The sequence below is a fragment of the Mesoplodon mirus genome (assembly GCF_964341445.2).
Source record: "Mesoplodon mirus genome assembly, chromosome: 7".
NCBI classification, from domain to species: domain Eukaryota; kingdom Metazoa; phylum Chordata; class Mammalia; order Artiodactyla; family Ziphiidae; genus Mesoplodon; species Mesoplodon mirus.
The window spans coordinates 65,956-210,134 of record NC_138983.1 but is presented as its reverse complement, the minus strand read 5'-3'; the positions used below and the strand labels follow the sequence as shown (position 1 = coordinate 210,134).

Here is a 144,179-nt window from a genome sequence, read left to right as displayed (position 1 = left end):
TGAAAAATATTGAAACCAAGCAGGAGGGGCCCTCCTGGCAGAAAAGCCTTTCCATGTCCCCCGTTTCTTGTTTGTAGGAAAAAGCCTTCAGCCTCCTGGACATTCGCAGAGTTCCAAAGGACAGATTCAAACAGTTACTAATTAGGGAGGGGAGGGAATACAGAAATAAAGGAGGAGCAGTCAACTAATAATAGGGCAGCGATAAGGCAGGGTCCTGGTTCCTCCTCAGAGATGTACATAACAATATGTCTCTGAGTTCTTCTGCAGGAACTAAGGCCCCCAACCAGCGGAGGATGGTAAATTCTGGCTGAGCACAAGAATCCTGGAGCACCACCCTGTTACCTCACCACCAGCCAATCAGAAGAAAATCACACACCGCAGCCCTCACCCCAAATTTTGCTTTTAAAAACTCTTCCCCCCTGGGGCTTCCCTGGTGGCGCAGTGGTTGAGAGTCCGCCTGCCGATGCAGGGGACACGGGTTCGTGCCCCGGTCCGGGAAGATCCCACATGCCGCGGAGCGGCTGGGCCCGTGAGCCATGGCCGCTGAGCCTGCGCGTCCGGAGCCTGTGCTCCGCAACGGGAGAGGACCGCGTACCGCCAAAAAAAAAACCCCCCCAAAAACCAAAACTCTTCCCCCCAAACCATAAGGGAGTCCAGTTTTTTGAGCACGAGCCACCTGTTCTCTTGCTTGGCTTTTGCAATAAACCTTTCTCTGCTCCAAACTCTGACGTTTCAGTTTGTTTGTCCTCACTGTGTGTTGGGCACATGAACTTGGGTTTGACAACAATTCTGTCGAGCTAGCCAGGAGTCTGTATCCATGGTGGGTGGACCCCAGCCGGGGCAGCCCCTTCCCTGAGTCCCCAGCAGCTGCCGGAACTCATTTTGCTCCAGGGAACTCGAAGGGACTCTCCCTGACAGACTCTGAGCATCCCGGCCCAAGGCTGTCTGGAGCCGAGGAATGTCCTGAGCTCTCCAGTCCACACTCTGTGTCATTTGGGGCTGAGTCACTCCAGTCTGCACAGCCTGGGAATTCTACCCGCTCCATCTGGCTTCATTCCATTGCGAGAAGTGAGCCACCCTGAGCTTGTTGTGAACAATTCTGGGCCCGTTTGTCTTTTAGGAGCTGGGCCAATCTGTTTGGAGGCCTCCATCTGGGAGTGGGAATGGAATTTTTGGACTACGCCTCAACTGATCTCTCGTCTGTGTGATTGTATTTGTTGTTTGTATGTATGTGTGTATCAGTACTTGCATTGGGTGGCTGAGACATCTCTGGTAATGGAGCTCACATGTGATGACACCAGGGTATTCTTCCTTATAGCTTTGGCTTGGCTTACTGCAGAGCATTGGTTGGGACTAAGGCTTGGTCATTTGGCCCCATCTCTGATGGGGCATTGGTTGGGTTTCTCCCCTTTGGATTCAAGCTTGGTCCTTTGGTTTCGTCTCTGACTGATGGGCCATTGATTGGGAATCTCCTTTTCTGGGCCTAGGGAACTGCGACCCTGAGAGACTGTTCTGCATTGGTTTGCTGTTTGCTTGATATTTCACAAACTGGCAGTGAATAATTAAGTATGGGTGATCAGAGCTCTGTTCCATCTTGTAGTCCCCTAAGTTATATTTTGCAAAACTGGGAAATCTTCAGCTATGCTCCCATGAATAAAAGAAAATAGCATTTTATTGCAACCCTGCATGGTCTCAGTACTCCTTGGGATCTGGAGAACAATGGCTCTAAGTTGTAATTCCATCCTTTCAACGGCAGGATATTTGACTGCATTCCAGTTTGAATTTCCAAAGTCTAGTGTATGTAGCCAATCTGCCCACAGGGAGTGGGGCCTCGCTGAATTGTGAGCGTGCATGGTCTGCACTTCCCTCATGGCCCATGGGGGGCGTTTAGCCCACGTTGCTGACCCGTGTTCCACACTCAGAGTTGGGTTTGTACACAGCTGATGGGATCTGGGTCTCATCAGGGCCGTCCAGGGCTTCAGCTCTGGGATAGTGCGGGGTCACTTCGACACTGACAGGAGCTGGGTCTCCTCAGGACCTGCCAGGAAGCAGTGCTGCTGGAGAAGAGGTGAGGGAAGGTGGGGAGAAGGTTCCTGTGTGTGGCTGACCACGGGGGGCCTCCATCTTCAGAGGACCCAGGAGGGGAAGGAGCTGATGTGGAAAATTGTGGGTTTTAGCCAGTTTGTGTATGTGGTGTAGACAGAGTGCAGAGTTGTTCTTTGGTGTGTGGCGTCCAGCTTTCCCAGCACCGTTTATTGAGGGGACTGTCCTTTCCCTGGCGTATGTTCTTGGCTCCTTTCTTGTGAGTTAACTGACCACACACCTGTGGGTTTATTTCTGGGCTCTCTGTCCTGTTCCTCTGGTCCCTGTGCCTGTTTTTGTGCCAATTCCACACTGTTTTGGTGACTGTAGCTTCGTAATGTAGTGTGAAGTCAGGGAGGGAGATGCCTCCAGCCTGTTCTCTTTTCTCAGGGTTGCTTTGGCTATTTGGGGTCCTTTGTGGTTCCACACAGACATTAGGAGGATTTGCTCTATTTTGGGGGAAAATACCGTGGAATTTTGGGAGGGATTGCATTCACTGTGTCCATTGCTTTGGGTAGAATGGGTATTTTAACAATATCAGTTGTTCCATTCCCTGAGAACAGGATGTCTTTCCATTTATTGGTGTGTTTTTCAATGTCCTCATCAATGTTTTAAAGTTTTCAGTGTGCAGGTCTTTCACATCCTTGGTTAACTTTATTCCCAGGTATTTTGTTCTTTTCGATGCAATTGTAAATAGGGTTGCTTTCTTTCTCTTTCTGATGGTTCATTATTAGTGTTTAGAAATGCAACTGATTTCTGTGTATTGATTTTGCAACTTTACTGAATTCATTTATTAGTTCTAATAGTTTTTTTTATGGAATGAAGTAGAAAATTGGAATTCAAAAATCCCACTGTTTCTACCATATCCAGGTCATCCGCAACACGGAGGACAGTGGCTCCTAATATAACCTTCCCACAGTGCCTCTATATTACATGTGGACTTTGGGTGAACTGGATCTGGGTAAAGCTTGGCTTCTATATGGAAGTTTGATGTTTTCTCTGCTTTTCTGGCGTGCTATTGACATACATGATACTTTGAAAAGTAATTTACTTTCCAGTAATTTCAAACATACAACTTTACACACATAAAACAAGTCTTGTACCTTGATTAAATATACTCCTAAATATTGACGTTGACATTATTAAAAATGGAATTGTTTTCATAAATTCTTTTCCAGATTATTTTTTGCTAGCGTATACATATAAGATAGATTTTCATGAATTGATATTTTGTTCTATAACTTTGCTTCATTAGTTGATTAGCTCAAATGATTTCTTTGCTGATTATAGGTAGTTTTATATATAAGATGATGTGACCTATGTTCTGTGAAGAGACACAGTTTTAATTTTTCCACTCACCCACGGATGCCTTTAGTTTTTTCCTCAAGATTCTGGGTAGAACTTCCAGTACACTATTGAGTAACGGTGGTGAAGGCCAGCTTCCTGGCCTTGCTCCTGACTTCAGGAGTAAATCTTTCAGTCTTTAACATTGAGCATGAAGTTTGCTGTGGCTTTTTGTACTGCTCTTTTCCATATTGAACACATTTCCTTTTAGTCCTGCTTTCTTGAGTGTTTATCATGACATAGCACTGGATTTTTCATTGTAGATTTGTTTGCATTAATTGACATGATCATGTGTTTTTACTTCACAGTGTTATTGTGGTTCAATACATTGCTTACTTTTAACATGTTGAGCAACATGGAATTTCTGGTGTAGAGATACTTGCTTATGGCATCATCCATTTAAAGTTCTGTTGGTTTCATGTTGCTATTATTTTGTGATAGATTTTTACATTCATATTTATAAGTTATATTGGGGTAGTTTTCTTTTTTTTCTTTATTTTTAAATCCTTTTTTAAAAAATAGTGGTTTTATTTCATTTTATTTATTTGTTTTGGCCACATCCCACGGCTTGTGGGATCTTAGTTCCCCAGTCAGGGATTGAACCCGAGCCCTTGGCAGTGAAAGCACAGAGTCCTAACCACTGGGCCACCAGAGAATTCCCTAGTTTTCTATTTTAAGATGTATTTGTATAATCTGATTAGATTTGGCTTGGTGTAAGTGGTTTGGAGGGTTAGCATTAGGGCTGGGACTGGTGTGAGGGCTGGGGCTGTGTATGGTTTATGGTTGCTGTTAGGGTTTACGTTTTATGGTTATGGTTTATGGTTATGACTTATTTATGGGTATGGTTAATGAATATATTTTATGGTTTATGGTTTGGTTATGGTTACAGTTTTGCTTATTGGTTAAGGTTTATGGTTTTGGTCTCAGGGTGTTAGCGCTCTGTGTAAGAGTGGGTGTTAGGGTATGGGTTAGAGTTGGGGTACAGTTAGGATACAGGTAGAGTATGCATTAGGGTAAGGTACAGGTTTAGGGTACGGGTTAGGGCTAAGGTTAGATCAGGGCTTAGGGTCAGGATCAGAGTTTAGGGTGAGGATCCATGGCGGGATTAGCGTCAAGGTTGAGCTCGGCCGTTGTTTTCTGCTCCTCCTGCCCTGGATTCTGATTGATGGATGAATGAAAGGTCTGCTCTGGTCACTCACTGTTTCAAATTGAGCTCAGCCTTAGTCAAGGGTTCTTAGGGCCTCGGAGGTCATACAGGGTTTCCCTCCACCCTCCCTCCTGGGAAGGGTGATGCAGGCCCTACTCTGTCTGGGCAGCCCCAGGTCCAGCATGGCCCTGACATGCAGGATACTAAGTAGATGTGTGTGTGTTTATATAAGACTCGGTGCATCAATCTGCCAGCCCCAGGTGCTGCCTTTTTTAAAAAAAATTAATTAATTAATTAATTTTTGGCTGTGTTGGGTCTTCATTGCTGCGCGTAGGCTTGCTCTAGTTGCGGTGAGTGGGGGCTTCTCATTGCAGTGGCTTCTCTTGTTGCAGAGCACAGGCTCTAGGCGCGTGGGCTTCAGCAGTTGTAGCTCATGGGCTCTAGAGCTCAGGCTCAGCAGTTGTGGCGCACGGGCTTAGTTGCTCTGTGGCATGTGGGATCTTCCTGGACCCGGGCTCAAACCTGTGTCCCCTGCATTGGCAGGTAGATTCTTAACCACTGCACCACCAGGGAAGTCCGGTGCTGTGTTCTTGAGGGCTGGTGGGGCCCTCCTGGGACTGGATGGATCCTTTGTTCCATCTGCATGGGTGTACAAGCAGGTCTCAGAACAGCCCTTGGCCTCTGAGCATCCAGGCAGGCATCCATGTTCCTCCAGCTCAGGTTAGCCTTGGCGCCTCAAGCCCCCGTGGCCAATTACTGAACTGATTGTGTCTTTACTCTTTAAAATTAAATCACTCTCTCCAGGTTGGCGAGAAGTTTACTTGTGAACTTGGTTAGGGTTAGGGGTTAGGGGTTAGGGTTAGGGGTTAGGGTTAGGGTTAGTGTTGGGTTAGGGTTAGGTTTAGGGTTTAGGGTTAGGGGTTAGGGTTGGGTTAGGGTTAGGTTTAGGGTTTAGGGTTATGGTTATGGTTTGGGTTAGGGTTGGGTTAGGGTTAGGTTTAGGGTTTAGGGTTATGGTTATGGTTTGGGTTAGTGTTGGGTTAGGGTTCAGGTTGGGTTAGGTTTAGGTTTAGGGTTACGGTTAGGGTTAGTGTTGTGTTAGGGTTCAGGTTGGGTTAGGTTTAGGTTTATGATTTAGGGTTTAGGGTTAGGGTGTCCAGTCTTATGTCCCATCCAGCTGTGGGTGTTGGTGTCGTTAGTCCAGTTGCATTATAGCCCCTGTTTGAATTTTGTAAGAATTCCTCTCTCTCTCACTGTATTTTTTTAAATTTATTTGTATAATGGGGTGTAGCTGATTTTCAATGCTGTGTTCTTGGTGCTGTACATCCACTTGATTCACTTACAGAGAGACATCAATAAATTCTTTTCTAGTTTCTAGTAGTCAGATATATTTTTTTTCTGTGAATAAAGTGTGCTGAGTCGAGTTCCTTGAGCAGTGAGTAGGTCTTGGCGATTACATTATTGGTTTATGGAACGGTATCTGTGCCAATATCAACCTCCTGGTTTATGCATCACCACACCACACTTTTCCCCTTAAGCAGCCATAAGTGTGTTTTCTAAATGTGTGATGGTGTTCTGTTTTGTAATTCAGTTCATGTGTAGCGATTTTTAGATTTCCCCCTATAAGTGATATCTCTTGATAAGTTTCTTTTTGTGTCTGACTTATTTCACTATCAAGGACTGTACCTAAGTCCCCTGAGTTGCTTCAACTGGCCTGTTTTCATGGCTGAGTAATATTCCCCTGTACATAAGTACCAAATCTTCTTTATCCATTTTTTCCTTTCAAGGACATTTAAGTTGTACCCAAGTTGAGGCTTTTGTAAACATAGCAGCAGTAAACGTTGGGGTGCCTGTGTCCTGTGGAGTTTTGGTTTTTCCAAGATATACGCCTGTGAGTGGAAGTGCCGTATGCTCTGTAGCTCTGTTTTTTAGATGTTTTAGGAAACACAATACACTTCTCCAGAGTGGCTGTTGGCAATTTACATTCCCCCCTCGTCAGCGTAACAGGGCTCCCTTTTCTCCACGCCCTGTCCTGCATTTGTGGGTTTTACCCTTTGTGAGGATGGCCCTTCTCACGGCTGTGAAATGATACCTCTTTGTAGTGTTGATTTGCATTGTCCACTTTTTTGTTTTGCCAGAAAGGTCGTATGCGTTTTTCCTGAATATATTCAGGAAAAACCATATGCCCTATTTGGCCAACTGCATCCTTGGCGAAGCTCAGCCGCTTTTCATGTGCTTAAAGGGTGAGGCCAATCTACCTGTTGAAATCCCATTCCTGCACTTCTGCCTTGCTTTCAAGTCCTTTTTCATGACTTACTTCAAGGCATTTTTCGACGTTAGGAATCTTTTACAATCCTGCAGGATTGTGAATTGCAGTGCCCCTGAGCTCCATTTTTCAACTTGCTTTTTTGGGAACTGGCCACAAAACAGCAGGATTGCTTCAAGCCCTATTCTGGTTCCAGGGGCAAGGTAGCCTTTGGTCAATTCCTCTTCCTAATTGGAATTTAGAGTGGCGTTTGCCTGTCCAAACACCTAGGGCTTGTCTCTCATTGTTTCCCCCACTTCCGCTTCATCCTCCGGACAAATTCAAAACTGTGCGAAACAGGATGTTGAAGGTGCTGACTTCCCCTAGTGGGGAGATTGTTAGGAAAGAGGCTGGAGGGGGGAACCCAAGCACCAGGAGATGAGATGAGGTGCCTTTCCCAAACTCTTCCCGATCCGACGGTGTACGATCCTCTGCGTGTGCCATGCATGTTTTAGCTGTAGGAAGGGTCCCCTGCACCTGAAGATTTGCGACCCATGGATTGGGGACCAGGAAGTATTACTCTAAAGGGGCTGCATTTGCTGTCCCATCCTCACTAAGCCTCTCAGCCCCACGAGTGTCCAGCCTTAAGTCCCATCTAGATGTGGTCAATCCAGGGTGCATCACAGCCCCTGAACGAATTTTGTAACAGTTTCTCTCTGTTTTTTTTTCGTAATTTATTTTTATATATCTTTTAAAGAGATTTTAAAATCTCTCTGATTTTCAATGCTGTCTTTCTTGCTGCTGCACATCCACTTGATTCACTTATAGAGAGACATCAATAAATTCTTTTTCAGATTCTTACCAGTCGTATATATTCTTTCCTGGTGACTAGAGTGTGCTGAGTCCAGTTCTTTGAGCTATAGAGTAGGTCTTGTCGATTACCTATTTGGTCTTTGGAAGGTATCTGTGCTAATTTCAACCCTCTGGTTTATGCCTCACCCCACCCCACCTTTCCCCTTTAGCAGCCATAAGTTTGTTTTCTAAATGAGTGACTCTGTTTCTGTTTTGTAATTTAGTTCATGTGTAGCCATTTTTAGATTCCACCTATAAGTGATATCTTATGCTAAGTGTCTTTTTGTGTCTGACTTATGTCACTTAGAATGATTGTACCTAAGTTCACCTGAGTTGCTGCAACTGGCCTTATTTCATTGATTTCATGACTGGGTAATATTCCATTATACATAAGTACCATATCTTCTTTATCCATTTTTTCCTTCCAAGGACATTTATATTGTTTCTAAGTCGAGGCTCCTGCAGAAGGGCTGCACTAACAGTTGAAGTGCCTGTGTCCTATGGATTCATGGTTCTCCCGAGATGTACACCCCGGAGTGGAAGTGCCGTATGCTCTGTAGCTCTATTTTTTAAAATTAATTAATTAATTATTTTTGCCTGTGTTGGGTCTTTGTTATTGCGCACGGGGTTTCTCTAGTTGCAGCAAGTTGGGGCTACTCTTCGTTGAAGTGTTTGTGCTTCTCATTGCAGTGGCTTCTCTTCTTGCAGAGCACAGGCTCTAGGCGTTGGGCTTCAGTAGTTGTGGCACACGGGCTCAGTAGTTGTGGCTCACGGGCTCTAGAGCACAGGCTCAGTAGTTGTGGTGCACGGGCTTAGCTCCTCCGTGGCATGTGTTATCTTTCCGCACCAGGGCTCGAACTCGTGTCCTCTGCATTGGCAGTTGGATTCTTAACCACTCCGCCACCAGGGAAGTCCCTGTAGCTCTATTTTTAAGAATTTTTAGGAAACATCATACCCTTCTCCAGGGTGGCTGTTAGTAATTGACATTCCCGCCATCAGCGTAGCAGGGTTCCCTTTTCTCCACGTCCTCTCCTCCATTTCTTGTTTTTACACTTTGTGAGGATGACCATTCTGACTGGGGCAAAGTGATACATCTTTGTAGTGTTGATTTGTATTTCCCGCATGTTTGGTTGGCACAAGGGCATATGGATTTACACCTATACGCCCTTTTTGGCCAACTGAATCATAGGCAGTGTTGAGCAGCTTACATGTGCATTAACGGTGAGTCCAATCTACCTCTTGCAATCCGGTTCCTGCAATTCTGCTTTGTTTTCAAGTCCTTTTCAGTTACTTACCCCAAGACATTTTCCCACCATAGTTGTCATTTACAACCCTGCAGGCGTGGTGGATTGCAGTGCCCCTGAGCACCTGTCTTCAACTTGTTTCTGAAACCGGCCACAAGGTGGCAGGATTGCTTCAAGCCCCATTCTGGTTACAGGGGCGGCCTGAGCCTTTGGGAAATTCCTCTTCCTGATGGGAAATTAGAGTGACATGTGCTGTCCAAGCACGCAGAGCTTGTTTTTCATTCCTTCCCCCGCTTCCCCTTCATCCTCCGGGACAAATTCCCAGTCGTGCACGACCGGCTGTTGAGTGTGCTGACTTCCCCAGGTGGGGAGACTCTAAAGAACGAGGCTGGAGCGGGGAACACCCCCGGACATGTGGAGATGGGGTGACTTTTCCAAACTCTTCCCGCCCATCCGGCCCCCCTCCCCCCGTCCTCTGGGGTTCTGTCCAGACACGGCGGGGTTTCCAGCGGTGCGGGGCTCTGGCACCGCCCTGCAGGGAGCAGCCCTGCTACCCGCGCCTGCAGCGCCGCCTGCTGGTCTCTCTGTCCTCCCGTCGGGCACAGTCTTCACCTTCCCCGCTGCCTCGGACGGTCCCACTCCGCACTGTCCCGTGAACAGCCCCTCGTCCCCACCGCCATCACGCCCAGCTCCACACCCCTCGTCCAGCCTCAGGGATGACCCAGGACTGGGCTCCGCGCCTGCCCACCGTTGGTCGTTGTCCTCAGTCCACCTGTGCAGACAGGTGAGGATCCCCTCCAGAGGCTCCCAAACGCTTCACCCCTACCTCCTCCCCGGGGTCGGCCCATGTCCTGTTGGGACGTTCCACCCTCACCAAGCCCCAAAGTACATGGCAGGGGCAGGCATCAGGCCTGCAGCGTGCACTGCTGTGCGTCCTGCTGTATACACAGGCATGACCCTGCCCCAGGGTGCAGGAAAGGCAGCCTTACCTCGGGACGTGGGGAGAGGGGCTGTCCACAGGGCGGACGTCTGCTCTCGGCTCACCAGGCAAGGGCAGCCGGGTTCTCGCTCCTTGGACCCTTTCTCACCCAGCCTGACCAGGACCCGGCTTTGTTCCCACCCCTGTCGTCCCTCCATTGGCCTCGCTCTTGTGAGCCGAGCAGGACAGTGTGGTCTGTGGTCACAGGCTGAGAGACACAGACACTGGCTGACCCGCGTGCACACACACTGACCACGTGGAACGGGCACTGCACCAGGGCCCGTGCGGTGTGGGTTCACCTGCCCACAGAGAGGCCGGGCCTCTGTCCTGGCTCCAGAGGTCACCTTGAGTCTGACGTGAGTGTCCGTGCTCCGTGGGCCTCGCTCCAGGCTGGTCTTTGCTGACGGCGTGATACACGGTGGGGCTTCCTGAGTCGCTCCCGGGGGCTGGGGGCCAAGGTCAGGCACATCGTGGTCCCCACGTTGACGTGACAGACCCCAATAAACCCTGCACTTCAGGACTCAGGTGGGCTTCCCTGGGCCGCCACAGCCGAGGAGGCTGGACCCTGCTCATCCCCCCTGTCCTCGCTGATTTTAACTTGCATCCTTCACCATAATAAACCCTGGGTATAACAGCTTCAGGGAATTCTGGGAGCCTCCAAGAAAAAGGAAGCCAGAGAGGGGTCTCTGGGTCCCCAACTCTGCAGTTGGGGTCAGAAGTCGGTGGGGAGGATCTTGGGGCCCTGGAATCTGAAGGGCCCCCCTACCAGGGGAGGGGTAGGAGACCACGGGTGGCAGTTAAGCTGAGTCCAAGGCCCTCCTGTGTAGGAGGCTTCCTAGCCCCAGGGATCCCGAAGAGGCCTGCTCCCTCCTCCCCTCCGCCCCCAGGCCTGGTCCCTGCTCTTTAGAGATTCCCTAGGGTGGGGTCCTGGTGCTGGAGGTGCCCCGATGCTGTGGCCTCCTGAGCCTCCAGTGAGGATAACGGGAGTGGGGGAAGACTTGTTCACAGAAAGGGAGCTTCTGCCGGAACAGAGCCTGGGTCTGCTGCCCCCAACCCCAAGTGCACTGGGGCAGGTATGTGAGAGCGAGGCTCCCTCCCCTCCCAAGACACACAGGACACATGGGCGCTGGTCACTGGACTCCCACACGATATTAAAATCTCCCATGCAGGCCTGATGGGTGAGAGACACTATTTAAAGACTATTAATGGGGCCAGGGGGGCCCAGAGGGTGAAGCTGGGGGTGGGGACAGTTGGAAAATCACCCAAGGATAGGCTATCCCTGCAGCGACCCCCCCAGGTGGGCTCAGATGGAGGTGGACCCATCAAGTCAGAGCCCACATTCGGGGTCTCTGGGGGACAAATAGCCAAGCACCCCCAGTCCTTGCCTTCACCTGCTGCAGTTAGGGCCTGCCTTGCCTTCTTCATGGCCAAGTTCTCACCCCTCCCAGAAGGCCTCTTGGGGGTTAATGGAACGGAGGTGTCCATGGCAGGACTGGAGGGCCTGTGGTGGGCTGGAGGCCACGTGGCAGCAGGAGGGCTCCCACCGAGCCTGCTGGTCCACACCTCCTGGTCACAGGCCCGCACAGGGTCCACCAGGCTGTGGATGTGGTAGAAGCTGCAGAGGTGCAGGGACCGGTCCAGCCATGCAGGTGTCTGACCACCGAGCGGTCAGTGTGGAGTATTCCCAGGGAGCCCTGGCCATGCTCGCACCCTCCCGGGAAGGAGACGTCAGCATGGTCCCTGGAATGACCGGGAGGTCAGCCGGCAGCACCCCCCACCCAACCTCACTGTTACCACAGGAAACAAGAGACAACTCCGTGAGGAAACACAGAACATCCCCAGCCTGATGCTGTCCCGAGGAAGGTCGGCTGGCATCTGGGAACTGGCTGCTATAGTGGGTTGAATGGGGGCCCCCCAGAAGTTATGTCCACGTCGTGCCCCCCAGAATCTGAGAATGGAACCGTATTTGGAAGTACGGTCTCTGCAGGTATAGTTAGTTACGGATCTGGAGATGAGGTCATCCTGGATCCGGGTGGCCCTGAATCAGTGACAGTGTCCTTCTAAGAGACAAGAGGAGAGACACAGACACACAGGAGACACCATGTGAAGACGGACGCAGAGACGGGAGGGATGTGGTCACAAACCCAGGGACGCCTAGAGCCCCCAGAATCTGGAAGAGGCAGGAAGGATCCTCCCCTGGAGCCTCCGGAGGGAGTGCAGCCCTGGGACACCTTTATCTCAGACGTCTGGTCTCCAGGACTGAGAGAGGACAGGTTTCTGTTGCTCTGAGCCTCCGTTTATGGTCGTTCATCACAGCTGCCCCGGGAAGCTAATGCAGATGGTGAGCAGCTCCCTGGCCTGATCTAAACCCTCCCTCCTCCCTTTAGGGGCAGCCCCCTGTGCCTGTGCTGTTGTACAAACCATGTGGCTCATGCTGAACCCTGGCTCCCCTTCTGGGCACCGGCATTTTGGAGGGTGAGGGCAGAGAACACCACGCGACCAGCCCCCAGCCGGGTGCCAAGCCTCTAGTGAGCTTCCCTGGGGGGAAGGGGGTGCGGGTAACTGTCATGGCTCTGCCCTTTGTCGCTGGGGGAAGAGACACCCTAGAGACCCTCGAGGGAAGGAGGGGGCATGAGGGTCATGAGGTGACCGGAGCAGGGGCCCTCCCTCCCGGACATCCCTACTGCATGCTGTGACCCATCTCAGTTGTGAGCACACAAGCCATGAGCATGTGCTGGGTCCTGTGAGCCTCCAGCCAGTCCCTGAAGGTGAGGGTGGCCCTGCAGACCCCAGCCCTCTCCTCCACGTCTAGTAGGTGGAAGACCCACTTCTGCTTGCCATTCCAGAAGCGGTTCTGGAGCTGTCCTGGGAGGGCTTCTGGGGTTATGCAGGCTGAGCCCCTGTTGCTATGCACCCACTTCCCCACAAGAATATCCAGAGCAAGCAGTTTGCCCTGTTGCCTGAATGCCCCCCACCAGTTTTCTCAGAAAAGAATCAGGGGTTTCTGTAGCAGCTTCCACAGGCAGCTCTGCTTCTGGGCCCACGTTCACATCTTCTGTGTAAACACCGAGAACCTTCCCTGACATGTACCCCGGGCTGACCACCTCCGCATGCCAACCACAGGCCCCAGTGCGGGCGTCAGACTGACCCGCCCATCTCAGCCTCCTCCTCTTGTTGTCAGAGCTGCTACAGGCCCTTCTCAAAACCCGTGGACCCACCTTTCACAGGGCTGTCCTCCAACCCCACCTTCAGCAGGAGTTCACCTAAGTATTTAAGTGAAGGGGTCCAGAGATAAGAAAGGAAGCTACAAACAAACAAACAGATGGAACCAGCTGGGACCAAGATGGCAACGAATGTGACCTCCAACAGACCCTGAGTCTCATCACATGTTGAACTTACTATATCAGCATATTAAGTGACACACCCACCGGTGACCATGACTGGACAGGAATGACCAAAAATGGGTAAAAGGAGGTGGTACCCCACCCCCTTGAAAAAAGCCCCGCCCCTTCCCAGAAGGTCTCTTCATCCCATCATTAGCCTCACTCCTCCTCCCTTTGTCTTTACTCTTTAAAATTAAACCACTCTCTCCAGGAGGGCGAGAAGTTGATCCGTGAACTTAATTCCCACTTCTCCATTCTCTGGCCACTGAATAGAGCCTGTGCTGTGTTGGTCTCAGCTTTGGTTTTGTTATTTACCTACTTGAAACCACGTGGAAAAAGGAAACCTTCCCCGCTGAGGCAGAGAGCCTCGCCAGGCTGGGGCCCGAGCAGGGTCCACAGGACTTCACTTGGTAACAGTCTGTAAGGGGGCGGTGGTCTCTTCCCGTGGGGTGGGGGCAGGGAATACCTACAGCCACGGCACCGGCTCTGTGGATGGCACAGCCCCTCGTGGGCCTGGACCATGTGCTCTCATCCCCCCACACCTGACACCCTCTGACAGCGGTGACACTGGCTGCTGGGCGTCCAGTCAGGGGGGACCAGAGGCAGCACTTGGTGCCAGATCAGACGTCCCTTTTCACGGGCAGGGGACATAGGAGATATTAGGACTTTGTGTCTAGAAAACAAACCAAGAGGCTAGAAGGTGATCTGAGATGTGGACTTGAAACCCACATGCGAGGTGAGAGCTCCCACTGGACACTGGCTCGGAAGCTTTCACGCAGGTGAGACCACACCAGTGCTTCCCGCCCGACCCTTCTAGGTCTCCCTGTGGGCACAGCTGGACCTGCACTCCTCAGGCACCCCGACCCAGAGCCTGAAGGGCTGATGCTGCCAGGGCCTGGGGACACGTGGTTCCCTCCACCAACGCTGCTCCGCTCCTCCTCACCAGTGACCATGGGAGGGAAGCCCAGTGGAGTCTGAGGCCCGGCACAGGCAAAGCTTGCACCCCCCCCCAGGACCCCCGGCCTCGCCCTGCTTCCTCAGGCCCACCACCTGACCCTCCCGGTGCCTGCGTCCCACTGACCCACATTCCCGGTGTGGATGTCCACGTGCACAAGCTGCTCCGTGTCCTCTTCCCACATGGGACACCCCCATCCCTGCTTCTCCCTAATGACAGCCTGGACCACGAATGTTCAGGGTAGGAAGAGGGCCGAGGAGGACGCCGGCCTGTCCCGTCTGCCTCCCGGGGGCCCAGACACAGGGCTCGGGGGCTGCTGGGCCTTGAGGTCTGGATGCCTCCAGGTGTGGGATGAACCTGACACTGCCTGCTGGAGCTGCTCCTTCCGAGATTCAGGAAACAGGGGGACCCACCAAACGGAGCCTGTCCCCAGTCTCTGCTGCAAGTCTGCTCGGATTTGGTCTCCCGATCTTGAAGGCAGACCTGCGGGAAACAGGACCTGCGATTCCCATACTGACGGTTTTCCATGGAATTTCCACTAGACCCCTTCCTACCCTGTTCTGAGCAAATTACTAGTCAATCCATCACCCCACAGGCAGACCAGGAAGCTGAGGCTCCGAGAAGCCAAGTAATCCAGCCAGAAGCACAGCTGTGGGACCACGGAGTGGGGTCTGCATCCGCCGCCCGCCCAGGGGGACTGCCCACTCCCTGCAGCTTCCATGCCTGTTCCCTTCACCCCCCTCCCGGGACCAGCTCGCAGAGCATCCTCTTGGGGGGATTCACTTACCTTCTTCTAACAGGATCCATCTTACTATCCTGTTCTGGGATCAACCAGAAAGCTTGTCACTCTGAAGCACGTTCAGCCTCACGTCACCAGGGCAGATTTCCTGGATCACACTCACCACCTGTCCACTCCCAGCTCAGCCCCGAGCTCCATGGCTCTGCCTGGGCTCCCACCTCCTCCTGCCTGGTCTGTCCCTCTCATGTCCCCTGCAGGGTCACCAGGAGCTCCCACCTGCCCCAGGCAGGCTGTCTGCTCTGTCCTGGGGAGGCCTCCATGCTGTCAGGTGGACGACACAAGAGGTACACGTGGGGCCTCCCTCACGCAGCACAGTGGCCAGCACCCGCCTACTGACCTCATCATTCAACATGGACAGGGGTTCAGGGGTCCCGTAGCATCTCCTGGTTCTCATTTCATCCCAGCACTGCCCACAGGGAAGTTGCTAAGCAACTCTGTGCCGGCTGCACAGAGAGGACGCTCATACACACGTCGCCCTCCCAGCTCACGGGGCTCTCGTGGTCAGGTCCCTCCCAGGATATGGAGCTCACCTGGGCAGGCACCCAGCAGCCCACGGGGCTCTCATGGTCAGGCCCCTCCCAAGATATGGAGCTCACTTGGGCAGGCACCCAGCAGCCCACGGGGCTCTCATCATCAGGCCCCTCCCAAGATAGGGAGCTCACCTGGGCAGGCATACAGCAGCCCACGGGGCTCTCGTGGTCAGGTCCCTCCTTGGATACGGAACTCCCCTGGGCCGGCACCCAGCAAGGCTGGGCACACAGGAACCGTGCACATAGCCCTCATTGCAGAGAACCCCCAGCTCACCTGTCGCTCAGAGCTGACACAGAGCACCTCAGAGCAGGACCTGAACTAACAAACAACAGCTCCGGGACAGGTTTGTGACCCTGGGCATCACTCTGTGCGGCCTCCCTCTGCCTGGTCTTCCAGAGACTTCCACTGCAGCCGGGGCACCAGGCCCCTGTATTCACTCACCACCCCTCCTCTCCCTGACTCTTGGCTTCCTCTCATTAGGAGAGGGTCTTCTTGAAATTGTCTCCCACTCAAGGACCAGATAAAATGATTAGAAAACAAGCCAGGGCTGCAGCCCCTTGTCTATCCTGACCCTTAGGACCCTACACCTGTTCCTTGGACCTGGCCGGTGCAGCAAGGCCCATTTTCTGCAGCTATGAGCCCCTGAGGGGTGAGGATTGGCTGACCTAAGTAGCCTGACCTGGCCGGCCAGCCCTCCGCAGGTGTGCCTGGGTTGAGGTCAATATAAACACCTCCCAGGCAGCAAAAGCCCCTACAGCTGTGCCTGACGCCATATTCTCTGCCCCGTCAGCAGTGTCGGGGCTGGGCTGGTGGGAGGGAGCGAGGGGCCATGGCTTTTTGGGTGGTCCGGTGTGAGTGGGGCTCTGCTGGACTTTCTGCAGGAGTTGCCAGGGTGCCACCTGCTAAAGAAGAGGATGTGTCACCCATACCTGCTGCTGGAATTTCTCCCCGGGCAGAGGTGAGGAAGAAAAAAAGCAGTGGGGGCCCAGACGGGAGGGGTACCTCAGGCAGGGAAATGGAAAGCTTCCAGAAGAGCGCCTGGGGCCAGGACCATCCTGGCTGGCCTGCAGGCACCAAGTTGGCCTGCGTGCTGTCGCTGGTGTGGCTCCACGGCCCTTCCTCTAGGCTTTCAAGTCCTTACACACATTCAGGTGTTTTACCTGGGAAGGGTGGGAACAGTTCAGCAGCAGCTGGCCTGGGGCTCAGCTCACGTTTACTCACAGGCGCCTTGGCACGGTCCCCCAGCTTTGCAATGAGGGCGCTCATTGTGGGGGTGCTGCTGGCTGCATGGGAGATGATTCCCCACCTCTGACCAACTTCAGAATTGTTTACCACTGGAGCAAGTGCCCTGATAGGGTTTTCATCTGTGTGACTAGGGGGTTCTTAATTAACAACGTGAACGGTGACATCAGAGGTCCTGAATCAGGATGGAAATACATATCCTCAACACGTAGAGGCATAAAATCCTGGGAAGGGGGCTTCCCTGGTGGCACAGTGGTTGAGAGTCCGCCTGCCGATGCAGGGGATGCGGGTTCATGCCCTGGTCCAGGAAGATCCCACATGCCGCGGAGCGGCTGGGCCCGTGAGCCATGACCATTGAGCCTGCGTGTCCGGAGCCTGTGCTCCACAGTGGCAGAGGCCGCAACAGTTGAGAGGCCCTCGTACCGCAAAAAACAAAAAAAAACCTGTGGAGGCTGTGTGCAGCCGGCACCCTTAGGGATGGGCTTCTGACTGACCCCTCAACATTCTGGTGTCCAGCCACTGCTTTAGGATTTCTGGGGCTCAGTGCTGACTCTAAGGGTTCTGCAATCTAGCCTTTGTCGGCCTTTAATGAGACCCGCACTTCCAGGATCCTACAGAGCAGGGTCTGTGTGACTGTTCTGTGGCTTCTGTAAAAAATGACCACAAGCTGGGTGGTTTAAAACAACAGGAATTCATCCTCCCCCAGACCTGGAGACCAGACATCCGAGATCAAGGTGCTGCAGGATGGAAGTCTCTCCAAAGGCTCCAGGGTATAGCATTCTTCCTGCCTTTTCCAGCTTCTGGGGGCTCCAGGCATCCCCAGGCTTGCGGCTGCATCCCTCCCATCTCTGCCTGTCTTCACGTGGCTTCTCCTCTATGTCTGTGTTTCTCCTCTTTTGTCTCTTATAAGGACTCTCTCAATTGGATTGAGGGCCACCCTAACCCAAGATGACCTCACCTCGAGATCCTTAACTATATATACGAAGACCCTTTTCCCAGATATGGTCCTGTTCACGTGTTCTGGGGGGCACATCTTTTGGGCCAGCATTCAACCCATTACCTGTGTATAAAATAACCCTCATTTTAGGAGGTTACCAAGGTCCCATATAGACTGGCACAGACAGCAGCCATGTGGGTGGGGTCTGGGCAGAGTGAGGACCCTGGGATCACCTGGAAAGGATGAAGTCCTGGCTGCATTAGGAGAGCTCTTCCACCACGGGGCCCGTGGAAACAGCCACTCCACTCTGTCCGTGGAAAGGGACCCAGTGCCGAGTCCAGAAGTGGTTATATTGCCAAGCTGGCTCTTCTGGGATTTCATCATCAGTAGCATCATGTAACCAATAACTACGGGCTTGGAGGAGTCACTCTCTGGCACATGATGACAGCACTGTCACTTTAGGCTCATCCAGCCTAGAATAGGAACGTTTGAAGGAGAAGAGTTTGGGAGATTGTGAAGCTTGGTTGTCAAGGAAACTGAGCAGGTTTGTCAAGGTTGTCAAGGAAACTTCTCCCTTAAACTGAAGGCAGGGCTGGGAGAGCTGAACTCCAGGGATCTTTTAAAGGGGCCACTCTGAAGCACCATCACCTGAGAGGTGGTCTCAGCGTGAGCTGGGGTTTGAGAAAAGTGTGATGAGATTAAGCCTGACTTTCTGTGACAGCTGGGGAGGGCTTTGTAAAGCACCTTGGCTTTTAAGGCAAAGGTTTGTTGCTGGAACAAAGTGTCTCCCAAAAATGGGCCGAAGCTCAAGACGTCTCTGTCCCCTTCTTGTGAGAGTCCAGGGCAGGTGGGTGTCAGGGTCCAGGCTCTGCCCCCCTTGTTTCTCCTCCCTGCTTCCAGGTGAGGGCTCCAACAAGCAGGGTGGGGTGACCAGGTGGGCATCATGCCCTCCGTCCTAGGATGCAGGCTGGCCAGGGCCCTCACCACCTCCACCCCTTCCCCTTGGTAACACGAGACACTGCGCCCCAGCTCTAAGGGGTGGGAAGGCTAGGAGGTGCAGGGTAGCTGTGAACAGGAAAAAGGGAAATGGTTTCTGATGGGCAGCTCCATGGCTCTGCTGTGAGGGTCACCTGGACGGTAGCGCACAGACTCTGGGTCCTGTGAAGCTTCGACGCTTTGTGGTTCTGGAAATCCTATAGGAGACGGTCCACAGCAGGTGAAGCTAATGCCCTGAGTGGAGGTGGTGAAGCCAAAGATCTTCAGTTCAGACTGAAGGTGATGATGTGGGCGTACATACAGGACAAAACCATCTCGTGTGAATGGACTTCAGGCACGTTTAACATGAATGCAGTCATGTTAATGCCTAACATCTTCTATCTTGTGCCTCCCATCAGGGACCCCCTCCTCAGTTTCTGGGGCTCCTGTAAGTCAGGTACAGGGGGATGGAAAGTGGGCTCTGTCCAGTGTGAGCCCTGAGTTACCCTGCGTGCCAGTCTGCTCAGGACCGCTGTAACAAACACCACAGACTGGGCAGCTTGAATAACAGGCCTATCTCCCAGTCCTGGATGCTGTCGGAGATCAAGGTGTGTGCAGGCTGGCTTCTGAGGACTCTCTTCTTGGCTTGTAGACAGCCATCTTCTCCCCAGGTCCTCACATGGTCTCCCCCTGTGCCTATCTGTGTCCTAATCTCTTCTTGTAGGACATCAATCCTATTGGATTAGGATCCACCCTAGTGACCTCTTTTTTACCTTGATCACCTCTTTAAAAATCCCATCTCCAAATACAGCCACGTCCTGGGGTCCTGGGGGTTAGGGATTCAGCATGTGGATTTGGGGGGACGTGGCTGAGCCTGTACCATCCTCCTTAGGAACCGAGGGTGCCTCGGTCCTTCCTTCCCTCAAGTCACACGAGGTGATGTAATGGCTCAAGGAGAGGCCACTCGTGCAGAGTTTGTGTCCCAGCTGGGGAACCCTTCTCTGCTCTCTTTGATCAGGCCGTGGCAGTGCCAGTCCCCTCCGGAGGTGAGCAGTTCTGGGGTTTCCTGCCGTGTCTCCTGGCCTGCTGAGGTGCTCACTGTCAGGGAACCCAGGAGCCAGCAGCCTAGTGGGGATGCCGGGGACACTCAGGGCCTTGGCAGATGTCTCTCCCGGCAGATACCCTAGCGAAAGTGGGGAAACATTTGGGGGATTGCAGGTGGGAGAGAGTCAGTCTCGTTTATGTTTCAGAAAGACCACGTTGGGGTGGGATGTGAGATGCACCGTGGGGGCAGGGAGCTTTGTCAGGCCTGATGGAGGAACCAGGCACAAGATCGGGCTCGGGCCAGGGCTGTGGGCATAGAGGGGAATTAGTGTGGGAACTGGCCACAGACTGTTGTCGAAATATCAGCTTCCCTGTGCACTGAGGCTGAGGAGAAATACAGAGACAGGGATTTTGGAGGAAGAGAGAGATGGCTTTATTTTTATGCCAGGCAGAAGGGAAGACACAGCTAGCTAGTGCCTCAAGAACTGGGCACCCCTCCTTGAGAATCAGGGAAGATTTTATATGTGGGGCTCTCGCAGTCCGGGGTATAGGATGAGGATCAAAGTAGTGAAGGTCTTGCATTCCTCCTTTCCTTTGCATTATTTCAAAACAGTCATAGTTGGCATCAGACCGCCCGGTAATTGGGGTCCAGCAGTCTGGTAATTGCATATGTTTGTCTCTGGTTTATCAGCCGATGAACTTGTTTCTGAAATGAAAAATTAGTGGGTGATTTGTTATGAGGGGCATATAGAATGTAAGTGCTGGACATAATAAGGTTAGGGAGTGAGAGGCAGGGGATGTCACTCACACAGAGTCAGGGGTGATGGGTGCCGAATGTAAATTACATAGTGTTGGGGAGTGAGGTTAGCTTTGTAAAGTACAAATCTAGTTACTACAAATGAGTGACAAAGTAAAACAAGGAGTGATGAACTATTTCAGGCCAGGTTGTGTTTCTTCTCTAGCCTGTTCGCTGTTCCCTTTGTTTTCCTTGTTCTCAAGGGAAGGAAAACTTCGTTTCTATTTTTGCTGCAACAAGACTCTGGAGGAGCAGATGACAGTCACTGGGGCGCAAGGAGGGTGGGAGACTGGGAGCCTGGGAGCCCCCAGTGTTACCGAACAAAACGTGGGTCCGCTTGCCCGAGTGCAGTAAAGCCAGTCTACTGACACCGGGTGTGGTGAAGGAAAGTGCAGCTCTAATTGTACAAGTGCCGATACAAGGAGGCCAGGTGGCTTGTGCTCTAAAACCCCGAACTCCCTGAAGGATTTCAGCAAAGCAGTTTCAAAGGCCAGGTGAAGGAGGGGGGTCGCAGGGTATGTGATCAGCTGGTGCACAGTTCTCTGGCTGATGGTGAGGTAACAGGCGGTTAACATTGTAAATTCTTAGGCACCAGAAGCTCCGGGGCTACCTGTTCATGATCATCAAGTGGTTAATTTCTTCCACTTGGTAGTGGAGGAAGCATGCATCAGACACTGTTATCTGGGTACTTCAGAGAGGACCTACAGCAGAGGACGTGGGGGAGGGCTCTGCCCTGGGAAGGCCCCGTAGGGTCCTGCTCGGTTACATCCGGTGCCTGGGCTCAGCAACCTGGGAAGGTGGGGCTGCTCCTGGGTGTGGGGAGCTGCGGGATCCCAGTCCTCTGAGGGGCCTGTTGGCCCCCAAGGTGAGATGGGGGTGCAGTGGCTGGACAGAGGCGTCTGGCCTGGGGGAGGGTTCCAGGCTGGAAATGTCACTGGAATCATCGCAAGGAGGGAGAGGGAAGGCAAAGTGGGGGCAGATGGGTCACAGCAGACTACGTGCAGGTGACTGCGGTCCTGTTGGAAGCAACTCAGAGCAAGAAAGGAGTGGCCGTCAGGGGCTCAGCTCCATCCTCTTGTTCCTTTGTAAAACCGCTGTGTCAGAGTTTGAGACACCGCCAGGAGACGTCTGGGCCCAGTGCTGCCATGGCTTCATCAAAGGGCCCAGGGGGAACACAGAACCACTGCAGGCCCCGCCCATGTCCTCACTGGGAATGAACCCCATCAGGGCTCCTGGGCTCACAGACTTTAGGGAACCTCTGTCCTCAGGAATGGTCTTCCTCCCTCCTGTCACCTGCTGGTCAGAGGCCCAGGAACCCCCAACCTGGCTCCACCCCCAGGGCCTGGATTCAGAGGTCCAGGAACCCCCAACCTGGCTCCACCCCCAGGGCCTGGATTCTGGGACAGCTTAAGGGTAAGCAAGACCCTCATGCTCCTTTATCTGCCTGGGGGTGAGAATGTCTTAAATGCTGCAATTGACTGATTAGGGAGGGCTGAGTGTTTCCAGCAGGTATGGGTGGAAAGATGGGGCGTGAAGTTCCTAGGTCTGCAGGGTCTTCCCAGCGTGAAGATGTGTGTGTTTCCCCCGGCCAGTCAGCATCCTCCCAGGAAGCCCAGATCCAGGATTATGAGGGCAGAGGCTCTCCCCTTGCTTATCTGTAACTTCCCATGCCCACAGCAAGGAGCCTGGCTGCCACCATCTCCCATTTATCTGTGCATTGCTCCTTTCCAGGTTACATGTGCAGAGGTTTCAGAATTGTTAGCTACTACACCCTGGAAGGAACTTCGTAAAATAAAGCCCACTGTTTATATATGGGCCATTTTGCCTTTAGTCTACAGATTCCATTCATTTCCAAAGGTAACTTAGGTCAGCAGCTTTTACCCCATCCCCTACAGTGAGTTGTTTCCATATATTTCTAACACAGTTAGACTCTGTGACATTATGTATTCCATCCTGCAACACTCCTACATCCTAAATAACTAAATCTGAATAGATTATGATTGGCCCCTTGGGCTATGCACATCTTTGCGCTTAGACAAATGTATAGTGACAGGTATCCATCCTAGAGTATCACGTGGACTACTTCAAAACCCCCACCCCATGATCTGCTATCATCTATGTAGGTTTGTCTTTCCCAGAATGTCATCAATGGGGTCATACTGTGTGCAGCCTGCTCAGCCTGGATTCTTTCACTTAGCAGTATATACTGAAGATTTATCCATGTCTTTCCATAGGTTGATGGTGCATTCCTTTCTGCTGAGTAGTATTCCACTGCATGTGTATGGGAGGAAAAACAATTTTCCCTCTACTTTTCTACGTTCTTGGTTGAGGCCCCCCCTGCCCCTGTAATAAAAGACAGATTACCAGGAGACAAGCAGAAGTTTAACAACATGTATACCTTCTGAATCCAGGGGGGATACCACGGAAACTGAGTCACTCCCTGAAATGACCAAAACCATCCCCTTAAATACTGTCTTCAGCTAAAAACAGAAGAAAGATACTAGGTAAGGGGGGAAGGCCCGTTATGGCAGGTTATCATGCAAAGCACAGTAAACAAGAGTATGATTGTTTGCACATTAAAGTCAGGACCTCTCCATTGAAAAGAGTTACTTAAGATTTACTTATCCTTCTATTTTTGGTGCAAAGAGGGGCATACACTTATAAATGGAGATTTCTCTATTGTAAATGTCCTTCATAAAACGGCAATCTCAGTTTTATGAGATTTTTTTAAAAATAAATTTATTATTTTATTTTTGGCTGCATTGGGTCTTCGTTGCTGCGTGCAGGCTTTTCTCTGGTTGTGGTGAGCAGAGGCTACTCTTCATTGCAGTGTGTGGGCTTCTCACTGTGGTGGCTTTTCTTGTCGGGGAGCACAGGCTCTAGGTGTGCGGGCTTCAGTAGTTGTTGCTTGTGGGCTCTAGAGTGCAGGCTCAGTAGTTGTGACACACCGGCTTAGTTGCTCTGTGGCATGTGGGATCTTCCCGGACCAGGGCTCAAACCCGTGTTCCCTGCATTGGCAGGCGGACTCTTAACCACTGAGCCACCAGGGAAGCCTTTTTTTTTTTTTAAAGCAGACAAATAATCCTTATGCCAGGGAGACATATTTTGGGGTGGCATATTCTACTCGCCTTGACATAGATGTACCCCAATTTGCTTATGCATTCATCTTTTGAAGGATATCCTGATTTCTTCAAGTTTTTAGCCATTATGGAAGTGCTGCTGTGCATAATTGCATCCTTGTTTGCATTTGGACATAGATTTTCAAACCAGTTGCTTAAATACTGGAAGCATGATTGTTGGATCCCAACGTGAGACTTGTTTAGCTTTGGAGAAAACTGCCAACTTGTCTTACAAAGTGGCTGCACATGCATCCCCCCAGCTATGAGGGAGAGTTCCTCTTGTTCCTCACCCTCTAGCAATTGGTAGAGTCATATTTTTGGAGCTTAGCAGTCCTAATAGGTGTGCTGTCTTATCTCATGATTTTAATTTGTAATTCCCTAATGGTGTATGATGTTGAGCTTGTTTCTGTAAGACTTTTACTATCTGTGTGTCTTTTTCAGTGGGATGTCTGTTCAGATCATGCTGTCATGTTCATGCTGAGAGGAGCCCTGTCTCCTCAGGACCCGCTGGGGCTTTGGCTTCTGGAACACGCGGGGCTGAGTCCACGCTGATGGCCGGGCTTTGGGACAACCCGGGGTCGAGTCCACACTCACAGAAGCTGGTTCTCCTCAGGATCCGCTGGGGCTTTGGCTTCTGGAACACGCTGGGCTGAGTCCACGCTGATGGCCGGGCTTCGGGACAACCCGGGGTCAAGTCCACACTAACAGAAGCCGGGTCTCCTCAGGACCTGCTGGGGCTTCAGCTTTGGGACACTGGGGGGTCCAGTTCATGCTGACAGGAGCCTGGTCTCCTCAGGACCTGCCGGGAGGTGATGTCACTGAGGGAAAAGGTGAGGAAAAGTGGGGAGAATGTTCCTGTGCGTTTTTGACCACTGAGGGTGTCTGTCTTCAGAGGACCCAGGAGAGGAGGGGCTTGGTGTGGAAAACTGGGTTTTTGGCCCCTTTTAGACAGAGTGCAGTGTTGTTCTTTGGTGTGTGGCGTCTGGTTTTCCCAGCACCGTTTACTGAGGCGACTGTCCTTTCCCTGGTGTATGTTCTTGGCTCCTTTCTTGTGAATTAACTGACCACATACCTGTGGGTTTATTCCTGGGTTCTCTGCTCTGTTCCTCTGGTCTGTGGGCCTGTTTTTGTGCCAATTCCACACGTTTTGGGGACTGTAGTTTCATAATGAAGTGTGAAGTCGGGGAGCAAGATGACTCCAGCCCGTTCTCCTGCCTCAGGGTCGCTTTGGCTCTTCTGGGTCCTTTGTGGCTCCACACACAACTTACGATAGTTTGTTCTGTTTCTATGGAAAATGTCATTGGACTTTTGGTAGGGATTGCGTTGAATGTGTACATTAATTTGGCTAGGATGTATATATTTTTTTTAACTAAAAATATTTGGGGCCACACCATGTGGCATGCAGGATGTGAGATCTTAATTCCCCAACCAGGAATGGAACCCATGCCCCCTGCAGTGGGAGAGCAGAGTCCCAACCCCTGGATGGCCAGGGAAGTCCCACCTTAGAATTCATATTTTCACAGTATTCTTTTCACTCATGAGCACGGGGTATCTTCCCATTTATTTTTGTCTGTTCAGTTTCCTTTATCAGTGTCTCCCAGTTTTCAGTGTGCAGGTCCTTCACGTCCTTGGTGAAATTTACTCCTAGTTATCTTTTTGGATGCAATTGTAAGTGGGATTTTTTTAAAAAAATCTTTTTCTGATGGTTCATTATCAGTGTATAAAATCACAAATGATTTTTGTGCATTGATTTTTCTTTTTTTTTGTATCCTGCAGCTTTACTGAATTCATTTTTTAGTTGTAACAGTTTTTTGGTGGTTGAATGTGGAAAACTAGAATTCAGAAATCCCACTATTTCAGCTACATCCAGGTCATCCACAGCACCCAAGACATAGTGGCTCCCAATATAATCTTCCCATGGTGCCTCTTATAGTATGTGGACTCCTACAAGGCTGATTAGCATCACCACTGTGGGTGAACTGGATCTGGGTAGGGGTTGGCCTCTATAACAGAGTTTGATGTCTGCATTTCTGGCGTGGTATGACATGGTTATTTTGATAAGTATTTTATTTTCTGATAAATTTCAAGTGTATAAAAACTTTAAATAGCAGTATAAAGTTTTCCACATTCATAAAATACTCCAGGTTGTTTTTACTCAACTTTCACCAGCTGCCCCAGCTTTGTGGAAATGTATTTTTCCATTCGAATCCACTTTTCTTTTCTTGGAACCATCACTGGGGCTTTTCCTCACTTTAAAAACTTTGCTGGATTTAAAGTGTACAAGATGAGCATGATCTGGGTGGTTTTTCTATATGGCTTCTTTCACTTAGGATGTTTTCAGTATTTATCCACATTGTAACATTGATCATTATTTCATTCACTTTTTCCATTGTGATTAAAAACACATAACATTTACCATTTAAGCCATTTTTTTAAAGTTTTTTTTTTTTTTTTTTTTTTTTTTGTGGTACGCGGGCCTCTCACTGTTGTGGCCTCTCCCATTGCGGAGCACAGGCTCCGGACGCGCAGGCTCAGCGGCCATGGCTCACGGGCCCAGCCGCCCCACGGCATGTGGGACCTTCCCGGACCGGGGCACGAACCCGTGTCCCCTGCATCGGCAGGCGGACTGTCAACCACTGCACCACCAGGGAAGCCCTTTAAAAGCTTTTTAAAAAAAATATTTAATTTTTTATTTTTTGGCTGTGTCAGGTCTTTGTTGCTGCATGCAGGCTTTCTCTAGTTGTGGCGAGCGGGGGCTACTCTTCGTTGCCATGTGCAGGCTTCTCATTGTGGTGGCTTCTCTTGTTGCGGTGCACGAGCTCTAGGCGCACGGGTTTCAGTAGTTGTGACACGAGGCCTCAGTAGATCTAGCTCATGGGCTTAGTTGCTCTGCGGCATGCGGGATCTTCCAGGACCAGCGCTCGAACCCGTGTCCCCTGTACTGGCAGGCGGATTTTTAACCCCTGTGCCACGAGGGAAGCCCCATTTAAACCATTTGTAAGTATACAGTTGTATGGCATTAACTACATCCACATTGTTGTAAAAATATCCTCACCATCCATCTCCAGAACTTTATTTTCCCCATGTGAAAACGTAGCCATTAAACACGAACTCACCTCAACCCCTGGCAACCTTATTCTACTTTGTCTTTGAGTTGGACTTATCTGGATACCTCATACTAGTGGAATCATAGAACGTTTGTCCTTTTTGTGTCTGGCTGGTTTCACTTAGTATAATGACTTCAAGGTTCATCCACATTGTAGCATGTGTGAGAATTACCTTAGTTTTAAAGGTTGAGTCATATTCCATTGTGTATATACTACACTGTACTTATCCATTCATCTGTTGAAGGATGTGTTGTGTTGCTTCCACCTTTTGGCTATTGTGAATAGTGTTGCTATGAATATGGGGTACAAATGTCTGTTCCAGCCCTTGCTTTCTAATATTCTGGGTGTACACCCTGGAGTGGAATCAAGGGATCACACATTTTCCATGTTTTTGAGGAGCCACCATACAGTTTTCCACAGCAGCTGTATAATTTTACTTTATTCCTTTATATGACAGAATAATGCAGCTTATGGATCTACCTTATTTTGCTTATCCATTTACCTGCTGATGGACATTTAAATCTTTTCTACCTTGGGCTATTGTGAACAGTGCTGCTATGAATAATTTGTGTACAAGTTTTTGTTTGAACGCCTGTTTTCCATTTTTTTGGTATATATCTAGGAGTGGAGTTGTTGAACGACATGGTAATTATATTTTATATTTTTAAGTAAATGGTAAAGGTTTGTACACATAGACTGCACCATTGTGCATCTCCACAAGTAACTTTTAAGGGTTCCAATTTTTCTGCATTGCTGCCATTTGTTATTTTTATTTATATATTTTAAAATTGATTTTAAAGTTTATTTTTATTCTAGTGCATGTGAAGGGGCATCACACTGTGGCTTTCATTTGCATTTTCATCATGACTACTGACGTTTGACATCTTTCCATGTCCTTGTTGACCGTTTGTATGTCTTGCCTGGAGAGCAGTCCATGCAAGCCATTTGTCTGTTTCAAAAATTTTATTGTTTGTCTTTTTTTTGATGAGTTGTAGAAGTCCTGGGTATATTCTAGGTAAAGAGTCTTATCAGATATAGAATGTGCCAATATTGTCTTCCATTCTGTGGGCTGTCTTTTTACTTTCTGGATAGCCTCTTTTGATGCACAAGGGTTTGTAATTTTGAGGAAATCCAATTTATCTATTTTTTCTTTCATTTCTTATGCTTTACTGTCAAATCTAAGAAACCATTGCTAAATTCATGGTCAGGAAGATTTAATTTCTTGGTTTATTTGAGAGTTCATACAGTCATCCCTCGGTACCCACTAGGCCAGGCTTCAGGCCTAGGGTTGAATCAGTGTGAGGGTTCAGGGGTCACGGTTTAGGGTTAGGGGTCATTGTTGGAGCATCCTGGTAGAGGGTTGTGGTTAAAGGGTCGGGGGTTAGAGTTTAGGGGTCATGGGCGAGGGTCTAGGGGTCTGGGGTTAGGGTTGTTAGGGGGTTACAGTTAGAGGTTAGGGTTCTTAGGGTGAAGGTTAGAGGTAGGTTTAAGCACAATTGGCCATCACTGCCCTCCCCTCTCTTTCTCTCTGAAGCCTCCAGAATGGATAGGACTTGCCCAGGGTCAAACAGGAGTCAGGGAGCTGAGGTCAATAACTGGTTTTCTGGCCTCCCTTCCCCCAGTCCTGGGCTCTGAGAGAAGAATGAAATGTCTGTTCTTGTCTCGGACTGTTTCTTATCCAACTCAACCTCTGTCAAGGATTGGGGAGGGTGTCAGAAGTCATGCATGGTTTCCTTCTGCCCTCCTACCTGGGAAGGGTGATGCTGGCCCTACTCTGTCTGGGCAGCCCCAGGTTCCAGCACAGCCAAGACAGGAGGGCACTCAGCGGACATGTGTGGATTTATACAGGACTGGGTGCAGTGACCTGCCAGCCCCCAGATGCCGCCTTCTTAAGGGCTGGTGGGGCCCTCCTGGCCCTGGAGGCATCCTTTGTTCCATCTGAGTGGGCATGAATAGATGATCAAGTCTCAGGCAGGACAGCCTTTGACCTCTGACTATCCAGGCAGGCATCTGTGGTCCTCTAGCTCAGTCCAGCCTGGGCATTGTCAGGCCCTCATGTACAGTTACGGAGCTGACCATGATGCTGGGCAATTCAAGAGCTACCTGGGCAGTGTAGACATTCCTTTGAGAAGTTTCAACTACCGACATGCATGTGGCTGAGAAAAAGGCCTCCCGCTCACAGCCTCATAGGCTGCCAAGAGAAGTAATAATCCTCTAAACATTGGAGTGTGTCCCTGACACAACACCCATACAGTAGACCATGGCCCTGCAATCCTTTGTCCTTTCAGTCGTTAGAAACTTTTGACATGCATATTCATTAAGAATCAAAGATATGGAAGCACCTGGACCGCCCAGTGGGAGGTTTACACTGACACTGCCATTGTCTTGGAGAGCCATATGCATCCATGTGGCCTCTGGAAGCCTGCCAATTATGGGTTCCATGGCATGGAATAATTCTTGAGCCTCCCGTTACTTCATTGCACAAGAGTTTCCTTACCACCCTAGCATTTGGTTTCTTCCCTTAGAAAAGGAGAGAGAAGAAACTGGAAAAGGAGCAGTATTGTTTTTCAGGGATGGGTAGTTAATATGGCCAGGGAGATGGCATAACTCACGGGATCCCACATCTCAGGGGCAGGAATGAGGTCTGTGGGTCTTCTGAGGGCACATGGGCTGTTCTGGGCCAGCCTCTGAGATGTGAGGACCTGATGCCCAAGGAAAGAGACTTGAGTTTACCACCACCAATGATCCTGACTTTTCAGCAAGTGAAAGAACTTCTTGCAGTCTTGGGAGGGACAGTAAGAGCACTGGATACATAGCTGCAGCCCCTGACCCTAAGTGAACCCCTTTCTTCCTTTTGTGTCAGATTCTGTGCTGTGCAGTGAGCTGTCATTGACTTAGAATCTGTTGCTTTCTCCCAGCCAACATCTGTTCTCAGGCCCAAGTGCCTCAGTTTTCCTTTGGGAATTACATCTCATCGCTTCCAGTCCACAGTTGCAGAAGGATGACCCCATGTTCCACCCAGCTCGAAGAAGGGTTTACAACCCACATCTAGCCAGTCCCATTTTCCACCTTCTGGTGTTGGGTCAAGGATGAGAATGCAACCCAAGCCAGATCAAAGGCATTTAAACCCATGACTTTTTGGAATCCAAGAAAAGGAGAAACTCTTTCTCGGAAAATGGATGGTGAGTGGTTGTCAGCCTAGAACTGCTGTTGGCCAAAGGGCAGTGAGAGAGCCTGTGCCTGTGAATGGGGTCCCCCAAAGGCACTGAGCAGGACAAAGGTTTGGAGAGAAGCAAGGTCACACTGAGACAGTGTGAGCTGCTGGACCTGCCAGGTCCAAACCCATTCTTCAACTTGTCACTTGCAAGTATTAATGTATTTCTACCCTTACAATAAATACTAATTTATTTTACTTCCGTAAGTGTGTCCAGTCGCTGGGAAAAGAAAAAGTCCTGGTTGATACATCTGAGTCAATAATCCCTGATCCTTCCTCAGGTGTCCTCCCTGGGTAGGCGTGGCTGGGGGAGGTGAAGACACTGGGTGGGGTCATATACTATGGGAGCTGCCAAACAGCTCTGTCCCTGTTCCTTCCCTGTCCCAGGAGAGGGAAACCCTGGAAGAGTGATAGGATAACCAGTAGAGGAAGAGGTTCCTCAGTGATTAATTGGCCTTTTTGTGTTTTCCTTAATTTAGGGTCCATTTTGGTAATGTGTTTTTACAAAGAAATCCCCCTTTTCCTCTAGGTTTCCAGTTTGTTACAGTAGATTTCTCTTATTTGACGTTTACTTTTTCCTGTCTAATTTTCTACAGAATCATGACAAATAATGAACAAATACTGATACTTTACTATTAACTGAAGTTCCTATTCACGTTCCCTTTGTTATACCTTTCCTTGTTCCAGGGTCTCAAAGGACATGGGGTCATCATGTCTGTTTAGTCTCTTCTGGGCTCTGACAGTTGCTCAGACTCTCCTTGTTTCCATGACCTTGACAGTGTGGAGGAGGACTGGTCAGGTATTTTATAGACTGCCGGGCACTGGGATTTGCTTGGTGTTTTTGTCGTGGTTAGACTTGGCTTTGAAAAAGCAGATCACAGAGGTGAAGTGCTTCCTCTTCACTATATGTCAAGAGGACAGGCTCTTAAGGAAACTTCTCACTTATATTCTTAACTTTGGTCACCTAGCTGAAGTAGTGTTTGTCAAGTTTTCCCACAGGTTAATTTTTTTCCCATGTCCATCCTGTGTGTCTTATTTAGGAGGAAGTCATAATGCAGAAGCCACACTTGAGGAGAGAGGGGTTACAGCTGAGTGTCTATATGAATTGTTTAGAAGCTTTGTGCATAGGAGATTTCTATTTAACACCATTCATCGAAAACTATGTAATTTATTTTTACCAGTTTGGACACGTGAATGATTACTGTAAACTTTTGTTTATAATCCAGCACTACATTATTAGACTGCTTAGTTCATTCTTGCTTTGGCTGTTGAGAGCTTTTTCCATTTGCTCCTGTTTTCATTTTACATAATTTTTCTTTTGTGGGTTTTTAAAATTTTGGGTACTTCTTTACTTTCTGATATTTTAAGATTACGCTGCTTCATATATTTACTGTCTCAGTCCTAGCATCAGCCCTTTCTTCAAAGAGCCCTTGTTCCTTTTATTAGAGAATGGTATTAAAAACTTACATGTGGGAGCTAAATATGCTCAGCTGACAGTACATAGAAATACATGCATGTATCCCAGCCTATGCATAGACACATAATTATAAAGATATCCATGTGGAACTATGTGTAGGCTAAAGATAGTTTATACCGATGTCTCCAACCGGATCTGTTATGACATGGATATCGTAACCTTTTCCCTTTGTTTGACTGTAACATCCCACTCCAGTGGTAAGAAACCTGGCTTCCACCATTTGTCATTTATTAAATTCAGTGCTTGTTCCATTCGATTACTGATATAGTAGTTTCAGTACTGTTAGCTACTACCCCTCATGGGAAAGAACTTAGAGTCCACTGTGTATGCATGGCACATTTTGTCTTTGGCCTACAGATTCTGTACATTTCCAAAGTTAACTTAGGTCACCCATTTGTCCCACTACCAACAGTGAGTTTTTCCATACATTTCTGAAACAGTTAGATTCTTTGTTACATTCTGTATTCCAGTCTTTGACACTCCCATATCCTAAGTAGCTAAGTTTGAATAGATTGTAAATTACTTGTTGGGTTGTAAAAATCTGTGGGTGTAGACAAATGCATAGTGACAGGTTTTCACCACTAAAGTATCATATGGACTATTTCTACCACATATTCCTTAAACTGTTTACCAGTGTCAGTTTTACCTTTTCTAGAATGTCATATAAATGAGGTCATACAGTGTGTAGCACTTCAGACTGGATTCTTTCACTTAGCAATGTACGTGTTAGTTGCATCTATATCTATCTATATATATTTGCATGGGTTGATGATCCATTCCTTTATATCTCTGAATACTATTGCACTGCATGTATATGAGAGGAAAAATAATTTTCCCTCTACACTTCTATGTTCTTTATTGAGATCTCCCTTGTAATGAAAAAGAGACGAACTGGAGAAAACAATCAGAAGTTTAATATATCCCATGCGTACCTCTTGTATACTTGAAAGATACCCAGGAAAACTGAGTCACTCCCTGAAATGGCCCAAGCCATTACCTTAAATGCTATCTTCTGCTGAGAACAAAAGAAAGATGTTAGGGAATGGAGGAAGCCATTTAAGGGATGTTATTAGTCAAAGCCCAGTAAACAAGGGTATGGTTGTTACACAGATTTACATCCAGGCCTATTTCATTGACAAGCTTTGTTTTTTTTTTTTAAACATTTATTTATTTGGCTGCACTGGGTCTTAGTTGCAGCCTGTGTAATCTTTAGTGGCGGCATGCAGGCTCTTAATTGCAGCATGTGGGATCTAGTTCCCTGACCAGGGATTGAACCCTGGTCCCCTGCATTGGGAGTGTGGAGTCTTAACCACTGGACCAGCAGGGAAGTCCCAACAAACTTTTCTTGATATTTAGTCATCTTTCAATTCCTGGTCCAAAGAGGGACATACCCTTACAAATGGAGATATCCTTAATAAATGGAAATTTACTTCCTAAAAGGGCATTTTCTTTAAAAAAAATTTTTTTTATTAGTTTCTGCTTTATAACAAAGTGAATCAGTCATACATATACATCCGTTCCCACATCCCTTCACTCATGCATCTCCCTCCTTCCCACCCTCCCCATCCCACCCCTCCAGGCGGTCACAAAGCACCGAGCTGATCTCCCCGTGCTCTGCGGCTGCTTCCCACTATCTATCTACCTCACGTTTGGTAGTGTATACATGTCCCAGCCTCTCTTTCGCTTTGTCACAGCTTACCCTTCCCCCTCCCCATATCCTCAAGTCCATTCTCAAGTAGGTCTGTGTCTTTATTCCCGTTTTACCCCTAGGTTCTTCATGACAGTTTTTTAAAATTCCATTTATATGTGTTAGCATACGGTATTTGTCTTTCTCTTTCTGACTGACTTCACTCTGTATGACAGACTCTAGCTCCATCCACCTCATTACAAATAGCTCAATTTCGTTTCTTTTTGTGGCTGAGTAATATTCCATTGTATATATGTGCCACGTCTTCTTTATCCATTCATCCGATGATGGACACTTAGGTTGTTTCCATCTCCGGGCTATTGTAAATAGAGCTGCAGTGAACATTTTGGTACATGACTCTTTTTGAATTATGGTTTTCTCAGGGTATATGCCCAGTAGTTGGATTGCTGGGTCATATGGTAGTTCTATTTGTAGTTTTTTAAGGAACCTCCATACTGTTCGCCATAGTGGCTGTGCCAATTCACATTTCCACCAGCAGTGCAAGAGTGTTCCCTTTTCTCCACATCCTCTGCAGCATTTACTGTTTCTAGATTTTTTGATGATGGCCATTCTGACTGGTGTGAGGTGATATCTCATTGTAGTTTTGATTTGCATTTCTCTGATCATTAATGATGTTGAGCATTGTTTCATGTGTTTGTTGGCAATCTGTATATCTTCTTTGGAGAAATGTCTATTTAGGTCTTCTGCCCATTCTTGGATTGGGTTGTTTGTTTTTTGGATATTGAGCTGCATGAGCTGCTTGTAAATTTTGGAGATTAATCCTTTGTCAGTTGCTTCATTTGCAAATATTTTCTCCCATTCTGAGGGTTGTCTTTTCATCTTGTTCATGGTTTCCTTTGCTGTGCAAAAGCTTTGAAGTTTCATTAGGTCCCATTTGTTTGTTTTTGTTTTTATTTCCATTTCTCTAGGCGGTGGGTCAGAAAGGATCTTGATGTGATTCATGTCATAGAGTGTTCTGCCTATGTTTTTCCCCTAAGAGTTTGATAGTTTCTGGCCTTACATTTAGGTCTTTAGTCCATTTTGAGGTTATTTTTGTGTATGGTGTTAGGGAGTGATCTAATCTCCTACTTTTACACGTACCTGTCCAGTTTTCCCAGCACCACTTATTGAAGAGGCTGTCCTTTCTCCACTGTACATTCCTGCCACTTTATCAAAGATAAGGTGACCATATGTGCGTGGGTCTGTTATTATAGGTCTTTTCCTTCTCTTGTGTTTCTTGCCTAGAGAAGATCCTTTAGCATTTGTTGTAAGGCTGGTTTGGTGGTGCTGAACTCTCTCAGCTTTTGCTTGTCTGTGAAGGTTTTAATTTCTCCATCCAATCTGAATGAGATCCTTGCTGGGTAGAGTAATCTTGGTTGTAGGTTGTTCTCCTTCATCACTTTAAATATGTCCTGCCAGTCCCTTCTGGCTTGCAGAGTTTCTGCTGAAAGATCAGCTGTTAACCTTATGGGGATTCCCTTGTGTGTTATTTGTTGTTTTTCCCTTGCTGCTTTTTAATATGTTTTCTTTGCATTTAATTTTTGACAGTTTGATTAATATGTGTCTTGGCATGTTTCTCCTTGGACTTATCCTGTATGGTACTCTCTGTGCTTCCTGGACTTGATTAACTATTTCCTTTCCCATATTAGGGAAGTTTTCAACTATAATCTCTTCAAATATTTTCTCAGTCCCTTTCTTTTTCTCTTCTTCTTCTGGAACCCCTATAATTGGAATGTTGGTGCGTTTAATGCTGTCCCAGAGGTCTCTGAGACTGTCCTCAGTTCGTTTCATTCTTTTTTCTCTATTCTGCTCTGCAGTAGTTATTTCCACTATTTTATCTTCCAGGTCACTTATCCGTTCTTCTGCCTCAGTTATTCTGCTATTGATCCCTTCTAGAGTATTTTTAGTTTCATTTATTGTGTTGTTCATCGTTGCTTGTTTCATCTTTAGTTCTTCTAGGTCCTTGTTAACTGTTTCTTGCATTTTCTCTATTCTATTTCCAAGATTTTGGATCATCTTTACTATCATTATTCTGAATTCTTTTTCAGGGAGACTGCCTATTTCCTCTTCATTTGTTAGGTCTGGTGGGTTTTCATCTTGCTCCTTCATCTGCTGTGTGTTTTTCTGTCTTCTCATTTTGCTTCTCTTACTGTGTTTGGGGGTCTCCTTTTTGCAGGCTGCAGGTTCGTAGTTCCCGTCGTTTTTGGTGTCTGTCCCCAGTGGCTAAAGTTGGTTCAGTGGGTTGTGTAGGCTTCCTGGTGGAGGGTGCCTGTGTTCTGGTGGATGAGGCTGGATCTTGTCTTTCTGGTGGGCAGGTCCACGTCTGGTGGTGTGTTTTGGGGTGTCTTGGACTTATTATGATTTTAGGCAGCCTCTCTGCTAATGGGTGGGGTTGTGTTCCTGTCTTGCTAGTTGTTTGGCATAGGGAGTCCAGCACTGTAGCTTGCTGGTCATTGAGATAAGCTGGGTGTTGGTGTTGAGATGGAGATCTCTGGGAGATTTTCGCCGTTGGATATTACGTGGAGCTCGGAGGTCTCTTTTGGACCCGTGTCCTGAAGTTGGCTCTCCCACCTCAGAGGCACAGCACTGACTCCTGGCTGCAGCACCAAGAGCCTTTCATCCACACGGCTCAGAATAAAAGGGAGAAAAAGCAGAAAGAAAGAAAGAAAGAAAGAAAGAAAGAAAGAAAGAAAGAAAGAAAGGATAAAAGAAAATAAAGTAAGGTCAAATAAAATAAAGTTATTAAAATAAAGAATTATTAAGAAAAAAAATTTTTAAGTAAAAAAAACAAAAACCAAAAAAAAAAAAAAACCGGACGGATAGAACCCTAGGACAAATGGTGAAAGCAAAGGTCTACAGACAAAATCTCACACAGAAGCATACACGTACACACTCACAAAAAGAGGGAAAGGGGAAAAAATCATAAATCTTGCTCTCAAAGTCCACCTCCTCAATTTGGGATGATTCGTTGTCTCTTCAGGTATTCCACAGACGCAGGGTACATCAAGTTGATTGCGGAGCTTTAATCCGCTGCTTCTGAGGCTGCTGGGAGAGATTCCCCTTTGTCTTCTCTGTTCGCACAGCTCCCGGGGCTCAGCTTTGGATTCGGCCCCGCCTCTGCGTGTAGGTCGCCGGAGGACGTCTGTTCTTCGCTCAGACAGGACGGGGTTAAAGGAGCCGCTGATTCGGGCGCTCTGGCTGCCTCAGGCCGCGGGGGAGGGAGGGGCACGGAGGCGGGGCGAGCGTGCGTGGCGTGACGTTGAGTCAGCACGAGGCGCGCCCGTGCGATCTCCCGGGGATGTTGTCTGTGGAGCCGGGGACCGTGGCAGTGGCGGGCTGCACAGGCTCCCGGGAGGGGAGGTGTGGAGAGTGACCTGCGCTCGCACACAGGTTTCTTGGTGGCGGCAGCAGCCGCCCCAGCGTCCCACGCCCATCTCTGGGGTCCGCGCTTTCAGCCGCGCCTCGCGCCCGTCTCTGGAGCCTCCTTTCAGCGGCGCTCTGAATCCCCGCTCCTCACGCACCAGGAAACAAAGAGGGAAGGAAAAGTCTCTTGCCTCTTCGGCAGCTCCAGACTGTTCCCCGGACTCCCTCCCGGCCAGCCGTGGCGCACTAACCCCCTTCAGGCTGTGTTCACGCCGCCAGCGCTCTGACGGAAGCCCGAGCCTCAGCTCCCAGCCCCGCCCGCCCCGGCGGGTGAGGAGACAAGCCTCCCGGGCTGGTGAGTGGCGGTTGGCACCGGTCCTCTGTGCGGGAATCTCTCTGCTTTGCCCTCCGTACCCCTGTGGCTGCGGTCTCCTCCGCGGCTCCGAAGCTTTCCCCCTCCGCCACCCGCAGTCTCCGCCCGCGAAGGGGCTCCTAGTGTGTGGAAACCGTTTCTCCTTCACGGCTCCCACCCACTGGTGCAGGTCCCGGCCCTATCCTTTTGTCTCTGTTTATTCTGTTTTCTTTTGCCCTACCCAGGTACGTGGGGAGTTTCTTTCTTTCTTTTTTTTTTTTTTTCGGTACACGGGCCTCTCACTGTTGTGGCCTCTCCCGTTGCGGAGCACAGGCTCCGGACGCGCAGGCTCAGCGGCCATGGCTCTCGGGCCCAGCCGCTCCGCGGCATGTGGGATCTTCCCGGACCGGGGCACGGACCCGTGTCCCCTGCATCGGCAGGCGGACTCTGAACCACTGCGCCACCAGGGAAGCCCCGTGGGGAGTTTCTTGCCTTTTGGGAGGTCTGAGGTCTTCTGCCAGCGTTCAGTAGGTGTTCTGTAGGGGTGGTTCCCCGTGTAGCTGTATTTCGGATGTATCTGTGGAGAGGAAGGTGATCTGCGTGTCTTACTCTTCCGCCACCTTCCCCCTCTCCCAAACATTTTAATAATAGTAATTTTTCTGACGCATGAGCGTGGAATATTGTTTCCTGTTGTGTCTTCAGTTTCTTTACCAGTGCTTTATAGTTTTCTGAGTATAGGTCTTTCGTGTCCTTGGTTAAATTTATGGCTAAATAGTTCGTTCTTTTGGATGGAATTGTAAATGGGATTGTTTTCTTAATGTTTCTTGCTGGTGGTTCATTATCAGTGTATAGAAACGAAACTGATTTGTGTATATTGAGTGCATATTTTGCGACTTTACTGAATTTATTTTTTAACATAGTTTTTGAAGTAATGTGAAAAATTGCAATACTAAAATCTCACCGTTTCTATTGCTCCCCAGGTGATCCACAGGACCCACGGCATGGTAGCTACTAATACACTCTTCCCACGGTGCCTCTTAATACCGTGCGGACTCCTACAAGGGAAATAAGTATCACAACTTTGGTTGAACGTGGTCTGGGTAAGTCTTGGCCTGTGTAAGAAAAATTTGATGTCTGTCTTCCCTGATTTTCTGACATGGTTGTCTAGAAAAGTAATTTACTTTCCAGTAATTTAAAATGTACAGAAAGGTTGCAATAATGTCAAAAAGTACTCACATTTGCCACTTGACACAAAATGCTCAGTGTGTTTTGCCCAAGGCACCAGCACATAACCCCTAAATGAAGAAATCCTGATGTCCACATTATAATTTAATACTCAGCCCCACTTCAACCTTCACCTACTGTCCGAACGGTAAGAAAATGTCTTTTTCCATCCGGATCCAGTTTTCTTTTTCTGGAACCATGACTGAGTTTCTCCCTCATTTGGACAACCTTGAAGGATTTGAAGCAGACAAGATGAGTATGGGATCTAGGGGGCCTTTTCTGTATGGCTTTTTTCACTAAGAATGTTTTTAACGTTCATTTTTGTAACAAATATCAGCGCTACACTTTTTTTTCATTGTCATTAAAAATACAAAACATGACTTTAGCGTTTAATTCACTTTGTGTATACAGTTTTGTGGTATTAACTACCTTCATTTAGTTGCACAAACAAGTTAACTAACATGTGTACCTCCTGTGTGCATGGCAGACACCCAGGAAATTGAGTAACACCCTGAAACGGCCCAAGACATCACCTTAAATACCGTCTTCATCTAAAAGGGAAAAAAAGGAAGGCTATAGTTGTTTCTGTCTACATTCATTTGATCGTATATGGTTTCCAATTGATGTTGTATAACTAGTTGTGGAGAAGTCATGGGATAGGTGGCTTCATTTCAGTTTGAATTTCCAAATTTAGTGGATTCTGCAGGCTTGTTAACAAGGTTTACAAGCTTCATATTGGATCAGGACATCCCATGGTGTAACTGGTATTCACGGTTTGTTCAACAGTTAAAGGTCTGTGTGATATGAGTTCATCCGGGAGTAATCCAGGTTAGTTTCTGTTATACATTTGTCCCAGGATGAAAGGACAAGAGAACTAAGACCTAATTTATAAAAGTGCCTTCAAACTAATTGATACTGAAGTATAGTTAACCTACAATGTTGTGTTAATTTCTGCTGCACAGCAAAGTGATTCATACATACGTACATACATATGTACATATTTTTCATATTCTTTTCCATTATGGTTCATTACAGGGTATTGAATACAGTTCCCTGTGCTGTACAGGAAGACCTTATGTATCCATCCTATATATAATAGTTTGCATCTACTAATACCAAACTCCCAATCCGTCCCTCTCCCCTGTCTTCCCCTTGACAACCACAAGTCTGTTTTCTCTATTTGTGAGTCTGTTTTTGTTCTGTAGATAGGTTCATTTGGGTCTCATTTTATAATCCACATATAAGTGATATCATATGGTATATGTTGTTCTCTGTCTGACTGACTTCACTTTGTATGATAATCTCTAGGTCCATCCATGTAGCTGCAAGTGGCATTATTTCATTCTGTTTTATGGCTGAGTAATATTCCGTTGTATATATGTACCACATCTTCTATATCCATTCATCTGCTGAGGGACATCCAGGTTGCTTCCATGTCTTGGCTATTGTGAATAGTGCTGCTGTGAATGCTGGGGTGCATGTATCTTTTTGAATTATAGTTCTGTCTGGATATGTGCCCAGGAGTGGGATTGCTGGGTCATATGGTAATTCTAGTTTTAGTTTTTGAGGAACCTCCATACTGTTTTCCATGGTGGCTGCATCAATTTACATTCCCACCGGTAATGTATGTAGTACACCACACCCCTTCCAGCATTTCTTTCTAGACATTTTAATGATGGCCATTCTGACCACTATGAGGTGATAACTCACTGTAGTTTTGATTTGCGTTCTCTAATAATTAGCGATGTGGAGCATCTTTTCATGTGCCTATTGGCTATCTGTATGTCTTTGGAGAAATGTCTGTTTAGACCTTCTGCTTATTTTTTGATTTTTTTTTCTTTTTTGAGCTGTATGAGCCGTTTGTATATTTTAGAATTAAGACCTTGTTGGTCGCATCATTTGCAGGTATTTTCTCCCAAACAGTTAGCACAGGTGGTGGAACAACTGGATACCCACATGCAGAAGAGTAAAGTTGGACCCTTACCTCCCCGAACCCCATATACAAAATCAACACAAAATGGACCAAAGGCCTGGGTGCAAGAGGCAAAATTATAAAACTCGTAGAAGAAAACATAAGAGTAAATCTTCATGACCTTGGATTTGGTCATGATATCTTAGATCTACCGAAAGCACAAGCAGCAAAAGACAAAATAGATGAATTAGACTTCCTCAAAATGAAAAAGAGTTGTGTCTAAAAGGAGCAAGGAATAAGATAATCCACCATCCAAAATGGCGCAGGATGTTTGCAAACCATGTATCTGATAAAGGACTGTATGTAGCCCACCGGCCAAGCCCCCGGTGGTCCAGTGGAGTGTCTGTGTGGCCCCTCCCGTCCTCGGTGATCAGGGAATTTCAGGCCCCACGGCGCCCGCGGGGTGATCACTGGTCATCCTTGGCACCCTCAAGGAGTGAGTGAGTGCTGGATGGTTTTGAGCCCAGATGCACTCCCATTACTGCCCTCAAAGGCTGAAGCCTTCAGCATGCCTCCAGAAGGACACAGAGTATTTGCAAGTCTTTGAGAGCCAAGAGAACAGTCTTCACTTTTCTGAAAAGGGCATCTTACTGTTTCACAGCATGACCATTTTCAATCTGGCTCTCGGGGTGCCCTCCCACCTTCTTTATTTCTCTGAGAGTGGCCATGGTGGTTTGGCTGTCCCCAGTCCCCACACCAAGTGACAAGGCCAGTGGGGTCAGATCCTGGTGGTCCTTAGCTTCGTTGGAGATTAACCCAGACCCTCGGCCTGCGATTGAACGGGGATGCCCCTGCTTCTCCCCATCACCGATTCTCATCTCCTCCTCTATCTCTTTTCCTCTTGCTTTTCAGTCTCAGATTTACCTGATGGTCACCACTCACAGCTCCCGCAGAGCCCAGAGATTTCTCCTTGAAGGAAAGGTTCTGGAAAATCAGAGGGATAAATAAAGGATGCAGCTGATTCCCGCCTTGTGCTGACGCCCAAGAGGGTGAGGAGAGTGAGTGTTTTCTCATTAGAATTTTAAATCCTGCAAGTAATAGATCATTGGGGGTGGGGGGCATCCAGTGTTTTCCTGCTCATTCTAATAATGTCATTCCTGAATTTTTATGTGGTAAGTAATTTATATTATTTATCAGTAATTTGATTATTGATATAATCAAATTATTATCAAATTATCCTGAGGGGGATATCCATTTAAAAAATGTTAGAGGTAACTCCAAGGGATTTACAACAAACAAGGACACAGAACCCGTTCTCCAGACACTGGCTGAGAGATTCCTACCCTGAGCCGCAGTCCCCTGGAGGGCGGAGTGGCCATGACTCTCCTCCCACAGGTGAGCCTACACAGGCACATCCCACGTGGGACCACTGCATCGTAGAATCTTAAGAGTGGCCAATGGCAGGCAGCTGGCCAGAGATGCGGACAAGAGAAAACTGCCCAGCAGCCTGGGACAACCCCGGGGTGAGGCCTTAGGAAGGGCCAGTGTCAGAGCCTCAGAGATAACCTGAAGAGTGTTCAGGCTGTTAAGGACATCGTCAGAGATGCACTTAGGGACATATTCAGGGCCTTAGTTATGGACAGGATCAGGGCATTATTTAGTGACAGCTTAGACTATAGGGGACAGCATCAGGGCCTAAGTTAGGGACAGTGTCAGTGCTTCAGTTAGAGAGAACGTGAGAGCCTTAGCTAGACACAGTTTGGGCTGTTACTTAGGGATCTCTTCAGGGCCTTAGAGCCAGCATCGTGGCCATAATTAGAACCAGTGTGAGGGCGTTAGGTAGGGCCAAAACTGTGGTGTTAGTTAGGGAAAGAGGTCATTAGTTACAGACAGTGTCAGGGTTTTAAGTAGGGACAGCGGCAAGTCCTTAGTTAAGAAGAGTGTCAGGGCCTCACTTAGGGGCAGCGTCAGGATGTTAGGGAGAGTCGGGACATGAGAATTTCAGATTCTGAGGTAGAGACAGCATCCGGGCCTTAGTTAGGAAGAGGGTCAGGGCCTTGGTGAGGGACAGGGTCAGGACAACGGTGAGGGACATCTAAGACTATTAGGGACATCGTCAAGGCCTTAGACTGGGCCAGCATCAGGGCTGTGGTGTCGACCAGTGTCAGGGCATTAATGAGGGACAAAATGAGGGTGTTAGTTAGGAAAAGAGTCAGGTCATTAGTTACAGACAGTTTTAGGGCCTCAGGTAGAATGGGCATCAAGGCCTTAGTTAGGAAGAGCATCAGGGCCTCAGTTAGGTTCAGCATCAGGACATTAGTTAGGGCCAGCAACGGGGCCTTAGTTAGGGACAGTGTTGTCAGGCCCTCAGAGATCACTTGAGGGCCTTCGTAAGAGACAGTTCAGGCCGTTAGTTAGGGACACTTCAGAGACTTTCTTGGGGATATATTCAGGGCCTTAGTAATAGAATCAGGGTGTTATTTTGTCACCGCTTAGGCACTAAAGGACAGCATCAAAGCCTCAAGGAGGGTGTCAGCGTCCTGGGGATAGTGTTAGGGACTTTGTAAGTTATAGCTTAGGCCATTAGCTAGGGACAGTGTCGGGCTTATTAAGGGCAGTGTCAGAGACTTCATGAGGGACATCTTCAGGGCCTTAGTTATGGACAGGATCAGGTCCATACTTGGGACCAGTGTCAGGCCGTTATTTAGGGGCAGTGTCAGGGCCTTCTGTAGAAACAGCGTCATCCAGGTGTGAATGTCCATGTTGCCTTGCAAAGATACTTTCTAGGAATTGAAAGCAATGAGGAATGAACAAGTAGCAACAAGGTGCAGGATTTTGCCAAAGAATCATTTTTTTAACATATTTATTGGAGTCTAATTGCTTTACAATGGTGTGTTAGTTTCTGCTTTATAACAAAGTGAATCAGTTATACATATACATATGTCCCCATATCTCTTCCCTCTTGCGTCTCCCTCCCTCCCACTCTCCCTATCCCACCCCTCTAGGTGGTCACAAAGCACCAAGCTGATCTCCCTGTGCTATGCGGCTGCTTCCCACTAGCTATCTATTTTACGTTTGGTAGTGTATATATGTCCAAGCCACTCTCTCACTTTGTCACAGCTTACCCTTCCCCCTCCCCATATCCTCAAGTCCATTCTCTAGTAGGTCTGTGTCTTTATTCCTGTCTTAACCCTAGGTTCTTTATGACATTTTTTTCCCTTAAATTCTATATATATGTGTCAGCATACGGTATTTGTCTTTCTCTTTCTGACTGACTTCACTCTGTATGACAGACTCTAGCTCCATCCACCTCATTACAAATAGCTCAATTTCGTTTCTTTTTGTGGCTGAGCAATATTCCATTGTATACATGTGCCACGTCTTCTTTATCCATTCATCCGATGATGGACACTTAGGTTGTTTCCATCTCCGGGCTATTGTAAATAGAGCTGCAGTGAACATTTTGGTACATGTCTCTTTTTGAATTATGGTTTTCTCAGGGTATATGCCCAGTAGTTGGATTGCTGGGTCATATGGTAGTTCTATTTGTAGTTTTTTAAGGAACCTCCATACTGTTCGCCATAGTGGCTGTGCCAATTCACATTCCCACCAGCAGTGCAAGAGTGTTCCCTTTTCTCCACATCCTCTGCAGCATTTACTGTTTCTAGATTTTTTGATGGTGGCCATTCTGACTGGTGTGAGATGATATCTCATTCTAGTTTTGATTTGCATTTCTCTAAAGATTGATGATATTGAGCATAGTTTCATGTGTTTGTTGGCAATCCATATATCTTCTTTGAAGAAATGTCTATTTTGGTCTTTAACTAAGACCGTAATGCTGATCCTACAGAGGCCCTGATGCTGCTCCTAAGTCATGCCCTTATAGTGTCCCCAGCTAAGGACCTGATGCTAGGCCTCACTCAGGCCTTGTCGCTCTCCCTACGTCAGGCTCTGATGCTGTCCCTACCTGAAGCTGTGACACTGGTTCTAAACAAGGCCCCGATACTCTCAGTAACTAAGATGTTGACACTATACCTGGGTCACTTCCTGACAGTACACCTAGGTCATAGCTTATCCCTGTCTTTAGCTAAAGTCGAGCCTCTTATGGCAACTAAAGCCCTGATGCTGTGCTTTACTCAGGCCCTGAATTTAGCCCCAAGGCCGTGACACTGTCCCTAACTAAGGCCTAGATGGTGGTCCAACGTCAGTGCCTGATACTGTCTGTAACAAAGTCCCTAACACTATGCCTGACTCAGGCCCTGACAGTGTACCTAACAGAAGGCCCTGACGCCAGTCCTAGCCAAGACTCTGACACTGTCCCTTACAAAGGCTCTGATGGTAGTGCTAACCAAGGCCCTGACACTGTCGCTAAGTAGGGCCTGAGACTACGGCTAACTCAGACCATGATACGATACCAAACCAAGGCTCTGATGCTCGTCCTCAGTAAGGCCCTGACACTGTCCTAACTTACGCCCTGACACTGCACCTAACACAGACACTGACACTGTTCCTAAGAGAGGCACTGATTCCACTCCTAACTCAGGCCCTGACGCTGTCCCTCACTAAGGCCCTGACACGACTTCTATCTCAGGCCCTGACTTTATACCTAACGAAGGCTCTGAGGCTAACCCTAACTAAGGCCCTACAGTGACCCTAATTAAGGCCTTGACGCTATTCCTAACTAAGGCCCTAGCCCTAGCCCTCCCCTACCCCATCCCCATCCCCATTCCCAGCCCCTGATGCTGATCCTACAGAGGCCCTTATGCTCCTCCTAGCTCTTGCCCTGACACTGTCCCTACCGAAGGCCGTGATACTGGTCCTAAAGAAGGCCCAGGTGCTCTCGATAACTAAGGCCTTCAGAGTGTCCCTCGCTCCGTTCCTGACTTTATCCCTAGTCCATAGTTAACGTCCTGCCTCTTAACCCTACCTGAAGCCCTAATGCTGTCCCTAACTAAGGCCCTGACTAGTCATCAATAAGGCCCTGACACTTTGTAAGTAAGGCCCGGAAGCTGTCCCTAATGCAGGCCCTGCTGCCGGCAATAACTAAAGGCCTAACACTATCCTGAGCTAATATACTGACCCATCTCGAACCAAGGTCCTGACACTATCCCTAAGTCAGCCCTGATGCTGGCCCTACATAAAGCCCTGAGGCTGTCCCTAACACAGGCCCTGAAGCTATCCCTAACTGAGGCCTTGACACTCCACCTAACTCAGGCCCTGATCATGTCTTTAACTAAGACCGTAATGCTGATCCTACAGAGGCCCTGATCCTGCTCCTGAGTCATGCCCTGACAGTGTCCCCAGCTAAGGACCTGATGCTAGGCCTCACTCGGGCCCTGTCGCTCTCCCTACGTCAGGCTCTGACGCTGTCCCTAACTGAAGCCCTGACACTGGTTCTAAACAAGGCCCCGATATTCTCAGTAACTAAGGTGTTGACACTATACCTGGGTCATGTCCTGACAGTATACCTAGATCACAACTTATCCCTGTCTTTAGCTAAAGTCGAGCCTCTTATGGCAACTAAAGCCCTGATGCTATGCTTAACTCAGGCCCTGAATTTAGCCCCAAGGCCGTGATACTGTCCCTAACTAAGGCACTGACATTGTCCCTAAGTAAGGGCGGTATTCTCTTCCTAACTCTGGCCCTGCAATTATATATAACAAAGGCTCTGACGCTTGTCCTAACCAAGGCCCTGACACTGTCCCTCACTAAGGCCCTGACACTACTTCTAACTCAGGCCCTGACATTATTTTATACCTAATGAAGGCTCTGATGCTAACCCTAACTAAGACCCTGACAGTGACCCTAACTAAGGCTTTGACACTATTCCTAAGTAAGGCCCTAGCCCTAGCCCCAGCCCCAGTCCCAGCTCCTGCCCCAGCTGCTACAAAGGCCTTTATTCTCCTCCTAGGCCTTGCCCTTTCACTGTCCTTAACTAAGACCTTGACACTGCTACTAACTCAGGCCATGATACTGTCCCTAAGTCCCTGACAGTGTCCCTGACTAATTGCCTGACTCTCCTCCTAACTCTGGGCCTGCCATTATACATAAGAAAGGCTCTAACGCTCGTCCTTACCAAGGACCTAACACTGTCCCTCACTAAGGCCCTGACACTATTTCTAACTCAAGCTCTGACATTATACCTAACAAAGGCTCTGATGCTAACCCTAACTAAGGCCCTGACAGTGACCCTAAGTAAGGCCTTGACACTAATCCGAACTAAGGCCCTAGCCCTAACCCAAGCCCTAGCCCTCCAATACCCCCGCCCCAGCCCCCGCCCCCGCCCCCGCCCCAGCCCTAGCCATTGATGCTTATCCTACAGAGGCCCTTATGGTCCTCCTAGGCCTTTCCCTGACACTGTCCGTACCGAAGGACATGATACTGGTCCTAAAGAAGGCCCAGGTGCTCTTGATAACTAAGGCCTTCAAAGTGTCCCTCGCTCCGTTCCTGACTTTATCCCTAGTCCATAGTTAATGTCCTGCCTCTTACCCTACCTGAAGCCCTAATGCTGTCCCTTACTAAGGCCCTGACTAGTCATCACTAAGGCCCTGACACTGTTTGTAAGTAAGACCCATAAGTTGTCCCTAAAGCAGGCCCTGCTGCCGGCAATAACTAAAGGCCTAACACTATCCTGAGCTAATATACTGACCCATCTCGAACCAAGGTCCTGACACTATCCCTAAGTCAGCCCTGATGCTGGCCCTACATAAAGCCCTGAGGCTGTCCCTAACACAGGCCCTGAAGCTATCCCTAACTGAGGCCTTGACACTCCACCTAACTCAGGCCCTGATCATGTCTTTAACTAAGACCGTAATGCTGATCCTACAGAGGCCCTGATGCTGCTCCTGAGTCATGCCCTGACAGTGTCCCCAGCTAAGGGCCTGATTCTAGGCCTCACTTGGGCCCTGTCGCTCTCCTTACGTCAGGCTCTGACGCTGTCCCTACCTGAAACCCTGAAACCCTGACACTGGTTCTAAACAAGGCCCCGATACTCTCAGTAAGTAAGGTGTTGACAGTATACCTGGGTCATTTCCTGACAGTATACCTATATCATAATATAACTCTTTCTTTAGCTAATGTCGAGCCTCTTATGGCAACTAAAGCCCTGATGCTGTGCTTACCTCATGCCCTGAATTTAGTCCCAAGGCCGTGATACTGTCCCTAACTAAGGCCTAGATGCTGGTCCAAAATCAGGGCATGATACTGTCCCTAACAAAGTCCCTAGCACTTTGTCTGTCTCAGGCCCTGACAGTGTACCTAACAGAAGGCCCTGACGCAAGTCCTAACCAAGACCCTGACACTGTCCCTAACAAAGACTCTGATGATAGTCCTAATCAAGGCCCTGACACTGTCCCTAAGTAGGCCCTGAGACTACGGCTAACTCAGGCCCTGACACGATAACTAATGAAGGCTCTGATGCTCATCCTACCTAAGGCCCTGACACTGTCCTAACTTATGCCCTGACACTATACCTAACACAGACCCTGACACTGTTCCTAAGAGAGGCACTGATTTCACTCCTAACTCAGGCCCTGACACTGTCCCTAACTAAGGCCCTGACACTACTCCTAGCTCAGGCCCTGACAGGATACCTAATGAAGGCTCTGATGCTAACCCTAACCAAGTCTCTTACACTAATCCTAACTAAGGCCTTGACAGTATTCCTAACTAAGGCCCTAACCCTAGCCCCAGCCCTAACCCCAGCCGTAGACCCAGCCCCATCCACTGATCCTACAGAGGCCCTCATGCTTCTCCTAGGCCGTGCCTTGACACTGTCCTTAACTAAGGCCTTGACACTAATACTAACTTAGGTCATGATAGTGTCCCTAACTAAGGCCCTGACAGTGTCCCTAACTAAGGCCCTGACAGGACTTCTACCTCAGTCCCTGACATTATACCTAACGAAGGCTCTGATGCTAACCCTAACTAAGGCCCTGACAGTGACTCTAACTAAGGCCTTGACACTATTCCTAACTAAGGCCCTAGCCCTAGCCCCAGCCCCAGCCGCAGCCCTAGTCCTTGATCCTATAGAGGCCCTTATGCTCCTCCTGGGCCTTGCCCTGACACTGTGCTTAAGTAAGGCCTTGACACTACTACTGACTCAAGCCGTGATACTGTCCCTAACTAAGGCCCTGACAGTGTCGCTAACTAAGGGTCTTTCTCTCCTCCTAGCTCTGGCCTTGCCATTATACATAACAAAGGCTCTGGCGCTCCTCCTAACCAAGGCCCTGACACTGTCCCTTACTAAGGCCGTGATTCTACTTCTAACTCAGGTCCTGAGATTATACCTAATGAAGGATCTGATGCTAACCCTAACTAAGGCCCTGACAGTGACCCTAACTAAGGCCTTGACACTATTCCTAAGTAAGGCTCTAGCCCTAGCCCCAGCTCCAGCCCCAGCCCCAACCCAAGCCCCAGCTCTGGCCCCAGCTCCTACGGAGCCCCTTATGCTCCTCCTAGGCATTGCCCTGACACTGCCCTTAACTAAGGCCTTGACACCACTACTAACTCAGGCCGTGATACTGTCCCTAACTAAGGCCCTGACAGTGTCCCTATCTAAGGGCCTGACTATCCTCCTAACTCTGGTCGTGTCATTATACGTAACAAATGCTCTGATGCTCGTCCTAACCAACACCCTGAGACTGTCCCTAACTAAGGCCCTGACACTGCTCGTAACTGAGGCCCTGACATTACACCCAACGAAGGCTCTGATGCTAACTCTAACTAAGGCCGTGACAGTGACCCTGACTAAGGCCTTGACACTATTCCTAACTAAGGCCCTGAAGCTACACTTAACTCAGGCCCTGACACTGTCCCTAAATAAGGCCCTGATGCTACACCTACAAGAGGCCCTGACACTGTTCCTAACAGAGGCACTGATGCTAGTCCTAACTCAGGCCCTGACAGTGTCCGTAACAAAGGCCCTGCTGCTGTCAATATCTAAAGTTCTGACAGTATCCTTAGCATATATCCTGTCCTATCTCTTACTAAGTTCCTGAAACTGTCCCTAAGTGAGCCTTGACGCTGTCCCTAAATGAGACCCTGAGCCTGTCCCTAAGTGAGGTCCTGAGAATGTCTTTAACCAAGACCCTGATGCTGATCCTATAGAGGCCCTCATGCTCCTCCTAGGCCTTGCCCTGACACTGTCCCTACTGAAGGCTGTGACGCTGGTCCTAAAGAAGGCCCAGGTGCTCTCAGTAACTAAGGCCTTCGAACTGTCCCTTGGTACATTCCTGATTTTATCCCTAGCCCGTAACCTGACTCAGTTCGTAGTTAATGTCCTGCCTCTTACCCTACCTGAAGCCCTAATGCTGTCCCCAACTAAGTCCCTGACTAGTCATCCGTAAGGCCCTGACACTGTTTGTAAGTAAGGCCCGGAAGCTGTCTCTAATGCAGGCCCTGCTGCCGGCAATAACTAAAGGCATGACACTATCCTGAGCTAATATACTGACCCATCTCGAACCAAGGTCCTGACACTATGCCTAAGTCAACCCTGATGCTGGCCCTAAATAAAGCCCTGAGGCTGTCCCTAACACAGGCCCTGAAGCTATCCCTAACTGACGCCTTGACACTCCGCCTAACTCAGGCCCTGACCAAGTGTTTAACTAAGACCGTAATTGTGATCCTATAGAGGCCCTGATGCTGCTCCTGAGTCATGACCTGACAGTGTCCCCAGCTAAGGGCCTGATGCTAGGCCTCACTCAGGCTTTGTCGCTCTCCCTACGTCAGGCTCTGATGCTGTCCCTACCTGAAGCCCTGACACTGGTTCTAAACAAGGCCCTGATACTCTCAGTAAGTAAGGTGTTGACACTATACCTGGGTCATTTCCTTACACTATACCTAGATCATAATTTAACCCTGTCTTTAGGTAAAATCAGGCCTGTTATGGCAAGTAAAGCACTGATGCTGTGCCTAACTCAGGCCCTGAATTTAGCCCTAAGGCTGTGACACTGTTCCTAACTAAGGCCCTGAATAGTCCTGTTAAGGCCCTGACACTGTCTGTAAGTAAGGCCCGGAAGCTGTCCCTAATGTAGGCCCTGCTGACAGTAATAACTAAAGGCCTGACACTATACTGAGCTAATATACTGACCCATGTCTAACCAAGGTCCTGACACTATTCCTAAGTCAGCCCTGATGCTGTCCCCAAATAAAGCCATGAGGTTGTCGCTAACATAGGCTCTGAAGCTATCCATAACTGAGGCCCTGATGCTCTCCCTAACTCAGGCTCTGATCATGTCTTAAGATCGTAATGCTGATTCTACAGAGGCCCTGACGCTGCTCCTGAGTCATGCCCTGACAGTGTCCCTAGCTAAGGGCCTGACGCTAGGCCTCAGTCATGCTCTGACCGTCTCTCTGTCAGGCTCTGACGCTGTCCCTACCTGAAGCCCTGACACTCGTTCTGAACAAGTCCCTGATACTCTCAGTAACTAAAGTTTGACACTATCCCTAGGTTATTTCCTGATACTATACCTAGACCTTAACCTAACCGTTTCTTTAGCTAAAGTTGAGCTTCTTATGCCAACGAAAGCCCTGATGCTGTGCCTAACTGAGGCCCTGACTTTAGTCCCAAGGCCGTGACACTGTCCCTAACTAAGGCCTAGATGCTCATCCTAAGTCAGGGCCTCATACTGTCCCTACCTAGGGCCCTGACACTATTCCTAACTGAGGCCCTGACACAATCCGTAACAAAGTCCTTGACACTACTGCTAACTCAGGCCCTGACAGTGTCCCTAAATAACGCCCTGATACTACTCCTAACTCAGGCCATGACATTGTTCCTAACTAAGGCTCTGATACTACTCTTAACTCAGGCCCTGACATGATACCTAACAAAGACTCTGATGATAGTCCTAACCAAGGCCTTGACACACACTGTCCCTATCTAAGGCCTTGACATTGCTCCTAACTCAGGCCCTCACACGATTACTAACAAAGGCTCTGTTGCTAGTCCTAACTAAGGACCTGACACTGTCCCCAACTAAGGCCCTGACACTACTCCTAACTCAGGCCTTGACATGATACCTAACAAAAGGCTGTGATGCTAGTCCGAACTAAGGCCCAACACTGTCTCTAACTAAAGCCTTGACACTACTCCTAAGTCAAGGGTTTTAGTTAGGTCCTGTTTCAGCGCCTTAGTTAGGAATAGCGTCAGAACCTTTGTGAGGTATCGTGTCAGGGCCTAAGTTAGGAGTACTGTCAGGGCCTTAGTTAGGTACAGTGTCAGGGGCTGAGTTAGGAGTACGGTGAAGGCCTTGGTGAGGACAGTGTCAGGGCCTTAGTTAGGACTATTCAGGTCCTTAGGTAGGGACAGAGTTAGGGCTTCAGGTAGGCTAATTATTACTTACTTAATAAGTAAGCCTTGTTAGGCTACTTAGGTCAGGGCCTAAGTTAGGAGTACTGTCAGGGTCTTAGTTAGGGACAGTGTGAGGGCCTTGGTTAGGACTAGCATCTGAGCCTTTGTTAGGGACAGTGTCAGGGTCTTAGTTAGGACTAACGTCAGGACCTTCTGTTAGGTACACTGTCAGGGCCTGAGTTAGGATTAGTGTTAGGGCCTTTGTTAGGGACAGTATCAGGCCCTGACGTTCGACCAGCATCTAGGCCTTAGTTAGGGACAGTGTCAAGGCCTTGGGACTAAGTCAGGGCCTGAGTTACGCACAGCATCAGGCCTTTAGTTGGCATAAGAGGCTCGACTTTAGCTAAAGACAGGGTTACGTTAAGGTATAGGTATAGTGTCAGGAAATGACCCGGGGATAGTGTGAATACCACAGTTACTGAGAGTATCAGGTCCTTGTTTAGAACCAGTGTCAGGGGTTCAGGTAGGGATCGCCTGGGAGCCTGTCTTAGGGAGAGTGACAGGGCCTGAGTGAGGCCTAGCATCAGGCCCTTAGCTAGGGACACTCTCAGGGCATGACTTAGGAGCAGCATTGGGGCCTTTGTAGGATGAGCAGTAGGGTCTTAGTTAAAGACATGATCAGGGCCTGAGTTAGGAGTACGTTCAGGGCCTTAGGTAGGGAGAGTGTCAGGGCCTTAGTTAAGACTAGCATCAGAGCCTTTGTTAGGTATCGTCTCAGGGCCTGAGTTATGAGTAGTGTCAGGGCCTTAGTTAGGGACAGTGTCAGGACCTGAGATAGGAGTAGTGTGAAGGTTTTAGTTAGGGCCAGTGTCAGGGCCTGATTTAGCAGTAGTCAGGGCCTTAGTTGGGGACAGCATTAGGACTTCAGGTAGGATAAGAGGCAGGACATTAGCTACGGACTGAGGTTACAGGCTAGGCATGACGTCAGGAAATGAGCGAGGGATAGTTTGAAGGCCTTAGTTATTCAGATCATCAGGGCCTTATTTAGGACCTGCGTCAGAGCCTTATCTAGGGACAGTGTCCACGCAAGGCTGAGGAGTAGCACCAGTACTTCTGTAAGATCAGCATCAGGGTCTTTGTTAAAGACATTGTCAGGACCTCTGTTAGGGACAGCCTCAGGGCCTCTCTTAGGGACAGCATCAAGGCCTCACTTAGGGACAGTTTCAGGAACTCAGTAAGAGATTGGTCAGGATATAAGCTTAGGATAGTGTCAGGACTTTCGATATTGACCGCAGCAGGGCCTTTATTAGGAACAGTGTCAGGGCCTGTTTTAGGTGTAGTATCAGTGCCTTATTTAGGGACAGTGTCAGGGCCTGAGTTAAGTGTAGCATCAGGGCCTGAGTTAGGAATAGTGTCAAGGCCTTAGTTAGGGTTCCCATCAGTGCCTTCGTTAGGTATCGTGTCAGGGCCTCAGTTAGGGACAGTGTCAGGGCCTGAGTTATTAGTAGTGTCAAGGCCTTCGTTAAGGACAGTGTCAGGGCCTGAGTTAGGTGTAGCATCAGGGCCTTAGTTAGGAGTAGTGTCAAGGGCTTAGGGTCAGTGTCAGGGCCTTAGTTAGGATTAGCATCAGAGCCTTTGTTAGGTATCGTGTTAGGGCCTGAATTAGGAGCCGCACAAGGCCCTTCATTGGGGACAGTTTTAGGGCCTGAGTTAGGAGTGGCATCAGTGCCTTTGTTAGGAACAGTGTCAGGGCCTTAGTTAGGACTAGCATCAGAGCCTTTGTTAGGAATCGTTTGAGGGCCTGAGTTAGGAGTAGTGTCAGGGCCTTAGTTAGGGACAGTGTCAGTGCCTTAGTTAGGAACAGCATCAGAGCCTTTTTCAGGTATCGTGTCATGGCCTGAGTTATTAGTAATGTCAGGCGTTACTTAGGGACAGTGTCATTGCCTTGGTTAGGACTAGCATCAGAGCCTTTGTTAGGGACAGTGTCAGGGTCTTAATTAGGACTGGGGTCAGGGCCTTCTGTTAGGTAGTGTCAGGGACTGAGTTAGCCATAGTGCTAGGTCCTTAGATGGGGACAGTATCAGGTCCTGACTTTGGACCAGCATCTAGGCCTTAGTTTGGGACAGTGTCAGGGCCTTGGTTAGGAGTAGCATCAGAGCCTTCTGTTAGGTACAGTGTCAGGGCCTGAGTTAGGAATAGTGTTAGGGCCTTTGTTAGGGACAGTATCAGGCCCTGACGTTGGACCAGCATCTAGGCCTTAGTTAGGGACAGTGTCATGGCCTTGGGGCTAAATTCACGGCCTGATTTAGGCACAGCATCAGGGCTTTAGTCGGCATAAGAGGCTCGACTTTAGCTAAAGATAGAGTTAGGTTAATATCTAGGTATAGTGTCAGGAAATGACCTGGGGATAGTGTCAATACCATAGTTACTGAGAGTACCAGGGGCCTTGTTTAGAACCAGTGTCAGGGCTTCAGGTAGGGACAGCGTCAGAGCCTGATGTAAGGAGAGTGACGGCCTGAGTGAGGCCTAGCATCAGGCCCTTAGCTAGGGACATTCTCAGGGCATGACTTAGGAGCAGCATTAGGGCCTTTGTAGGATGAGCATTAGGGTCTTTGTTAAAGACATGATCAGGGCCTGAGTTAGTAGTAGGTTCAGGGCCTTAGGTAGGGAGAGTGTCAGGGCCTTAGTTAAGACTAGCATGAGAGCCTTTGTTAGGCATCATGTCAGGGCCTGTGTTATGTGTCGTGTCAGGCTCTTTGTTAGGGACAGTGTCTGACCTGAGTTAGGAGTAGTGTGAAGGCTTTAGTTAGGGCCAGTGTCAGGGCCTGAGTTAGGAGTAGTCAGTGACTTAGTTAGGGACAGCATTAGGGCTTCAGGTAGGATAAGAGGCAGGACATTATCTACAGATCGAGTCAGGTTATGGGCTACGGAAAATGTTAGGAAATGAGCGAGGGATAGTTTGAAGGCCTTAGTTATTCAGAGCATCAGGGCCTTATTTAGGACCTGCGTCAGGGCCTTATCTAGGGAAAGTGTCAGGCCAGGCTTAGGAGCAGCACAATTGCCTCTGTAGGATGAGCATCAGGGTCTTTGTTAAAGACATTCTCAGGGCCTATGTTAGGGACAGCCTCAGGGCCTCACTTAGGGACAGCGTCAAGGCTTACATCAGGAGAGTTCTAGGACGTTATTAAGACATTTGTTAGAATATTCTCAGGATAGTGTCAGGACTTTAGATATTGACGGCAGCAGGGCCTTAGTTAGGGTCAGTGTCAGGGCCTTAAGACTAGCATCAGAGCCTTCAAAGGAATCGTGTGAGGGCCTGTGTTAAGAGTAGTGTCAGTGCTTTAGTTAGGGCCAGTGTCAGGGCCTGAGTTAGGTGTAGTGTCAGGGCCTTAGTTAGGGCCAGTGTCAGGGCCTTAGTTAGGACTAGTGTCAGAGCCTGAGTTAGGAATAGTGTCAGGGCCTTACGACTAGCGTCAGGGCCTTCTGTTACGTACAGTGTCAGAACCTGAGTTAGGAATAGTGTTAGGGCCTTAGTTAGGAACAGTATCAAGCCCTGACCTAGGAGAAGCATCTAGGCCTTAATTAAGGACAATGTCACGGACTTGGGACTAAATTCAGGGCCTGAGTTAGGCGCAGCATCAGGGCTTTAGTTATCATCAGAGGGAGGACATTAGCTAGTGACAGGGTCAGATTAACATATAGGGATCATGTCACCACGTTAGTTACTGAGAGTACCAGGGCCATTTTTAGAACCAGTGTCAGGGCTTCAGGTAGGGACAGCGTGAGAGCCTGACTTAGGGAGAGTGACAGGGCTTGAGTGAGGCCTAGCATCAGGCCCTTAGCTGGGGACACTGTCAGGTCATGACTTTGGAGCAGCATCAGGGCCTTTGTAGGATCAGTATTAGGGTCTTAGTTAAAGACATGTTCAGGTCCTGAGTTAGGAGTAGGTTCAGAGCCTTAGTTACGGAGAGTGTCAGGGCCTTAGTTAGGCGTAGCATCAGAGCCTTTGTTAGGTATCGTGTCAGGGCCTGAGTTAGGACTAGTCAGGGCCTTAGTTAGGGACAGCATTAGGGCTTCAGGTAGGATCAGAGGCAGGACATTAGCTATGGATCGAGTCAGGTTAAGGGCTAGGGATTATGTCAGAAATGAGCAAGGGATAGTTTGAGGGCTTTAGTTACTCAGAGCATCAGGGCCTTATTTAGAAGCAGCGTCAGGGCCTTATCTAGGGACAGTGTCCGGGAAAGGCTTAGGAGCAGCACAATTGCCTCTGTGGGATCAGCATCAGGGTGTTGGTTAAAGATGTTGTCGGGGTGTCTGTTACGGACAGCCTCGGGGCCTCACTTAGGGACAGCGTCAAGGTTCACTTAGGGAGAGTTTCAGGACTTCAGTAAGAGATGGGTCAGGATATAAGCTCAGGATTGTGTCAGGATATAGATATTGACAGCAGCAAGTCTTTATGTAGGGACAGTGTCAGGGCCTGAGATAGGAGTAGCATCGGTGCTTTTGTTAGGTTAGGGTTAGGGTTAGGGTTAGGGTTATGGATAGAGGTTTTGGGTTAGAGGTTTAGGGTTAGGGTTAGGGTTAGGGTTAGGGTTATGGATAGAGGTTTTGGGTTAGAGGTTTAGGGTTAGGCTTAGGTGTTAGGGTTAGGGTTAGCGTTAGTGTTAGTTATGGGTAGGGTTAGTTAGGGTTAGGGTTGGGGTAGGGTTAGGTTTAGGGTTAGGGATTAAGGTTTAGGGTTTAGGGTTAGGTTTAGGGTTTTAGGGTTTTAGGCTTTCAGAGTTAGGGTTTAGGGTTAGGGTCAGGGTCAGGGTCAAGACTAGGGTTTTGGGGTTAGGGTTTAAAGGTTACAGTGATGGTTAGGGTAAGAGGGTAGGCTTAGGGTTATCATATGGGTTACAGTACAGGTTAGGGTATGGCTACGGCTTAGGCTTAGGGTGTGTGTTAGGGTACAGGTTAGGCTTAGGGTTAGGATACAGGTTAGGGTACAGTTTAAGGTTAGGGCACGGGTTAGGGTTTGGGTATGGGTCAGGGTCAGGGTCGGGTTAGGGTTTAGGTTTTAGGGTTAGGGTTAGTGTTAGCGAACGGGTAAGGTTTATGGTAAAGGTGAGTGTTAGGGTAGCGTTAAGGTTAGGTTTAGGGTTAGGGTTAGGGTTAGGGTCAGGGTCAGGTTCAGGGTTAGGGTTAGGTTAGGGTTAGGTTAGGGTTAGGGTATGGGTTAGGGTATTGTATGCCTTAGTTTTAGGATTCGGGTATGGGTTAGGGTACGGCTACGGGTTAGGGTTAGGTTATGGGTTAGGGTACAGGTTAGGGTATGGGTTAGGGTACGGGCTAGGGCTAGGTTACTGTTTAGGGTGTGGAGCAAGGGTGTCCTGAAGGGAGTGGCTTGGGGTCAGGAGGCGGTGGAGACTGTGTTTCGTGGGAGAGTCTTGCACACCTGTGACATTTCGTTCTCGAGGTCAGCACGGCAGCGCGGATCCACCATCTGCTCATTTTTCTGTTCCTTCATCGCTCACTCATTCCCTTGCTCATTTGTTCATTGACCCTCTCTATCCGTGACTTGAGCAGTTACTAAGGGTGTACTGTCTGCAGCAAAACACAGGATGCAGAGGGCCCGAGAGATCTGGCCATCGGTAAGACTAAGGCCTGCTCAGCGCGTCACTCACGGTGAGCCCGGGAGTGAACTGTGCACCTGGGCAGGGGCTCCAGGGGGACGAGAAGACCATGCAACTGGGGTGCTGCCCCTTCCCGCCTCCTCTCCGTCAGGCTCCCTGGCCTTCCCGCGTCCCTGTGGCACAGCTCTGTGTTTGGTCACCCTTTGTGTGGTAGAGGCCTGGAGGAGATGGTCAATGTCCTCATGGGAGGATCCTGCTGCCCACAGAGCACCTGGGACTCTGAATCCAAGTTCAGCAAGGGGAATACTCTGGAACTTTCTGACCCTCCAGGCACCAGAAGCCTGGGAGCTTGGCTGGGCTCCCGTACCCACTTCTTATGCAGTCTCCCTGGATCCCCCATCCCACCACAGTGAGTATCCAGAAGGTGCTTTGTGATGCCCTTTCCAGTCTGGGCAGCACCAGGGCCCTGGGGCTCTTCCAGGCCCAGAGCATCCAGTGTAGTGAAAAATTGACAGTTTTCACACAGTGTAGAACAAGCCTGGCGGTTATTTATGGTTTGTGTTGTGTGTGATTTTTTATGGTCTTGGAGAGTCCTATCATTTTTTTTATGCATCAGCACATTTTCCCACAGCACGTGCTTGAGTCCACAGGCTCAGGGGGTATTCCTGGGTTCTCTGGTCAGGAAGGCCCAGTCAGACTGGAGGGGAGACTGACCACACCCAAGGCCTGGTCCTTGTCAGGCAGAGGGCAGGAGATAGTCCAGTTGAGGTAAGATTGAGGCTCATTCCAGGAGGGTCATCCTGACTGTGGTCTAAAGAGATGCTGCTGCTTCTGGGAATATTTTTTTCTAGAGGAGAAAAACAGAGATGTTGTATAGAGCATGACTTGGACTAACAGGCAAAGGCAAGTCCGTGCAGGCCTGCGAGAGGGGGATCATGTCTCCCAGATCTTCATGGACTGTAGACCCAGCACCTCCGCAATCAGCCCCAGGTGGAGCAGCATTAAGACATAGAAGAAGTGGACTTGGGTCAGACTGCAGCTTTGTGATTGTGCACAGAGATGGCTGACTGTTTCCCAACTCCAGGGTTCTAGAACTGGGGCCTCTGGAGGGCATAGGCATTCAGGAATATGGTGAAGTGCTTATGGAAGAGTAGATAGCAAAATGTAAGCCTCAGCCAACAGCAAGATACCATGCAAGATAACACAAGACCCCCAGTCCGGAAGTAGCACCGACATGACCTGCAACTGACACTCAGACTTGCTTCTCCCACGAGCGGCTGGGGCAGCGGAAGGCTCGGCTGAGGCAGCTGAGCAGGCTGGGTCTGTATCCCACGACTGGGCAGGGCATAGCGTGCTTGAGCCTTCAACGAGCCTCTGTGACAGATGCAGGGCCGTGACCATCTTTATTTCCCAGGGACCATCTGCTGTCTCCTCGTTCTTGGGGAGGGTGAAACAAAAACAAACTTTGTGAAATTTCCTGAGCTTTTGTGTGTATGTGTGTGTATTACGTGAGTGTGCGCAAGCACGTGCATGTGTGTGCTGTCTGTGCACAGGTCTGTGTACATCCGAGTGCATGTGAGTGTGTTTATGTGCAGGCAGGCACGTGTGTATGCACGTGTTTTTGCATGCGCAGCACGTGTGATTGTGTGCCTGTGTGTGACTGCAGTCCATCTTTTCATGTGTGTGTGTACATGTGTGTGAATGCCGGTATGTACGTGCACATGTGTGTCTACACATGCGTGCTGTGGGGGGATGAGGAAGGCACGGGGTTGTTGCTTTCTGGTGCCGCCTTCCCCCACCCTCCCTTTTGCTGTGGCCTCAGCACTTTGTGGTGAAGTGTAGAGACTCAAGGAGGACCACTACCCGCTACCGTGAGTGATCTGCCTGCTCATCCTCACGGTCATCCATCTGTCCAGTAAACATCCCTGAGCCTGTGCCATGTGCTGGGGCCTGGGGTCCACAGTGAAGCAGGCGCATGCCCTCAGCTCTGCTCAGCCCAGCCGGGCGCGGGGCAGAGAAGCTGCAGGCCAGGTGTGTCTGTGGAGGGAGAGGTTACCTCTGGCTGGTGGGTCAGCGGAGGTGGCAGCTGAGCCGAACTGAAGGAGCGGGATGGACGGAGCTCGCTCTAGAGGAGGGTGGGGGCAGGGGGCAGGGGAAGGGGCTGGGTGCCTGGCTCGCGGGGAGGACGCATCGCAGAGGGGCTGCAAGGGTGGCCAGACAGCTAGCTTTGACTTCGTTTTATAGACAGAGAGAACAGTTTTGGAACGAGAGTGACAGGATCAGGCCCACACATTTCCTCTGGTGGCGGCTGAGGGGTTTGATGGCAGAAGAGAGGAGATGGGCCAAGGAACAGGGGTGACGGTGGGGGCTGTGCCTCTGCCAGGCTTCCAGCCTCTTTGTGGTGGTCCCTTGGGTCCACAAGGTTAGCACGCATCTTGTTTGAGGCCGGAATGGGGCTTCCTCTTCATTCCCTCTTTGCCAGAAGTAAACGCAACACAGTTTGGAGTTGGTGAGACTGAGGGGGCCATCTTGCAGGAAAGGCAAGCGTCAGCGTTGGCTGGGGTGCCTACCCGGGGTCAAGGGGGAACCCTTAGCCAGACCCGCAGACCCCAGGGAAGGACACGGTGTGCTCAGAGAGGCAGGGATAGTCAGGAGAGCCAGGTGTGCAGAGAAGGCTCGGCCAAGGGGGCCCTGGGGGCTCAGGGAGTGAGGGGAGGGGTGGCCAGACAGCCGTGAATGAGGCCCAGGGGTCGACGGGGTCGTGCTGTGTGCAGGGTGGACACACAGGGCCCGAGGCTGTTCTGTAGGGAACGTCTCCCGGCTGCAGTGGGCTCTGGAAATTGTCTGTGGGTTGCCATGCCTCCTGGGGCTCTCCGGCCCAGGCCCTAGCCGGGAGCTGCCTGTCCAGCCTACCCCGGCTCCACCTCCAGACTGCGCAAGGCTGGGCGGGCGGGACGGGCTCCTCGTGTCTCAGTTGCCATGACCTGTGACGTTTCCTTTCCAGTTGCCAGGTTCATTATAAGGATACATGTACAGTTTGTTGCGTTGTCTTGTGCCACCCGTTGGCTTAGGGAAGAACTGCCCTGGTAGGTTGGCCTGCAAGGTGTGCTGCTTCAGAGCCTCCATCTGACATACTCTTCCCTGCCCGAAATGCAAACAGCACACACTCCCTGCCTGGTTTGGGAATGATGACACCTCACCTCTCGCCCCTCCTGCCCTGTCCTGCCCACACTCCAACCTCAAGGACACTTCGGTTCCCCATCTGACTCCCGACCCCTCCAGCTGGCTGGGGACAGGCAGCCTCATGACACAGTGTGCACAAAGGTTTCTGGCCGGGCTGTGAGGATGGGGACCAGGTCCCACCTGTGCCAATGAAGCAGGCGTCTCACCTGGATTTGTCTCCGGGCTCTTGAAGGTGGACTGAATGTCAGACAGTCCAGAGGCCAAGGGCCCCAGAGGAGGGGGGTGTGGGCGCAGGTAGAGCAGGAGCAGCTGCCCCTCTGGTCAGGAGAGTCCAACAACCCAGGGCTTTCTGGTTCCTGGGGGGAGGAGAGGGCAGAGGCAGTGGGGGCCCAAAGACAGGTCCTGCTTCACCTCTGGATGGAGCCAGTCAGCTGAGCCCAGGTTTTGAGGAATTACAGTTAAAGGATGCAGGCTAGAGGGTCAGGGTTAGAGGGTCAGGTTAGATGGTCTGAGTCATAGTCAGGGTAAGGGTTAGGAGTTTACAGGTCAAGGTCGAGTATCTAGGGGCTAGGGGTTAGGAACCTTAGGGTTTAGGATTAGAGATTAGGAGGTTAGGGTTAGGGAGTGAACAGTAGAGATTTGGGCGTTAGGGTTAGTGGGTTAGTGTTAAGCACAACTGGCCCACGGCCCCCCTAACCCCACACCTCTGAGTCCTGTAGGATGGACAAGACTTGCCCGGGGTCACTCACGAGTGTGGGGTTCACCTGGGCCGCTGGTTATCTACCCCCATCCTGGAACCTGAGAGCAGAAGAACGAAACGTCTGCTCGGGTCACTGACTCTTTCAAATCCACCTCAACCTCAGTCAACGGCTGTTAGGGCCTCAGAAGCCCACAGGGTTTCCTCCTACCTCAGAACTGGAAAGAGTAGTGCTGGCCCCACTTGGCCTGGGCAGCCTGGGTCCAGCACAGGCCTGACTGAGCTCACTCCATGGTCATGTTATGAATTTATACAGAACTTGGTGCAGCGACCTACCAGCCCCCAGGTGCTGCCTCCTGAGGGCTGCTGGGGCCCTCCTGGGACTGCAGGCATCCTTTGTCCCATCTGAGTGGGCATCAATAGACATCAAGTCTCAGGACAGCCCTTGACCTCTGACCATCCAGGCAGTCATCTGTGGTCCTCCAGCTCAAGCCAGTCCGGTCCCTGTCAAGTCTCTGTGGCCAATTACTGAGCTGACCTTGCTGCTGGGCAATTGAACAGCTACCTGGGCAGCACAGACAGCCCTTTGGGATGTTTCAGTTACTAACATCCTTGTGGTTGAGAAAAGGGCCTCCCCCTCACAGGCTCATAGCCTGGTATGAGCGAGGTAATAACCGTCTAAACATTTGAGTGTGTCCCTGACACAACAACCATACAGCAGACCATGTCCTTGCAATCCTTTGGGCTTCCAGCTGTAACAAACTTTTTGATATTCATACTCATTAAGAGTCAGAGGTACAGGAGCAACTGGGCCACCCAGTGGACAGTTTCACACTGAGGCTGCATGGTCTTGGAGAGCCACGTGCACCCATGTGGTCTCTGAAAGCTGCCAATGATGGATTCCATGATACGGCATAATCCTTGAGCCTCCCACTGCTTCATTGAGCAAGAATTTCCTAACTACCATAGCATTTAGTCTCTGCTCTTTGTAAAGGAGGGAGGAGACTGGATAAATGAGCAGTATTGTTCTTGGGGGATGGGTGAGTCATGTGGCCAGGGGGCAGGTGTGACTCCTGGGCTCCCCCCACCAGAGACATCAAGGAGGGCTGTGCCTTTTGCAAGAGGAAGAGGTTCTTGCTGTTGTGGACGGACAGCAAGAGCACTGGATGGGTGGCTGCAGCCCCTGACCCTAAATCAGCCCCTTCCTTCCTTGGCCTTCAGATCCCACAGCTGTGCAGTGGGCTGTCAGTGATGTGGAATCTGCTGCTTTCCCCAATCCAGCATCTGTTCTCATGCCAAAGTCCAGAACCTCAGCTTTTCTTTGGGAACTTTTACCTGTTTCCAGTCCAAACAGTTCCAGAGGGCTGATGCTACGTTCCACCCACCTTGAAGATGGGCATATGATCCACATTTAGCCAATCCCATGTTCCATCCTATGGGTGCTCTGATGGGTTCAAGGACGATGCTATGATCCAAACCAGGCCAATGACGTTTATTTTATTTTTTGGCTATACTGTGCACGCGGGATTTTAGTTCCCTGACCAAGGATCGAACCTGTGCCCCTTACATTGGGAGCTCAGAGTCTTAACCACTGGACCACCAGGGAAGTCCCATCCCCTCATTTTCAAAACTGCTATGGATTTAAAGCATACAAGATGGTTGTGATATGAGTGGCCTTTTCAGTATGACTTCTTTGACTTAGAATGTTTTCACTGTTTATCCATGTTGTAACATGGATTATCAGTGTTTCATTCATTTTTTTAATTGTGTTTAAAAATACATAACATGGGGATGGGGGGCAAGTGGAGGGAACGGCCCAGATGCACAGCATTCATGGACCCTCTGGACTGGAGGGACTCGTGAGAGCCGGAGCCCAGAAATCCGGGAACGGATAAGACACAGCGTCCCCTCCAATTCCCGTGAGCACCCCTTGCTCCATCCTGTGCCCAAATACCTCAGCTAGGCCCTCTCCCCACTCTTGACACTCCAGACTCAGCCGGAACAGACCTCCGCAGCCGCCGCTCCCCACCCTGCAGGAGAAGCTCAGAGGTCCTGTCCCCCTTTCCTCTGAGGGACTCTTTTTGGTGACCACAAAAGGATTTGGTCGCTCAGGACAAAGCTGGTAGAGGAGAAAGGGATGGCTGCGCCCGGCGTGCCACGCTTCCTCCTGACCTTCGACTTGGACGAGACTATCGTGGACAAAAACAGCGACGACTCCGTCGTGTGCGTGACGCGGCGGGCCAGCGGCTGCCTGAGAGCCTGCGTGCCACCTAGCGCTAGGGCTTCTACAACGAGTACATGCAGCACGTCTTCCAGTACCTGGGCGAGCAGGGCGTGCGGCCGCGGGACTTGCGCGCCATCTACGAGGCCATCCCCCTGTCGCCCGGCATGGGCGAGCTGCTGCAGTTTGTGGCCAAGCAGGGCGCCTGCTTTGAGATTATTCTCATCTCAGACGCCAACACCTTTGGCGTGGAGAGTGTGCTGCGCGCTGCCGGCCACCACGGCCTGTTCTGCCGCATCTTCAGCACCCCGTCGGGGCCCGACCCTTGGGGGCTGCTGGCGCTGCGGCCCTTCTACGCGCACAGCTGTGCTCGCTGCCCCGCCAACATGTGCCAGCACAAGGTGCTCAGCGACTATCTGCGCGAGCAGGCCCACGACGGCGTGGCCTTCGAGCACCTTTTCTACGTGAGCGACGACGCCAACGACTTCTGCCCCATGGGGCTGCTGGCAGGCGGCGACGTGGCCTTCCCGCGCCGCCACTACCCAATGCACCGCTTTATGCAGGAGGCGCAGAAGGCCGAGCCCAGCTCCTTCCACGCCAGGGTGGTGCCCTGGGAAACTTCCACCGAAGTGCGCCTACACCTGCATCAGGTGCTGAGGACGTGGCCTGCAGGGGCCACCCGGGCGGGGAGGGGGTGGGGCGGTGGGGGTCGGGAAAGAGGAAGCTAGTTTTATTACTCCCTTTCCCTTTCGTTTTGGTATATCCCTCCAGAATTTCCCGGAATTCCAGGTTGGTCCATTTGGGGACTGGAGGAGGGAGTTGGGAGCTGTCCCCATCTGTGCAGTTAACCCAGCTCGGCTGCCTCCCTCAGTTCCACTGCAAGCGAATTCTGGAGTCTGGCCGCAGCAGCGTGGCACGCATATCTGAGCAGGCAGCAGTGTTTCCACAAACCTTGTCCTCTCAGTTGGGAGGACGGGGTTCCCTGTCAGGGTAGAGAAGGAACAATGTCCCGCCGCGTTGTGGTTAACTGTTGCCTTGGGCTGCGTGGCCTCCCTCCTCCAGTCTTCTGTCCAGAGGACCCAGGCCCCGAAATGTTCCCCCCCACACCTCCCCGCACCAGACTCCCCACGGAGAGAGGTGGCGCTCCTTGCTGATGGTCCCAGGCCTAGATCTTGCTTTACCTACTGTGACTCTACACTACACTCCTTGCCCCCCGCCCCCCCACCCTGTTAGCATCCCCACAGGATAAAAAGCTAGAGGAAACGGTCACCTCCTGTTGGTGGAAAGAGGTAGCACACTGTCCCGGGGCTCGGGTCTGGCCAGCCAGGGACCTCACAGAGCCCGAAGATGTCTCCTTGCACCCCAGCCTCCTCTATGCAGCAAGAAACCAGGGACTTACCCAAAGTCGCCCCACTGACTGGGCCCTTTTGAGTCCCCCTCCTCCCGTATGGAAGAGAAAGCCATGATGCTGTAAAGCAGAGCCAGTGGAAACCCAAGGCCCACCTCCCTCTTCTGGAGTTTCAGAGCTGTGAAGGAGGTGAAGGGGCGGAGGTGAGCGAGGTGTCTCACGCTGCCGTCTGGGGGATGAGGGCGAGGTGAGCTCTGCTCTCAGAGAGCCCCACTTAAGTGAGGGAGCTGGTCCCCACTCTTGGAGGAGTGCCCAGCCTGGGGAACCAAGACTGAATACATAACAAAGCAGGCAACAGGCAAAAGAGCAGGGTGCGGCCCACCTTCGCAGAGGGGCACAGGGGTCTAGTGTGGAGGGCTCAGTGAGCACCGAGGAGATGGGAGATACTGCTGCTTAGGGCAGGCAGAGGAGGCTCAACGAGCGGGAGCCTTACAAGTGTGTTGCCTTTCAGTCCCTCGGCCCGCTAGCCCTGCAGGGCAATCATCAGGAGGTCATCAGAATTTTATTCAAAGTTGGCACTTGCAGCTGGAGACCCTGTCTTGCATAGCGTAAGGGTCCCCTGTGGGTAAGGTCACCAAACTCCTTGGCTTCCAGTTCTTTCCTGTGTCCAGCAGGCCTCTGGGTACCTCCTCTGTCTTTACCAGGATGCCTTCCCACTGCAATGGGGGGAAGGAACAGACACAGCTCACAGGCCAGGAGGCGTGCCGGGCTGGTCCAGGCTTGACTGGAGCAGGCTTTGGTGTGGGACTCAAGAGGCTCACTCAAGGCGGTGCTTGGGTCAGCATCCCAGAGATCCCAGGCTGTCAGCAGCTGGGCTGCACATAGTTCCCGGGGAAGAATCCAGACCCCTCTGAGCCGGTGCCCTCACAGCAGCCATCGGAGTAGTGGCGGGTGATGCAGATAATGGTGCCCTCAGAGAAGGAGAGTTCATTGTCCTTCTGGCGGGTGTATGGGTACAGTGTCATTACTGCAGGGCGGGAGGAGAGGGGTGCCATGAGACGTGCCTCCTGCCCCACCACAGGGATGCTTGTGCCCACATACTGGACTCTAGGGGGCAATGTGGGGAGTGGGGCAGGAGATGCCTTCTTCAAAGCCCCAGGACTCCTCCCCAGCTGAGCTAATATTCAGTATCAGGCCAGCTGCTTCCATCCTCTGTGGGGGTGCGGTGGGGTGGAATAAAAGGCTCCACAAGTGTGACACAAGCCATCCCCTCCACTCCAAGAAACTTCAGTGTTTGAGAGCAGGGCCCCAGGATCTACCCATGTTTTGTAATCTGCTTTCAGCCCCCGTTCATTCTGGTCTTTCCACAATGTCTCTGGCAGGTGCTGGAGGTATTGCTCAGTAGATGCTCTAGTAGGTGTTCAGTAAATACAGTAACATTGAATAGTGTAGACTTGGTCGAGTGAGCCTTGGGCAAGTCACTTAGTTTAACCTCTCAGGCTCAGCTTCGTCTGTTAAATGGGAGTGTGAAGATCGTAGGAGGTTAAGTAAAAGTGAGAAAATGGATGAGAAGCTTCGACTCTGGGGTCTGGTATAAAGCAGGGGCTAAATTATGTTAACCCCCCCCCCCCACATAACATTTACCATTTAAATCATTTTGAGCATACAGTTCTATGGCATTAACTACATTCACGTTGTTGCACAAATATTCTCAGCATCCACCTCCGGAAGTTATTCATTTTCCCTATGGAAAATTCTGTATCAGTTTCTCTAAATTTTTGCCAACATTTGTTATTTTTAGCTTTCTTGATTGTAGGCCTTCTAGTGTGTGGAGGGGTCGGCGTTGTGGTGTTAACTTGCATTTCATCACGACTAATGACGATTAACATCTCTTCATGTGCTTGCTGACCATTTGTATGTCTTATCTGGAGAAGGGTCTTTTGAAGTCCTTTTTCCATTTAAAACATTGGGTTGTTTGCCGAGTCCCGCCAAGCGCTCCTCCTGGCGGCGTTGGTGTCGATGAGTCCAGCCTGGAGCGGTCTCCGCGCCGCAGGGGCCCGCGCCCCGGGGCATCGCTAGCTGCCTCTCAGGAGAGGAGACGCCCGCCCCCCGGCGCCCGTGCCTGGAGCGCCGAGATCGTGCTGCGCCTAACGGGGCGGGTCTTGCTCGGCATTGGCTGCGGGTCACCTGAGGGCGGTGGCGGTCTGCGCGCCTCTCCCGGAAGAGTGTCCCGGAAGTGGGCGTCCCGGCCAGAGCGCACCTGGCGCGGGGCCTCCTTGGGGCTCCTCCCCGTCGGCGCTACGCGAGCCGGTGGGGGTCTAGAGGGCCAGCGCCCGGCGGCTGGGAATGACCCGTCCCGTGGGTCCCAGGCACCCCAGCGGCATCCGAGCGCGGAGCGGAGGGAGTCTAGGGAGCCAGCGCCCAGCGGCTTTGAACGACCCGTCCCGTGGGTCCCTGGCAGCCCAGCGGCATCCGAGCGCGGAGCGGAGGGAGTCTAGGGAGCCAGCGCCTGGCGGCTGGGAACGACCCGTACCGTGGGTCCCTGGCACCCCAGCGGCATCCGAGCGCGGAGCGGAGGGCTGCGGACCGCAGGTAAGGGGACAGGGGTTGGTGGGGGTGGGTGGAGGAAGGAACGAGGAATTAGAACGAGAGCTGTTTGGTACAGGGGCAGAAACAGAAAACTCAGACGTACCACTGCAGAGGCCATGGGAGTTAAAGTTGTAAATGCGTTTATATTTATATATAAATATAATATATATATTATATATATTAAAATTATATAATAATATATATATATATTTTATAAAATGTTTTATAAAATGTTTTCAGTAGCCGGCAGCCATTCTCTTCCTGTAGCTGATGGGATACAAAGCTCTACTGGGTTGTTCTTTGCACGGGATAGTCTTGTTTTGCAGAAATTCAGCTCAGAGCCATCCTTGATGTGTAAGTGTAAGGTCGGATCTTAACAAACGGCATCGCGAAACAGAGGAAAGCTTCAAGTGAGCTTTATTAGGGGGCGCTGCCGGGCGAGGTTCACTGGTCCGAGAGAAAGGGGCCAGAGAAGTCGCCCCCGGGCGAGGGCTGGGCAAGATTTTATAGGGGAAGAAGGGAAAGGGGTGTGGTGAATCTGGGAGGGCGCAGGGTATTCCTTATCTGGTGGTCTCTTGGGGTGTCGTGGCACTATCTGGTGCCGGTTACATCAGTCTTGGGACCGCTAGTCCCGTCCCTCGAAAGGCGGGAAGGCTGGGCCGGGTGGAAAGCCCCCAGGTCAGTTCCTGGAACTGGGTGGTCCGGAATGTCTCCAGGTCAGTTTCTGGAACGGGGTGGTCCGGAGAGTTTCGGTCTGATGCAACCTGTGAATCTGATTGCGTTCCCCTGCCTCGGGCCAGTTGGCCTTACATCCCGACATCTTTGGTGTAATGGGGCGGCGTTCCGATCTCTGGCTACTTCATGCTGAATGGGGGCGTCGAAAGGGGAGTCGGGCGACCAGAGGTCCGAGGCTTAGGGGAGACCAGTGGGGGTTTCTGTAGGAAGTAAGGTGTAAGGACCGAGGAACATTTGGTTTGTGGCCACCCGAGAGACTTCCTCCATGCGCCGGCGAAGGAACCTAAGAAAACAGGGGGCAAACATGAGCAAGATACAGATGAGAATTAAGGGGCCTCAGATTGGTGTTAGCCAGGTATAGAGGGTGGATCGCCCCCAATCGGGAATTGGGGAGGCGGACTGTTGGTGTTTGCGTTGGAGTTCTTCTCTTAAGCGATGGAGGGCGTTTACAGCAGCATTCCTCCTGTAGGAAGAGGCAGGTACCTCCTTTGTCGGCCGTCAGGAGATCCAGGGCTCGTCGATTCTGGAGAGCGACTCGGGCTATGGAGGTGATTTGGCGCTGGAGAGAGGAGATGGAGGCGGCGGAGCCTTCAATGGCTAGCTGGAGTTTATGTTCTAAGTCGCGGGATGTTGAAACACTATGTGTTAGAGCTCCCCCCCCCCGCCCCCCGAGGCCTGCAGCGACCAGGGAGGCGAGAGAGATGCCTGCGACCAGAGAAAGAAAGATAGCTCTTTTTTGTCGGGTAAAGGGCGGCGTGATTAGCGAGGAAAATTCGTCTTGGCTATACAGTGTGAGTTGTGGGACGAGAGTAACGGGGATACATGGGAAGGGGGAGGAAGAATTGATCTCTTTTGTGAGGGAACCATTGCACCACAAAAACATGCCTGGTGGTGCTTCAATTGATGTGTTTACCGTGAGGGATGTGTTGCAAAGAAACCCAGTATCAGGTAGATTTGGGCGGCTGCCGTAACAGATAGTGAGATTTTTTTGAATCAAGGAATATGGGGACTTTTAACGGGGAAAAAGGTGGGTTTTGGGATGTGTAAGAAGTAGAAATGAAGGGCTGGTCGAGTGGGACAGCAGCCAAGGGCGGCCGGCCAAGCGAGGCACATAGAAAGCAGTCGGAGATGTTACCTATTCCTGTGTGATTGAGTATCTGTAGTGTTTGTTTGGTCAGTTCGGCTGCTGCTGCTAGGGCCCGAAGGCATGGTTGCCATCCCTGAATGGTTGGGTCTAGCTGTTTGGAGAGGTAAGCCACGGGGCGGTAGGAAGGCTCTACAGGCTGGGCAAGGAGTCCAGTGGCTATTCCGGTCCGTTCATCCACAAAAAGGTGAAAAGGTCGGTTTGGGTTGGGCAGAGAAAGGGGAGAAGATACCAGAGCGTTACGGAGGGTGAGAAAGGCCTGTTGAACGGCGGAAGGAGAGGTGAGGAGTCCTTGAGGGGTTTCCTTAGCGGCTAGATATAAGGGTTTAGCGAGGAGAGCAAAGTTAGGGATCCAGTGTCGGAAAAATCCTATAAGGCCCAAAAAGGAGACAATATGTTCCGCTGTTTCCAGAGGCTGGAGTTCACGGATAATCCGGGTGCGATCGGCTGTTAGACCTTTGGTGGTGGGGGTAAGATGGAGCCCCAGGTAGGTTACAGAAGATACAGATAACTGAGCCTTGGCTGGGGAGACCCGATAACCGCGAGAGCCAAGGTAATTGAGGAGATCTGCAGTATGTTGTCTTGAGAGGCTGAGAGATGGGCTACAGAGGAGGAGGTCATCTACATATTGAAGGAGTGTGCTGGGGGTACCGGAGCAGGAAGTGAGGTCCTGTGCCAGCGCCTGACCGAAGAAGTGAGGACTGTCGCAGAAGTCCTGGGGAAGAACCGTCCAGGTGAGCTGACTGGAAGTATGAGTATGCGGATCTGTCCAGGTAAAGGCGAAGAGGAAATAGGAGTCGGGATGTAGGGGGATAGTGAAAAAGGCATCTTTGAGATCCAGAACCGTAAACTGGGTTGTGGATGGGGGGATATGGGAGAGCAAGGTGTATGGGTTTGGTACTACTGGGTGCAGAGGAATTATGGCCTCATTGAGTAGTCGGAGGTCCTGGACCAGGCGATAATCCTCAGAGGCCTTGTGGACAGGCAGGATGGGGGTGTTTCAGGGAGAGTCAGTGGGGATAAGGAGTCCCTGGCTTAGGAGTCTGGTGATAATAGGTTGTAGGCCCCTAAGGTGAGTCTCAGAGATGGGAAATTGGGGCCTTGATGGAAATTTGGAGGGGTTCTTTAGGCGGATGAGGACGGGGGAATGGTGTGTTGCTATTATGGGCTTAGAAGTATCCCAGACTTGGGGATTGATGGGGTTGGTGTGATTGGAAGAGGGGGATAGGAGGGGGAGGGTTCTAGAGGCAGGCCGAGAAGAGGAAGCAGGAGTTGGGAGGAGGGGACCTTAGGGTCAAGTCTAACCAGCTGGAGGGAGGCCCCTAAGTGGAAAAGGACATCTCGGCCTAGCAAGGGAACTGGGCAGGATGGTATCACTAAGAAGGAATGAGTAAAAGGGAGTCCTTCAATATGACATGGGAGTGGACCGGTCTGGAGTGGGAAGGATGGTTTGCCATCAATACCCATGACCGAGATCTGAGAAGGAGTAACTGGCCCAGAATAAGTAGGCAGGACCGAATAGGTAGCCCCCGTGTCCACCAGAAATGAAATGGACTTATCCGCTACCTGTAGCGTTACCCTGGGCTCGGCGAGGGTGATGGGGGTCTTTGAGTCCGGGTGCCGTCAGTCGTCAGCCAATCCCAGCAGTTCGAGTGGTAATGCCATTGGGTCGGCCTGCCCCCCACGTGGAGACGCTGAGGGCGGGCCAGTCGTAAGGCAGTCACTCTTCCAGTGGCCCGTTAACCCGCAGCTGGGACGGGGCTTAGAAGGAGGTCGGGGATTGGGACATTGGCGAGCCCAGTGGCCTTCTTTTCTGCATTTGAAGCAGGCCCCTGGCGGGGTTGCCTTTTGCGGACCCCATGGATGCTGTGATACATGGGAGATGGCCAGCCTTAGGGCGCTACAAGAGGTTGGGTTTGGAGGGCCACCTTCTGGTGCATCCGAGCCTGTCAGCTGGATCCTGCCAAATCCTCACGGCCATTGTAGACTTTAAAGGCCATCTTTACCAGATCTCGAATAGGGGTTTGAGGGCCATCTTCTGCCCGTTTTAATTTCTTTCGGATGTCCGGGGCTGATTGGGTGATAAAATGGGTGGCTAGGACCGCTGCCCCTGCCGGGGTGTCGGGATCCAGCTGGGTGTAGAAAGTTAAGGCCGCTGTAAGGCAATTGAGAAAGATAGCTGGATTTTCGTTAGGTTCTTGGATTATCTCTTTAGTTTTTCAAAATTGACTACCTTATGAGCAGCAGCCTGCATGCCAGCCAGGAGGCACTGGATCATGAGGTCGTGTTTATGACGGCCATCTTGGCCATCCTGATAAGTCCAGCCTGGATTGGTACCAGGTACAGCAGTCACTCCGACAGGCATGGAGTTGTCGGTAAGGTGAACCTGATCTGCATGGTTTCGGGCAGCAGTTTGAATTCTCTTTCCCTCTCGTCAGGGGTCAGAGTAGAAGATAGGATCACAGAGATATCATACCAGGTTAGATCGTAAGCTTGAGAGAGGTAGCGAAATTATTTGATGTAGCGGGAAGAGTCGGCCGAAAAGGAGCCTAATCGCGTTTCTATTTGAGAGAGAACTTGGAGGGAAAAGGGAACATGAACTCTAACTAATCCTTCCGCTCCTTCTACCTCCCTCAGAGGGCAGAGGAGATTTGGATCTTGGGAGTCGTGAGAGCGAGTATGTGCACTAATTGGCGAAGGAAGGGGCGAGGGAGGAGAAACCGTTGAGGGAGGCGGGGGAGCGGTTGGATGGGCCGGAGCGGCTGCGGGATGAGGAGGGACCGCTTCAGGGTTGGGTGGAGGCTGGAGAGGAGCTCTGGAGGGGGGAGAGGCGAGAGATTCGGGTGGGTCGCCTAGTGGAGAGGAGTCATCATCAAAGGAAATGAGGGGCTTGGATGTAGGAGATGTCTGTTTGGCAAGAAAGATCTGGGAAGTGGAACAATCGACGTAGAGGGAGGGGCGGGAGCGTAAATACCAGAAGGCCTGAACATAGGGGACCTCGGATCATTTGCCCATCCTGCGGCAGTAATTATCTAGATCACGGAGGATGTTAAAATTGAAAGTCCCTTCAGGAGGCCATTTGGATTGATTGTCTAGAGGATATTGTGGCCTGGCCACAGTGGAATAGAAAATAAGCCGTCGGCAACGGAGAACTTGGGAGAAACCGAGGGCTGTAAAATTGGCTAGGAGACACCCCAGGGGTGTCTTAGAATCTGGTTTCGATTCTGAGGTTCCCATGACCCCCAGTCTGTCCCTGAGTGAATGGAGAAGGAGAGAGGCGTGCCTGGTCTCAGTCTCCAATTCACGGCAGGTCGGAGGGCAGTCAGGTGATTGGGACGTCTCCACAGTTCCATAGACCTCACTTGCTATATGGTCGGTCTTTTGGTATATGTATTTAATAGGTATTTGTACACGTATGGTAACTCTAATCTTAATTTTTCCATTCACCCCACCTATCCTTTTAGATAAGCATACTTCTAAGTCTGTGAGTGTCTTTCTCTGTGGAAATATGTTCATTTGTGTTAGTTATTAGTTAACACCTATAAGTGATACCATAGGATATAGGTTTTTGCTTTCTGACTTACCTCATGTTCTGTGATTATCTCCAAGCTCATCTATGGTGCCTCAAATAGCAGTGTTTCATTGTTTTCCATGGCTAATATTCTGTTGTATAAATAGACCACTTCTTCTTTATCTGTTCATCTGTTGATGGACCTTTTGGTTGCTTCACTGTCTTGGCTATTGTGAATAAGGCTGCAGTGCAGATTTTGCAGCCCGGGTCTTCTCGATTCAGGTCTCAGGTGAGAGGCCCAGTGGTGTGACTGCTGGATTGAATGGTACCTCAATTTTTATTTTAATTGCAGCTCCCTTCTGTTCTCATTATTGGCTGTTACCACTTTACATCTCACCAGCAGATAGAGGGTACACAGTTCTCTAAAACCCCTTCAATATTTATTGTTTGTAGTCTTTTGGCTGATGGCCAGTTGACTGGTGTGAGTTGAAACCTTTTTGTAGATTAGATTTGCATGAGTCTAATAATTACTGAGGTTGAGCTTTTATCCATTTTCCTTTTTTTAAAAGAGAGTGAGCCAAATTAACCTCTTCATATAATTTTCTTGAAAAATTTGCAGTTTTGAATTTTTTTGTCCATTCCCTACCTCCGCACAGTTGTTTAGGGCAGGTGTCCTTTACAGCCCTGAGTCCTTGGGAATGTTAAGTGACCATTAGCTGTGGGTTTAAAGCCGCTATTGTGGGAAACGGCCACAAGGCGGCAGCATTTCTACATTTCCAACTCTGGGTTTTTGGGCAACAGAGCTTTCCTGGAAATTGTGTTAGTAAGCAGCAAATTAGAGTGGAATGTGCCAGCGCAAAGCCCCAAGAGCATATATATCCTAAATTGTTTGCTTTTTTTTTTTTTTTTTTTTTTGCGGTACGCGGGCCTCTCACTGTTGTGGCCTCTCCCGTTGCGGAGCACAGGCTCCGGATGCACAGGCTCAGCGGCCATGGTTCACGGGCCCAGCCACTCCACGGCATGTGGGATCTTCCCGGACCGGGGCACGAACCCGTGTCCCCTTCATCGGCAGGCGGGCTCTCAACCACTGCGCCACCAGGGAAGCCCAAAATATTTTTATTTATTTATTTTTTTAATATTTATTTTTATTGTTTTATTTGGCCGCGTCCAGAGTGCATAGGCTCCGTAGTTTGTGGCACGCAGGCTCACTAGTTGTGGAGTGCGGGCTTAGCTGCCCTGCAGCATGTGGGAACCTAGTTCCCCGACCAGGGATCGAACCCGCGTCCCCCACATTGGAAGGTGGATTCTTTACCACTGGACCACCGAGGGATGTCCCTGTTTGCTTTTTAAATTTAATTTTTATTAATTATCAGAGCAAATTTGATAAAAATGTAGATTCTCCTAGGTGTACAGTCTCTGGTTCATCCTATCAATGTATCTGTCTATTCCTCTTTGGATCCTTTCCCGTGTATATTATAGAGTGTTGAGTAGACCTCTCTTCGTATTCCATAGGTATTGTGTGATTATATATTTCATATGTATTAGTACATGTCTGTTAACCCCCATATCCTAATTCATACATTCCTTACACCTTTCCATTTGGTTAAACATAATTTGGTTTTCTGAATCTATGTGTGTCCTTCTCTTGGAAATTATTTCATGGGTATCAATTTTTAGGTAACACCTGTAAGTGATGTCATAGGATGTCTGTCTTTCAGTTTCTTTCTTACTTCAAGTTGGGTGATTATCTGTAGATCCTTCTATGGTGGTGCCAACGGCACTGTTCCATGCTTTTTCATGGCTAATATTCCATTGTGTACATGGACGACTTCTTCTTGGTGCATTTTTCTGTTGATGGACATTTCGGTTTCTTCCAGGTCTTGGCTATGGTACGTGTTGCTGCAGTGCAGGATTGCCAGCCTGTGTCTTTTTGATTCTGGTCTACTCATGTGATAGGCCCATGAGTGGGCCTACCAGATCACATGGTAGCTCCATTTTTACCCTTAAACGCACCTCCATTGTGTTCTCACTACTGGCTGTTACCAGGTTACATCCCACCAGCAGCTAAAGGGTACACAGTTCTCTAAAACCCCTTCAGCATTTATTCTTTGTAGACTTTTTTTTTTTGCTGATGATCATCCTTTTTCCATTCCTGTTTTTTTAACAAAAAAAGAAAGAAAAAGAAACAGAAAACAAATGTGCGTAAAATATGCCTCTTGAAACTGTCGTTTTGAAATGTGGACGTCTTTTGAATTTTTTGTTCGATATACGACCCCAGGATTTGTTTTCAGGGCAGGTGTGATTTACAGGCCTGCACTTATTTTGAATATCAACTGACCATTAGCGCTGGGATTAAAGCTGCTGTTGTGGGAAACGGCCACAAGGCGGCAGCATTTTTCCATTCCCAAATCTGGTTACTAGGGCAGCAGAGCCTTTCTGGAAGTCCTGTGCCTAGGTTGTAAATTAAAATGGAATGTGCCAGGAGAAACCCCCATACGTTTATCTTACATTAATTCTTGTTCGTTGTTTTAGTTTTTTAATCAGGGTAATGATTAGAATATTGTTTGTCCTAGGTGTACACAATCTGGTTCATTTGTGCATTATATATATATATATATATATATATATATATATATATATATATATATATATATATATATATATTCCTGTACAGAGCCAATTCCCATGTAAATTATTGCAGAGTGTTCCATAGACCTCCCTTGCTATATGGTCGGTCTTTTTAATATATGTATTTAATAGGTATTTGTACACGTATGGTAACCCTAATCTTAATTTTTCCATTCACCCCACCATTCCTTTTAGATAAGCATAGTTTGTTTTCTAAGTCTGTGAGTGTCTTTCTCTGTGGAAATATGTTCATTTGTGTCAGTTGTTAGATAACGCCTATAAGTGGTATCATAGGATATGTCTTTTGCTTTCCGACTTACCTCATGTTATGTGATTATCTCCAGGATCAACTATGGTGCCTCAAAGAGGCTTTCCACGGCGAATATTCCATTTTGTACATGGACCACTCCTTCTTTTTCCACTCATCTGGTGATGGACAGTTTGGTTACTTCCATGTCTTGGTTATTGTGAAAATTCCTGTAGTGCAGCTGTTGAAGCCTGTGCCTTCTCGACTCTGGACTTCTCAGGTGAGAGGCTCAGCAGTGGGCCTGCTGAATGGTGGCTCAATTTTTACGTTTAAACGCAGCTCCTTTCTCTTCTCATTATTTGCTGTTACCACTTTACATCTCACCAGAAGCTAGAGGGTACAGAGTTCTCTAAAACCCCTTCAGCATTTATTGCTTGTAGACTTTTTGCTGATGGTAGTTGACATGTGTGAGTTGAAAATTTTTTGAGGTTAGACTTGCATGAGTCTAATAATTCCTGATGTTGAGCTTTTACCCATTTTCCTCTTTTTTGAAAATGAGTGAGTAAAACTTACCCCTCCATACTATCTCCTTGAAAATTTGCCAGTTTTGAATTTTTTTGGCCATTCCCTACCTCCGCACAATTGCTTAGGGCAGGTGTCCTTTACAGCCCTGAGTCCTTGGGAATGTTAAGTGACCATTAGCTGTGGGTTTAAAGTTGCTCTTGTGGGAAACAGCCACAAGGCGGCAGCATTTCTACATTTCCAACTCTGGGTTTTTGGGCAACAGAGCTTTCCTGGAAATTGTGTTAGTAAGCAGCAAATTAGAGTGGAATGTGCCAGCGAAAAGCCCCAAGAGTTTATATCTCCTAAATTATTGTTTTTTAAATTTAATTTTTATTAATTATCAGAGCAAATTTGATAAAAATGTAGATTCTCCTAGGTGTACAGTCTCTGGTTCATCCTATCAATGTATCTGTCTATTCCTCTTTGGATCCTTTCCCGTGTATATTATAGACTGTTGAGTAGACCTCTCTTCGTATCCCATAGGTACTTGGTGATTATATATTTCATATGTATTAGTACATGTCTGTTAACCCCCATACCCTAATTCATACATTCCTTACACCTTTCCATTTGGTTAAACATAATTTGGTTTTCTGAATCTATGTGTGTCCTTCTCTTGGAAATTATTTCATGGGTATCAATTTTTAGGTAACACCTATAAGTGATGTCATAGGATGTCTGTCTTTCGGTTTCTATCTTACTTCATGTTGGGTGATTATCTGTAGATCCTTCTATGGTGGTGCCAACGGCACTGTTCCATGCTTTTTCATGGCTAATATTCCATTGTGTACATGGACGACTTCTTCTTGGTGCATTTTTCTGTTGATGGATATTTTGCTTTCTTCCAGGTCTTGGGATGGTACATGTTGCTGCAGTGCAGGATTGCCAGCCTGTGTCTTTTTGATTCTGGTCTACTCATGTGATAGGCCCATTAGTGGGCCTACCAGATCACATGGTAGCTCCATTTTTACCCTTAAACGCACCTCCAATCTGGTCTCACTACTGGCTGTTACCAGGTTTCATCCCACCAGCAGCTAAAGGGTACACAGTTCTCTAAAACCCCTTCAGCATTTATTCTTTTAGACTTTTTTTGCTGATAATCATTCTGACGGTTGTGAGGTGAACGTTTTCGTACAGTGGACTTGCATGGCTTTATTAATTCCTGATGTTCAGCCTTTTTCCATTCCCATTTTTTTAACAAAAAAGGAAAGGAAAAGAAACAGAAGCCAAATGTGCATAAATTATGCCTCTTGAAACTGTCGTTTTGAAATATGGACGTCTTTTGAATTTTTTGGTCTATATATGAACCCAGGATTTGTTTTCAAGGCAGGTGTCATTTACAGGCCTGCAATGATTTTGAATATCCACTGACCATTAGCGCTGGGATTAAAGCTGCTGTTGTGTGAAACGGCCACAAGGGGGCAGCAGTTCTCCCTTACCAAATCTGGTTACTAGGGCAACAGAGCCTCAATGGAAGTCGTGTTCTAGATTGGAATTTAGAATGGAATGTGCCAGGAGAAAGCCCCTCAAGTTTGTCTCACTACTTCTTGTTCGTGTTTTTAATTTAATTTTTTATTTTTTATTACAGCAAGTTTGATGACAACGTTTGGCTTGTTGTAGGTGTGCAAGATGTGTTTCTTTTACACATATACATATGTCTGTTCTTCCTGGGATCCTTATCCCATGTACGTTATGACAGAATGTTGAATAGTCTTCTCTTGGTATTCCGTAGGTCTTTGGTGATTATATATTTCACCTGTGTTTGTATATGTCTGTTAACCCCAATATCCTAATGTATCCAATCCTCACACCTTTCCATTGGTGAACCATAAGTTTGTTTAATGAATCTGTGATTGCCCTTCTCTGTGGGAATATCTTCACTGGTATCAATTTTTAGGTAACACCTATAAGTGATATCATACGATATGTGTCTTTCTCTTTCTTACTCCAGGTTGTGTGATTACATCTAGAATCATCTACGGTGCTGCACAGGGCAATGTGTCCTTTTTTTCCTTGGCTAATATTTTGTCTGTACTTGTACCAGTTCTTCTTTGTCCACTCATCTGTTGCTGGACTTTTTGGTTACTTCCATATCTTGGCTATTGTAATACTGTGCAGTGCACATTTGCCTTCCTGTGCCTTTCCAATTCTGTCTTCTTTGGTTATAGGTCCAGGAATGGGCCTGCTGAATGATATTGTAGCTCAATGTGTACCTTTTAAAGGCATCTCCATTCTGTTCTCATTAGTGGCTCTTTCCAGGGTACATCCCACTGAAAGTTGAGGGTATGCATTTCTCCACAACACCTTCAGCATTCATTCATTCATTCATTCATTCATTCATTTATTTATTTTCGTTTGTTTGTTTTGCGGTACACGGGCCTCTCACTGTTGTGGCCTCTCCCGTTGCGGAGCACAGGCACCCGCGGCATGTGGGATCTTCCCAGAACAGAGTACGAACCCGCGTCCCCTGCATCGCAGGTGGACTCTCAACCACTGCGCCACCAGGGAAGCCCCAGCATTTATTGATTATGGGTTTCGTGCTGAAGGTTATTCTGAGGGGTGTGAACTGATACCTCTTTGTGGTTGAATTTCCGTGTGTCTCATAATCCCTTGACATTAAGCTTTAAGGCATGTCCTTCTTATTTTTCAAACTGTGATTACAGCTTAGCTCTTCAAAGTGTTTTCTTAAAGTATGTGTCACATTTTGAAATTTTTTGGCCATTACCTCCCTCAAGACATTTTGAGGGCAGGTTTCATTTACAGCCCTGCAGTACTTGTTCACATGAAGTGACCATTAGCACAGGCTTTAAAGCTGCTTTTGCAGGTAACGGCCAGAGGGTGGCAGCCTTTCTACGTTCCCCACGCTGGTACTAGGGAAACAGACCTTCCTGCCAGTGGTGTTCCTCGGTTATAAATTAGAGAAGAATGTGCCCAGATAAACCCCCAAATGCTTACGTCTCCTTACTTATGTTTGTTTTTAAATTTAATTTAAACTTTTTATTGGAGTAATATTCCATTGTGTACATGGACCACTGCTTCTTGGTGCACTCCTCTGTTGATGGACATTTTTGTTGCTTCCAAGTGTTGGCTATGGTAAGTATTGCTGGAGTGCAGAATTGCCAGTCTGTGAGGTTTTGATTTTCATTTTCTCAGGTGACAGGTCCAGCAGTGGGTATGACTGATTGCCTGGTAGCGCAATGTTTCCCTTTTCAAAGCACCTCCATTGTGTTTTCATTAGTGGCCCTTACCACATCCCCCTTAGAACGGAGGGTACGCACTTCTCCACAATCGCTTCAGCATTTATTGCTTGCAGCATTTTTTTCTGACTGCTGTGAGCTGATAGGTTTTTGTAATTTGGGTTTGTGTGTCTTTACAAATACCAAAAATTCATCATTTTTCCAAGCCGTTTTTGTTTCTGTTTTTAAAAAAGGAGAACAAAGTATGCATACAATATACCTCTTGAAATTGTCTTGTTGGAAGGTTGCCCTCTTTTGAATTTCTTATTCGGTTTTCGACCCCAGGAATTTTTTGGTGGACAGGTGCCATTACAGAACTGCACGTTTGGTGAATGGTTAGTGACCATTAGCAGTGGGTTTAAAGCTGCTGTTGTGTGAAACGGTCACAAGGAGGCAGCATTTCTTCATTCCCCAATCTGGGTAGTAGGTCAGGAGAGCCTTTCTGGAAGTCCTGTTCCTAGGTTGTAAATTAGAATGGAATGTGCCAGGAGAAACCCCCATACGTTTATGTCTCATTACTTCTTATTGGTTGTCTTAATTTTTGTAATCGGGGTAATGATTAGAATATTGTTTGCCCTAGTTGTACACAATCTGGCTCATTTGTACATTATATATGTCTATTCATATACAGATCCTCTTCCCATGCAAAATATTACACGGTGTTCCGTAGACCTCCCTTGCTATATGGTCGGTCTTTGTGACACATGTATATAATATGTATTGGTATATGTAACACTGATCTTAATTTATCCATTCCTCCCACCTTTCCTTTTAGATAAGTATAGTTTTTTCCTACATCTGTGAGTGTCTTTCTCTGTGGAAATATCTTCCTGTGGGTCAGTTATTAGATAACGCCTATAAGTAATATCATAGGATATAGGTCTTTTGATTTCCAACTTACCTCATGTTCCATGATTATCTCTAGGCTCATCTGTGGTGCCTCAAAGAGCAGTAATTCATTGTTCTCTATGGTGAATATTCCATTGTGTACATGGACCTCTTCTTCTTTATCCATTCACCTGTTGATGGACATTTGGGTTGCTTCACCATCTTGGCTATTGTGAATAAGGCCGCAGTGCAACTGATACAGCCTGTGTCTTCCCGATTCTGGACTTCTCAGGTGAGAGGCCTAGCAGTGGGCCTGCTGCGTCGAATGGAAAACGTAGGGAGTAACCAGGCAAAGTCAGTTACCATGGCAGCCCTGGGAAAAACATTACCACGTGACACTAACATTCCCAGGAGCCTACATTTGTTTCCACAATAGGTAAACCTTTCTCATTTCAAAGTACTATAATGTGAAATATGCATCTCAGTCAGAACTAGAGGTTACTCAATGTCTGCTGTGATCGGAGGAAAAGAGAAGGGCCTTACACAGTATCTAAAGCAATGACACGAAGAAACTAGGGGCCACGGGCAGAGACACACAGGCTTAGATAGCCTCCAATCTCTATGACATTCTGAGGAGATTCACTTTGTAAGGGCTCGAGCACGAGAAAGCAGCCACTAACCAGCTACCCTGTCTCAAATATTTGGAGAAAGTCAATGCAAATACATACCTATGTATTCTTCTTTTCTGATCATTCTTTCAGTGTAGCCCTTCTGGCTTTGTGCAAAGCGATTCTTTGTTTTGTACCTGAAAAATGAGTGGCACATGTAAATGGATGAAACTTGTTAGAGCAGACATCCAAGGAGCTCTTCAGCTAACGAACGAGGAGCTCCGAGTTCTGGGAAAGAATCGTAAAAGTAGTGTAGAATCACAATATCTTAGAGCATCCTTTATATCAACTCCCCTCTATCATATCACCAATCAGTGGTCATCAGCCTATACATGAACTTTGCAGTGACAGGAAACCCAGCACTCTCTAGACAGATCTAGGCATTTCTAGTTGCTACAGCAGTCTATGTCAAGTTCAGAATCTGACTCCCTGTCACGCATCAGTCCCAGTCTGCCTTCTGCAATGGTACACCCCATGGCACACCTCATCTCTTTTCCATCTGGCACATTTCCCAAACACATGAGGACAATTTTGTTCTTCCTAAAGCTCTCTTCTCCCACGTCACCCTCCTAAATCACTCCTTCCTTCCTGTGTTTATGACTTTGAGGAGCCCCCAAGGTTTTCTCATCCCAAGGCCATGACAAGCAATGGCATCAGCGTGCCTGCTACAGATTCTAGGAAAGGGGCAGGGCCACACAAGGGTCTGGCAAATGTGACTGACAACCTGAAGGGAGAGTACATGTGAGAACCTCAGCCTCTCTTCAGTCCTCAGCCTCTATCCAAGGTTTCTCCATAGCACACTATTGACATTTTGGGCCAGATAATTCTTTTGGGGTGGTGGGGAGGGCTGTCCTATGCCTTGTACGATATGTAGTAGCATCCTGGCCACTACCCACTAGATGTCTGCAGCACCGCCGCCGCCCCACACACACCCCGGATGTGACAAAGAAAAATGTCTCCAGCCATTGTCAAACGTTCTGGAGGACGGGTGATGGCAAAATCACCCTCACTCAGGAGCCACTGCTCTTTCCAATGACTCTGTTCACCCATGAGGACTCAAAACCCTCTCCTCTGCTGCCTTAGCATTCAACTCTCCAGAACGTCTATCGTGTATCAAAATGCTATTTGAAATTTGATAGTATTTATCTCTATAACGGTGTCTGATGAAAGTAAAACTCTTTCGCCAGATGTTAAGAACCTCCCAGGTGATTAATCCACGTTTACCTTATCTCCTACCCAAGACACTGGAAATTACAGAAATGATCGGACACCCATTTTCGGTATCCGTTCAGGAAGTACCTGTTGTCTAAGGCTTTTTGGCAACCTGAACAACTGAATTAAAGTAAAATATTCTGCCTGACCGTGGCTTTGTGAGACAAGACACAAACCTGTAGCAGGACCCTCCTCTCTGCTGTTTACGGAATTGAGGTATCTGACTGGAAAGCCGTTGGAGGTGAACTAGCCAAGAAAGCAGTGGGTTCAGGATGAGAATTTGGAAAGGGTGACAAGGGAGGGGAGAATGAACCTCAGCTGAAAAGAAAGGGGAAAAGTACCAAGAGATGAGTTCTCTTGACTGAAGAGAAGATACGCTGAAACCCATCAGCTTGCCCTCGGGGCCCTCAGCTCTCTGGGGAGCTCTAAGGGAAGGGTGAGCCTGGACCTACGACTCCGGATTCCTGGTCTCGGCCCCCAGGCCTGACCCATTCACTCAGACTCTCAATAAATACTTGTATTCAAAGACCTTACACGGGGACCACATCTGGGAAAACATCGCCGCACCCTCATCATAAGTCACAGGGGGGAGACCCGAACTGGCCAAGCCATGACAGGAGCTGTGAGGGCGACAAAAGAGCACGGCAGGGATCGGACATCGGATCTCCAGAAGCCCTCCGCCCTCCTGGTTCGTAATGCCAGGGCCCCATCGCCGCGTATCGCCGGACCCCGGTCCTGCCTCCGTCGCGCACCCTTCCCCAAGGTTGGCGGGGGTCTGGAGTCATCATCCCCGGTTCGGACCTACACACCTCGCCGCTGCTGAGCTCTACACATCCCGCTCCTTCCACACAGTTCGCCGAGTCCGCGGGCCTTACTGAGCCGCGCCGGCCACCGTCCGCGAGGCCTTGGCGCGCCCGTGACGTCACTGTCGTGCGCCTCTCCCGGAACGAGGGGTGTATGGCTCTCGCACGGCGGCTGCGGCTGTTGTCGCTCGCGGCTCGGTTGCTTCTGGCGCCTCGCCGGGACCTGACGGTCTGCGGTCCCATCGAGCCCCTGCCCGTGGTGCGCATCCTGCGGGCTCTACAGCGGCGGCAGGAAGAGCGGCAGAGTGGGCAGCGGGGCCCCCCGCGGCCGGTGCTGGCGCGACCTGGGCCGCTGCCACAACGACTGAGCTCACGTGCCGCAACTACTGAAGCCCACGCGCCTAGAGCCGGTGGCCCCCAAGAAGAGAAGCCACCACAATGAGAAGCCGGTGCACCGCAACGAAGAGGAGCCCCCACTCACCGCAACTAGAGAAAGCCCACGTGCAGCAACGAAGACCCAACACAGCCAAAAGTAAACAAATAAATAAAATGAAAAAAGATACAATACAGTATTGTTAACCAACCATAGTTGCCATGCTGCACATTACATCCCAGAACGTATTTGTCTCGTAACTGGAAGTTTGTATCCTCTGACCACCCTCACCCATTTCCCTCCCCCCACCTCATCCCCATAGGTTAAAATTTTAAATAGAGGAGCCCAGATAAACTTCAATGAGCAGGTGACATCTGAGCAGAGATCTGAGTTAGCCAAGTTCGTATCTAATGGAAGAGCGCATAGGAGAGGTAAGGGCCGGTGCAAAGACCCTGGGGCAGGAGCTTGTCTGGTGTGTTGGAAGAACAGGACGGAGGCCACTGTTGGATGCAGCACAGAAAGGAGAAGAGGGTAATGGAAGTCAGATACACAATGGATGGAGAGCAGCGAGCAGGTAGGACACAGTGGTCGGACCCCGAATGGCCTTGTCGGACGCTCTGCGGGCTGTGTTAGTGCTTCACGATAGGAGCCAGTGAAGGCTTTTAAGGAGAGGAGTGGCATGACTGATCACATTCCCCATGATCACGCTGACTGCTGTATGAAAAACAGACTGTGGGGGCCACGGTAGACACTGGCAGATCATCAGAAGGCTCTTCTGCCACCGATGTCAGAGATGATGGTGGCTCAGGACGGAGAGATAGTAGGGGAGGTGGCGAGAAGTGGTCACATTCTAAAAATATTTTGAAGGTAGAGCAACAGGAGTAAAACGAAGAAAATCCAAATCCCGTGGCCCAGAGATAACTGTTAATTCATTTATTCTAAGCAAACTCGGTCCCTCCTAAAAACCACAAAGCTTGCCAAGGATGCTCTTCTCAGAGGTACTACCTTTGTACTACTCAGCCCACTCCGGCATGCCCTCCCCCTCTGCCACTCTCCCAAAACTGCTCTGATTCAAGTCACCAATTACCTCGAAGTGGCTCAATCTATGAGACACTGACCCGTCCTCAATCTTGTTCTGCTAGCAGCACGTGGCACGGTGGAGCCTCCCCTCTTGCTTGATCTCTCTCCTCCCTGGGTTCGTCGACCGCACACTCTCCCAGTTTTTCTCTCTACCCCTGCTTTGCAGTCTCTTTTCCTGGTTTCACCTCCTGCCCTCACATGTTGAGGTTGCTCCTCAGTCGTGGGCCCTCTTCCCTGCTAATTTCACACATCCTGCCCCACAAATGTATTCACTCCCATGGTATAAACTACTGGCCACGATCATCTCCAAAGGCATCCCAACCTCACACCAACTGCTCAAAACACATCCCCACTCGGATGTGTTAAGGGCATCTCCTACTCCACGTGTAGAAGACAAAGCCTTGATCAACCTTCCTAAGCCTCGTACTCTGTCTCCAATTATTTATTCAACGGACACTTACTGAGCCCCTAAGATATGCCAAGCACTGCTAGGCACTAGAGACAGAAAGATGAGGCAGGAGGGTAAGGTTCAATAGAACAGAGGGTTACAGAAAGGGAACTTACAGATATGTGTGAAAATAAAAGTGTGCACGGTGCTATGATGGAGCACTTACGTAAGGCTGTAGGAGTCTAGCTCAGCAGCGAAGAGACTGATGGGGGTTGAGGAGGGCCTCCCTCAAAAAATAATCTCTGTGGACTTCCCTGGTGGCGCAGCGGCTCAGAATCCGCCAGCCAGCGCTATTTACAATAGCCAGGACATGGAAGCAACCCAAGTGTCCATCGACAGACGAATAGATAAGAAGATGTGGCACATATATACAATGGAATATTACTCAGCCTTAAAAAGAAACGAAATTGAGTTACTTGTACTGAGGTGGATAGACCTAGAGTCTGTCATACAGAGTGAAGTAAGTCAGAAAGAAAAACAAATAGCGTACGCTAACACATATGTATGGAATCTAAAAAAATAAAAGAGTTCTGATGAAGCTAGGGGCAGGACAGGAATAAAGACGCAGACGTAGGGAATGGACTTGAGGACGCGGGGAGGGGGAAGGGTAAGCTGCGATGAAGTAATAGAGTAGCACTGACATATATACAATACCAAATGTAAAACAGCTAGGTAGTGGGAAACAGCGGCATCGCAAAGGGAGATCAGCTCAGTGCCTTGCCACCACCTAGAGGGGTGGGATCAGGAGGGTGGAGGCAGACTCGAGAGGGAGGGGATATGGGGATATACGTATGCATAGAGCTGATTCACTTTGTTATACAGCAGAAACTAACACACCATTGTAAAGCAATTATACTCCAATAAATATGTTTAAAACAAAACAAAAACAAAAACAAGAATCCACCTGCCAATGCAGGGGACACGGGTTTGCTCCCTGCTCCAGGAAGATCCCGCATGCCTCGGAGCAACTAAGCCCACGAGCCACCGCTACCGAGCCCGTGCGCCACAACTTCTGAAGCCCGCGCACATAGAGCCCGTGTTCCGCAACAAGAGAGGCCCCTGCAGTGAGAAGCCCGTGCCCCACGACGAAGGGTAGCCCCTCCTTGCCGCAACGACAGAAAGCCCACGCACGGCAACGAAGACCCAACGCGACCAAAAATTGATTAATTAAAGCTTATATTAAAAAAAAAAAAACCAAAAAAATCTCTGCTGGGAATTCCCCGGTGGTCCTCTGGTTAGGACCCTGTGCCTCCAGTTCAGGGGGCCTGGGTTCAATCCCTGGTTGGGGAACTAAGATCCTGAAAGCCGGCACCGCAGCCCAAATAAAAATGAAATAAAATAAAATATATTAAAATAAAAAAAGAAAGGATCTCTGATTCAAGGTCTAAAGGGTGAGAAGGTGTTTATCAGGCCAATATGTGGGGAGAAAATTTTTCCCATTTCAGTAAGTAGCACGTCCATTTACCCAGTTACACACCATTAACCCACATTCCCCACATCCAATTCATCGCTTACTCCTATTCGCCTCCAAGCCATCACTAACCTTCCAAATATGACTCTAACGTGCCTGCTTTACTCCACCTCCAAGGCCACCACTGTGCACAAAGCCAGTCTCCTAATGAGTCTCCCCAAATCTTCTCCTGCCCCCTCCTATCCATTCTCTTACAATAGCCAGTATGGTGTCTGAAAAAGGCATCTCTGCTAACACCACTTCCCTGTTTATACCCTGCAATGGCTTCCCACCAACTTTAGGATAAATCCCAAACAGATGATGGACTGGAGGTTGGAAGACCAGAAGGAGGTAGGGTGTTAGGTTAGAAAGAGGGATAAAGGGTCTAGGCAAACAGCGAAAAGGGCTGAAAAGAAAATGATCGGCACTTGTACAACAGTCCGGATGCAGGCAGGAGAATGCAGGAATAGCGAAGGAGTACGAATAGCCAGCCACTTTTTATTTCTGCAATGCCTTTGCAATTCCCAAAGTGCTTCACTTATAACTGTGATTCTCAAACCTAGCTGTACATTAGAATCATCTGGAGAGATTTTTAAAACTACCAATGGCCAGGCCTCACCCCATTTTAATCAGAATATACACTTCACTAGGGCAGGAATTTTGTCTGTTTCATTCACTGTCCATATGAAAAGTACCTGGGACATACATGGTGCTCAGAAAATATATACTGAATGAATAAATGAAGGAAGGAATGTACCACTATCACCTGAGATCCAAGGAGACATTCTTTTCAAAACTTAGGGAGTAACCAGGCAACGTCAGTTACCATGGCAGCCCTGGGAAAAACATTACCACGTGACACTAACATTCCCAGGAGCCTACATTTGTTTCCACAATAGGTAAACCTTTCTCATTTCAAAGTACTATAATGTGAAATATGCATCTCAGTCAGAACTAGAGGTTACTCAATGTCTGCTGTGATCGGAGGAAAAGAGAAGGGCCTTACACAGTATCTAAAGCAATGACACGAAGAAACTAGGGGCCACGGGCAGAGACACACAGGCTTAGATAGCCTCCAATCTCTATGACATTCTGAGGAGATTCACTTTGTAAGGGCTCGAGCACGAGAAAGCAGCCACTAACCAGCTACCCTGTCTCAACTATGTGGAGAAAGTCAATGTAAATGCTTACCTATGTATTATTCTTTTCTGATCATTCTTTCAGTGTAGCCCTTCTGGCTTTGTGCAAAGCGATTCTTTGTTTTGTACCTGAAAAATGAGTGGTACATGTAAATGGATGAAACTTGTCAGAGCAGACATCCAAGGAGCTTTTCAGCTAACGAACGAGGAGCTCCGAGTTCTGGGAAAGAATCGTAAAAGTAGTGTAGAATCACAATATCTTAGAGCATCCTTTATATGAAATCCCCTCTTGCATATCACCAGTCACTGGTCATCAGCCTATATATACATGAACTTTGCAGTGACAGGAAACCCAGCACTCTCTAGACAGATCTAGGCATTTCTAGTTGCTACAGCAGTCTATATCAAATTCAGAATCTGACTCCCTGTCACGCATCAGTCCCAGTCTGCCTTCTGCAATGGTACACCCCATGGCACACCTCATCTCTTTTCCATCTGGCACATTTCCCAAACACATGAGGACAATTTTGTTCTTCCTAAAGCTCTCTTCTCCCACGTCACCCTCCTAAATCACTCCTTCCTTCCTGTGTTTATGACTTTGAGGAGCCCCCAAGGTTTTCTCATCCCAAGGCCATGACAAGCAATGGCATCAGCGTGCCTGCTACAGATTCTAGGAAAGGGGCAGGGCCACACAAGGGTCTGGCAAATGTGACTGACAACCTGAAGGGAGAGTACATGTGAGAACCTCAGCCTCTCTTCAGTCCTCAGCCTCTATCCAAGGTTTCTCCATAGCACACTATTGACATTTTGGGCCAGATAATTCTTTTGGGGTGGTGGGGAGGGCTGTCCTATGCCTTGTACGATATGTAGTAGCATCCTGGCCACTACCCACTAGATGTCTGCAGCACCGCCGCCGCCCCACACACACCCCGGATGTGACAAAGAAAAATGTCTCCAGCCATTGTCAAACGTTCTGGAGGACGGGTGATGGCAAAATCACCCTCACTCAGGAGCCACTGCTCTTTCCAATGACTCTGTTCACCCATGAGGACTCAAAACCCTCTCCTCTGCTGCCTTAGCATTCAACTCTCCAGAACGTCTATCGTGTATCAAAATGCTATTTGAAATTTGATAGTATTTATCTCTATAACGGTGTCTGATGAAAGTAAAACTCTTTCGCCAGATGTTAAGAACCTCCCAGGTGATTAATCCACGTTTACCTTATCTCCTACCCAAGACACTGGAAATTACAGAAATGATCGGACACCCATTTTCGGTATCCGTTCAGGAAGTACCTGTTGTCTAAGGCTTTTTGGCAACCTGAACAACTGAATTAAAGTAAAATATTCTGCCTGACCGTGGCTTTGTGAGACAAGACACAAACCTGTAGCAGGACCCTCCTCTCTGCTGTTTACGGAATTGAGGTATCTGACTGGAAAGCCGTTGGAGGTGAACTAGCCAAGAAAGCAGTGGGTTCAGGATGAGAATTTGGAAAGGGTGACAAGGGAGGGGAGAATGAACCTCAGCTGAAAAGAAAGGGGAAAAGTACCAAGAGATGAGTTCTCTTGACTGAAGAGAAGATACGCTGAAACCCATCAGCTTGCCCTTGGGGCCCTCAGCTCTCTGGGGAGCTCTAAGGGAAGGGTGAGCCTGGACCTACGACTCCGGACTCCTGGTCTCGGCCCCCAGGCCTGACCATTCACTCAGACTCTCAATAAATACTTGTATTCAAAGACCTTACACGGGGACCACATCTGGGAAAACATCGCCGCACCCTCATCATAAGTCACAGGGGGGAGACCCGAACTGGCCAAGCCATGACAGGAGCTGTGAGGGCGACAAAAGAGCACGGCAGGGATCGGACATCGGATCGCCAGAAGCCCTCTGCCCTCCTGGTTCGTAATGCCAGGGCCCCATCGCCGCGCATCGCCGGACCCTGGTCCTGCCTCCGTCGCGCACCCTTCCCCAAGGTTGGCGGGGGTCTGGAGTCACCATCCCCTGTTCGGACCTACCGACCTCGCCGCTGCTGAGCTCTACAGATCCCACTCCTTCCACACAGTTAGCCGATTCCGCGGGCCTTACTGAGCCGCGCCGGCCACCGTCCGCGAGGCCTTGGCGCGCCGGTGACGTCACTGTCGTGTGCCTCTTCCGCAGCAAGCGAAGTATGGCTCTGGCACGCCAGCTGCGGCTGTGGTCGCTCGCGGCTCGGTTGCTTCTGGCGCCTCCCGGGGACCTGACGGTCCGCGATCCCAACGAGCCCCTGCCCGTGGTGCGCATCCCACGGGCTCTACAGCGGCGGCAGGAAGAGCAGCAGAGCAGGCAGCGGGGCCCCCGCGGCCGGTGCTGGCGCGACCTGGGCCGTGGCTGGCGCTACCTGGGCCTTTGCTTTTGTCAGCGCGGCGACCGGAGTTGAACCAGCCGGCACACCTCACGCTGGGCCCTTGGAACCCGCGCCACTCGCTTCGCATGGCTGGAGGAATCGGCGCGCCCACGCGGACCATTTCTCCACCGAGCGCGCGCAACATGAGGCTCCAGTGCTGCGGAACCTCTCGCCCAAGGGCAGCTGCACCTAACTGGGTCTGGAGCTCCGCGTTCTGAGCGCACTACAAGAGGCTGCTCCCGAAGTTGGTCGGCCCACAACCGTGCAGTCGAGTACCATTCCCCAACTCCTTCGCGGCCGCCACATCCTCTGCGCCGCAGAAACCGGCAGTGGCAAATCTCACAGCTACATGCTACCTCTCCTTCAACGGCTCTTGGGCCAGCCAAGCCTGGACCCCTGTCATATCCCTGCTCCTCGAGGCCTGGTTCTTGTGCCTTCTCGAGAATTAGCCGAACTGGTGCGGGCCGTGGCCCAGCCCTTGGGCAGCTCCTTGGACCTCCAGGTGCGGGAGTTAGGGGGAGGCCATGGCATGAGGAGGATCAGGATGCAACTGTCCAAACAACCTCCAGCAGATATTCTGGTGGCCACTCCGGGGGCTCTGTGGAAGGCCCTGAAAACTCAATTGATCAGCCTGGAGCAGCTCTCCTTCTTGGTGTTGTATGATGCACACACGCTGTTGGATGAAAGCTTCCTGGAACTGGTGGATTACATCTTGGAGGGGAGCCATATAGCAGAAGGCCCAGCTGACTTAAAAGACCCCTTCAATCCCAAAGCTCAGTTAGTGCTGGTGGGGGCCACATTTCCCGAAGCTGTAGGCCAGCTGCTGAGTAAAGTTGCCAGCTTAGACTCTCTAACCCCCGTTACCAGTGACAAGCTCCACTGCATCATGCCTCACGTCAGACAGACATTCATGAGGCCGAAGGGAACAGAGAAGGAGACTGGGTTGGTGCAGATCCTCAGGCAGCATGACAAAGCACATAGGACTGGCCCCGCAGGAACTGTTCTGGTGTTCTGTAATTGCTCCAGCACTGTGAACTGGCTGGGGTATATATTCTGGATGACCACAAAATCCAACACTTAAGACTGCAGGGACAGATGCCTGCCTCAATGAAAGCAGGCATCTTCCAGTCCTTCCAGAAGGGCTCCCGAGGCATTCTTCTCTGCACAGACATCACCTCTCAGGGCCTGGACAGCACCCAGGTGGAGCTAGTCATCAATTATGATTTCCCTCTCATCCTGCAAGACTACATCCACAGAGCAGGGAGGGTGGGCCGGGTGGGGGGCGAGGTGCCAGGCACCGTCGTCAGCTTTGTGACCCATCCCTGGGACGTGAGCCTGGCTCAGAAGATTGAACTGGCAGCTCGCCGGAGGAGAAGCCTTCCAGGACTGGGGTCCTCAGTGAGAGAGCCTTTGCACCAGCAAACCTTATTGCAGCAGGCTTATATATGATGCCGTAACAGGGACCTTTCCCTCTGTGCTGGACGGGTGAGCACACTTGTCAGTGGGGTGCTCTGGGCTGCCTAGTCACCTTCTGAAGACCCGGGCTGCTGTCTGGCTTCAAAAGGTAAGTTGCTGGCCAACACTGGAGGGTGAACTACTGAGCTCGGCTCTCTGTAGTCTTTCACGTGAAGAATAATGTCGATCTTGGCTCTGTATTATGTCATGGTTTCTAACAATAAGCTATGTTTCTATGGGTGCCCCTTAATAACAGTTTCCACTGGGGCAGAATTCAGTAGACTCTGAGAAGATTCACACTCCAAACTACCACACTTAGGACGAAGGCTCTTTCAATTGATGTTTTAGTTTAGATTTTGTTTCCTGCCCCAAACATCCATTAAGCCCCCAGGAGAAGGAAAAGGGGATGTGACTAGCAATAGAGAGAAATCTTCTTCACAACAATGGCCATGGCAAGCTTAGGCACTTTTGGTGAAATCTCTCTGGGAAGTACTGGCAGAGAACTAAAAGGCAAACTGACACCGAAGTATTGCTTGGTGTGTATTTCCAGGCTCTGCCTTCTTTCTCATCTCTTGGTGGCAGGTGGAGGAAGAGGAGAAAAGGTTAATCTTTTTTATAAACCGGCAGAATAAGCTTATAACATCCTCTCACTATCTCTGCATAGGTTCTAGTCTCTGCAGCATTATATAAGCTTTGCCCAAAGTAATGAACTGTTGAAAGTCAAATGTAATACTTCACCAAACAACTTAAAAATGCTTGCACACTGGAAAGGGTTAAGTTGCAGAGAACACAAATGGACCCAGAGCAACCTTTGCCGAAAGAGAATATTGTGCTAAATGTACAGTCATAGCTCTTTTCCCTATGAAGAAACAGTCAGAAGGATAAAAGAACTTGGTCAAAATCACACAAGTAAGTAGGAAACAATCTGGTCTGTCTGTCCTCAGGGTTGTGTTCTTTAACCACCAGGCTAGCTTTTCTCAAATCTGATTCATGCGTAGAATAACTATACACCTCTGCTTGCCTTGAATATTCCCTGTTTATACATATGCCTGCTCCAGTTTTTAATATTGACCACTTTGACTCCCAAAAGCAACCGAGAATACACAATAATTTGGTCACTCTATCCATGGACCACTGTGGTGGGACTGCCCAGGAAGCTTATTAAAAGTGCAGCTTCCTGAGCCCTACTCCAGATCTAGATAAGTTTTCTGAGGGTTGGCTCAAGAATCCAGGTACAAGGCTTTTTAAGTGGTTTGGGGGAACCCCCCAGGTGATTCTCTCCCTCTCTTAAGTTAATAAACCGTTTATTCTGCCTCCCCCAGATGCCCAGCCAGGTCCTGTTAAGGTAGGAGTCCCCACACCACATCAGAGGGATGCTCCCAGCCAAGTAATCTCCGGAGGCTTGGAGATTCTGAATAGTCTCATGCTGGCCCACCTGCCGTGACAAACCTCTGCCAGAGCAAGCATTCCCCTTCACATTTACCTTCTACCACTCCCAAAGGCAGTCTGCTCCAATGAGGCCTGACTTCGTCTGTCCTAACGGGCACCCACTGATTCAAGCAGTTTAGGGATAGAAGGTGCTGTGGTTCTCAACCAGGGTGGCCCACCCTCTAAAAGGGTAGTCCAAGCAGTCTCTACCTCATGGGCACATCCCCTCTGCAACAGCCCCAGTAAACGAAGGTCCCATCTTTGCTTTTTCAAGGTTGGCAACAGGGAGTCCCCTCCTAAAGAAGGTTCTCTCTCATTGCCACACTATCAAAGGCTGCCCCAAGTGTGGTTCCTTCCTGTGGGCCTGATCAGGCTAAGGGCAGAGTTGTCTCTTTCCTTCTCTGAGTCGGACCAAGTCGTCTTACTAACCCCTCTTCACAGTGTTGACCATGTTTTTCACGGGGGCTGCTGCTGAGCCTTTATCTCTTCCTTTCATGGTGGAGAGAGGATTATAATGATTTTTACTTCTAGGGGAGAGGGGAGTGTAATGATTATGTTGTCATTTTGTATTATGTCCTTTTGTCATGAATTTGTTTTGAATTTCATATTAAAATGGGCCCACCATTCCCACTTTGTGAGGTCATTCAGCACCCTCATTTTGCACCTTTAACATCTCTCAGTATCACTTGGAAATGTTTGAAATGGCATGAGCTTGTCCTCACATTCCTATCAGCTGTAAATCCGGAGCCCCGACATGAACTAACCATTGAGCAGAACCCCTCTCCACTAGCTGTGTAACACTGGGTAGGCCCCTTAACATCTTGGTTTTCTTAAGCCCTCAGGTGTAAAAATGTGAGGGTTCTATGAATTTATATTTGGGGCAGGACAAGGTCGAGAAGAGTGTGTCTTTGCTTTTATTCTTCCAAACTGGAATGTCTTCCCTCTCTTCCCCATGGGTCCAAATCTCACTTGCCCTTCAGGCCCACTGCCAAGGAGCCTTCCCTGATTCCCCAGTCCACACAATTCTCTGCTTCTTAGGGTCAGTGCCATACAACCTAGCTGTCTCTTATCATTAATCTTGCCTCTCAAGCCAATTTCAGAATGTGGGTCTCTCTTGCCCTCCTGTACCAGCCCACTTGCACGCCCCACATGGGGTGTCTACTAGACTACAGCATGGGTGAGGAAGCCCAGGTGTGAGGGACCAGGCAGAGTACCTCTGCCTCCACCCTGCTCTCCTCCACAAAACTGCCCCTCCTCCTGAAACCTGACCGCAAGTCACAGGTTCCTTATTATGACCTCACTGGGTAGTGATGACCTCACAGGCCTTCTCACAATTTCCATGGCAGCATAACTATGGAAACGTGCTGCCCTCAGAGAAACTTCCCTACCAGATCTCCACCAGATACCAATCTCTTTGGTTGTCTGAGAGAGAATGTCTGACCGGATCGTCTATATTTACTCAAACCTGTGCTCTGTTCCCTGGCTGGGCAGTGCAGCAGGTACACCGAGACCGGGCATCTGTAGAAGAGGCATGGTGTACACACAACCTCACCTGGCTGCCACATGTTCCTGTGGGGCTTGCCCACTACGTAAACCTCAGCACTTTCCCAGCTGTAAGTAATACCAGTGACCTGGGACGCCAGGGTCCCACAGTGCTCACTGCTGAGGACAAGTGAAAGGTCATCCCTGAAGTACTGTGCAGGAAGCTTCTGATCTTTATAAATATAGCCTTCCACTTTGGGCTACAGGATGCTTCCATTCAGACCCTTTCCTGATTGGCCTCTTAGCAAAAGACAAGCACATTTTTGTTGGCAGATGGTAAACGGAGCAGTTTGAGGAAGAGGGCCACTCTTGAACCGCACCTTCAAACCCAGGCACCTCTGTGCTGTCATGTACACATCTATATCGGTCCCCTCAGACACATCCCATACTGAGCTGCTGAGTACTAGGGGAGAGGGTGGTGCCTTATTCATGGGAAGACCGGAAGAACCAAGGGGGGTGATGAAGTGCTAGTGAGACTGGAGGGCTGAGCAGATGGTGTCCCAGGAGGCTGGGTGGATGTGAGCCTACACTTGGTACCCAGAACCTGGTCTGAGTCTCCTGATCACTCTGCCTCAGTATTTGGCCTTGATCTAATCTAGATAAAAGTATCAGAGGGCTAGAGTTCAGTGTGGTTGTAACAGGCATTATAAATGGGGCCCAAGAGGGGTTGCCAAGGTGGGAGGGGTCCTTAACCAATTTATATTAGATTATCTTTTTCCAAAACTTGAAAGACGTTTCCATTAAAGCCTCAGAAGTGACACACTGCAAGAAATGTTTTCTCTGTTGTGGAAGGGAGAGATGGAGAGGATCATGATTGCAATTACTTTCGGGTTCTACTGTTTTCCCCGGAAACGGTGAAGAGACTACCTCACCTGATGCAACCGTAGGCTCTAGGAATTGCTTTTGTAGCCAGTGTCCCTTCTCTAGGGACTCATAGAGGTAATGGGCCAAGGCTGTGTTTGGGATGTCAAGTAGATTAAAGGTCTTGAGCCAGAAACTGGGAGAGACATGAGAGAGGGAAATTCTGGCAGGAGACTGTGTACAGCAGAAGTGACTGATCAGTTCTGATTTTCTTTGCAGCAGCCGTGGCTCCCCTTTCTCCTCCTACACCTGGTCACTACCATGTCCTCAACCGAGGGTGTGGAGAAACGCAGGTGGGCCGGCATGGGGAGACATACTGCCTGGTTGGTGGCTACCGGGCCTACGGGGATGCTCCTTTGGCCACGCCAGCAAAGGCGGAAGCCGAGAAGCCAGTCCCCAGATGTGCTCCCGAGAGAAAGCACACTCCGGAAGAGTCGAAGATCTCGGTTGCTCCAGACCCAAAATCCGGCGATTGTAGCATGGTGCCAGGAGGCGGACTCCACAGAATCTTGCTGGCTGAACCATTCTGAAGACAGGGCAATGGTTTAACTGCCTAAGACAGCAAATGCCTCTTCCTGCAGTGACCCCTCCGGCCGCCCCCCCCACTGCCCCGTGACCCCTCCGGCCCCCCCCCGCTCAATAAAATGCTTTTCTGTAACAGATTTCTAGGGTCGCCAGTGCTCAGACTTAGGTCACTACCCCTGTGCTAGGCACTCCTGCCACCCGGCAAAGATTCCAAAGGTGGAACAGCTCCAGGGGGTGCCAGGGATCAGAGCAAAAACTTGAGAGGCTGGGGATGCAGGAGTTTGGGCACAGTCCCTAAATCATCTCAGTGGTTGAGCTTCTGTGAGAAGGCACATCCCCAGTGTGTGTGTGGGGGGAGGGGGTCCCTAGAGGAGGCAGCTAGCGGGAGGGCCTGAGGCTGGAAATGGGGAATGGCGTGCGGCCTCTGAGCAAGCACAGGCACTTAGCCCTTGAGGTTTCTGGGAAAGCTAGAGCCACAAGGGCCATGAGACAAGGCAAGTGTAGCAGCAGAACCCAGGTGCCAGGTCTTTCTTCATAACCTACACTTCTCCACGAGGCCGGGCCTTCCAAGCTGAGGTAGGAGGGATCCTGGCCAGAAGGTCAGCCAGCAGCTCTGGGACGAAGGTTGCTGCGGTGGGGACTCTGCTGCCACGGAAATGACTTCATTTCCTTCCACTCAAACAGCCTGCTGACTGGGTTCCTGCTCTGTTGAGTTAAAGGGTCGTTGACTCTCCCCAGAAGGTTGTTCAGTTCACCTCCCAAAAGTCCCTCTATTCAGGCCCTTGGGAGGTGTAGCAGCTCCTGAGGGCGCTCTCCTGAGGCTGGCTGACAGAAGTGGGGGAGGTTCCTGATAGTTCCCAGGCGCTGGTTCAAGTCCCCAGAGAATGGTCATGCAGGTTGGGGAGTCAAGTAGGAGGAGAGAGAAGGTCGGGGGCAGAAGGCCCCTTCCTGAATCCACAGCTCACAAGGTTACCCCACCCCATTTCCAGAAACTATCTCTTCCCCCACAAAAGCCCCCATGGCCCAGTACCGGGAAACCGGGAGCCCAGAGCACTTGTGGCCACAGAGACCCTCGCACGCAGCCCTCGGGGTGGGCGGGGCCGGCTGCAGGCAGATGGGGACGAGGTGTGCTCCCGGGAGGCCACGGGCTGCAGGTGGCCCTCTGAGAGAAGCACCCCAGCTTGGACAGGAAGGTTAGAGGCGGGGTGAGCAACCTAGGGCGCCCCCTCGGAGCAGTGGGAGTGGGAAGAGGGGCGGGGGCGGAGGGAACCCGCGATGGGAGGCGAGTGGGCTCTCAGCAGAGGCCAGCTTAGCCCGCGGGAGGTGCCTCTGAGTAGGGGGCGGGAGGGCAGTGCCGCCCTGTGGCTGCCGGGCTTCCCGGATCCGGATCGCAGCTCTCCGCACACGACTCGCAGGGTCCTGTGACTCTGTATCCCCTCCCTCACCCCGTCCCCCTCGCGAGGCCGCGCCGCTGGGTGGCCTGTTTCGACGGGCAGAACCCCATAGCCCGCCCCTCTCAGACCCGCCTCGGCCCGCCTGCCTTGCCCTGCGCCGCTTGCGCCCCAGGGGCCTCGAAGGTCCCCGTGCACGCAGCCAGCGGCCTCTGCTGTGCCTGCTGCTCCTGCTGGGTCTGCTGCTGTGATCGGTAACCCGCGTGCAGACCACGCTGGGCACCTCCAGCACCCCAAGTCCGCGGGAGCGCACGCGGGCCCTGATGCGGGACTTCCCGCTTGTGGAAGGGTGGCTGCAGTGTGTGCGGGCTGCTGGGGGCCGGTGGGGGTCTAGCCTGGCCCTGGGCAGGGGAGGAGGTCCGGAGCATGTAGCGCTAGTGGGGAGGCTCCCTCACACCACCCCTGGATGTCCTCTCCATCATCTATGGATGCCCTTCCCCTTCTCTATCATCCCCTCCCTGGCGAGAACCCCTCAGCCCAGGCCTCAGCTGCTCCTAGTATAGTCTGTGTGACAGTGTGAGGTGGGGGACCCCCAGGCTGGCCCAGGCCAGGCAATGTGTCCTGCCCGATCCCAAGACCTAAGGAGCCCACCCATTTGCCTAGACCTCCCTCCAGCCACAACAACATGCCCCTGGTCCTGAGGCAGTTTTACCACAATGGGCTACAGCATGTTAATCTGCGCAATTTCAGCCATGGCTAGACCAGCTTGGACAGGGTGAAAGACGGTCTCGTGGGTGGCCAGGTACCAAAGGGACACACAAGGTGCCACCATGGCTGCTGGGGAATGTGGGGCAGTTTGGGGGCCTCAGAGACCACAGGTTAGTCACATTGGAACGAAGTTACCATAGTGACCTAGAAAGTGCCATGCCATGGATGCTGGGGGCTACAGGGGTCACAGTGAGCCCACCTGACGGGCTTCCAAGTACCACAGAAAAAGCAACGCATTACATGTGACTTCTGGGCACAGTGAGTGCTGTGCCAGCTGAGGAGGCTAAGAGAAGCCCAAGGAGTTCCAAAGCCCAAACTAAGCCCTGGCTTCCCTCAGTTCTGGTCAGCCTACGTCCCATGCCAGACCCACGAATGGGATGCTGTGCGCCTCATCCTGGAACAAATTGACCTCATCCGCCTCATGTGTGCCTCCTATTCTGAGCTGGAGCTTGTGACCTCAGTTAAAGGTAGACGGGGGACTTCCCTGGTAGTCTAGAGGTTAAGACTCCACGCTTCCACTGCAGGGGGGTCGGGTTTGATTCCCGGTGGGGGAACTAAGAGCCCTCATGCTGCGTGGCACGGCCAAAAAAAAAGGTAAACAGACTGGTGGTGGTGGGTGTTAGGGACTTCAGTAAGCTACTCCTGCCTCTGAAAATGATCATCTAACCTACCTGCCCCCAGCTCTCAACAATACCCGGAAGTTGGCTTGCCTCACTGGTGTGGAGGGCGGCCACTCACTGGACAGTAGCCTCTCCATCTTGCGTACCTTCTATGCGCTGGGTGTGCGCTACGTGACACTCACCCACACCTGCTACATGCCCTGGTGAGCACCTGAATATATTCAGGAAAAAACGCATTCGCCCTTTTTGGCCAACCAAACAAGCGGGCAATGCAAATCAACACTGCAAAGAAGTCTCACTAGGCATTGGTCAAAAGGGCCATGCTGAAAAAGTGTAAAAACCAGAAATGCAGGGCAACTCAAGGAGAAAAGGGAGCTTTTTTACACTGATGGGCGTGATATAAATTGCCAACGGCCACTCTCGAAAATTGTATGGTGTTTCCTAAAACATCTAAAAAACAGAGCTACAGAGCACAGGGCACTTCCACTCATGGGCTTATATCTTGAGAAAACCAAAAATCGACAGGACACAGGAACCCCAAATTTTAGGGCTGCTGTGTTCACAAAATCCTCGACTCGGGTACACCTTAAGTATCTCATTAAAGAGAAAAATGGATAAACAAGTTGTAGTACTTATGTACAATGGAATATCACTCAGCCATGAAATCAATGTCCTAAGGCTAGTAGCAGCATAATGAGTGGGTTTAGGTACGATGATTCTAAGAGAAATACGTCACACAGATAAAGAAACTTATCATAGATATCAGTTATAGACGGAATGTAAAAATTACTACATGAACTAAATTACAAAACAGAACAGAGTCACACATTTAGAAAACACACTTATGGCTGCTTAAGGGGAAAGGTGAGATGGGGTGATGCATAAAACAATAGTTTGAAAGTAGCACAGATACCGTTCCATCAACCAAATATGTAATAGAGAAGACCTACTCATTGCTCAGTGAACTGGACTCAACACACCTTATTCACCACAGAAGAATATATCCGCATAGTAAGAATCTTAAAAAGTATTTATTGATATTTCTCGGTAAGTGAATATAGTGGGTGTAAAGGGGCACAAACACAGCATTGAAAATCAGCTAAATCCCATCATAAATACAAATTACAAAAAAAAGCAAAGATAGTGAAAGAGAGAGAAATTCTTACAAAATTCATTCAGTGGCTGTGATGCAACCTGGATTGACCACATCTAGACCCACAGCTGGAAGAGACATAAGGTTGGACACTCTTGGGGGCGACCGGATTGGTGAGGTTGCGTGAGCAAATGCAGACCCTTTAAAGTAATACTGCGTGCTACCCATTCTATGGGTCAGAAATCTCCAGGTTCAAGGGAATCTTCCTACAGCTAAAACATGCATGGGAAACCCAGAGGATGGTACACCATATGATCGGGAAACGTTTCTAAAACGCACCTCATTTTTCATCTCGTGGTGCTCGGGTTCGCCATTCCAGCTGCTTTACCAACAATCTCCCCACTTGGAGAATCAGCACCTTTAACCTCCTGTTTCGTACAGTTTGCAATTTGTCCAGAGGTTGAACGGGTAGAGGGGGAACCAATGAGAGATCAGCTCTAGGTGTTTGGACAGACACATGTCACTCTAATTTCCAATCAGGAAGAAGAATTAACCAAAGGCTCTGCCTGCCCCCTGGAACCAGAATAGGACCTGAAGCAATCCTGCGGTTTGGAGGCCAGCTCCCAAAAAGGCGAGTTGAAAAATGGATCTCAGAGGCACTAAAATTCACAAACCTGCAGGATAATAAATGATAACTTTCGTACCTTATTGAGGTAAGGCAACGAAGAGGATTTGAAAACAAGGCAGAATTGCAGGAAACCGTTTTCAAGAGGTAGATCGGAATCGCCTTTAAAGCACATGAAAAGCGGCAGAACTTCGACAATGATGCAGTTGGCCAAAAAGGGCGTACGTTTTTTTTTCCTGAATATATTCAGGAAAAAACGCGTAGGCCCTTTTTGGCCAACCAAGGAAGTGGGCAATGCAAATCAGCACTACAAAGAAGTCTCACTTCGCATCGTTCAAAAGGGGTTTTACCATGTTTGAAATTCCAATATTTTAGCCTGACACGTTTTTGGATTTTAGAAAAAAAAAAATTTTTAATGAGACAAAAAATCTTTTTTATGACCCAAAAAGACAGCAATAGTTTTATATTTTTATCTATTTCACTTGCACACAAAAGTCTCATGGGGTTATGTAAAGCAGTCCTGTAGGATGCTGTGCATGGTGCAAATATGGATTAAAGCTTTGGAATCTTAAGCTTCACTCACCTGAAACTTTTAAATTAGGATGCAAGCAATCCTTTCCAACATGTGAACAGAGAAAGACACTGTCTTTATTTTATTTGTCAGGTAATTAATCTGTCTTTTGCCCCAAGGAGAGAAACACCTGGCACTTCTATCAATGTGTTGTACAAACATCTTTGAACACAGAGTGCAAGCAGAGGTTGATACAAGATGTGAAAGAAAAAAAAAAAGAGAAAGAGACCCCTGTGGCATTTTCTCCTAACTTATTGCAATCTCCCATTTAAAATGTGGGAATAATCAATCTTCTGAGGAAAAAGGCCCAAGGAAGCTTTTTGCTTTTGTGGAATAATGCAATGCCTAAAGATTTCATGAGGCAAGAAGAATTAATGAGAATGACCATGAGAAATCAAGAAAAGTCAGATCCATGGATGAAGTGATGTTTACCTCTGTGAATCAATGAGAAGTAGGAGCAAATGAAAAGAAAGCTGACTATAACATTTTCTGAATAAATGTAACCTTTCAGCTGTCATAGACAAATTAATGCTCACTATGATACAACATATTTAGTTCAGAAAGTTAACTTAAATTTAAAGCTTATCAATTAGATTTATTGAAGAAACGAAAACATATTTGTGGTTTAGAATATATAATGTGTTCTGCAACAGATAAGAAGATTACATAAATAAATAGAAATAAGACTAAATAGAGGAAAATAACAAATTAGATGTTATTAACATTAAAAACTGACACTCATCTAAAGAAAGAGGAGAGACAGAGAGAAGAACTTATATCAAGTATATATTTAAAACTCCTAAATAAGAAGTCTTCAGATGTTAAAAAAAAAAGTCTTCAATAAGAAGATAATGTAAGAGCAAAGATGGGAAAAATATACCAAAAGATATTTCAAGAAAGAGAGTACAGAACGTTAAGTAAACATATCAAAAGATGCTTGGCTTCTTAGTAGTCAATTAAATGCAAAAAAGTCATACCTGGAATTATCACTCACCAACCAGAAAGTTCAAATGAAAATGACAGGTATTATCAAGGTTGACAAGAATGTGTGTAATCCTTGAATCTCATTCACTGCTGCTGAGGATGAAAAATCATACAAATGTTTTGAAAATATTTAGAAATATCTAAAAAGATAAACAGATGAAAGCTATGAGTCAAAAATTTTACTACTACATGTATATTGAACAATAATTTATACACATACCACCAAAGCTCAAGTTCTAGTATGTATATACCAGTGCAATTCTCAATAGACCCAAACTGAAAATCACTCATAATACATTTTGGAAAAAATTAATTAATAGTTAAGTATTTACACTATGGAATCCTATGCAACAGTGTCAGTGCATGACAACAACAACAGGCAACCATATAGGCGTATTCATAAACAACATAAAATAAAAAAGCCCAATCCAAAAGTGATTTTACTGTGCCATTACATTTATATAAAATACAAAATACAGGTAAAGTGATCTTTTTGTTAGATACCAGAACAATATTAAACCTTAAGGGGAGTCACTAGAATTGGACAAGGGGGGCTCTGAGTATCTGGCAATTTTCTGTGTCTGTATCTAAAAGCTATGTATAGAGTGTATGCAGATTCTGAATTTTCTGAAATTTGTCATTTCCTTACAAACCATGCATATTTTTAGTTGTTTTTTATACATAACAAAAAGTAAAAATGATAGACTAGGGAAGGTAATTATATTAGCACTTTAATATCCATGCTTTTCAAGGTGGAAGTGAAAGGTATTATATACTTGACACTGTGATTACTTCTTAAAAGTAAGGTGAAAATTTCAGATTAATAAATAAGACATACTTCTTCATATATCATCCTCAAAGAGGAGGGGTAGAAAGGAGTATTATTATTTTTTATTTAATATAGAACAGTTAAGATAGAAAATAATGAAAACAGACTAGGTTTAAAAAAGAGCACACTGGACTTCCCTGGTAGCTCAGTGGGTAAGAATTTGCCTGCCAATGCAGGGGACAGGGGTTCAATCCCTGGTCTGGGAAGATCCCACAGGCTGTAGAGCAACTAAGCCCGTGTGCCACGACTACTTGGCCTGCGTTCTAGAGCCTGCAAGCAACAACTACTGAGCCTGCGTGACACAACTACTGAAGTCCATGCACCTAGAGCCCATACTCCACAAGAAGAGAAACCACAGCAAGGAGAAACCCATGCACCACAATGATGAGTAGCCCCTGCTCGACACAACTAGAGAAACCCTGTGCAGCATCGAAGACCCAACACAACCATAAATAAATAAAATTAAGTATTGTGACTTGTGAGATGACTCACTCATGTGGCTGTAAGTAAGAGGCCTCAGCTCCTTGCCACATGAATCTCTCCTTAGGGCTGCTTGAGTGTCCTCATGACATGGCAGCTGGCTTACCACAGGAAGAGTGATCTAGCAGAAACCAAAGCAGAAGCTCCAATATCTTTTATACCTTTGGAAGCTGCACTTTGTCATTTCTGCAATGTCTTATTAGTTAAAACATCAGCCCTTTTCAACTGTGAGGAGGCACACAGGTGCATGATGACTGGGAGATAATTAGGGTATGATTAGGGCCTTCTTGGAGGCTGGCTACCAAGGTGGCTGACTCACCGAACACTGAATTTTGTTTTCTTCACTGATGGAGAGAAAATGGTGAGTGAATCTCATTGGTGTTCTTTGAGATGTACCAAAGCTAGCTCTTGCTCTCACCCCCAGCTGTGTGGCTGAGAGGGTCTTGGTGCTCCAGCTGGGTGTCAGGCCTGTGCCTCTGAGTTGGGAGAGCAGAGTTCAGAATATTGGTCTACCAGAGACCTTGGGCACCTTGTAATATCAAAACGGCAAAAGCCTCCCAGAGATATCCGTCTCAATGCGAAGACCCAGCTCCACTCAAAGACCAGTAAGATCCCGTGCTGGACATCCAATGCCAAACAACTAGCAAGACAGGAATGCAGGCCCACCAATTATCAGAGAGGCTGCCTAAAATCATAATAGGTCACAGACACCCCAAAACACAACACCGGATGTGGACCTGCCCAACAGAAAGACAAGATCCAGACAAACCCACCAGAACACAGGCACCAGTCCTCTCCACCAGAAAGCATACACAACCCACTGAACCAACCTTAGCCACTGGGGGCAGACACCAAAAACAACGGGAACTACGAATCTTCAGCCTGCGTAAAGGAGACCCCAAACACCGTCCACAAAGCCAAATGAGAAGACAGAGAAACACAGAGCAGATGAAGGAATAAGGTAAAAACCCACCAGACCAAACAAATGTAGAGGAAATAGGCAGTCTACCTGAAAGAGAATTCAGAGCAATGATACTAAATATGATCCCAAATCTTGGAACTGGAATGGAGAATATACAAGACATGTTTAACAAGGACCTAGAAGAACTAAAGAGCAAACAAACAATGATGAACAACACAGTAAATGGAATTAAAAATTTTCTAGAAGGAAACAATAGCAGAATAACTGAGGCAGAAGAATGGATAAATGACCTGGCAGATAAAATAGTGGAAATAACTACCACAGAGCAGAATAAAGAAAAAAGAATGAAAAGAATTGAGGACAATCTGAGACACCTCTGGGACAATGTTAAACACACCAACATTCGAATATAGGGGTCACAGAAGTAGAAGAGAAAAAGAAAGAGACAGAGAAAATATTTGAAGAGATTATAGTTGAAAACTTCCCTAATATGTGAAAGGAAATCGTTAATCAAGTCCAGGAAGTGCAGAGAGTCCCATACAAGATACACCCAAGGAGAAACATGCCAAAACATATATTAATCAAACTATCAAAAATTAAATGCAAAGAAATAGTATTAAAAGCAGCAAGGGAAAAACAACAAAAAACATACAAGGGAATCCCCATAAGGTTAACAGCTGATCTTTCAGCAGAAACTCTGCAAGCCAGAAGGGACAGGCAGTACATATTTAAAGTGAAGAAAGGGGAGAAGCTACAACCAAGATTACTCTACCCAGCAAGGATCTCATTCAGATTCGACAGAGAAATTAAAACCTTTACAGACAAGCAAAATCTAAGAGAATGCAGCACCACCAAACCAGCTTTACAACAAATGCTAAAGGAACTTCTCTAGGCAGGAAACACAAGAGAAGAAAAAGACGTACAATAACAAACCCACAACAATTAAGAAAATGGTAATAAGAACATACATATCAATAATTACCTTAAATGTAAATGGATTAAATGTTCCAACCAAAAGACATAGACTGGCTGAATGGATCTGAAAACACGACCGGTATATATGCGGTCTACAAGAGACCCACTTCAGACCTAGGGACACATACAGACTGAAAGTGAGGGGATGGAATAAAATATTCCATGCAAATGGAAATCAGAAGAAAGCTAGAGTAGCAATTTTCATATCAGAAAAAAGAGACTTTAAAATAAAGACTATTACAGGAGACAAAGAAGGACACTACATAATCATCAAGGGATCAACCTAAGAAGAAGACATAACAATTGTACATATTTATGCACCCAATATAGGAGCACCTCCATACATAAGGAAAAGGCTAACAGCCATAAAAGGGGAAATCGAAGGTAACACAATCGTAGTAGGGGACTTTAACACCCCTCTTTCACCAATGAACAGATCATCCAAAATGAAAATAAATAAGGAAACACAAACTTTAAATGATACATTAAACAAGATGGACTTAATTGATATTTATAGGACATTCCATCCAAACACAACAGAATACACTCTTTCTCAAGTGTTTGAGGAACATTCTTCAGGATAGATCTTATCTTGGGTCACAAATCAAGCATTGGTAAATTTAAGAAAATTGAAATTGTATCATGTATCTTTCCCGACAACACTATCAGAATAGATATCAATTACAGGAAAAAATCTGTAAAAGAATACAACCACATGGACGCTAAACAATACACTACTTTATAACCAAGAGATCACTGAAGAAATCAAAGAGGAAATTAAAAAATACCTAGAAACAAATGGCAATGAAAACATGATGACCCCAAACCTATGGGATGCAGCAAAAGCAGTTCTAAGAGGGAAGGTAATAGCAATACAATCCTGCCTCAAGAAACAAGAAACATCTCAAATAAACAAGCTAAATTTACACCTAAAGCAATTAGAGAAAGAAAGAAAAAAAAAAAACCCAAAGTCAGCAGAGGAAAGAAATCATAACAGTCAGATCAGAAATAATGAAAAAGAAATGAAGGAAACAATAGCAAAGATCAAAAAAACTGAAAGCTGATTCTTTGAGAAGATAAACAAAAGTGATAAAACCATTAGCCAGAGTCATCAAGAAAAAAAGGGAGAAGACTCAAATCAATAAAATTACAAATGAAAAAGGAGAAGTAACAACTGACACTGCAGAAATACAAAGGATTATGAGAGGTTACTGCAAGCAACTATATGCCAGTAAAATGGACAACCTGGAAGAAATGGACAAATTCTTAGAAAAGCACAAACTTCCAAGACTGAACCAGGAAGAAATAGAAACTATAAACAAACCAATCCGAAGCACTGAAATTGAGACTGTCATTAAAATCTTCCAACAAACAAAAGCCCAGGACCAGATGGCTTCAAAGGCAAATTCTATCAAATAGTTAGAGAAGAGTTAACACCTAGCCTTCTCAAACTCTTCCAAAATATAGCAGAGGGAGGAACACTCCCAAACTTATTCTATGAGACCACCATCTCCCTGATACCAAAACCAGACAAAGATGTCACAAATAATGAAAACTACAGGCCAATATTACTGATGAACATACATGCAAAAATTCTCAGCAAAATACTAGCAAAAAGAATCCAACAGCACATTAAAAGGATCATACACCATAATCAAGCTGGGTTTATCCCAGTGATGCAAGGATTCTTCAATACATGCAAATCAATGTGATACACCATATTAAAAAACCTGAAGGATAAAAACCATATGATTATCTCAATACATGCAGAAAATGCTTTCGACAATATTAAACAGCCATTTATGATAAACCTCTAGAAACTAGGCATAGAGGGAACTTTCCTCAACATAGTAAAGGCCATATATGACAAACCCACAGTCATCATTGTTCTCAATGGTGAAAAAGTGAAACCATTTCCACTAAGATCAGGAACAAGACAACGTTGCCTACTCTCACCACTATTATTCAACACACTTTTGGAATTTTTACCTACAACAATCAGATAAGAAAAAGAAATAAAAGGAATCCAACTCGGAAAAGAAGAAGTTAAGCTGTCACTGTTTGCCACTAGATGACATGATACTATATATAGAGAATCCTAAAGGTGCTACCAGAAAGCTACTAGAGTTAATCAATGAAGTTTGTAAGGCTGCAGGATACAAAATTAATGTACAGATATCCCTTTCATTCCCATACACTAAAGATGAAAAGTCTGAAAGAGAAATTAAGGAAACACTCCCATTTACCCATGCAACAAAAGGAATAAAATACCTAGGAATAAACCTACCTAAGGAGACAAAAGACTTTTACTCAGAAAACTATAAGACACTGATGAAATAAATCAAAGATGACACAAACAGGTGGAGAGATATACCATGTTCTTGGATTGGAAGAATCAACACTGTGAAATGACTATACTATACAAAGCAATCTACAGATTCAATGCAATCCCTATCAAAATACCAATGGCATTTTTCAGAAAACTACAACAAAATATTTCCCAATTTGTATGGAAACACAAAAGACCCCGAACAGACAAAGCAATCTTGAGAAGAAAAACAGAGCTGGAGTAATCAGAATCCCTGACTTCAGACTATACTACAAAGCTACAGTAATCAACACAGTATGGTACTGGCACAAAGACAGAAATATATATCAATGGAACAGGAGAGGAAGCCCAGAGATAAACCCAGACACATATGGTCACCTTATTTTTGATAAAGGAGGCAAGAATATAGAATGGAGAAATCACGGCCTCTTCAATAAGTGGTGCTGGGAAAACTGGACAGCTACAGGTAAAAGAATTAAATTAAAAGACTCCCTAACACCATACACAAAAATAAACTCAAAATGGATAAAAGACTTAATGTAAAGCCAGACACTATAAAATTCTTAAGGAAAACATAGGCAGAACACTCTATGACATCAATCACAGCAAGATCCTTTTTGACCCACCTCCTAGAGAAATGGAAATAAAAATAAAAATAAAAACATGGGACCTAATGAGACTTAAAAGCTTTTGCACAGCAAAGGAAAACGTAAACAAGATGAAAAGACAACCTCCAAAATGGGAGAAAATCTTTGCCAATGAAGCAACTGACAAAGGATTAATCTCCAAACTTTACAAGCACCCCCTGCAGCTCAATATCAAAGAAACAAACAAGCCAGTCCATAAATGGGCAGAAGACCTATTAGACATTTCTCCAAAGAAGATATACAGATTGCCAGGAAACACATGAAAGAATGCTCAACATCACTGATCATTAGAGAATTGCAAATCAAAATTACAATGAGGTATCATCCTACACAGGTAAGAATGGCCATCAATCAAAAAATCTACAAACAATAAATGCTGCAGAGGTGTGGAGAAAAGGTAACCCTCTTGCACCGTTGGTGGGAATGTAAATTGATACACAGACACTATGGAGAACAGTATGGAGGTTCCTTAAAAAACTAAAAATAGAGCTACCATATGACACAGCAATTCCACTACTGGGCATATACTTGGAGAAAACCATAATTCAAAAAGAATCATGTTCCACAATGTTCATTGCAACTCTATTTGCAATAGCCAGGACATGGAAGCAACCTAAGTGTCCATCAACTGATGAATGGATAAAAAAGATTTTGCACATCTTCAATATAAAATGGAATATTATCAGCCATAAAAATAAATGAAATTGAGTTATTTATAGTGAGGCGGATGGACCTAGAGTCTGTCATACAGAGTGAAGTAAGTCAGAAAGACAAAAACAAATACTGTATGCTAACACATATATATGGAATCTAAAAAAAGAAAAAAATGGTTGGGAAGAAACTACGGGCAGGACAGGAATACAGACGCAGACGTAGAGAATGGACTTGAGGACATGGGGAGGGGGAAGGGTAAGCCGGGACGAAGTGAGAGAGTGGCATTAACTTATATATACTACCAAATGTAAAATAGATAGCTAGTAGGAAACAGCTGCATAGCATGGGGAGATCAGCTCAGTGCTTTGTGACCACTTAGAGGGGTGGGAAACGGAGGGTGGGAGGGAGATGCAAGAGGGAGGAGAAATCGGGATATATTTATATGTATAGCTGATTCACTTTGTTATACAGCAGAAACTAACACACCATTGTAAAGCAATTATAGTCCAATAAAGATGCTAAAAATAAATAAATAAATAAATAATTTGTACCTCCCCCAAATTAAGTCTTTTTAAAAATAAATAAATAGGGCTTCCCTGGTGGCGCAGTGGTTGAGAGTCCGCCTGCCGATGCAGGGGATGCGGGTTCGTGCCCCGGTCTGGAGCCTGTGCTCCGCAACGGGAGAGGCCACAACAGTGAGAAGCCCGCGTACCGCAATAAATAAATAAATAAATAAATAAGTAAATAAGGGTACTCAATAACATGGTAACTCTAAACCTAAGTATTTTCAATACTACAGCAAAGGTAAATGGATTAATGTCTCCTATTAAACTGTAATTTTTTATATTATGTGCAACTAAAATTTTTTCCCAATATACAGGTAAAATAAAATAATTACTTTAGAAAGGTGAAAACATTCCATGTATTTAAAAACAGTAAAACGATAAGCATATGATATGCATCTTAGATAAAGTAGTGTTTAATTTCAGAACAATTTGTCATTATTGTAACTAGTACTATTATCCCAATTTCTTAAAAATATTTCAATACTTTTTCTATTTGAAAAAATACTTTAATATTTTTTTCTTTGCTCTTTTGTGGTCTAATACATGGTAAGTATTTAGCTGCTATCATAACTTAAAAATATATGTTGTTTTTTACAGCCAAACAAAACGGAATCAAGAAGAAATAGATAACTTGAACAGACTGATCACTACAAGCAAAATAGAAACTGTAATTTACAAAAACTCCCTACCCACAAAAATCCAGGATCAGATGGTTTCACAGGCAAATTCTACCAAATATACAAAGCAAAACTGACACTGATTCTTCTCAAGGTCTTTGAAAAGATTGAAGATTAAGGAATACATCCAATGACATTCTATGAAGCCACCATCACCCTGATATCAAAACCAGATGGGGGGGGACTTCCCTGCTGGCACAGTGGTTAAGAATCCATCTGCCAATGCAGGGGACATAGTTTCAAGCCCTGGTCCGGGAAGATCTCACATGCCGTGGAGCAACTAAGCCTGTGTGCCACAACTACTGAGCCTGTGATCTACAGCCCACGAGCCATAACTACTGAGCCTGATAGCCACAACTACTGAAGCCCACGCACCTAGAGCCCATGCTCTGCAAAAAAGCCAGTGCAGTGAATAGCCCGCACACCACAACGAAGAGTAACCCATACTTGCCACAACTAGAGAGAGCCCGTTCACAGCAACAAACACCCAATGCATCCAAAAATAAATAAAGAAAGAAATTTACTGAAAAATAAAAAAACACAGATGGGGACTTTTCTGGTGGTCCTGCAGTTAAGATTTTGCCTTCCAGTGCAGGGGGTGTGGGTTCAATGCCTAGTGGTGGAGCTAAGATCCCACATGCCTCACAAATAAGAAACCAAAACATAAAACAGAAGCAATACTGTAACAAATTCAATAAAGACTTAAAAAAAAAAAACACAGAGAAAGACACTAGCAAAAAAGAAAATTGCAGGCCAATATCTCTGATAAATATGGATGCAAAAATTCCCAACTGAATATTAGAAAACCGAATCTGACAGCACATAAGAGGATCATACACCATGATCGTATTTGATTCACCCCTGTGTCACAAAGTTGTTTCAACATATGCCAATCAATCAACATGATACACTCCATCAACAAAGGAAAAACACAAAAAAATGATCATCTCAATAGATGCCGAAAAAGCATTTGAGAAACTTCAACATCCATTCATGATAAAAACGCTTACCAAAATGGGTATAAAGGAAACATATCTCAACATAATAAAAGCTATTTATGACAAACCCACAGCCAATATAATATTCAATGCTCATGACAAAATATCAAAGGAGCACGGAAAAGTGATGGAGGAGATGGAGAAACTTCTCAGTGTGCAGGTGCAGGCTCAACATCAGCGCTAAATCCTGCTCAGCTTATGGTGATTCAAGAAAAAGCTAAAAGCCTTTATGAAGACTTGAAGAAGAAACACAGGAAAGAATCAGAGGGCATATTTTTTAATGCCAGCCATGGCTGGTTTCATCGGTTCAAGAGTAGAGCCAACCTCAACAAGGTAAAAGTAAGTGGAGAGGCAGCAGGTGCAGATAGGGTAGCTGTCCAGGAACTTCCTGAAACACTTTGAGAAATTATTGATAATGGTGTGCATTTACCCAACCAGGTGTTTAATGTGGATGAGACACAACTGTACTGGAAGAGGATGCCAGACCGAAGTTACATCAGTAAGAAGGAAAAGTTGATGCCGGGCTGTAAAGCAGCAACAGATAGGCTAACCGTTGTTTGGTGGCAATTCTTCCAGTGATATGAAGCTGAAGCCTCTCTTAGTTTATCATTCAGAGAACCCAAGAACCCTTAAAAACATAGCCAATGACTCTCTTCCTATTGTGTGGAAGTGTAACCCCAAATCCTGGGTTACACAGGCCACGTTCCAGGACTGGTTTTGCCAACACTTTATCCCAGATGTAGAGAAATATTGCTCGGAGAAGGACGTCCCAGAAAAACATTCTTTTGCTGCTTGACAATGCTCTGGGCCACGCCCCTTTCATGGATGACTTTTCCCAACGTCAAAGTAGTGCATCTGTCACCGAATACTGCATTGCTCATCCATCCTATGGACCAGGAAGTTATAGCGACTTTCAAGAAATATTATTTATGTCACACTTTTTGTCAGGCAGTAAAGGTAAGTGAGAAATCAGGAAGAACCTAGGGACAATTTTGGAAGGACTATAACATCTACAAGGCCATAAAAAACATTGACTTTGCATGGTGTGAGTGTATGTTGGTCACCATGAATGGGGTTTGGAAGAAACTTTGCCCACAGTTTGTTCATGATGTTTGTGGATTTGAGAAGGCAGATCAGAAGTCTGAAGAGGTCTTCAGCAACGTAGTGACCCTCAGCGAGAAGCTGGAGCTAGATCTGCAAGAGGACAATTTCACTGAACTCCTTGTTGTGCAACATGAGGAGCTTACTGATGGAATTGGAGGCGCAGAGAAAGGATGAAGAGGGACAGGAGGAAGAAGTAACTGAAGAACTGAAGAGATTCACGACACAGAAAATGCCAAGGGCATCTTCTAAATTTGAGGAGGCACTGTTAGTTTTTGAGGCACAGGGCTCGAACCTACAATGGTACCCAAAGGTGGCAGCAGCCATTCAGAATGCAAACCAGTGCTACCATGTCATCATCTATGATGAGAAGAAACGAGCTACAACCCAGACATCAATGGATCATTTTTTCAAGAGGGTAGATAGAATTAAATCCAGCAAGGAACCAGAACCTGTGTCATCAATGTCAGGTATGAGTGAAATTGGAGCTTGCCTCGTCTCCCACTGCTGATAATCCTTCACCTCTATCATCTCCCACCTCCTCTCCCTCCTCCAATCAGTAACTCTTCTCGCCTGTTCCCTCGATGCCAGCCCCAGTATCCCAGCTGTTGTACTGTATTACTGTACTTTTCAAGTTACTGTACTGTAAGACTAAAAATGTCTTTGTTTTTGTGTTTGTTTCTTATATACTATTTGTGTGAAAAGTATTATAAACCTATTATGGTACAATACCATATAGCCGACTGTGTAACCTGGGTACCTCGGCTAACTTTGTTGGACTTACAAACAAATTGGACTTACAAACGCACTCTTGGAACAGAACTTGTTCATACGTAGCGGACTTACAGTAAAAGCAAAAAAGAAACAGGGACTAATCAAACTTATAAGCTTTTGCACAGCAAGGGAAACCATAATCAAAATGAAAATACAACCTATGGGCTGGGAGAAAATATTAGCAAATGATGAGACTGACAACGGCTTAATTTACAAACTATACAAACAGCTCCTACAACTCAATAACAATATAACAAATAACTCAATGGAAAAATGGGTAAAGACCTAAATAAACATTTCTCTAAAGAAGACATACAGATAGCCAATAGGCACATGAAAAGATGCTAATCATCACTAATTATTAGAGAAATGCAAATCCAAATTACAATGAGGTATCACTTCACACAGATCAGAATGGCCATCATTAAAAAAAATCTACAATTAACAAATGCTGGATGGGGTATGGAGAAAAGGGAACCCTTCAGCACTGTTGGTGGCCATGTAAGTTGGTGCAGCCACTATGGAAAACAGTATGGAGGTTCCGCAAAAAAACTATAAAGAGAGTTGCCATATGATCTAGCAATCCCACTTCTGGACATATATCTAGACAAAATTATAATTCAAAAAAATATATAAAACCCTATGTTCATAGACGCACTATTTATAATAGCCAAGACATGGAAACAACCTAAATGTTCATTAAAAAATGAATGTATAAAGAAAGTGTGGTATACGTATACAATAGATATTACTCAGACATAAAAAAGAATGAAATAATGCCATTTGCAGCAACATGGATGGACATAGAGATAATGATACTAACTGAGGTAAGTCATAAAGGGAAAGACAAATACCATATAATATCACTTACATGTGGAATCGAAAACAGGACACAAATGAACATGTCAGCAAAACAGAAACAAACACACAGATATAGAAAACAGAGTTGTGGTTGCCAAGGAGAGAGTGATGGAAAGATTGGGAGTTTTGGAATAGCAGAAGCAAACTATTCTACATAGGATGGACAAGCCACAAAGACCTACTGTACAGCAGGGGAAACTATATTCAGTATCCTGTGATAAATCATAATGGAAAAGAATATATACATATATATATATATATATATATATGACTGAATCACTTTGCTGCACAGCAGAAATTAATACAATAATGTATAAAGGCTGCAGAGGGTGTGGAGAAAAGGGAACCCTCCTGCACTGTTGGTGGGAATGTAAACTGATACAGCCACTATGGAGAACAATATGGAGGTTCCTTAAAAGCTAAAAATAGAACTACCATATGACCCAGCAATCCCACTACTGAGCATATACCCGGAGAAAACCATAATTCAAAAAGATACATGTATCACAATATTCACTGTAGCACTATTTACAAGAGCCAGGACATAGAACCAACCTAAATGTCCATCAACAGATGAATATAGAAAGAAGATATGGCCTATATATATAATGGAGTATTACTCAGCCATAAAAAGGAATAAAATTGAGTTATTTGTAGTGAGGTGGTTGGACCTAGAGTCTGTCATACAGAGTGAAGTACGTCAGAAAGAGAAAAACAAATACTGTATGTGAACACATATATATGGAATTCAGAAAAATGGTACTGACGAACCTAGTGACAGGGCAGGAATAAAGACACAGATGTAGAGAACAGACTTCAGGACACAGGGCTGAAGGGGACACAGGGACTTAGTGAGAGAGTAGCACTGACATATATACACGACCAAATGTAAAAGAGCTAGTGGTAAGCTGCCGCATAGCACAGGGAGATCAGCTCGGTGCTTTATGTCCCCCACAGGGGTGGGATAGGGAGTCTGGGAGGGAGCCTCAAGACGGAGGGATATGGGGATATATGTATACATATAGGTGATTCACTTTGTTGTAAAGCAGAAACTAATACAGTGTTATAAAGCAATTATACTCTAATAAACATGTATTTTAAAATACCACAACGTTGTAAATCAACTACACTAGAAAATATTTCTTAAGTGAAAAAGATTTTTTTTTTTTTTTTTGGTACGCGGGCCACTCACTGTTGTGGCCTCTCCCGTTGTGGAGCACAGGCTCCGGCCGCGCAGGCTCAGTGGCCATGGCTCACGGGCCCAGCTGCTCCGCGGCATGTGGGATCTTCCCGGACCGGGGCACGAACCCACGTCCCCTGCATCGGCAGGCGGACTCTCAACCACTGCGCCACCAGGGAAGCCCGAAAAAGATTTTTTGAATGTATGTTTTATTGTGTGTGTGTACCACAGGTTCAATATATATGAATTATGTCAAATTGATTACATTGTTTTTCAAAATAAAGAATTTTTGATATTCTACATCAGCTGCATAATATAAATGCAGAAAAACTATATTTTTTTTCTAAAGTTCAGAAATACCCATTTTGCTCATTCAGTATACTATAAACCACTAACTGTTAAAAAGGGATTCATGACCTCTTTCTTCCAAAGAAATATTTCTGCACTCACACAAGTTTAATAGAATGTTCCACCATGAACTGGCTTCCCACCTTAGAGACACGAGATTTACATCCTGAAATCTCTTTCTTGCAAAAATGTCCAATTAGCATCCTAGCATTACAGAAAAGAAATGCTTTTTGCCAGATCTCAAATTACATACAACTTTATCACGACATCATGTTTTTTTTCCACACACACAGACTGCATTTTATTTTTACAAGAGAAAAATCAACTGACACCAAACATTGTAAATGGATGACCACAGCAAAAGCAACAATGATTGTAATTCCCAAACATGAAACACACTCGTACTATTGTCATAATATTGACATTCATTCCAGGAATCCTCCACAGCTCCTTTATTTTGCAGTGAAAGACACCATGTTTTGTTTTTTTTTTTGCGGTACGCGGGCCTCTCACTGTTGTGGCCTCTCCCATTGTGGAGCATAGGCTCCGGACGTGCAGGCTCAGCGGCCATGGCTCACGGGCCTAGCCGCTTCGTGGCATGTGGGATCCTCCCGGACCGGGGCACGAACCCGTGTCCCCTGCATCGACAGGCGGACTCTCAACCACTGCACCACCAGGGAAGCCTGACATCATATATATTTAAATTATCAGCACTCACCTGAGATCTTCAAAAATCAACAAAAACATAATTTTGTGCTCTCTTTCATTTATTCTGGTTCTAAGTGGTCATTTCTAAACGAAAGTATTTAAGTATGTTAACGTCATCTTATAACATCATATTTCAAATGACTACCGTCTCTCCAAAGATGCAATATGAGGAACTCATAATTAGGCTCTCCAAAGTTTTACTCTTTGAATCTGTATTACACTTCTGCTGAACTTCACACTGTTCATTATTCTCTGAGAATATTCTTTTTCTTGTATGCCCATCTCACATGCTCTTTCATTTCATGAAGTTTTTTCCTACAATTTTATGCCTAGTTTATTTCTGAGAAAATGCATTATTCCAGATTGATAATTATAGACACAAAGACTTCTATATAATTCCCTGAGTTTCAAAAACTCCTTCTTCTTTTTTTTTTAAATACCTAGATTCTGAAGCTCTCCACAAAGCATTACTAAAATTGCACTTACATAGTATCTACATATTAATCACACATTAATGCATTTACAATTGTATTATGCTTTATTGCTAATTTTGGAGCATAAACGTAGCTGTCTTATTTACCACCCTCTTGGAAATCACTTTAATATTTGCACTTAGGACTTGAAAGAGAATGGATAAATAAAAACCTGAAGAATATGCAAATACAATTTATATATTTCTCATAAAATTAGGTGATTATCTAACCTTTATCCAGAAAAAAGAAGAGCCCACATACTCTGCAGTCATGATACTCGAGAATGTGTGGTCTTCCAGCAGGAAAACATGCAGTAATCCACGTGGCAGAGTTTACCTGTGACCAGCTGGGGTTAGTGTCCTATGCATTCCTTACATGCAACATATCAGGAGTGGCCAAAGTGAATTTGTCAGTTGTGGCAATAAGTATAATGAAGATTTGTAGCAGGTCATGCTCATATATGCAGCACAGGTACAATCAACATTTTGCTCAATTCTGGTAGATCTAAATCTGTATCTGTTACCTTGTCTTTAACGAGGAAATGTCAGAACTGACTTACCAAAAAAAAGTGTTTTGTTTGTTTGTTTGTTTTAATTACAGTCACAGTGAGTAAGACATAGCTCAGAACAACTAATGTGACTTAGTGATTCTCTCATCAGGAAATGCAGTTTCTACTTCCCTGTTTATTCTCCACATCTTGTAGTAAGTTAAGTTTCAGTGAAAGATAAATCTACAGGGTGAAAAGAAAAGAAAACTTACATGTGTTGATAAGATCATTCTGACAGGTTTTACCACGTATGTCAGTGCTTCTGGTGATGGACACAAGCTAGAGCTCCCTACTCTGACATTTTCACTGATGTCATTCCCCTTGACCCTCAATTTGAAAGTGGATAAAAATGTTTTCTATGTTTTCTTCTTTAAGAAATTAAATAAAGAATGCTGTCTAGACATGATCCTCTAATGACTTTCAGTCAGTGGTCATCAAGAGAAGAAAAGCACAGAATCTCATCCCCACAGAAGGGTGACATTCAGTCAGGTAAGAAAATTCTCCCCCAAATCAGAGCTTCATCTTTAACATTCAATCAAAGGCTTTCACAGGTTCTTCATACTCTGCACTCAGCTTTACCATACGGGATTGGCTCTGAGAATCTCACACCAGATGACTGACAAACATGTCATAGTACACTGATCTGGGACCAGATCCTGCCTCTCTTAATGATCTCCCGCAGGGACATTGTAATATTCTAGGATATTTCCTGGAGCCCTCTACTCTATACAGGTACACTTCCAAGTAGAAACAGAAGCTTTGATTCTCACTGGGACCCCTGCTCTGTCCAACCAACCTCTCTAGAAATATGATGTTCTAATCTCTCCTGATTAGAACATTGCACGGTCTCTCACTGTGCTAATTTAGTAAAGGTAAAAGAGAAACAAGAAAGAGCAAACTATGCAGGGAGCAATATATAAGATTCCTTTACTTAATGTATTTATCTGATATACACAAATATTGAGAAATATAGATTCATTTCATAACGGTCAAGAAAAGAGGAGGAGGAACCTCCATGCCAACAGTATATATAAATTGGAATCAATCCTGCATAAGCTCCAGCTAAAGCTTAGCTACGAGGTACTAACTCTTCTCATAAAGCAGCAATAGTTCTCCATCATTTGAAGCACACTGAGGACTCAGACAGCTGGACACTGAGGGTGTAGTCTCCTCACTCGAATTCTGTACCTGCATCACAGAGCAATGAAATATTCCCAAAGAATTATTAAGGATGAGGTGGGGAGCCGAAATAAAAAAGATGAAACCACAGTCTGCCCTACCATCCGTTCTGCTGGATATTACCACCATCTTGGCCCAGTATGACCTTCCCACTTTTCTCTGGGCCTCCCTACTTCCCACCTCCATCCTCTCATTATATCTTACCTACACTTGGAAACGACTCTAGTTTTTCCACTGATCTTCATCAACAAGCAATCCAAATAGCAACTGTGTATATAACTCCTTAGAAACCTCAGGTATGACTCAGTAATACGTGACCTTCGAAGTCAAAAGTTTTCCTAATTCCCTTTATTATTATTTTTTCCAATTTCCATGTACTTACACTCTCAGGACCTCCACTGTCCTCAGGTTCGTCTTCCCTGCAAAATCTGTCAACTTAGACATAGACTTAAGTACCACCTTCTAATTATCTCCTAGGGAATCCAGTTTTTAAAAAAGCCTCAGCAAGCCTTATGGACTTTATTAAAGACTCTTAAAGATAACCCATGGGAGATAGCAGTACACCCACAGATATCTATTTAATACACCCTCAGAGTAATTTTTTTCTTTTTTATAAAGTCTCTTCTGTCCAATGAAGACTCTCAGCTCTTCTTCTTCAACATATGCAGTGTCTCACCCTTCTGATTACTCTCTGCTGTATCCCAGGGCCACTCCCTTTCCTGATATTACATTCTTTCCCAATTTTGTATGTTAGTAACATCAAATAACATGAAGTATAACATGTTAATTATTATAAAGTGCACCGTTCAGTGATATTAAATACATTCATATTATTGGGCGATCAACATCGCCATTTATCTTTCTAATTCTTTTCTACATTTTAAAACTGTAACTCTATATCCTTTAAACATAACTTTCCTTTTTGTTCCATAACCACCTGAAAAGCATCATTACCCTCCCAATTTCTATGGTTTTGACTACACTAAGTACCCCATATAATTGAAATAAGTAGTTGCATTGTTATGACTCACTAAAAGTCACAAAAATGGCATATTTGGTAGCTAAATTTCCTCAGGATTCATCCATGTTGTAGCATATTCCTAGATCTTTTCCTTCTTAACACTGAATAATATTGTATTATATGGGTATACCACACTTTGCTTATCCAGGAACTAGTGGATGAACATTTAGGTTGCTTTCATATTTTAGCTACTGTGATTATTACTGCTCTATACACTGCAGTACAAATATTACTTTAAGACCCCGATTTCAATTCCTTTGGGTATACCTCATAGTAAAAATTTCCTGGATCATGTAGTAATTCTATTTTTCAATATCTGAAAAATTGCCATACTCTTTTGCAAAGCAGCTGTATCATTCTACACTCGCACTGACAGAGCACAATGCTTCCAACTCCCTCACATCCTCACCAATACTTGTTTTCTGCTTGTGTATGTGTGTGTGTGCTTGTGTGTGTATGCATGCACACAAATATATAAACATGCATTTAATGATATGGAGCATCTATTCAAGTGCTTAGTCATTTGTACATCTTTTTGAAGAACCATCTATTCAAGTCTTTTATCCATTTTTGAATCAGGGTGTTTGCTTCTTGTTGAGTTGTAGGAGTTCTCTGTATATTCTGAATAGAAATCTCTTGTCAGATAGATGGCTTTCAAATATTTTCTCCCATCTTGTGGGTTGCCATTTTATTCTGTTTACATTCCTTTGATACACATTTTTTAAAATATGTACTGCAAATTGTTTATTTTTTTGTTAGCTGTACCTTTGTTGTTCCTTCGTTTCATATTGAGGAAATCACTGCCAAATACAATGTCATGAAGCTCTTCTGCTGTGTCTTCTTCTAAGACTTTTTATTTTATTAGGTCTTATATTTAGTTTTTTGATATGTTTTCATTAATTTTTGCATATGATGTTAGGTAAGAGTCCGTCTTCCTTCTTTTGCATGTTGACAACAAGACTTCTCAGCATCATTTGTTGAAAATACTATCCTTTCTACTTTGAAAAGACTTGGCAACTTGTCAAAACCCATTTGGCCATATATCAGGGTTTATTTCTGGGTGTTCTATTCTATTCTATTGGTCTTGAATAAGGGAAAAAATAGTATAACCTATCCAGGTTGATGAAGAACATAAAGAAAGACCAGGACTGAGAATTAGGAGGGCAATATAAAAAAGCAGGGAGTAAAAGACAGTGTGAGAGAAGATCTTGTACTTGCAAGTTCATGGAAATATGATCATGTTAAATCACTAAACGCCTGACTTTGAACAATACCGTAAATGTGCTAGCAAGAAACGTAACACTTACCCATCTCTGGGAAATACAGTATGGGCAAAAAGATAAACTACACACAAATATATTAAAAAGGGAAGGGTTTTCATGGTGTGAGAATATTGTGGGATTTGAAATACAATTTACTTCTGTTCTACCATTGTCTCTAAAATTTATCAAAGTGTATATACAAGCAATTCCAATTCTGGTAATGTGCTTGACAGGTTTAATATGAACTTCAGCAGACCAGTAAATGTACATTGATAGTAGGACTGTTCCCTAATCCAAAAAACAAAACACAAAAACTGGAAAGACTAGAGTTCACTTTGTCAACACACATACAGATGCAGCGATGGTTAACGGTCCAAAAAAAGAAGGTGAGCATGGGTGCAAGAGGTTAATCCCCAGTCTGGTGTGGGGTGCAGAGTTTGAGGGTAAAACCGGTAGAAAATGCTTTTGTTCTACCCTTGATTTTTGAGGTATGGAAATTCACAGGTCACTACCTTCATTTCAAAATGAATGAATGCACTATTCAATTTTTTTTAAAACAGAAGTAAACATGAGTGATAATAAATTTTAAACTGTCGCTAGTCAAATAAGATACTAAGAAAAATTAAATCATATGATTTAAGAATGAAGTGGAGAGATTGTCTAAGATGGTAGCATTCAAAGACCCAGAGCTTGATGCCTCTCATGGGCACACCAAAGTCACAACTGTTTACAGAACAGCAATTGATGAAAAAGGCCGGGACCTACCATAAAAGATGTTTTAGAGCTAAAGATATAAGGAAGGCACCTCGGCAAGACAGGAAGGAAGGGCAAAATCTCAACAGAGTCAAGACCCATCCCCCCAGGTGGGTGGCCCACAGATGGGAGAATAATTACAATTTCTGAGGTGCACCCAGGTGGCAAGGGGTATGAACCCAACATCAGGCTCCCAAGCCCAGGGACCCTGTGCTGGAAAGAAGGGTTCCTAGAAAGTTGGGCTTTGAAGACCAGTGGTGCTTATTTTCCAGAGAGCCAGAGGGTTGTGGGAAATAGAGATTCCACACTTAAAAGATGCTCACAGGGCTTCCCTGGTGGCTCAGTGGTTGAGAGTCCACCTGCTGATGCAGGGGACACGGGTTCGTGCCTCGTTCCGGGAGGATCCCACATGCCGTGGGGCGGCTGGGCCCGTGAGCCATGGCCGCTGAGCCTGCACGTCCGGAGCCTGTGCTCCGCAACGGGAGAGGCCACAGCAGTGAGAGGCCCGCATACTGCAAAAAAAAAAAAAAAAAAAAAAAAAATGCTCACAAAATCCCACATGACCCGAGAATCAGAACAGAAGTCATTTGAACGGATCCTGGGTCACACCTACCTCCTGATCTTGGAGAGTCTCCCAGAGAGTCCAGAGGCAACTACAGCACAGCCTCAGGGACATAGACACTGGCAGCAGCCACTTGGGGGAGCTCCTTCTACCTCGTGGCCACTGGTACCAGCAAGCATAATTTCAGAGTCCTCCCTCTATCTTTTTAGCCTCAGGGTCTAGCCCTACCCATTTCCACCAGACTATACACACAAGTACTAGGATGCTGCAGGCCAAGCAACTAACTGAGCAGGGGCATAGCCCCATCCACCAGCAAACAGGCTGCTTTCAGACCCTCTCAATGCACAGCTGCCGCTGGACATGGGCCCAGCAACCAAAAGCCCCAGGACCAGCCTCCACACCTAAGTGGAGAGGCACCAGCCCCAGAGTCCTTGGCTCCTCTGACAAGTGAGCCTGCTCTGGCCTTGGAATCAGTCTCACCGTCGGCAGGTGATTACTGCACAGGGACTGGATGGAGCTTGGACCTACCCAACAGCAAATCTGCTCTAGCAGTGGGATCAGCCTCATACACCAACAGGCACACACCAGCTCCAGGAATACCACAGCCCAGCAGCCTGTGTGACCAGAACACTCACTTGCAGGCCAGAAGCAGCCATGGACTCACTTGGGTCTTGACCCTGCCCATCAGAATGACAGCACAAGATTAGGGATACCCCAGACCCTGCAGATAGCTGTGTCAGGAACAGTGATCCAACACCAACTCTGAGACTCCTGGGCCCTGCAGCCAGAACTCAGGACCTGTGTCTTCCTCCCAGTAGCCAGCATCACCCCAGTGACTGGGCACTAGCCCTGATATCACCTGGACTGCAATTCTACCCATAAGTGAACCAGCACTAGATTTGGTGTCCCACAGAGTCGTGCAGCCAACTGCCTTATGATTTAGCCTCACCAAGCAGCACAGACAGCCTCCATACAAGGCAGAGTCTGTCAAACAAGCAGTCTGGGGGCAGCCAAGCCTACCAGACCACCCACAGTAGTCAGCCCACCACAATAGAAGAGCCCAAGTAGCCCACATAGGGGGTACACCTAGAACATATAGTTCTAGTGACCAGGGGACAGTGGGCTTCTGGGACACATAGGACCTCTCCTACAAAAGGCCACTTCTAGAAGGTCAGGAAATGTAACGAACCTACTACATACATAGCAATAAAAACAGCAAGTTAAGAAAAATGAGGTGACACTGAAACACGATCCAAATGAAGGAACAAGATAAGAACTCAGAAGAAGATCTAAGTGAAGTGGAGGTAGCCAATCTCCTCAAAAAATAGTTCAAGGTAATGACTATAAAGATGATCAAAGAACTCAGGATAAGAATGGACGACCAGAGCAAGAAGGTAGAATTTTTTAAAAAAGAGTTAGAGCACTAAAGAACAACAAAACAGAGATGAGGAATACAATAACTGAAATGAAAAATACACTAAAAGGAAACTACTGTAGACTAAATGACACAGAGGAATGAATCAGAAAACTGAAGGACAGAGTACTGGCAATCACTGAAGATGAACTGTAAAACAATAGATTAAAATGAAATGAAGAAAGTTGAACAGACATGTGAAACATCAAGTGTACTAATATTTGCATTATACTGGTCCCAGAAGCAAAAAGGAAAGAGAAAGCAGTGTAGAGCATACCTGAAGACATAAGAGCTGAAAACTTCCATAACCTGGGAAAGAAAACAGACATCCAAGTCCAGTAAACACAGTAAGGCCAAAACAGGGTCAACCCAAAGAGGACCACACCAAGACTCATTGTAATTAAAATGGCAAAAAAAAAAAATAAAGATAAAAAGACACTATTAAAAGGAGCAAAGGAAAAGCAACAAGTTACAAACGTGCGAACTTGCATTAAGTTATCAGCTGACTTTTCAGGATAACCTCTGCATGCCAGAAGGGAGTGGCATGGTATATTTAAAGTCATGAAAGGGAAAAGCTTATAACCAAAAATACTCTACCCAGCAAGGCTCTCCTTCAGATTTGATGGTGAGATCTAAAGTTTTACAGAGAAGCAAAACTAAAAGAGCACAGTATCGCCAAACCAGCTTTATGAGAAATCTTAAAGGGGCTTTTCTCAGTGAAAAAGAAAAGGCCATGACTGAAACATAAAAATTAGAAAAGGAAACTTACAAACGGAAAAACCTCATTGGATAAGGCAAATATTCAACAAAGGCAGTAAATCAACCATGTACACAGCTAATAGGAAGGATGAAAGAAAACAGTAAAAAAATCATCTGTATTCACAATAAGAAGTTAAGGGACACACAAAACAAGTAGATGTAAAATATAAAGTCAAATTCAGTAACTGTGGGGGAGCAGAGTAACAATGCAGGGTTGTTAGTGTCCACGTGAAACTAAGAGCTCAGCAACTGAAATAATCACACACACACACACACACACACACACACACACACCTGAAAGAAATCCAAACATCATATTAAAGAGAGTCCTCACATCACAGATGAATAAAAGGGGAAGAAAGGAACAGTGAAGAAATTAAAGAGGGATTCTAAAAATACTCAAGAGAAATGAAAATGAACACACAGTGATCCAAAATCGATGGGACACAGCCAACGCAGTTCACAGGGGGAAGTTATAGTGATACAAGCTTATTCTTAGGAAACAAGAAAAATATCAAATAAACAACCTAACATTACACCTGAAGGAATTAGAAAAAGAAGAAAAAAACAAAACTCAAAGCTGTCAGAAAGAAAAAAAAATTAAGAAAACAATACCATATGCAATCACACCAAAAAGAATAAGATACCTAGGAACAAACACACCTAAGCAGGTAAAAGACATGTACTCAGAAATGTATCAGCCATTGGTGAAAGAAGTTGAAGGCAACAGAAAAAGATGGGAAAATATAGCAGGTGCATGGACTGGAAGAATTAATACTGTTAAAATAACCATACTGCCAAAGACAATCTACAGATTTAATACAATCCCTATCAGAATACCAAAGCATTTTCACAAAACCTGAAAAAGTAATTTTAAAATTTGTATAGAAACACAAAGACCCCAAATAGCCAAACAATCTTGAGAAAGTACAGAGCTGGAGGCATCACGCACCTTGACTTCAGATTATACTGCAAAGCGACAGTAATCAAAGAGAATCGAACTGGAACAAAAACAGACACAAAGATCACTGGAATAGAATAGAGATCTCAGAAATAAGCCCACACACGTATATTTAATTGATTTATGACAAAGCAGGCAATATGGAGAAAGAACTGTCTCTTCAATAAGTGGTACTAGGAAAACTGGTCAGCTACATGGAAAAGAATAAAATTAGAGTATTTTAGCACACCGTATATAAAATTAACGCAAAACTGAATAAAGACCTAAATGTAGGACCATAAAACCCCGAGAGGAAAATACAGAACATTCTTCAACATAAATGATAGCAACAGTTTTGCGTTCAGTCTACTAAGGCAAATGAAACAAAAGCAAAAATAAACAAATGGGACTTCACTAAACTTAAAAGATTTTGCACAGCAAAGGAAACCAAAGACAAAATGAAAAGACAACCTGCTGAAGGAGAGACAATATTTGCACATGCTAAGAGGTTAACACCAAAAAGATGACCAAGCAAGGGTTCATATCTAAACTACAGAAACAGCACATACAACTCAATATCAGACTGCGCCCAAAATATTTTTTTTAAAAATGAGAAGGAAAAAATACAGATAGACAGCCAGAATGCACAAAGATGCTAAACATAGCTAATCGGCAATAAAATGCAAATCAAAACTATGAGATATATCACCTCAGTCTTGTCAGAATGGCTGTCATCAAAAAGGTCACAAATAACAAAGGTTAGTGAGGATGTGGAGAAAGGGAAACTCTTGTAAACTCTTGATGTGAATGTGAAGTAGTGCAGCTACAGTGGAAAGAAGAATGGAGGTTCCACAAAAACCTAAAAATAGAACTGCCATAATATCCAGCAATTTCCCTCTTGGGTATATCAGAAGAAAACAAAAACACTATTTAAAAAAAAAAATAACTGCACACCAATGTTCATAACAGCGTTATTTGCCATAGCCAAGATATAGAGTCAAACTAAGTGTTCATCAGTAGGTTAGGGGATAAAAAATGATATTTATGATGACTTCAGCAAAAAATGAAATGTTGCTATTTGCAAGAACATGGATGGACTTGGAGGGTATTGTGCTTAGTAAAATAAGCCGCAGAGAAAACAAGCCTGGTAGGTTATCACTTACACGTGGCATCTAAAACATTGAATACAACAACAACAATGAAACAGACTCACAGATTAAAGAACAGACTAGTGGTTACCAGCAGGGAGAGACAGGGCGGAGCAGCAAAATAGTGGTAGGAGATTCTGAGGAAGAATCCACTATGTATAAAATCAATCATCTACAGTGACGTTCTGCATAGCATGGGGAATAGAGCCACTCTTTTATAATAAGTATAAATGGAGAAGAACCTAAACATTTATGAGTCACCATGTTGTACCTCTGAAACTAATATAATAATGCAAATTAACTATAGATCAATAAAATATAAAGTAAGAAACAATAAAGGGGAGACAGATTATTAGATAGAAATCAATTAAATAAACACAAGTTTCGGAAATCAAGGAATTAAAAAACAACATGTAAGACAACATTGGCCTTTAAAGTGTACGATCTATTCATTTAAAAGAAATCATTTAAGTGGTGAAAAAATGGCACCCATTCTCACAATTTTGTATATCTAGGATAAATTATTATCTACAAAAATATGTTACAAATGTTCACTCAAAAAGAAAGAGAAAATTTGGATTAACCTATTTTAGTATACAAATTTAATATCAAAGTCTCTATGTAACATTGATGTGAATAAGTTCTATTAACCACTTCTAGTTTCTTTGTGATGTAAAATCTTTTAAAGCATAAAAATCAGCCTTTCTACATCATTCCATTAGACATACATAGAAGTTAAAAGAAATGAGAAGACAGAAAAATCAACCAGGAAGGTGAATTTACTGAGAAACAGCCATTCGTTCTCCCTCCTCCTTTGCTTTTCCTCCTTTTCCAGGTCTCTTTCGGTTCCAATCAAGAGAAGTCTTGAGAATTCTGAGACTATTTCTTTGAGGGCTTCAAACCACCATACCTATGTCCTCTGCCACAACTACACACACGGGAACAAAAATAAACCTCTGCTATCTACTCATGTAGGAGAGATTCATGCAAAATAAACTCCTACATGGAGACCAACAGGTGAGTTTTCTACCTGTTCTTTATAATGTCCTTCCATTATAGTAAATCCCACACATTATGAGGCAGAAGGTGTTATATGAGCTCTTCCTTGAAGTCAAAACCTTGCATTCATTTCAAGTACCTGGTGATCATAGGGTACAGAGAGGGAAGGTGCCATCACCCTCGGGGGGGGGGCGGTGAATGGGCTTCCGCAACCATGCACCTCCTGATGAACAGATTCTGAAGAGACAAAGGGTGGTCACACCGCAGCCAGCCTGTCAGACTGTCGGGCCACTGGGCAACCCCACCAGTCTGGAAGTGCCCCATAAATTGCTCAAAGCAAAACTCTGCCCCCCCGTGAAGCCAGGCAATTTGGGCCAGAGAGTCAGAGGAGACCGGTAATCAACTCCTCCTCTCTGCTCACCTCCTTGGGGTTACAGCAACCCCATCTCCAAACCCAACTCTGATCCTGGAGTGCCAAGGTGGGAGCGCAGGTGGGCTCTGCCGGTGCTTCAGCACCTTCTGGGAAGCCCCCTAGTTTGAATATGATTTGAGTTTGATCCTGAGAAACCATCAGAACTTCCCACCAGAGATAAATGAGGAGATTCTGGCCTTTATTAGTGCGCACGGTGAACCCAGTCGTCCTGGCTGTACTTGCCAACCCTCCTATTTTACGCACCTATGTTTATCCACCTTCCTCCCTGTGAGTACCTTTGACTAACCCTGAGCTCAGACTCCTGACCTATTACAGTGACTTTTTCAGTCTTTCTTTAAAAATGTACAGGTAGGGCTTCTCTGGTGGCGCAGTGGTTGAGAGTCCGCCTGCAATGCAGGGGACACAGGTTCATGCCCCAGTACGGGAGGATCCCACATGCCGCGGAGCGGCTAGGCCTGTGAGCCATGGCCGCTGAGCCTGTGCGTCCGGAGCCTGTGCTCCACGATGAGAGAAACCACAACAGTGAGCGGCCCGCGTACCGCAAAAAAAAAAAAAAAAAAAAAAAAAAAAAAGACAGGTAATAAAATGAATTTAACCTAGAAGCAGCAGCTCAGTAAGGGAAATAAAATCATCAGAAGTTATCTAATCACAGCCACAGCCATCCAGGGCCCTGTCTTATCTGCTGGGGCATAAGAATGGGACCTTCCTAAACTTGAAGGGCATCCAATCAGATACGTTGATTACGCTCACCTCTGGCTCTTCCAGGGACTGCTAGGCAGTCTACCCAGTGTATACTGACTGCAAAACACGGTCATGGTTTTGAAACACCTATGCTCCAGGAAAGATTTTTGCGGTGCATGGGGAAGGTTTCTTTTTGACATCAAGCAAAAAATAAGTCACCAAGCCCTTTGAGCACAGGGCTTCTTAAGAGGGAAGTAGAAGGAAGGAATGGGCAGAAAACATGATCTCCTCGGAAGTGCAGGGCGTTTTTCCAAAAGAGTAGGATTTAGTCTCAGTTTAAGGAGAACACCTTTAAGTAGCTGGGACAGCTCCAAACTGCAGTTTAGGGAACAAGTGCTCCAAAAGAACAGTGCTTTACAAGTCCTGGCCAGGCAGCAAGAGGATGAAGAGTTGGTTTTGCATAGTTTTGAACGCAGGAGTAAAGAAACCGAGGCATCTCTGACTAAAAGGGCCTGAGATCCTATGGCATCAGTGGGTCAGTCAGTTGCAGGGGGCAGGGGGTGTGGGGGGCGATATTTCTCTCTCAACGTCTCCCAGGACAGCCACCCCTCCCAACCCCACCCCCCTACTCCCTTCACCCTTCCTCCCTCCACTGTTGGGTCCCCAGGGACAGCACTTCTTAAGCTGGAGTGCTCAAGCACCATCTCTGCAGTCTGGATTCTTCCTGGAGCCTGGCAAGTTCTGGGACAGGAAGCCAGGTCTGCAAGGCCGCTGGGGTGCAGTCAGCCCTGGAGGTCTGGAGGGGAAATGGAGCCCTGAAGCCCACCCACGTCCTTGAAGCCAAGGGAGGAACACATCCTTCTAACAGTACTTCTCAGGGGTCAGCATGCTCCCCACCCGACGGTGATCCATACTCACTTGAGGCAAAAAGGACTGCCTCTAACTAGCCCCCTCGATTGCGCCTTAAGGGTCCTCGCACATGTGTGATAGCGCAGGCCCTGGATCTCTTTAGTCAGCCTAGGCCAGTGCTGCCGGGGTCCCTCCAATCCCATCCCCTCCCTCTGGGACTGTATCTAATAGAAGAAAGAACACAGAGGGATTGGCTAAATCAAGGGACCTGGGAGCCTGGGTATGAGTTTGAAGACCGAGAACCTAAGGCACAATTACATATTATTGGAGACTCTTGTGGGGTGTGTGGGGTGAGGTTAGGAGGCTGAGAGGCTGAGTCGACCTGGTGAGTCCAGCCCCAGGACACCACACAGCCCCGTCCCCCCTTCCCTGCCATCAGACAAGGGGTGCCGCAACTCCAGCCGGGACTCTGCACTTCCCCCTCCCTGATTCTCCTCCAGAAGAGCAGGTGGTCCCGCTCTGAGGGCAGCGGCAAGACAACGGACCAAGTCCCCCGGCACTAAGGCGCTACTGGAAGCTCTTCCTGCACAGCAGTGGTGGCTTGGAGCAAACCCAAGCAGCGCCAAAGTTGGTCTCGTCCTGCAGCGGAGGGACGCAGGGTTTAAGCCAGCTGCCCTGGCTTTAAAGCAACCAGCCCCCCCTTTAAGTCAGGTGACCCGACTTTAAATCACTGTGTGCCCCTCAAGCCTGCAACTTCAAAAGTTGGGAACTTCACTTTGATCCCAGCACCTCACATAGCTGAAGGCACACTAGTCACCCCCAAGCCTGGCTTAGAGGCAGGATATAAGGTAAGGGGATGGGCGTGCACTCATGGTGATGAGGGTGCACTTCACGTACCAGAAGGGTCCAGGCACCCTGGGGTACAGCTACCAGTGCACCGTACAGCAGCTCCCTGGCAAAGCTGGCGAGGCCCAGGGAGAGCAGGCACACCCATGCGTGCAGAGGTTCCAGGACGGGAGCTGGGGCACAGCCAGCCGGGAGGGTGTGAAAGTGGAGGATCTGAGCCTTTTGAGAAAGGCAGACACAGAGGATGGATGAGAAACAAAGACCAGATGAAATATGGATTTGAAAAACACACCCTGCTCTTGAAATTGGGGTGGGGGCACCCCAGACTTGAGACTTCTTACTCCCCAGTACCTAGTGCTTTGGCCTTTGCCCAATTACTTATAAAATTTACTGATAATATCTAACCCATAGAATACCGCATTTGTAGTGGTATTGCATGTTAATGTTTCTATAGTGGAAAAATCTTTTCTACAAGAAACATGTACACTATCTGAAATCAATTAAAACCCCTCTTTATAAAGTACTATATTGGACTTCCCTGGTGGCGCAGTGGTTAAGAATATGCCTGCCAACGCAGGGGACATGGGTTCGAGCCCTGGTCAGGGAAGATCTCACATGCTGCGGAGCAGCTATGCCCATGCGCCACAACTAGTGAACCTGCAGGCCACAACTACTGAAGCCCGTGGGCCTAGAGCCGGTGTTCCACAACAAGCGCAGCAAGAGAAGCCACTGCAATGAGAAGCCCGCGCACCACAACAAAGAGTAGCCCCCGCTCGCCGCAACTGGAGAAAGCCCGCGCACAGCAACGAAGACCTAACACAGCCAAAAATTAATTAATTAATTAATTAATTTTAAAAAGTACTATATCCTTCTGTACAACTTCTCTGGGAAGAACAGAGATGGCGTGGGAGAGTGAGAAAGACCAATATTTAGTGCACATCTCTCATGCAGGTGCTCTGCTGGCTCAGATACATTTATCCCCACTTTACAAAGGAGGAAATAAGCTCAGAGAGGTTTAGTAATTTTCCCAAAGCCAAACAGCTATTGAGTGGCAGAACCAAGATCTGAACCAAGTCTGTTACCTCCAAAGCCTAAGTCCTCATCACAACAAAACTCAATTAATATTTACATTTATCGAATTACATTGCAGCCTGGGGAGTTCTTGGCACAATCCTGAATAAGAGTGAGAAAGAAAGAAATAGCATTGTTCCTACAGTCAACCAAAATTTTTGGAGCAGCGGCTAGATGCCTGGTCCTTTTTGGGGTTCAGCAGTGATCACGACAGGAAAAGTCGTGCTTTCATGAACCATGTAGTGGGGAGGAGAGACGGGTGCAACTTGGGTGAGGGATTTCACCTTGCTGGGCCTCTGTTTTCTCATCTGGAAAATGGGATGGGTGTTCCTCATTTTCTGGGATTGTCTGGCTGGACATTCTCTGATTCCATAAGAAGCATTTGTTTTCCTGTTTCTTTAAAATTCATTCAAGCCATGAGCCGTGATGCATGTTGTTAGCTGCTCCCCAAATCACTCTTCCCCACCCTTTTCCTGTGATCAGGTCTTTCCCGAAACATGACTCACAATCAGTCAAGTCACAGAACCTAAGGGGCACCCAGCAGAAAAATCCCAACCCTTGCGTCTCAGGAGCTCTGTGGTCTACCTGCCAGGCAAACTTAACTCACCTGGGACAAGGTGGCCATCCCTGGTTTCACATCAACATGATCTCAGGCACAAACCTCCTTTTTTTCCATTTGGTCTTTAAGTTACTTGTTGAAACAACTGTACAAATATGACAAAGGTATAAAATCAGGCATCTTCTGCCCCCAGCGCCTACTAATACATGATGTTCTGCCACTTTAAGGATACAGATAGAACATTTCAACATTCTGCTGCCCTCATCATTTGTCATTTTTGTTGATATTTCTGTTGAATACATCTTTCAATATTTTAACAATGGAACATTTATTTAGGTTGCTCCAGACCCAGCCTTTAGTGGTAAGGGATTTGTTGTCATATTTCTATTATGTTTCCTTTAAAGACCATGATCCTATTTAAATGGATTAAGTCAGTTCTATAGGCATGTATCTTATGATATTCATGAAGTTAATCCATAGAGGGCAGTGGTACAATTGATCACACTTGAGAACCTCCAGTAGCACAGTTAAGTGTACATATTACCTACGTGTAAACCGAAGTACATGCCGAGTGAGATTCTCCTACCCTTTTCACTCTGTGCCCCTCAAGCCTGTGAGAAATGGAATATTTCTTGCCATCTCAGTAAACAAAGGATATCACAGTCATCAGCCCTTGCAGCCCTCCAGTGTGAGCCGCGAGCCCTGAGGATCTCAGGATATGCAAATACAGAATGCAGGCCCCAGAGCGCTGAGGTGCATATGAAAGGAAGGAATTCAGGGAGCCCAGCCTCTGGCATCTCCGCAAAGAAAAGCGCCGCATTCCTCACGTTGGGAGAGCCGGTTTGCCTTAGTTAACAATCACCTGCTGATGGTCCCCATTACCTGCGCCAGTGCCCTGCCCTGTCCCCTCCCCCCGGTCCTTTAGCTCAGGGAGGAAGGAGGGCAGAGGGACTCCGCTGAATAAGGGGCCTGCGAGCCTCGGGAGGAGTTTTTAGCCGCCTTCCCCGCAGTCGGGGGGAGGCGCGCTGACGCTGCAGCCGGGCCCTGCTCCTCCCTTGCCCCGTTTCCCCTCAGGACACTCAGGCCGACCCCCTCCCCACGTCCCCCAAGCCCCGCGAGCCAGGCCGAGGGCAGGGGCGAGAGGAGGGACCGAAGTTCCCGGGACCAGACGCTGGGGGCCGCCCTTTCTGCACAGCAGCGGCGGGTGGCAGCGAACCCCTGCCCCTCAGAAGCTGGTCTTGCCCTGCCGCCAGGGCACCGTACCAGGCGGAGGGTCGGCGCCCACTTACCCGGCCCGCCGTCCGCACGACTGTCGCGGCTTCGGCCGCCGGGGCCCCTCCAGAGCCGGCAGCGTCAGTGAGGCCGCCCTCCCCTCGGGCTCCCAGGGCAGTTCCGTGACGGCAGACGGAAAAGACCCCGAGCCGAGAACTCCAGCTCTGCGGAAACGCGGGCTCCGTTCTGGGCGCAGCGGGTGGGACCGCTCTGCCCCGAGGCCTTCTGGGAGGGACGGAGGCGCCGGGGGAGGGAGCCGCCAGGAGCGCAGGGCCCCGTCGGGGGTCCTGGAGGGGCGGCCCGGCCTGAGGGCCCCGCCCACTGTGACCGCAGCCCAGGCATTTTTCCTGGAGTCCTACACACTACAAAGTTAGAAAGATACACGGTCTATAGTAAATACTCACAAATGATTGTTGCTGCTGTGCTTACTATCCTATTAAAGGTGTAAAATCCATAAAACACTTTAAGTTCAAAATTAAATATGAATTTTTACCTTTCTAATTATGTCTCTGCTCTTCACAATTGTCGTTAATGAATCAGAGACTGTGGCATCACTAGTTAAAAGTGAGCTTGTTAAAAAAATAGAACTCAGGCCCACCGGACCTACTGAATCACAATCTGAACTTTTACAATCTCCCCAGTGTCCTTGTGTACCCATGAATAGTTGAAAGGTACATTTCTACCTCAACGCGTCTTTTCTGTCTGAGAAATACACACATTTGATCCAATTTGATATAAATAAAACACTCAAAAATGCATATGCCTGTGTTGAAACCATCATTTTATCATTTCTTTTCCAGATAAGTATAGTCTCTATACTGGTTTTGTGGATCACATGCCACACTCTTTTCTTGTAGTTAGAAATAAGATAGAGAAACTTACTTTGTAAAAAATATATATATATATATATATATATATATATATTAGTGGGTAATTGAAGACACTCTTCTAAATTAAAACCAGTTCTCTTAACTTGCTCTTTTCTTCTTGGGTCACATTATGAACTCTTCCCGTGGCCACACGGTATGTGTACTTTTAATTTCAGGGACTGCTGACATTCCAGGATATGGCCATAGTTTTCTCTCAAGAGGACAGGCAATGCCTGGACCAAGATCAGTGGGAACTGTCCAGGTATGTGATGTTAGACAAGTATAGGAACCTGCTCTCCTCGGGTGAGGATACCTTCCTTCCAGAATTCCTTATCCAACCACAGGGTTTAGAGTCCTTCATTTGTAGAATGTCTCCTGGAATCTTCTGCTTCCTACAATAGGGTTCCAGATTGCAACGTTTCAGGAAAGATTGGGAGTTTGTGGGTATAATTTATCTTATTCTTTTAACATTGCAGCCTCCCTCAGCCGCATAGCACAGGGAGACCAGCTCAGTGCTTTGTGACCACCTAGAGGGGTGGGATAGGGAGGGTGGGAGGGAGGGAGATGCAAGAGGGAAGAAATATGGGAACATATGCTTATGTATAACTGACTCACTTTGTTATAAAGCAGAAAATAACACATCATTGTAAAGGAATTATACTCCAATAAAGATGTTAAAAAATAATAAAAATAATAAAATAAAATTGCAGCCTCCCTTTTAATATACTTTGTAACTGCTTGGGCTGTGTCTATATGAACTGTGTACTATATGCTTCTGTCACAGTCCTTACAATATTTTATTGTCTTATTTTCTGTAACAATTCTCCATGGATTCTTTGGGCTTAAGGTATACTAAAAGGGAGACTGCGATTCTGGGACTTCCCTGGTGATGAAGTGGTTAAGAATTCGCCTGCCAATGCAGGGGACACGGGTTCGATCCCTGGTCTGGGAAGATCCCACTTGCCACAGAGCAACTAAGCCAGTGGGCTACAACTACTGAGCCTGTGTGCCACAACTACTGAAGCTGGTGCGCCTTGGGCCCGTGTGCCATTTATTTTTTGCAGAAGCAACCACCTCTGAGTGATCAAAATTTAGACCAACTAGTCAAAATGCTTTATCACCTGTTCTAAAACACTGATCAACAGAACAAGTTTTACTAGGGATAACAGTGTAATTGTATTCTGGAGTTCATAGCGGCAATATGGTTTATGACCTTGATACTGGATCACGACATTTCTATGGTATAACTGCTTTTAATTGTTCAACGATTAAAGTCTCACGTGATCTGAGTTCAGACTGGAGTCATCCTGGTTGCTTTCTGTCTATTGCAGATTTCTGCCAGTAGGAAAGGACAAGAGTATTACGGCTTACTTTACAAAATGTCTGGAAACTAAATGATGATATAATCTACATTCAATTAATTTATACATACCCTACTGTAGAACCATGTTTGTTAAGGTGGCAGAGCCCGGTAATTATGTAACACTGAAACCTTTATCTGCACTGGTTCAAGTCTTCTTCCTAAGAATATGTTTATAATCAACATTCTTTCACAAATGACCCAATTTAATTCACCATAGCATTCCTCATATTAATTAAATGGAAAATCCTAGGCTATATAAAAATCCAGAAAGGGCCAACAATCCTCAGCCCCCATGGATGATTACAAACCATTGCTGAGGCATACAAATTACTTCTTAAAGAACCACTATGTCCATCAACATCATCAATTTATATATTATTGCCCCAATGCTAACCTTAACCCTGGCTCTCAAAACATGAATTCCTCTTCCCATATCTTACCCACTAATTAATATAAATGTTGGCATATTATTTATATTAGCCATATCACACCTAGCCATTTATTCCATCCTCAGATCTGGATGAGCTTCACATTCAAAATACTCACTCACTGGAGCCCTAGGGACAGTAGCACACACAATCCCATATGAAGTAATGTAGCAGTTATTCTATTCTCAGTCTTACTGATAAATGGATCATTTACACTTTCAACAGTAATTATTACACGAGAACGCCTATGACTAGTTTTCTCCTGACCCCTACCCAGAATTTGATGATCTCCGCGGTAGCAGAAATCCAATGAAGCCCCACTTGATTTAACAGAAGTAGAATCAAAACCTGTATATGTCTTCAATGTAGAAAATGTAGCAGGCCCATTCACCCCGTCCTTCCTAGAGAATATGTTAATTTCCTTATAATAAACGTTTCCCCAACAATCTATTTTTAGGAGCATTCGACAATCCTTAGGTGCCAGAATTATAGATTCTTTCATCTTGTGAATATAGTTTTTTTTAAAAAATATTTTTTTTATAGTTTTACTGCCTTTAAACAAAATGTACTCCATTGCTGTGGAATATTCCTTCATAGGAGCGTGCATGGTTCATTTCTGCATCTGCTTGTGATGGTCTTCAGGTTCTTTCAGGTTTGGCTCCTGTGGCTGCAGAGTCCATGTCCGTGTGTCCTGGTGCAGGGCTGGGGGGGTTGTGTTCAGCTGGGAGGAACACTGTGGGTCTGTGTGCACGGACTTCGCTCTCTGAGGCCCGATTGTTTCAGAAGTGGTTGCACCCCCCGCTGCGCACCAGGCTTTCCATTGCTCCACATCTTGCTGATATTTGATACTGTGTCTTCATGTCTGCCATTCTGGTAGGTGTGTGCACAATAGTTTTCTTACGGTTTTAATCCCTCGGTTGTCAGTGAAGTTGTGCATCTTGTGTTATTCACGGACTACTTCCTGTTTTTTTTTTTTTAAGTTTTAAAAAGTGTGGTCCAATACACAAAACATAAACTTTACTATCTTAACCGTTTCTAAGTGCACATTTCAGGGTCCAGAAGTAATTCGCACTGTTGTGCAAACTTGACCGCCATCGTCCTCCAGAATTTTTTCATCCTGCAAAATTGAAACAGTCCCCATTAAACACTCAGTCGCCATTGTCCCTCCCACAGCCCCTGGCACTCACCATCCTACTTTCTGTCTCTGTGTTTCCGACTGCTCTAGGGGCCTTGTATGAATGGATCAAGCACTGTTTGTTTGTTTGTGTCTAGCTTACATCACTGAGCATTAATGCCCTCAAGGATCATCCCTGCTGCAGCCTGTGTCAGAATTGCCTTCCCTTTTAGGCTGAATAACATTCCCTTGTATTGATGGACCATGTTTTTCTTCTCCATTCATCCATTAGTGGACACATGTACTATCTACATTCATTTCTCCTGTCATAATATTTGTGGAATAACGTCAGAAAGTCCTATGAATCAAAAGTCATTTGCCATTAACTTTTTCCTTAAACTTTTTATTGTGAAAAACATCAAAGCTAAGAAAAGGGAAAAATACATGTCAGCTTCACTTGTGTTCAGGACTTAATGCTTTACGGACTCACTTTATGGATTCACTTTATTCCCTGTGTGTGTGCTATGTACATGCGTGTGCATGTGCCTGTTTGCATACCTATGCTGTGCATGTGCATAGGTATGTGCACTTGCACACGTTCGTTAGTGTGCACTTGCTCACGTTAGTGTGTGCATGGGCATATGTGTGCATGTGTGTTCATATGCTAGTGTGTGAATATATTTGTGCTGTGCACCTACATATGTTTGTGTGTGTGCTGTGCCCGCCTGTGTGCACAACTGTGTGTTTGCTGGAACCACTTGCAGATATATCCACACGCAGCTGCTCTAACAATCCTGCGTAGCCACGTAAAGGTCACAGATCTCAGGGATTTAAACGGATGGAGCAGGATGTCCTGACACAGAGTCTGTCTTCCAATGACTGTCACGGTCTCAGTAACATCCTTCACACCTTCCTTAAGCCCCATTCAGGGTCCAGTTTAGACACGCATTACATTCAGTCACCTGCCCCAGGTCCCCTAAAGCTACAATGTCACAGTTGGAGAGCCCGGCCAAGGCTGGGGATGCCCCTCCTGTTGGCCTGGCCTCCAGGCCCTGCACTTGGCTCCTGTGTTCCCATCTCTCAGCCAGGCCCCGACTTGGATGGGGCCGCCACCTCTTTCCTCACAGTGTCCCATCGCCCAGTCAAGGGGGTTCATTCTCCCAAAGTCAGCATCAGGAGTGGGGGCGTGATAGTCCCCACTGGGTCTCCTTCATGTGAGACCTTGTCCTTTTGAAAGAGCAGGTGCCCTGCCCTCGGGGGTGTGGGCTGGGGGGTGACATGCGGCCACGATGGGCAGGCAGGTCACCAGGTGGGGCGAGCCAGTGTGCAAGGAGCTCCGCGGTGGGTTCTCCTCTCCAACAGCTTCTGTGCCCCTACCTCTCCCCGTGACTCCCCTCGAAGACAGCGCGGTGCCCGGGACGGGAGCCATGGGAGCCGTCAGCCACCGCCCCCTCTACACACACCCACACGCACACACACATGCACATGCACATGCACACGCTGCAGGGAAGCAGGACCTGAGTGCAGGGCTCTCAGCGGCCCTGAGCGCCCCGCCCGGAATCGGCCAGTGGAGTGGACAGACAGGATCTCCTGGTCCGGACCATGCAGGACTGTCCTGCCTGGGCTTCCAGTGCGGCCGCCTCCTTCTGGAAGCCTGGGAGGCTGGAATCAGGCCACTTCTTGCCTGTCCTGGCAGCAGACGGGGCTGCACTCTCAGAAGTTCGTGGCTCACTCATGGATCCTGACCATCAGGTGGCCAGAGATATTGGTAACATTTTGGTTTTGCCTGTTGAAATGTTTAATGACAAAGATTTTGTTCAGTTTCCTGATGTGGGTGTCCAAAGATGAGAGACCCATGTGTGTGATCTGTACCTCCTATGAGATCAGCCCTAAGCTAGTTTAAACATGGTCAAGTTCTGTCTACACGGTAGATTTAGACCTCTGCATGTCCTGTCTACTGATTATGTTCAGAGCTGACCATGTGTTGTCTATAAGAAGAAGATTAGGCCTGACCATGTTCTGTGTACGCTAGGACTATGGGAACCTGGGTAGAAACCCGGCCTGGCCTCAGGACTGGGAAGCTCCGTGCCTGCATCTGAAGGTGAGTGCTTAAATGTCTGGGGTCTGGAACTGAGGTGGGCTTCTCTGAGTAACAGCCTCTCTTCTGAGTGTGGTTACTTGGTCCTCCCAAGGGTCAGTGCTGTGGTCGGGGCCTTAGTCTTAATCCCTGTAAGGTTCACCTTCCCTGGGGCTCGTGGAGAATCCACAGGAGGGCTACCTGGCAATAATTCCAATTCACCAGCACGTGCATGGTGCATAGGGAGGCAGGTTTAGCTGGTGAATTGATCGCAGGGCACGCAGATCGGGCAAAAGCCCGATGGGTAACAGCTGAGGCTGCTGCTGAGCTCTCCTTCCATTCTACCGTCCCTACTCAGAAGCGTCCAGAGCTGCCCCTCTGCTTTCAGCCCTGCTGTCCTGTGAGTGATCTCAACAAGCATGTGCAACAAGAAAGGACTGAGCCTGCCAGAACCAAGTAGTGTGTTCAACTTTAGCATGAAAGCTTTAAAAACAGGTAAAATCAACAGAATCAACAGAATCAAACTGAAAAGAGGAGGACTTCTCTGGGACAAGTGTGGGGAGAGGAGACCCACCTGCCACATTCTCCCATCCCAGGAGGCCCCAGGAACACAGCTTGTTTCCACATGAGGGGAGCCACCAGCAGAGCCATGGTGTCCTGACCAAGGGGACATGTCACCCCAGGTGCAGGGTCTGGGGAGGTGAGGTCACCCTGGAGACTGTGCACGTGTGACCCCAGTTGGGGGAGTCTGGGGAGGGCGGTTCACCCTGGGACTGTGGACATGGGACTCAGGTGGAGAGGTCTGGGTAGGAGGGGTCACCTGTTGAGAGAGAACGTGTGACTTTAGGTGCAGGGTCTGGGGAGGTGGGGTCACCGTGGTGAGTGTGGACGTGCGACCCCAGGTAAGGGGTGTGGGGACTGTGTGGCTCTCACCACATCTGTATGGGTGAGGATCACATGTACGGGGAGAGCCCATATGTGCTCTTTGCCTGCAGCGTGTCTTTTCCCCTTTGAGATTTCCAACCTCTGCATTAAGGGTGTTGACCTGATTAACCTGTGGTACCTTTTCTTCTCTTAGTCTTCTCACATTCATGTGAGGTCAGGCATGTTTGAGTGGGTTGCTGCCCCAAATGAGGAATAATTATGGTTTCCACATTATAATCCTATCTACAGACCTGCTTCAACTTTCACCAGCTGCCCCAGCTTTGTGGAAATGTATTTTTCTATTCGAATCCAGTTTTCTTTTCTTGGAACCATCACTGGGGCTTTTCCTCACTTAAAAAACCTTGCTGGGTTTAAAGTGTACAAGATGAGCATGATCTGGGTGGTTTTTCTGTATGGCTTCTTTCACTTAGGATGTTTTCAGTGTTTATCCACATTGTAACATTGATCATTATTTCATTCATTTTTTCCATTGTGTTTAAAAACACATAACATTTACCATTTAAATCATTCTTTAAAAACTTTTTAAAAATTATTTTATTTTATTTTCTATTTTTTGGCTGTGTCGGGTCTTTGTTGCTGCACGCAGGCTTTCTCTAGTTGCGGCGAGCGGGACTACTCTTCGTTGCTGTGTGCAGGCTTCTCATTGCGGTGGCTTCTCTTGTTACGGAGCACGGGCTCTAGGCGCACAGGTTTCAGTAGTTGTGGCACGAGGGCTCAGTAGCTGTGGCTCGCGGGCTTAGTTGCTCTGCAGCATGTGGGATCTTCCAGGACCAGCGCTTGAACTCGTGTCCCCTGCATTGGCAGGCAGATTCTTAACCACTGTGCCATGGGGAAAGCCCCATTTAAACCATTTGTAAGTACACAGTTCTGTGGCATTAATTACATTCACATTGTTGTAAAAATATCCTCACCATCCATCTCCAGAGCTTTATTTTCCCCATGTGAAACCGTAACCATTAAACACGAACTCATCTCAACCCCTGGCAACCTTATTCTACTTTGTCTTTGAGTTTGACTTATCTGGATACCTCATACTAGTGGAATCATAGAACGTTTGTCCTTTTTGTGTCTGGCTGGTTTCACTTAGCATAATGACTTCAAGGTTCATCCACATTGTAGCATGTGTGAGAATTACCTTAGTTTTAAAGGTTGAATCATATTCCATTGTGTATATACTACACTGTACTTATCCATTCATCTGTTGAAGGATGTGTTGTGTTGCTTCCACCTTTTGGCTATTGTGAATAACGTTGCTATGAATATGGGGTACAAATGTCTGTTCCAGCCCTTGCTTTCTAATATTCTGGGTGTACACCCTGGAGTGGAATCAAGGGATCACATCCATGTTTTTGAGGAGCCACCATACAGTTTTCCACAGCGGCTGTATAATTTTACTTTATTCCTTTATATGACAGAATAATGTAGCTTATGAATCTACCTTATTTTGCTTATCCGTTTACCTGCTGATGGACATTTAAATCTTTTCTACCCTGGGCTATTGTGAACAGTGCTGCTATGAATAATTGGTGTACAAGTTTTTGTTTGAATGCCTGTTTTCCATTTTTTTGGTATATATCTAGGAGTGGAGTTGTTGAACCACATGGTAATTATATTTTATATTTTTAAGTAAATGGTAAAGGTTTGTACGCATAGACTGCACCATTGTGCATCTCCACAAGTAACTTTTAAGGGTTCCAATTTTTCTGCATTGCTGCCATTTGTTATTTTTATTTATATATTTTAAAATTGATTTTAAAGTTTATTTTTATTCTAGTGTGTGTGAAGGGGCATCACACTGTGGCTTTCATTTGCATTTTCATCATGACTACTGACGTTTGACATCTTTCCATGTCCTTGTTGACCATTTGTATGTCTTGCCTGGAGAGCAGTCCATGCAGCCATTTGTCTGTTTCAAAAATGCTGTTGTCTTTGTGTTGATGAGTTGGAAAAGTCCTGGGTATATTCTAGGTAAAGAGTCTTATCAGATATAGAATGTGCCAATATTGTCTTCCATTCTGTGGGCTGTCTTCTTCCTTTCTGGATAGCCTCTTTTGATGCACAAAGGTTTGTAATTTTGAGGAAATCCAATTTATCTATTTTTTTCTTTCATTTCTTATGCTTTACTGTCAAATCTAAGAAACCATTGCTAAATTCATGGTCAGGAAGATTTAATTCCTTGGTTTATTTGAGAGTTCATACAGTCATCCCTCGGTACCCACTAGGCCAGGCTTTAGGCCTAGGTTTGAGTCAGTGTGAGGGTTCAGGGGTCACAGTTTAAGGTTAGGGGTCATTGTTGGAGCATCCTGGTAGAGGGCTGTGGCTAAAGGGTCGGGGGTTAGAGTTTAGGGGTCGGGGCAAGGGTCTAGGGGTCTGGGGCTAGGGTTGTTAGGGGGTTACGGTTAGAGGTTAGGGTTCTTAGGGTAAAGGTTAGAGTTAGGTTTAAGCACAATTGGCCCTCATTGCCCTCCCCTCTCTTTCTCTCTGAAGCCTCCAGAATGGATAGGACTTGCCCAGGGTCAAACAGGAGTCAGGGAGCTGAGGTCAATAACTGGTTTTCTGGCCTCCCTTCCCCCAGTCCTGGGCTCTGAGAGAAGAATGAAATGTCTGTTCTTGTCTCGGACTGTTTCTTATCCAACTCAACCTCTGTCAAGGATTGGGGAGGGTGTCAGAAGTCATGCATGGTTTCCTTCTGCCCTCCTACCTGGGAAGGGTGATGCTGGCCCTACTCTGTCTGGGCAGCCCCAGGTTCCAGCACAGCCAAGACAGGAGGGCACTCAGCGGACATGTGTGGATTTATACAGGACTGGGTGCAGTGACCTGCCAGCCCCCAGATGCCGCCTTCTTAAGGGCTGGTGGGGCCCTCCTGGCCCTGGAGGCATCCTTTGTTCCATCTGAGTGGGCATGAATAGATGATCAAGTCTCAGGCAGGACAGCCTTTGACCTCTGACTATCCAGGCAGGCATCTGTGGTCCTCTAGCTCAGTCCAGCCTGGGCATTGTCAGGCCCTCATGTACAGTTACGGAGCTGACCATGATGCTGGGCAATTCAAGAGCTACCTGGGCAGTGTAGACATTCCTTTGAGAAGTTTCAACTACCGACATGCATGTGGCTGAGAAAAAGGCCTCCCGCTCACAGCCTCATAGGCTGCCAAGAGAAGTAATAATCCTCTAAACATTGGAGTGTGTCCCTGACACAACACCCATACAGTAGACCATGGCCCTGCAATCCTTTGTCCTTTCAGTCGTTAGAAACTTTTGACATGCATATTCATTAAGAATCAAAGATATGGAAGCACCTGGACCGCCCAGTGGGAGGTTTACACTGACACTGCCATTGTCTTGGAGAGCCATATGCATCCATGTGGCCTCTGGAAGCCTGCCAATTATGGGTTCCATGGCATGGAATAATTCTTGAGCCTCCCGTTACTTCATTGCACAAGAGTTTCCTTACCACCCTAGCATTTGGTTTCTTCCCTTAGAAAAGGAGAGAGAAGAAACTGGAAAAGGAGCAGTATTGTTTTTCAGGGATGGGTAGTTAATATGGCCAGGGAGATGGCATAACTCACGGGATCCCACATCTCAGGGGCAGGAATGAGGTCTGTGGGTCTTCTGAGGGCACATGGGCTGTTCTGGGCCAGCCTCTGAGATGTGAGGACCTGATGCCCAAGGAAAGAGACTTGAGTTTACCACCACCAATGATCCTGACTTTTCAGCAAGTGAAAGAACTTCTTGCAGTCTTGGGAGGGACAGTAAGAGCACTGGATACATAGCTGCAGCCCCTGACCCTAAGTGAACCCCTTTCTTCCTTTTGTGTCAGATTCTGTGCTGTGCAGTGAGCTGTCATTGACTTAGAATCTGTTGCTTTCTCCCAGCCAACATCTGTTCTCAGGCCCAAGTGCCTCAGTTTTCCTTTGGGAATTACATCTCACCTGCTTCCAGTCCAAACAGTTGCAGAAGGATGACCCCATGTTCCACCCAGCTCGAAGAAGGGTTTACAACCCACATCTAGCCAGTCCCATTTTCCATCTTCTGGTGTTGGGTCAAGGATGAGAATGCAACCCAAGCCAGATCAAAGGCATTTAAACCCATGACTTTTTGGAATCCAAGAAAAGGAGAAACTCTTTCTCGGAAAATGGATGGTGAGTGGTTGTCAGCCTAGAACTGCTGTTGGCCAAAGGGCAGTGAGAGAGCCTGTGCCTGTGAATGGGGTCCCCCAAAGGCACTGAGCAGGACAAAGGTTTGGAGAGAAGCAAGGTCACACTGAGACAATGTGAGCCGCTGGACCTGCCAGGTCCAAACCCATTCTTCAACTTGTCACTTGCAAGTATTAATGTATTTCTACCCTTACAATAAATACTAATTTATTTTACTTCCGTAAGTGTGTCCAGTCGCTGGGAAAAGAAAAAGTCCTGGTTGATACATCTGAGTCAATAATCCCTGATCCTTCCTCAGGTGTCCTCACTGGGTAGGCGTGGCTGGAGGAGGTGAAGACACTGGGTGGGGTCATATACTAGGGGAGCTGCCAGACATCTCTGTCCCTGCTCCTTCCCTGTCCCAGGAGAGGGAAACCCTGGAAGAGTGATAGGATAACCAGTAGAGGAAGAGGTTCCTCAGTGATTAATTGGCCTTTTTGTGTTTTCCTTAATTTAGGGACCATTTTGGTAATGTGTTTTTACAAAGAAATCCCCCTTTTCCTCTAGGTTTCCAGTTTGTTACAGTAGGTTTCTCTTATTTGACGTTTACTTTTTCCTGTCTAATTTTCTACAGAATCATGACAAATAATGAATACTGATACTTTACTATTAACTGAAGTCCCTATTCACGTTCCCTTTGTTATACCTTTCCTTGTTCCAGGGTCTCAAAGGACATGGGGTCATCATGTCTGTTTAGTCTCTTCTGGGCTCTGACAGTTGCCCCAACTCTCCTTGTTTCCATGACCTTGACAGTGTGGAGGAGGACTGGTCAGGTATTTTATAGACTGCCGGGCACTGGGATTTGCTTGGTGTTTTTGTCGTGGTTAGACTTGGCTTTGAAAAAGCAGATCACAGAGGTGAAGTGCTTCCTCTTCACTATATATCAAGAGGACAGGCTCTTAAGGAAACTTCTCACTTATATTCTTAACTTTGGTCACCTAGCTGAAGTAGTGTTTGTCAAGTTTTCCCACAGGTTAATTTTTTTCCCATGTCCATCCTGTGTGTCTTATTTAGGAGGAAGTCATAATGCAGAAGCCACACTTGAGGAGAGAGGGGTTACAGCTGAGTGTCTATATGAATTGTTTAGAAGCTTTGTGCATAGGAGATTT

The 144,179-nt window shown here is 47.3% G+C and overlaps 1 long non-coding RNA gene and 2 pseudogenes across 9 annotated transcripts; 2 read left to right on the top strand and 1 right to left on the bottom strand.

The window, feature by feature from the left end:
• The first annotated feature begins 62,935 nt into the window (after window positions 1-62,935).
• Window positions 62,936-63,775, top strand: LOC309807809 (phosphoethanolamine/phosphocholine phosphatase-like; annotated as a pseudogene). The gene has a single exon. The product of its transcript is annotated as a phosphoethanolamine/phosphocholine phosphatase-like (transcript).
• A 3,423-nt stretch (window positions 63,776-67,198) lies between these two features.
• On the bottom strand, window positions 67,199-132,239 carry LOC309808355. Of its 7 annotated transcripts, XR_014294736.1 has the most exons (6): window positions 132,100-132,239; window positions 130,859-130,955; window positions 87,075-87,151; window positions 80,578-80,654; window positions 79,923-80,162; window positions 67,199-67,974 (listed from the first exon to the last, which is right to left on the bottom strand). It is a non-coding gene; the product is annotated as an uncharacterized lncRNA (long non-coding RNA). The 7 variants fall into 7 exon arrangements; XR_014294737.1 differs by lacking the exon at window positions 130,859-130,955 and having other exon boundaries at window positions 79,923-80,165; XR_014294738.1 differs by lacking the exon at window positions 130,859-130,955.
• On the top strand, window positions 82,686-91,021 carry LOC309808354 (putative ATP-dependent RNA helicase DDX28; annotated as a pseudogene). The gene is made up of 2 exons: window positions 82,686-82,906; window positions 89,418-91,021. The product of its transcript is annotated as a putative ATP-dependent RNA helicase DDX28 (transcript).
• Window positions 132,240-144,179: the final 11,940 nt, after the last annotated feature.